At 46.1% G+C, this 144,179-nt stretch overlaps 1 protein-coding gene across 2 annotated transcripts; it reads left to right on the top strand.

The window, feature by feature from the left end:
• The first annotated feature begins 78,952 nt into the window (after positions 1-78,952).
• FGF16 (fibroblast growth factor 16) lies at positions 78,953-130,371 on the top strand. Of its 2 annotated transcripts, none has more exons than XM_078685982.1 (3): positions 78,953-79,464; positions 119,818-119,921; positions 129,308-130,371. In XM_078685982.1, the coding sequence occupies exons 1-3, from the start codon at positions 79,191-79,193 to the stop codon at positions 129,548-129,550; spliced, it is 621 nt and encodes a 206-aa protein (XP_078542108.1). In that variant the 5' UTR covers positions 78,953-79,190; the 3' UTR covers positions 129,551-130,371. The 2 variants fall into 2 exon arrangements, with proteins under 2 accessions (XP_078542108.1, XP_078542107.1); XM_078685981.1 differs by having other exon boundaries at positions 129,305-130,371.
• The last annotated feature ends 13,808 nt before the right edge of the window (positions 130,372-144,179 follow it).

Below are 144,179 nucleotides of genomic sequence, written 5' to 3'. Positions count from 1 at the left end.
ATAAACCCACAACCCGCTACAGAATAAAATTACACAATAATTAAAAAAAATCATTAATTAAAAATAATTATAAAATAAAATGACACTTTTCACACATATTATAACATAAAAACACTATACATAATTAAATATTATTTAAAAAACTATATTTTTTACTATCTAGATTATATACTTGGATATTTTCACTGTCTATATTATTTACAGTCGATATTACTTCACTTACCTTAAAAACGATATTTTGGCTGTCGATATTCTGTCTAGTCGATATTTTCTCCAAACGATATTTAAAACTCGATATTCTGTCCAAACGATATTTTGGAGTCGATATTATGTCTGTGCACCCTTCAGCGCACCGCGGTAAATCTGCACCGCGCTGATGAGGTTAAAAAAGGTGAATATTTGAAGTGCAATTGTTAAGTGTCATGTGATTTAAAGGTGTAAATGCACCCTCTTCTTGTGCTGTCTCCCAGTGAACTCACCCTGTGATATAGAGTGCTTCTTTGTTGCACAGCTAACTTGGCACTATAATTAGCAATACATATATGCGTACCTATGAGATACATACACATCTCTGCTGTGTACGTAGTAGATTTAAGGTGTGCAAACAAAGGGCTTGATTTAACATTTGGCAGATTGCCCGTGCTTCATCAGGTTGCCAAAGTACCTACTTCATCAATCTAGCCGGTCCTCCACCCGCCATATTTAGAATGGACTTCACTGCCTGTCGATCGGTGATCTCTTTGAGTTCAGAGGGGCTACAGCGGCTCTCCTTAAGTCACTAACATTGTGTTTGATGATTACAGTCAACTTTGACAGCCATCACAAATTAACTAATAACACCCAAAGAGTTTTTCCCCTGGGTCTGAGGGAGAGGGGGCAGTATTATTTTAGTTTTTTTGTTTGCCACCACCAGGTTTTCCGTGGTGGTGACGGACAGAAGGATAGGACATCAAACCATTCACTCTAAATAGGGTGGGCTGAGTGATTCCTTACTCAGATGGACAACTCTCTGTCAAGCCATCGCAGTAAGCTTTTTGCTGATGGAACCAATTGAACCACTGCTGAAGGAAAGCTAACTGTCCACCCAACTCTAAGGGGCATATTTACTAGGGGATTGCGCCACTGGAACGTCAAATTTTACGACATTCTGGTGGCGCAAAGCAGCTCTGTAAATATGGTACCCTTTCACGCAGGTATCTGCATGAAAGGGGCGTGCAATGGGTGTTGCAGGGGGCGTTCCTCCACAACACCCATTGCTTTTTGACACTGAACCAGATATACAAGGATGTGTAAATCTGAGGCATTACCAAAAACTAATGTCATGCAAAAGTAGGTGTTAGATTGGCCCAATGAGGAGTAATACTTCTTTTTCTTCTCGTTTTTGCTCTTTCTATGTGTGCTGCATTCTGTAACACACATAGAAAGAGCAAATCGCCTTTAAAGATTGTTTATGTGGCTGGAAGGTGTCCCTACCTGCACATGAACAATCATTAAATAACGATGATTTGCTACTTTTATGTGTGCTGCAGAATGCACCAAACATAGAAGTAACAAATCTCCATTATTGATTGTTTATGTGCAGGAAGGTGTTCCTTCTTGCACATGCACGATCATCACTGCAACGCAGGCACCCATGCTTCATAGTGTAAGGGTGCCTGCCTTGCCACTAGGCAGCTATTTTTAGGGCCAACGCAAAGAAAAACACAGGGGTGCAACCTAATCTTGTGAATATGGCGCTTCTCTGGATTTCCTAAAGGATTCAGCGCGGTGCTGCAAAATTTGCTGCAGCATCATGCTGCGCCATTTCCTTGTGAATAAACCCCTAAATAGGGTGGCAAAATGAATAGTTTGTCAGAGCAACTCCAGCTCTTAGACAAAAACCAAAAGAGCGCTGTGAAGGTGAGCATGTATATATTACAAATGGGGACAACGACAGTGGTAAGGAAGCACCCATGAGGCCCAGAGGGCCAAATGGCACAGGTCGTGGGGGGCAAAGGGTTTGTGGAGATGAATGGGCTACAGAAACAGAAGAGAACAAGCATTTGCAATGCAATCGGTCTCGCCTTTGGGACCTTATATGTATTTAGCTATGCAGCATATTAGCCTGGGTGCTGAAACATCTACTGTTCTTTAACACGGAGGGAAAATAAGCACCAAACTGCGTGACACGCCAGGTATGGGAACACATGGAGAGAAATATTGCCTTTCAGTGAGAAATGGTATAGTCAAAAGCTCTGTTTTTAATATAAAATTAGGGCCATTGGTGGCCATATCACTGAAAATACAAGATTTGAAAAAATATTATTGTCTACGGGTGCTCGTGGAAGACAATTTATATGGACTGGAATCTAGAGAATGATAAAGTGATTCTGGTATTTTACTGACCTCTGCTGGTCGTTTTCTATCAAAAAAGTTAAATAGAGGCAGTTGTCAGAAAAAAAGAAAGTCCATCAACAGAAAGCAATTCTGGTATTTTACTGACCTCTACTGGTCGTTTTCTATCAAGACAGTTAAATAGAGGCAGTTAAATAGAGGCAGTTGAACAGAAAAGAAAGTCCCTAAGCAGAAGGAGACAAGTCCTAGGGCTGATGTCCCGAGCCCACATAGGAGTATATACTAAAGTATATACAAGAGGTCTTGAATGCACGACCTAAAAATGAAAAGAAAACCTTTCTTTTTTTTTTAAACACATCCTCTTTTTCTTTAAGGAAAATAAACAATTGCTTTATTTAAAAGTAATCACAGACATGTTGATCTGCAGACCCCAGCAGGCTGCCATCCCTGTGATTTTAGTTATTCCTAAAGGGTTGCAAATTTTGACCTACCTCATTAATATTCATAAGGTAGGTCTATTTGTGACCCACTAGAAATTGCTAAATTAAACTCTCTGGGTTTCATACATTAGGAATCACAATTTCCAATTGCGACTCGCAGAGCATTACAGTTAGGTAATTGTTATTCCCAATATTGATACATCTGGCCCTAAAGCTCACATTCAGCCATATCTAGAGTATCTTTTCTACACAAGAGTAAATGTTTCACAAAAAGTTCACTCTAAATAGCTTCAGGAGAAGAGTTCAAAAATAAATGAGCAAATGTAGTCATTTTGTAGCACAACACAGCAACCACAGTTGCTGTGCTACATTGCAAAGTAGGAGAAAGGAGTGCATAGCCATATATATTTAAAAAATGGCCTTCTGCTGCTGGTGTCCTCTGCACTGGTGCACTGAAAAGCACCACACAAAACCTTTGCACCATTGTGCAGAGCTGCATGTATGCTGTCTAGAGTAGGAGTTGTACTGAAAGTATACCCTTCCAGTACAAAATCTTATGCCTAGACAAATCCTGAAACATTCCACACGTTGTTTGTGTGCTCTGGAACATTTGGAGACATTAAAATGTTTCTCATTCAAGTAGGCATTTTTTGCCAAAATGCTAATTCTGGTGACCTTTATAGATTAGTCTTTGCATCAAAAACTATTGGTATTTGAGCAGATCTATCCAAGAAATGGACCATGTTGCAAAGTCGTACAAAGCAGATCAAAGTGGTATTTGTATTAAGTCAAGGGCACTTTTACAGCACAAAATACTTTTTATGCAGGAAATAAATTCTCTTGATGTGCTTTTTATTATTTTGTGTTACTTTGCATGACTTTGCAACATAGAAAGGTCTTTATAAATCTTGGCCAAAATGTCTGGCTCAAGGAGAACATTTCTTTTGGAGAAATATTTTCTACTCAAACCAGTCTCTCAAGGACAAAAATCCCATGAAATCTTTTTTTTTGTTGAATATTTTTATGGACTTTTAATATAATACAAAACAGATTATTGGAGCGTGGCACACTCGTGCCTAGAAACCAAATGTAAACCTTGGTCATATATTCCTACCAGCATGATACGAGAAAATTAGGATTACCACATTATATAACATCAAGATAGAGGGTCAACATAAAAGCATCCCATTGTCAGTTGCAAGTGCTTCAAGTATGCAGCTATTTCAACATAGGTGCGCCGCGAAATGTCCTCACATTTTTGCAACTGATCATTAAGCCTGTAGATTACTAGCCCATGTGACGGTGTTTCTGCACCAGCCATTCACCATAGATGGTTCAGGCCTGCTCCAATGTCTCAGTATGCATAAGATGGTCCTTCTAAAGATGATTTCTTGCCATTTTTCTTATGGTTAGTCATTCCTAGGAGGTATGCAAGAGCACCAGAGTGCAAATTCAAGAGTGCAGTGCAGCTGCAGGTCTGTGGTATGTTGTTGTGGTTTCCATCCCAATAAAGATATATGGCTGGGCTGGCCCACAAGAGGTGTACCATATCCCCTGTGGCGTGGCCACATCTCAAGCAATGGTGGTTGGGAGTTAGTTTCACGCTATGCACCTCATACTGCCAATAAGACCAGTAGTACAGGATTTGGGAAAAAAATAAATTAAAGTCTTGCTTCTCTGAGGCTTATAACACCCATAACATCTCACATAGTGCAAAATGGTAAAAACATGTTCAGTTTGTTTAACTCGAAATTCAAGAATTATGCTTGGTTGTGCAGGAAGATCAAAGGTTTCGCACAGGCTTACAAAGTGTATTATATAGACCTGCTTGTGAAAAATAAGGAATGCCTGGATGATATTTATCACGACAGTGTCTCTTAGACCGCCTTACTTGTGCTACAATGGAAAACTAGGTGAGAGAATGCACACATTGCGCACACGTCTAGTTCCACTTTTTAATCTCATTTTTAGCATGTCTTACTTTTTATATGTGCGTATTTAAAGAATAACACAGGAGATAATGCTATAATGATGATTTTGCACCATCACCTCGGAGTGAACAGACATTTTATCAGCATTGCGCCTCCAACCTTGTGCCCCTAGAGAATCAAGGCACTTTTGGTCACTTACAAAACCAATGGTAGTTCATGTATCCAGGGTGAACTGTGCAGAGAACGGGATATTACTCTATGACAATTGCACAATAGAAAGGAAAATGAGGCCAATACAAATAATAACAAAGTGTGACTCAAAGGTCATCTGATGATAACATTTAGGAATTCTGATATATGAATGCCCGTTTTGACGGGGGGGCAAAAGTGCTGTGGGGAAGCAGTGCCATGAGGAAGGATGTTGAGGCAAGAGGGGGTTCTTGTGGAAAGTTTGTATGAACTTTTCCTCGGAATTACAAATGCCATGCTCAGCGAGTATCTCCTGCTGTTGTGCCTTATTTTTCCGGGTTAACTTCCAATGTATGACCTTAATTGAGCTAAGGTATTTAACATGAAGGTAAGACATATTCGAAATGTTCTTCAAAGCCGTGTCAGACATTAAATAAGTGCTAGTCAGAACAAGCACTGAAATACAAGCGCGGCCCGCGTACGCGCAAGTTAATTATGAGAGGGGGAGCCGGAGGTGTGCCCGCGAGTGGTGCGCGCGCGTACTGGGGAGAGCAATCTGCTCTTTTTCAAAGCACATACTCGTGCTTGTGGCGCGCCGCTGGACACTCCCGCAAGGCGTATGCCGCCACAAGCACGAGAATGTGCTTTGAAAAAGAGCTGCACGGCGGCTAAAGGTCTCCTATGCAGCGCATGTGTGCGCTGCGTAGGCGAGACCTAAAAAAGGAGTGGCACGGTGTTGCTTCAAAAGGTGAGACTCCCACTCTTCCTGGTACTTAAATGGAGAGTACTCACCAGCTGAATATTTCTGTTTATATTTGAAGAAACACCCTGGTAAAAGATGTTCACCTGTTTTGACATGTGACCTGCGTTACATCATGAGATTGTGAAAAGCCTCCTTTGTATTTCCTATTCAATGACTGTGCTTAAGTCAATGGGTCAGTGAGTCAGTAAATGAAGAAGTAAGGGGTGAAACAGAATGAATGATGGGGATTATATGAAAATAAATGTTTCTAAACGTCATCACTTTTCTCCAGACAACTTATTCCTCGCTCTGCCGGTATTGCTTATATGATTGGCAAGTAACATGTGGTTGTGAAAATACCCTCTGAAAATGCTACATCCCATTCGCACTTTGCACGTAGCTCATAATCAAGAATAGGATGCAAACACCCACATTTTGAAACTCAAAACTAGGGACTACCTGTTTTCTTCCAAGTATTTCTTCTTTAGGTTCAATATAAGCTATAGATAAAGTTAGACAAGCATGCGGTGGTCTAGCAAGGGTGTCATGAACTCTAATGCAAGCAAGGACAATGGGTAGCGAAAGACAGACATAACTGAGGTGCAGGTGCCAAAAAGACTGCCCCAAGTTATGTGGCACTGACCAAAAATGCTGCTTGACACTTGTCACCTTATATTGTTATATTGTTCCGTTTGCTACCACATTGTGTCATCATTCAAAAATGCTCTTATGCACTCGGTATTCTACACTGTAATGTCTGCTTTTACAATGGGTCGGTCCGAGAGCTGGTAAACTTTATTTTGCACTTACCCTTTCGAGTGTACTGCATGTTTTAAATTGGGTTGGTGAAGGCCTTATAAAGCAATTGATATACTTCCGGTTTACTTGTTATTGTGCTTGTTCATTGCTTGAATGGTTGAGCTATAAAGTATCCCCCGCCTTACATGGAACCAATCATCAATGCTGTGTGGTAGTTAATATTCCCAATAATCCAATAGACGTGGATCCAGATAAAAACACGCTTGAATTACAGTGAAGAAATTCCAACTACAAACACAGAAAGCATCCAAAGTAAATTGCCACTCCCTGGATGGCATTCAACTATATACATTCTAAATGGAATTCTCTGCATCAGCAGAAAATAACCATAGATAAAGACAAGGTACAATTAATACCATGGAATATAAAGTCTGACATGAACACAACATAAATAGAGAAGCGATATAAAATATCACACATCTTCCCCCTATAACAATGCATGCTGAAGATGAATTACTCATTCTTTATCTTTACTAAGTGGCTGAAGTTCCAAATGTGCCCACTTGGGTCACAGCAAAAGTTTTGCTGAACTTTGAAAGACTCCAAGATCTTTCTGGTAATTTGACTTTCAAAATATCGCCAACATTCACCTGAGAAGACTTCCCAGCATGACATTCATCATAAAAACAAATCCTCTCACTCTGAAAATGCAGCTCTCTCTCACAAGATGGTTTCAGCATTTCATCACTACACCATACATTCTCGTGGTGACTACTAACCCATGGAGGTTCCAATAAAGTATACAACCTGTGTTTTTTAGACAACTCAAAAGGACATAAACACGTGGTAGTATGTGGAGTGAGTCTATACTCCTCAATTGTTCTTTTGACAGCATGAATCCAATCATTCCCACTGCTTCTAGAAATTTGTATAGCTTTCTTCAATGTCCTATTGAACCTTTTGATCATACCATTAGATTATGGGTGATACAATGCACACTTCTTGTGAGAGATACCCCTACTCATCAAAAACTCCATCATCTCTTTTGAAACAAAATGCACACCATTGTCATTAAGTATAGACCTCGGGTTCCCTTCCAGAGCAAATACCTCAGACAGAAACTTAACAGCAGCTGAAGTAGTAAGTTCACTCTTATCTTATCTTATCTTAGGGGAGACTTGTATAGCGCACTGACACCGAAAGGTTTCCTGGCTAGTTATCACTAGTTATCCCAACCTCAGACCACCGAGGAAGGATGTCCATAACAACCAGAACATACTTGGATGTACTCCCGACATTGATAGGACCAAGAATTTCAAGTGCAATGTCCTCCCACACCACAGAAGGAATTTCTCTGCAAACCATGGGATACTTCGGCACTTTGCGACCCTTTTCACTTAACCTACACTCGAAACAATCTCAAACCAAAATTTCAATTGTGATATCCATCCCTGGCCACCAATACATATATCTAAGCCGCTCTTCGTCTTGCAGATGCCCTGGTGTCCCTCATGAGCCAACCAAATCAACTCTTCCCTGATGCCCAACAGAGGAACCAATCTCCCACCCTTTACTAGGATACCATTACTGACTGACAATTCATCAACCACCCTAACAAAACTTGCAAAATGCTCTGATTTCTTCCAGTGTACATCATCCGACAATACATTGTTGATCATATCTTTCAGGACTTCATCTTTCTCCACACCTCCTCAGTCAGACAGCTGCCAGTCACAACGCAAACTCTGATCTCATCATCCCTCCACCAGTTACACTCATCTTCCAAGACACTAACATCGGAACTCAACCTCGATAAGCAATCTGCCACCTTGTTATCCACACCAGACAGGTAGGTAACTGTAAACTTATAACCTTGCAAAGCAACCAGCCATTTACAAATCTAGAAATGCAGTCTAGCCCCTTCTTCATAAAAACCTCTTGTATTGGCTTGTGATCAGAACACACTGTAAACTTCACTCCCCATAGAAAATGCTTACATTTTTTAACAGCCCAGTAAATTGCCAGAGCTTCTCTCTCAACAGTCGAATACTGCTCTTCTGCTCCTCTCAATGACCTGGACGCAAACAGTATGGTTGCCTCTTCTGAGCCTTGCCTTTGCTGTACAAAAAACATGGTATAAAACTTCTCAAGGCCTCGACTGAGGCAAGAGCTCCCTTAAGATCCTCAAACTCCTTGCTACATTCCTCAGACTAAATGGTAGAAATTGGATTTTTGGTCGGCTAAGGCATGTGCCAAAGTCGGGCAGAAACCACCACTCTAGTTAGGATAAGGGAGTTACACTCCTAAAATAACCCCTGCTCACCCCCTTGGTAGCTTGGCATGAGCAATCAGGCTTATCTTAGAGGCAGTGTGTGAAGCATTTTCACATAACCAACAGTAATACAGTGTAAGCACTACAAAAGGACACCACAGCAGTTTAGAAAAATATCCAATATTTTTAAATACCAAAAACAATAGAAATCCACAAAACAGTACTTTAAATTCTTCGGTTATCAAAATGTGCTTGAAAAATAGTTCCTTGATGTCTATAGCTCCGTCCAGGGCTATCACGGCGTAGTGGGCAAATAAATCCAAACACATCTGACTGACCGCGGCGTTGCTGGCCAGCTACGGTATCGGGAAGACCCGCAAACAGTACCTTTTAGAAATGCAGGGTGGTGGCGACCTCTCGTTGAGCTTATGAAAGCACGCCGTCCGCAGGCGTCAGTTCCGGAGGTCGGTGATGGAGTCGTCGGGGCCTTCGAAGTCACATGTGTTACAGATCGACCTCCTCTAGGTTGGAGTCAGGAGCGCTGGCATCTGCAGGCGTCCGGTGTTGCGGAGCGAAGTGCAGCAGTGCAGCGTGCAGTGCCCTCAGGTCGTGGTGCGAGCAGCAGCTTGGTGGCGGCGTCAGATGACGTCGTCGTCGAATAGGCCCTCCTCTCAGAAACTCACGTTGACACATAGTAAATTAATATATTCTTCTTCCTTTTGCCATAATCTGGCAATAAAGGGTTATGAACATTGGAAGGAAATCATTGATTTAAAATCAATTTGAGGTTCTAAAGACTGGCAGGTGCGAAGCTCCAAAGCCCTACCTCATGCATGTCTCATCCCCACCCAAATGCTATTTTTAAATAATACTATTTACCAAACCACATGTTTAGGTTTGGCGACTACTAAACAAATGAAAGCCCCAGCCATTCCGACATTAGATGAATATACTAATTGGCGCACACACACAAATTATACCATTGAGGATTTACAGAGTTTATTGAAAAATAATTCATTTACTGAATCTGCCATGAATCCACTAGGTTGGTTAATCTGGCCTACTGGTTCGAATGCCTGCCACATCCGTTTTCTCAACTCTGGTTTAGATTATAAACAAGACAGGCCTGACCCGAGATTTTCTGATTCACATACTGTCACGACCGACTCGGTTGGTAAACTGTGTCAACAATAGTTACAGCACTCGACACTGTTGTCTGTTAAACAACATTTATCCTTGCTGTCCAATAATATTAATTTGGCCAACTTTGTCTTGGGACTGAGGGCTCCTAGAACAAAGAGATGGATATATGCTGCTTACAATGACATTTGGAAACTATCACAAATAGAAGCAGCATCCTGTTTACAGGAAATAGAGCAGGCAAACTTGGAAAAAGTTTTAGCTGTTGTTGATAACAGCATTAATACACTGTCTTCCCGCATTTATACATTAGATAATATTGTTTCCCCTGTTATTGACATTGTGCAGGAAGAAGTGTCTCTGTTATATCATGTAGGGGTGGGCGGAATTTGCATAGTCGTGCTACGCAAAGCTCCGCAAAACAGTAAAAAATCTCTGCGAGCATGCAAAAGTTCCACAAACACGCGGAATTGCTTGTTCCGCCCGCTTGCGATGCTTTTTTCCTGTTCGCAAACGCTCTTTGCATGCTCGGGGAGACATATCTCACAAACACGCATTTTGAGAGCGCAAACAAGCAAAAATTCCGCGAAGCCATGGATCGCAAAAATTTTTGCAATTCCGCGTTCTCCGCGGAACGCGAAATTACCCAAATTCTGCACATTCCGCAAGCTGAACGGAATTTATCACCCATGCCTAATATCATGGTCAAAATCAATTACGTTCAGTAATGCAATTTGCATGGACTTTGCAAACATTGAAAATGGGAAAAGTGCCAAGGGATTTTTTTAATGCTACCGCTCTATTTTCCCCATTTAATTTGAAAGACAAACAGCAATTATTGTCCATGAAAGATGCAACTTACACTCTTTTGCACATTGAAAAAATAGACCCTTTACACTTTTCTGTAGCTGTATCAGATTCTGAAGTTTGGTTAATCCATGGCGTTATAAATGTACCGTTCTCACTGTTTCAATTTATTTCCTGCATGAAACATTACCCTGTAGGCCGTTTTGAACTTCACCGAAGTTTACCTAACCGGGGAGGATTGTGATTCCACTGTGGGGCACTCCTTCATGTGTAAAAATATACAGTTGCACAGGGCTTGTAATCTTTAAGCTCTGAATCTTGCGTGTGTTTTAAAAGGTAAATCAGCTCCAGCCATAATTCCCACGTTCACACTGCTTACTAACGGTAGCTATCTTTATTTTAAATAACCAAAAATGCTGCGGCTTGCAGGCTGGCATTCCTTACATTGTAATGGTTTCCCAGCGCGTAATTTGTTGCAATAATGTGCTCTTCCCACCCTCGCATGGCCCACTGGATAGTCCAGTGTGGCCTTCAATTCCAACTCTGAAGGCAGATTTCAACAAGTTGAGCAGATTTAAAGCGCTTTTAACGCAACAAGAAGTTGCATTGACTTCCGCACGTGAAACCTTCACGCTCCAGGTGGCTAGTTCGGCATCTGAAATTCAAACATTTTTAAACACAAACCTCCCACTACATTTAGGGGAGTTGATTCATCACATTTTCAATGCATCTCATATTCAAGGCCTGGCTCGTTTTTAAAAAAATGTGTGTTCTGTCCTCGTTACTTATTTTCAGACTATATTTAGTGTGATACCTGCATTCATTCATTCTATCTTTTCCAGCGTCTATGGCGGTTTACCGTTACTATTGGCATTGGCGCATGTCCTGCTTCTGTTGTGCCTACTATGCAATGGCTGCTCCTCTTGTAGTACTGCGCAGGCCAGGCCGGCTGCAACGGCTTCGTGACCGGATGCATGAATGCTTCGGTACACTGCATCTTGCGACACTCAGTGTGTCTTATAAATTGTTGTTTTGTTTTGCTTACTTTACTTGCGTGCAACCTGTATTTTCATGCCTTCGCTGTGACTTTACGTAGGCATTGGAATTATGTCTCACCAACACATCATGTCCAGTCCCGGATTTCGATCGGCTAATGGGCCCCTTAGTTGCTCATGAGCAGGAGTGTACTGGGATTGGCTTGATGGCGTGTGCTGCTGCACTTGGCATTTTGGCACAATGGGATATCTGTGAGGCCTCACAAAATCTCCTATTACAGAGCTACATTGAATATCACAAGTTATCCAGCAAGTTATCCATCAATGTTAATGGAGGCACCCATCTATGAAGAACATTCTTGTTCCTTCACCTTGCTAATTTGAATGGCATCTCATTCTTTTGGCTATTGCATTCTTTTGCACATGATGGATTAATCCGGTACATTTGCCAGTAGACATCAGCTGGGTTTCCTGGATGCCTTGCTTTCAACAATTTTTTTACTATCACTTCCTCCTCTCTTTCTCGACTTTTGACTTCTTCCAGGAATTGTGTTTTTTGTCCTTTTTTGCACGAACTTTCGTTTTTGCATTTTCCACATTTTATGGACACGCCGATTGATATCTGCTCAGGCTTTTTGAACTTTATTTTCTTGTATGATCTCCATACAATGGCCATATCAGGGGGAGGGTGTAGTGAGGCTTGTAGGTCCATTGTCGACAATTGCTAAGTTATCATGAGCTTTGCAGCCATGGGGCTGCTTTTGCGCACGATACTGCAAGCATCTATTTCACAAGACTTGGTTTGTGCCCATTTACACATGAGAACTGTCTGCCTTATTGGTTCTTTGCTGTGCTCTAAGGTTTAGTCTGCACACGATGTTCAAGGTTAAACAACAATGCCCCTTGTTATTCTGTTCTGATCTGTCCTTCGCACCTAGAAATAACAGGCTACACATAGCTGCACTTCTGGGAATCGTGTACTTTAATATTTCAAACACAACCTGTTTTTACACACAGGGAGAGACACCTTTCCAGAGAGAAGACCCGAGTTTGACCTGTGGTGTGAACATTGCATCTAGGCCTTGAGGTATGGAGGTCTGCTGACAAAGCCTAGAGATCTTCTGTTTTATAATAAACTATCTCTTGTCACGGGGAGGGTGGTTAGGTCATTCCGTTCTTTTCCATTGTTTTCTATAACATGACATCCCTGTTTGTATTCTATGGAATTGTAACAATGCGGACTATGTTGTGTTTATGCATTCTGCTGCTAGTGTTGTCTTGTGTACTGCCCCAAAGAGTGTGTTAGTTGAAATAAACATTTTAAACTATACTGCGCCTCTGATTATTCGCATAGTGGACAAGTATGAGTGGCTAAGCGAAAGAGTGTCTGGCTGCCGCGATTCCCAAGATAGAGTTTCGTGTTCTGGGTTGTCTAATCATTGGTAGCTCCACTGTAGACGGATAACGAATGAGACACTATAGCTAGTCCATTAGGGATTTTCGGTACGGATGTGGTAGGTTGGTACACCACCTATTCACTGAGTTCCTGTTTTCCTGTGCATAGTTCTGTATATGTGCAGAATCCCTACAACACAGGGTTGCGGTGTAAATTGAATGCGGTGCTCGTCGTGGTGCTGGCAAGTCACGGTGCAAGCAGTGGCAGCGTTGTTGCCGAAGCGCTGTTGTCAGCTGACGAACTGGAGCCGATGACGCCGGCGTTGGTAGGCCAAGGCTGCGGTGCGGGATGAGGGTGGTACATCGTGTAAATTTACGAGCGGTGCCCTCGAACCACAGTACAAGCAGCAGCGTAGATTTTGGCGTGGAGCGGCAGCGTCGGGGATACCAAGGCATTGTCATGAAGCAAGGCAGTGTGGAGTGTGGTGCCCACAGTTCGCAGTGCATGCAGCAGTTCGGTGGTGGCGTAAGCAGGCGTCGTCAGTGAGACCAGGGTCGTGGTGCGGCGTTGACTGGGTAGTGTCCATATTTGGTCCTCCAGGGAATGAGAAATTAAAAAACCAGGGGGCCGATTCACAGAACTAAACTGAGATAACATTCTAAACTTACTACTTTTGGTATTCAAAGAAGGCATTTAGTAGTAGTAAAAGTAGGACTCCTAACTTTACTACTACTAAATGCCTTTTGTGAATACAGAAAGTCGTAAAGTTAGGATTTGGTCTCAGTTTAGTAGTAGTAAAGTTAGGAGTCCTAACTTTACTACTACTAAATCCCTTCTGTGAATACCAAAAGTAGTACATTTAGGATTTTATCTCAGATTAGTTCTGTGAATCGGCCCCCAGGAGGGGCCGGTGCAGGTAAGCGTGGTGGGATGGGGTGGCAGAGGAGTCGACAGACAACGATGGAAAATAACATTTTTAAAAAAAACTTAATTTGTGATTGCCGCATCGCCGAGTCGGTAATGCGGCAAGCGCAAGGCAAGTGGTTTTATGTTTTTTATGTTATTTTCCCTCATCGTCGTCTGCCGACACCTCCCTCAAGCCCCCCATCCCACCGCGCTCACCTGCACCGGCCCCTCCTGTAAAAACTGTTTCTCACTGCCTGTGTTGTATCCCTCAACATGGCAAAAACAAATAAATGGTCATGTGGTAGGGGTAGAGCATGTACGTCCACTGTGAAATTATGCAAATACCAGTCAAATGCACTGTGTGAAATGCTGAAAAGCCTTAGAAAACCCACATGTTGGATTAAAAGATAGCAAGTCCTTTGGAACTACTGGCAAAGCTACCACAGTAACATGTCAAGCTGTACTCTTTAACAAATGTACTCTTACATTTGACATTAAATAGACCAACTATAAAGATGCCTTAAAGCCCACAAGGCCTAACTGGATCATGTCAGTGTTTAACCTATTAAGTGCCAAGGATTTTCCCATAGTGCTGAATACTTTTTGATGTTTATGGCAGCCCATGCTTAATTACTCCTTCACTGTTTTTCCCCCAAAAGGTATCTAGGACAAATGTGCATCCTTTTTTGCACATGTTAGGGATTTCCAAGATTCCCATTGGTCTGGGACTCCCCTTTGGGCAACCAAGAATATAGCCAAACTATAGCAACATTTTGTGGCTTTTTTGGAAACGTCTGAAAAACATCTGTACAAGAAAGTGTATCATTTATTTTTGCAAAAATGGCATCTGAAAAACGTTTGCTGTGCTAAGATCACCCTCTCCCCGCTTCAGAAACAGACAGAGTTGTAAACAGAATCATTCTTTTTACCATCTTTTTTGTATTTTTCTATGTGGTAGTCAATTTAACTATTTTTTGTAAATTCTACCTACATGCAGTTTGTGATGAAAAGCGATGTAAAACCGGTAGGTGAACCCAGAAAATAATACTTTTCTAAGTAGATACAATTTGGAATTCAGAAAGGTGTCATTTGAGTAGATCGCTCATGGTTGTCTGAAGAAACATTGTTGCAATATAAAACATTAAAAATTAATAAAAGAGGAAAAACTAGAATTAAGTAACGTTTTCATCTGTAATTGTGTGCCCCTATGGCTGATTTAAAAAGTAATTTACCATTGCGTCTATCAGACTCTTTTGATCATAGGGATAAATACTGTTTGTTGGTTGTCCAAAAACACACGCAATACCGGAGCCAGCAACTGAGCAGCAGCTTATAATGATTTTTTGCCAATTCATATGGAAAATGGTTATGAAGAACTCCTAGGCAGTTTTGAAATGTGCCCAGTATAATGATTTCACGAACAGTGTTTATTTGTACACCTCTACTTTTGAAGTTATCCACACCTTCATGTGTTTTCATAAGGCTTTTTTGAAAATGTGATCTTTCTTGCAAACTGGCTTACATTTGAGAGCTAAAAATGGAGAGAAATTAAATTCATAATAACAAATATTCTACTATTATGTGTGCCCACACTTCTGATAAAAACAGTTCCCCACTTGTGTAGCTGAGCATATCGACCGTGACAGGAAAAGCCCTAAAAGGAAACACGGAAACCGAAAGATTTCACCTTGCAAATTGACATATTCTGGTGAAGTTGTTAACTGTGATATTTGGAAAGGGCTCAACTACCATCCAAGGAAACCTACCAAACTCAGATATATCTAAAACCTAGACACCCAGGGGATTCCAGGCGATGTGATTTGCATTGATCCCCTCATGTTTTCTTACTTAGAATGCCCTAAAAATGTCAAACTCTGGCTATAATCACAGATTTTCCAAACATTTGTGTCAAAATGTTCCCTAATTTATGGAGATCAACAATTTCCTAGCACCCACACTTTTTCTGATAACAACTGTATCTATTTTTTGTGGCTGGGCTGATCACTCGTGACAGGAACCAGTCAAGACCTGGACTTTGTGACATCAATGTGGTGTCAAAGAGGTCTTTACGTGGTATAGTTTTAGTCTGTTACAAAAATTGTGCATTAGGTCCACCCATTGGGAGTCAATGTTTCAATCAGAAGTGTGAGACTGCTGAGTCCTAAGACTTTGGCCATTGGCTAGATGTACTTAAGTGTTCTGTGATATAAATAAGGGAAAAATAGCATTTTTCCACCTATATTTTGAAGATCACAGGGAATTCTAGGTAAAAAAGCATGGTGGGATTCACACAAGCCCCACCATCCGAAATTCACCTTGGTCTCTAGGTTTCAGAAATGAACAGCATTGATTGGGTTCCCTGGTTGATTGCTGACATCAGAACCCAAAGGTAAGCAGGGGCAAAAGTTTCTGAACCAATTTCCATCAAACTTGGCACGAAAGCAGAACTTTACGCTGAAAGTGGGCTTTTTTGGTTAGGTATAAATCTTATAGTGTCATAGTAGTTCAATGAGTTAACACTTTTGAAATCTCTGCTGTTTTAACTTGAGCGTTAAACTTGCCAGTCCTTTTGATATTTAAAAAAAGTTTTTGCAAACTTTGATGGTTGGACTAGGGATTAAATGTTTTTTCCATGGTGGTCATACGCAAAGGTTACTGACCCCAGGGTAGTGATTCGATTATGCAGATGCATACAAAACACAAGTCACTCCCGAAAGTATAGAAAATAGTCCACCTCTACAACGTCAGACCCGACTTGATAGCTTGCCAGCACCCATATTAGGTGCCATTTTAGATGCTGGATTCGACTGCCAGTTTTGTGTCTGACTTCTGACTCATCAATTTTAGTAAGTTTCCCTTACTCATCATATTGCTATTTGATTTTAATTTCATGTGTTCTGGTTTTCCCTGTTATTTTAACTACAATTCGGTTACCAGTAAATACCCTCAGCAGGTGAGCTGTCGCTGGCGGTACGATCGTGAGGACGCTAAGCAGGGACAGATGTAGACTTATTCAGTGTTTCCTTGAAAAAGCACACAGTGGGAGAAGAACGCTAATTTTGTTGTGTCCTGGGACAGAACAATTCACTTTCTAGTCGAGGTCCCCAATACATGTGAAATGTGGAAATGAGATAATGGAGTAGGAAGACAGTAAGGACGGCCAATTTTGCTTCTTCCAGAGGGCATACAAACACGAAGGAGGACGCTCTTTCATTAATTGAAACGAAAATATCAACATAAGAATCACCTATCAACGTCAGGGGTCATCCAAAAGACATATGGTTGCCCATCTAGTCCTGATGAAGACTCGCCCGGCCCAGGCTTAACTCACCGGTTGGCCAATAGTCGAGTCGAAACGTCGACGCCCAATACAGATTATTGACCTGTACCATATGACTCCTTTTCTACGTGCATATGATTTAACAAATATAACGGTTTTTGACAAATTTGGAAATATATTGTTGAATTAAGTTATGGCCAGGTCTTAAAAGAAGGATGATTATTGATCCTTTGTTTTGAATTATTGAGTTGTTTTTATATCACACTCTGTGTTACCTTCCCCCTTTTTCTCCATCACCAAATCTTACTCAAACTTTCCTTTTTGCACGCTCCGGTTGGGGCAACCATTTTGACCTTTTTGTATTATTCATGACATTTACATTGTCTAGAAGTGGTAGAATAATAAATGAAATCACCACTAGTGTCGCTTATTGGTTGTTGTTCTGAAAGATTATTCTATCATGCAAACTATAAAATGTGAATTAATTATGATATTTGGAAAATATTAGTCCATTGGACCATTGTTTTTTGATACTGCTTAACTCCCAGGTCCTGGACCTATTGGGCTACCCCATTTGTATTAATGGTCTAAATCCACTTTAGCAGATGATCCCGATAAGATGGCAGCAAACTACCATACCTGGTTAGCAAATGCCATTGATACTCTGGCCCCTGCATACAGTCTACACCATCCACTGAAAAACTCCAGCCGAACCACGGTACTCGCCCAGATTAAAGGAACAGAATAAAGTATGCTGCAATTTAGAGCGGAAGTGGAGACAATTACAATGCCAATGATTAAGTAACATAAGAAAGCTCTTCAAATCTATAAAACTATGATCTTTGAAAACAAGTCTCCCTACTTGTACGCAAAAATAGAGACTGTAAAAAACTCCATAAAAGAATGATTTAATACAGCCAAATTCCAGTGTAACTCTGCCCAGAGAAAGATTATCAATGCCAGTAAACACATTTGCAATGTTCTGACCACAACCGTCTAAAGTGTTAAGTGTTTTCTCCACCTTTTTTTCTCAGACCCTTCTAGCAACAACAGTCTCCACTCTGTAGTTGACATCCAATGCTCATTTTCCATCTCAGGAGTAAGTTAAGAACATATTATTCAGTGCTAAATCAGGTTCCTCTGACAATCCCTGCCCCCCTTAAAAATTTTATCCTTGCAACTGATGTTATTTCGGCCTATCTCACACTAATTTCTAATAAAATAATTTGGCTAGGCATCATTCCTAAAGCCTAGAAGAAAGCTCTTTCCCCTAATAAAAAAAGGCTACTCTTCCAGCCTCTGATCTCACTAATTATCACCCTATATTCCGCTAGCCCCTGCAGCTAAAATTCTAGCTAAAGCTCTCAATCAGCAATTATATTTTTTTATTAACGAGAACGGCTTGTTAAATTCTTCATAGTTTGGCTTTCGGAGCCAACATAGCGCCGAACCTGCTCCTATAGTGGCCACAGAGAGCATAGGATCTCTCATTGACAAGGGAGACAATGATGCCTTTATACTTTTGGATCTTTTAGCGGCATTTGATACCGTTAATCATCACATTTTGATAAACCGTTTACACGAGCTAGGTATCAGAGACACTGACCTCTCTCTTTTGACATCCTTCTTTGTGAATAAACAACAACATTTTACTTTAGACAACTTTGCTTCCATGACATGGAACCTTCCCTGTGGCATTCCTCAGGGTGCTTCATTAAGCCTGACTCTGTTTAATTTGTACAACAGCCCCCTGGCCAAGCTTATTAAAACCTTTGGGTTATTTTTTGTGACCTATGCGGACAACACACAAAATGTGGTGTCTGTCACAGGCAGCCCTGCCCACACAGCCTCCCAATTTTGACTCTGCATGGAGAACACTATATCTTGGTTGGTTGAGAACTGCCTGAGACTTAACTCAAGTACGACAGAGATTTTACTCTATGGCAAAAATACCAATGTCTGGTCTCCTAATTGGTGTCTGCTAGATATAGGCCTGGTCCCATCCCCAGTGGAAAGGGATAGAAAGCTCGTTGTCATTTTTGAGAAAAGACTTTCCTTTGAAAATCAGATAAACCATATTTCATCCTCGGTTTTCTACCTTTTGAAGAGCTTGTGGAAAATTCTCCCTCAGGTGCCAACAAATCTTCACAAATCTGTTATGTCAGCATTAATTCTGTCAAACTACTGTAATGGTCTGTACATTGGCTTGCAACAAAAAATGTTCACCAAACTACAAACTTTACAAAATGCAGAATCGCACCTCATCTTTGATCTTCCCAAATCAAACTCGGTTTCCACAGCATTGGGCCAACTTTATTGGCTGCCCATTAAAAAGAGGATCGCGTTTAAGGAGCTATGTATCGCTTTCAAATGCATCACACAACACTGGGCGTGCATCCCTTATTTAGCAATTTCACTGGTACATCCCTCCCAGGCTTTTTAGGTGCACTCGTTCATGAAAAACATTGTGGTGCCCAAATTCAGATTTTGGGGTGGAAAAACCTTTGTGGTTTGCACTGCGCACTGCAAAATTGTGGAATTCTCTTCCCTTTGATCTGAAAATTTCGCATAACCTTCTGCATTTCAGGAAAGCATTAAAAACATGCCTCTGCAACTAATAGTTGGGCCTTGGTCCTCGCAGTTACTCACCCTTTCTCAGGATAGCGCCGAAACCCCTTTGGGTACTTGAGTGACCCATAAAATTCAATAAGATAGCATAAAATAACATATGCAGTGGAATAAAAAGGCAAGCAAGACCAAATACTAAAATAAGTGTCTGGCTTTGCTTGGAAGTCAGGAGTTAGGGATCAACCTCTGCTTAGATATGCCATGGTCTTGAAAAGTAATCTGCACACTACATATATATTCAGGGTCACAATTCCATAAAAGAAACAAAGTTCTCCCCCCACCAAAAATGACCCACTTACTTTTGACCTGAAACCACTTTCACCTAAAAAGAGGCCATTCTCACAGAACTCAACTTTTTTTGTAGTGAATCGCCATTATCACTATGGTCCCGGCACACGTAGCAACAACAACTTCCTGCACAGTCTGAAGATCTCCGTGTGCTATTTTACCTTTTAAAGGGCCTTCTGAGCTTCATATTGGTTGAGAGTCCAGATATCCTTGCATCGTATCAAAATGTTTTCCTTCTCAATATGAAACACAACAACCATTTTTGAGATGCAGGAGACTTGACAAGGTGCTACTGAACTCACTGCTCCATTTGACTACAGTATGGCACAACCTGGTGAGGGCAATTTCCAGGACCACCCTTTACTACTGCACCAGGAGAAGGGGAAACGTTTCTAGAGTATCTGCAAGATGAGAGGCACAGAGAAGCAGTTAGATGTAGGGAAGTTTTATAGCCATCCATCCAGGAAGACGAAAATCAATGCAGGGCATGTGACATGCAAATTGTGGGACCAGAAGCCCAGCTAGATCCAAGAAGCTGTTATATTTCATATCGGTACCCTGATACAGGTCCAGGGAACATCGTACACTTTCCCAACATAATCTCCCCGTCATTTCATATGAACGAGCCTTATAAGGACATAACTCCAAATAAGGACAGAATGCCTTATAGGGACATAACGCCTTATAAGGCCTGCAGCCTTGTATGGACTAAACCTTTCACCTAGTTCCATGTAGAGAGGGGGTTTTTCCCAATTGATATTGCTAAGACGTCATACTTAGCACATATGAATAATTTATGAGTACACTCTCCAGGAGGTACACTTCACCTCTCCCATCAACGCACAAGTATTAATCCCCAACGTCATCCTCATACTGAACAATGGGTAACACAGGCACATAGACTGTATAAATACAGCACCTCTTGCTATCAGTAGTCAGGAGGAACCGAGACTTCAAGGCCGACACACTGACCAGAGACGCTGCGGCTCCGACATGCAATTTGCTCCAGCTGACAGTGGTCTGACTATCCCTTGCGGGGTGTCCAACTAAAGACCAGGACGAAGGGCCAGACTCTCACTATTCAGGTATGGGGGTTCAACTAATTCCTAGCGGGATTCTTGGCTCATAGATTCTTGGCTCTTAGACTCTTAGTCTAATAGGCTTAGGCTCTTTTCGCACCTACTCACATGCTAGGTACATTTAGGTACATCTAGACAGGCATTTTAGGAGAACGCACTTTATTTTATAAATGCATTTTATATTCATGTATGTGTTCATGACTATTGCAAAATGGTAGAACAATACTATTCCTATTTATTCAGTGTACTGCTGGTTCTATATCTCTGCTACTGTGTCACAGTTGTAGCAGCACATTTGTTTTACATGAGAAGAACAACGGTACAATAAATTCTTATTGTAAACACAGCTGACCATTTCTTCTGTGTATCTCTCTGAGAGCAAAACAAGCAAGCACAAGTAACTGGGTGAAAAGTAGTATATTGTTTACACGAATCTGAGGAATCAGGGGTTGTTGTGTTCTGAGGTTGCAAAAAACGAATCTCTCTGATAATAGGAGATACTCGTGGCACTGCGAGCTAGCTAATGCAAAACATAGGCTAACATATTTGGTGGGGGTGTACAGAGCCAGTCTACCACCAGACCCACAGTATATGTTATCCGTAAACCGTGCAGGTCCAGCATGAAGGGTACAGGAGGAACTACACTACAAGGCCACAACTCTTTTCACAGAGCAACGAGTGGAGACATTTAAAACTCAAAGTATACGAGGGAGTATGCTGGTTGGCAGAAGGAGAAAGCAAGTGTTGTAGCACAAAGAGGCACAACATTGCAAGTGTTCCTGGAAAGATGATGTGGAAGCAGGAGGAGATTAATCCACATCTGAGTATATTCACACAGTAAACAGCCATTTGTACGCGACTTTTAGTTCGCATACCATTACAAATGCAAGCATAACAACGCATGCGCTGTAACAACGGGTAGCCTTTACTACGCCTGTTATTACTTCGCATGCGCTGTTACAACGCATGCGTTGTAATGCGTGTATGGCTGCGAGGGCAGTGGGGCGGAGAACAGTGGAGACTTTATCATATATTCTATTCACATTCTACTGTATGCAGTGCTAGGACCACATATGGTATGGCAAGCAGAACAAGAGGATTGGGAAGAAACAGATGGAAGAACATTATCGCAAGACCTTTCAATAAAAAAAAATCTAATTGTTGCCACACCAGTTGTTAAAAAATGTAAAACCACAAAAAAAACACAAAACCAAAAAATTAGGCACCCAGCCAAAAACAAAAAAAATGTTCTTTTGAGAACCACCAACAAAAATCAAACAAAGAGCTGTTTTCTCTTAACTATTAGGCCCTACATAGCTGCAGGGTCTTGGTGAAGGCAATGTCCTGCGACCAATCCCCACTCTGCATGGCCTTTAGCGGTGTGCAGCAGGGTTCATCACCTATGGCGGGTTGAACACAGAGCCTGGCAGGCCATGAGCAGCAGGAGTTAACGAACTATGAGGCAGACTGGGCTCAGGGCCTAGCCGTAGGACAGGTCCTGCGGTCAGTCACTGCTCTTCACTGCCTAAAGCAGTGCACAGCAGGTGTTAAGTGCCTGAAGCATTTTCTTCCTTTGGCCTTGCACTGCAACTTTAGGCTGGCTGCAGCAGGTTGGGCAGAGTGATGCTGAATTGAAATATATTACATAAATGAAGAGTATCATAAAATACCCTAGAATTTGATGAAACACTGACAAACTGAATTATGGATCAGGCATAAAGTCATAAAACCCCTGTTATTTGCTAGTTATGGCTTGTGGTGCAAACCATAACTTGCAAACACGTTTGTGAAATATATGACATCACATTTGATATCATTGATGACAACAAGTGATATAATACCAGAGGCCTGTTTTACATATGCAGATCTCTGTTATATAACTAATGTTTAAAGGAAGTTTGATTAAAGCCTAACAAGGCATGACTTTAAAAATGTAAGGTACACACTCATGGGACTATTCACAAAAGTAACTTACACTTGTAAGTAATTTACATGTGTAATTTATTCTTACACTTTTGAGTAATTTTCCTACTTTGGTCTCCTCACAAAATCCTAGTGTAAAATTACTCAAAAGTGAGACTTACTCGTTTCCACCCCCTATAAGGGAGTGGAGTCAAATTTACAAGTGTAAGTTACTACTGCCGACAAGAAATTGCAGTGAGTTCAGCACCACACAAGGCAAACCACTGATACTGCAACACACTCCCATGGAAAATAATTGCTTGAGGGACTTAAAGTAAAACCCCATAGGAAATAATATTACATTAAAATACATTATTTAAAACAGTTAAAAGAATAAATAAATATAATTTCATGCTAAAAGAATCTAAAAATAAAACACATTTATTATTTGAGTATGAACTATTTTAACAACCATTTTTGAATTTCTAAATTATTGTAACAATAACTTTTATTGATTTTTTTTAAATTACACTTCAGAAACATTTTTATTTAATTTAATATAGATAAATGAAGTAAAGATTTCATTCAAATTAAATTAATTTTGCTGTAGTATTTTTTATTTTAAATATATACCTCAAATTAATTTACATTAATATTTAACATTACAAAAAGTACTATTTGTTTTTAGTTAAATAAACTATAATGTTGTGAGATTGTGTGTGCTAGGACTCTTGAGGTTCTGGGCACACTCAACAAGGAATTACGTAACTTGCTGGGAGATGTAAAGGTCTGGTTATTAATGGTTATGACATAATGAGAGTGCAGTGTGCGATTGAATGCTGAGAAATAAAGACGTACAATGCAGAGCTCCTTGTGTGGCATATTCTTTTGCATGCTTCAGGGACCAGACATGACGCCACAATTGGCGACGAGTATGAGATCTGCACCCCAAAGAAATAAAGCTGCTGTACCTGAGAGTTTGCAACATTACAGCAAACTGGTTGTGCATGCCACATACAAAAAGCAGTTCGACATCAGTGTGTGTGGCGTCGAGGCCCGGCTCCCGCCCATATACATCCCTCAAATAAGGTAAAGGCCCTGCAGAGGAGTGCAATCAAAAAGCCTGCCAGAAAACCTCTGCTAAAGCCAAAAGAAGAGATATTGCACCACATCATAACACAGGGCCATCATCAATACAAAGCAAAATGCTAAATGTAGTGATAACCAGGTAGGAAACTGCATATGTATTACCAGCTAGGGCAGTGCTACATGACCTCGAATAAGGCATGACGACCAGGCGCGGTTGAGCCGCCGATGCATGCACAGCAGCAAGTGGCATCTAGTGTACCAAAAGGCCTAAGGAATTGTGAACGTTTTTCAATGACTGCAGAACGGAGTGTGAAGTAGAGAGCTACGGCATTCCTAAAACCACCACCGCCATTCAGCACAGCCAAGAAGCAGAATATTGGTACCAGGTGGACTGCATGGATCGAGACATTTGATGATTTAATAGATGCACTGAAAGAAGCAGACAATGAAAAAATAATGAAGTACTTAAAGAATAAAGAATGGAGTTAAAGAGGTGATAAGGAAAATATCACAAGCTGATGCAGCATCATACTGTCAAAACAAGGAAGCATTGGAAGCTAATTTCAATCCGATCCCGAATGTCAACTATGAAAGGTACATTTTCAATCAAGCGAGACAGCAAACTGGTGAAACGATGGAAGAGTTTGTTAAAAGACTTGATTTACTTATCAAACACTGCAGATTTAGTGAATTTAATGATGAAGACGCCATACGTCTCCTAGTTATTGATGGCTGTCTTTCAGACTCTTTCTGGAGACGCTGTTGAGAGAGCCGCTCAGTTTACAGAAAGCACTGATGTCTGCAAGAGCCTAAGGAAGAGCAGATCAACAAGCCACTGATATGGAAACTGGAACAGCAAAAAATGAATCAACATTGGTCATGAAAAGCAAGCACAAGTACAAGGTAGATGTCTGCAAGTCGACATCAACAAAGAAGAAAAAGTTGAGTCTTAGATGTGGATTTTCATTTCCTCATGAAGGCAAATGTCCAGCCATAGGACAAATGTGCAAAGGTTGCGGTAAAGAAGCCACTTCATAACGGTTTGCCAAACGAAAGTGAAACTATGTCACAGTGACAAGAGAAAATGGATGCAAGAAGGTTCCAGAAGCATTCTCACCACATCCACAAAGCCAAACAGCAACATCAGTTACCAGACAAAGTCAGTCGTCATTAAGTTCATCCTTCAAAGGCTCGTCAACATCATTATCGAACACCAGTGAGGAAGATCGATGTACAATAATGACATCAGCCAAGGCACGACAGGCACATGTTGGTTTAGCAGCTTGCTAAGAAAAACAAAAGACAAACGTGAACCACCACACGAAGCTACAGAATTCATTTGGACAGTGCCCCAAGATTGCAATAAAGATCAACTGTTGTACCATAACCTTTATCATGGACAGTGGTGGGTCGATTACTATCATGCTGGTTGAAAAGTTATACAGTCTATCTCCTGTGCCATGCCTCAACCCATCAAACAAGAAAGTATACATGTGGTCTTCTTCTAAACTGTTGCAGAGTCAAGAATCATTCATGGCAATAATGAAACACAAAACAGTATCAGTGCAAGCGCGAATTCATGTTCCGCATGGAGCCTTGTCCAGTGCATGCCTTCTCAGTTTTGATACTGCTGCTGAGGTGGGACTGATATCTCTTAATTAAAACTTCCACACTCAATCTGAAGTTGTGAGTCAGTTTCCGTCATTTTATGGCCTAGGCAGGCTCAAGACAATTAAAGTGTGACTTCACATCAGAGGACATTCGCTCTCACCGCACTGCAGAGTCTCTTTCCACTTTCAAGGAGCTGTTGGGAGAGAATTAGAAACGTTGTTGAGTATGACATCATTGAGCTCTCCACGTCCTACACCATAGGTTTCACCCATAGTGGTGGTGCTAAAAAGGACAGCGGTGGTACACTGCACATTTGTGTTGATATACGCCAGGCCAACAAAGCAATCAAGAGAGAAATACATCCTGGTCCACATATAGTGGACATGATCATGCAGTTGAATGGTGCCAATGTCTTCTTCTGACTTGACCAGAACAAGGGATACTATCAACTCGAGTTGGATGAGAACTGCAGGTACATCACTACTTTTTTTGACTCATGATGGCGTGTGCAGATACAAAAAGGTTCGAGTTTTGGAGTGCCATCAGCTTCAGAAATATTGCATGATGCTATACAGCGAATAATTCAACCTGCCATGCATGCTTTTAATTACAGTGATGACATACTGGTATTTGGGGCAACGAAAAAGGAGCATGGCAAAGCTCTTACACAAGTGTGCCAGTTACTTGCTGACGCAGGTTTCATTTTAAATGCAACAAAGTGTGAGTTTCACAAGACCAAGCTCAAATTATTTGGGCATATATTCTCTGATGGGGGAATGACTCCTGACCCACATAAAGTGCATAATATACACAACAGGCGAGACCAGTAAACCCAGCTGAGACCTGGGTGATATATAGTAACATACAACACTGTCTCAACAGGTATTAATTGCACAATTAATTTTGAAAAAATAAGAATTGTAAAAAGAAAACTAGAAATCAAATGATTGATAACTGCTGTTATATTTCAAGAGATTAACAAAAAGAGCTTAGAGGCAGCATCAACGTTACTATCTTATTGTGCAATAAATATATGTGTGCTTCTAGTTTCCCTTTATAATTCACTTATTTTTTCAAAGTTAATTGTGCAATTAACACTTTTTGAGGAATTCTTGTATGTTACCAGATAAAGTGCAAGCACTAAAAGCTACCAGCCCCCAAGCCCCCAAGATGTCGCCATGCTGCGATCCTTCTTAGGCATGGCCAGTTATTGCTCAAGGTGCATTTGTGATTTTGCTACTGTGAGTGCCCCATTAAGTAACCTGACAAAATGAGATGGCCCATTCCAGTGGTCCAATGAATGTAATCAAAGCTTCAAAAGAATAAAACATGCAATTGAAAATGAAACGAGATGGCCTCTTTTGACACCAAGTTACACACTTCGACTGAGATCCCAGTGGGATTGGGGGTTATCCTTGCTTAACATAATTGCCATCTGAATGCTCAGAGACACATTGTTGCCTATGCCAGTCAAAGTCTGCCCGACACAGAACGTGCCTATTCTCACCCAGAGAAGGAGAGCCTAGGTGTAGTGTGGTGGTACAAAAGGGGGTGGTGATGGACAGAGCATCTGAACCAATCAAACACTCACACCCAGTCAACAGATCTGGGTTTAAACCATCACCGTTCTTTAGCCCACTCCCCCACCCCAGTTCAGACATGGCCATATGCAAATCAGTCTCACCCTGTGCCTCATGGGAACAGTCCAGCCCGAACTACCAAGCCATGCCTTGAATGTATGACATTGTTCTGCATTCTGTCCATCAACTGTGGTTTTTGCATTTGTCACCCTGAGTGGGATGGGTATGCTCAGACGTGAGTCCCATGCTCTCCACACCACTGGAGTCAAGCTATCCTGGCTGAAGACGGCTGATAGCCAGAAACCAGTCCTAGGATGCTTGATTTCGTTCCAGGAAAGACATGGCTTTGCAGTTCGGGCTGGACTGTTCCCATGAGGCACAGGGTCAAGGCTGATTTGCATATGGCCATGTCTGAACTGGGGTGGTGTGGAGTGCAAAAAAACGATGGGTTTAGGCCCAGATCTCTGTACTGGGGTGAACGTATGACATTATTCTGCATTCTGTCCATCAACTGTGGTTTTTGCATAGGTGTAGTGTGGGGCTGTAAAAATGTTCATGTGTTTCTTCACAGGAAGTGTTTCACTGTCATTACAGATCACCAAGTGCGCCTCACTATTTTTGTCCTGATGAATGCCTGGTAAACTTACACCGTTTGTAGGCAGAAACATGTTGACTGATATTTAAATCATTTGGAAATAACCAATCAATTAATTTTGGACCAGTTTCCAACACTTAATTTTTATTCATGTCCTAGTGATCAAACAATAAAATTAATCATTTTTTGATACACCTAAGACATTTTTTATAATTCCCTCACCACCACTAAAATAGTTTCACTGCACGCCTGAACTCACAAATAACCTGCTCTGCAGTAAACCTGGCGTCGTAGCACACTGGAGAGGCATTTGGCCTCTTCAGTGGGGCCCGATGAGGAAACATGTCACCAACCAGGTTGGTGAGTGAGGGCTTTCCTAACTGACCTAAGTGAGGCCGGTTTCTATCTTTAAAATATTTTTTTGCTCCTATCGTGGCTCTTTGTGTACTTGGGGGCACTCTTCTTTTGTTTAAAAAACACCGAACCTGGGACTAAGAGTGGCTCTTGACTCTCCCTATCTCTCTCTTTGTTGTCTCATAATTCAATGGTAGTCATCGAGTATTCACGTTGTCCTTTAGTGGAGGAGTTATTATGTACCATCCATGACCAGGTCGTTGAGCGGCTGGATAACATCTTTGCAGCGTGGGGTATCCGTGCCATTCTCAAATGGTCTGCAATTCAAAAGCAAATAATTCCAGGGATTTTTGGTCAGTCTAAATGTCAGGCACCAAAAGAGCACACCTCTGGGGCCCCAAGCAAATGGTGTTGAGCGATTCATGGGTAACCTCAAACGGGAAGTTCAATGAGCGTCGAATGAGGGAATCCAGTTAAACCAGGCCCTGTGTCAAGCCCTCCGTGCCTATCATTCAACTCCTCACTCCACAACTGTCAAGAGTCCTGTTACCCTGGTATTTAGGGGAGCAATCGGAATTAAACTTCCCCTTGAACGCGGATAACGTTCGCATCACGGACACTTCTCGGAATTGCCAGATGAAAACATATGCAAATCATCATCAACAAGTTCAGAAAACAGCCTTCAGTCAAGTTGACTGGGTCCTGGTCAAAATGAAACTAAAGCGGAAAACAAACATTCCACTTGATGTCGATTTGATGTGATGTGCAAAGGATATTTGGTGATGGTGCATCATCACTGAAAGCCCATCACTCAGGACCTGTTACACTTTAAGCACCTACCTCGAAGTTGTCAGTTCCTACATGACAGTCCAGATCAAGCATAAATATCTGTACCATCGCTGCACAATCAAAGTGCATCTCAACCATCTCATACCACTCGGTCTGGCTGACAAGTGCAAGCGCTTTAATGCCCTTTGCAGAGATATGATGTGACTACTGATTGTACTTTTTATTTAACAAGAGGGAGATGCGATGCAGTGAAACTATGGGCGCTAGGACCCTTAGGGTTATGGGTGGACTCAATAAGGAATTACGTAACTTGTTGGGATGTGTTAAGGTGTGGTTATTAAACGTTATGATGTAATTCAGTGTGTGATTGTATGCTGAGGAATAAAGATGTACAATCCAGGGCTCTGTGGGTTGTGTATTCCTTTGAATGCTCTCGGGGCTCGCTAGGACACTATACCTCATTCTAACTCTTCTGTGTAGTGTCTGTCCTTGACTTCTGTAGCCTCGTTTGACCCTGCCCCTCTACAGCTCCTTGGAGTGCCTGCTGCCACCTTCATTACGTGATAACCGAACCCTGATGCTCCTCTGTGTACCCTTGCACCCTTGCCAGCATCTATCACCGCTCTTTAATCCTCAAAGAAGTTATACGAAACCCTTCTTTCCTCACTAATTTTTTATCTCTCGAATGATAACGACCATTGGGAAAGATTTAAAAGAAATTAGGAACAGGGATGGGAGGGGTGTTTCTCCAATTTACACAATCCCCGGGCTCAGATTAACAAAATTAAAAACTCCAGGTGTTTGGACATCCCGAGAAATGAATGCATTAAGGGGGTTTAGAAGTGTGGCTCGATGGTTAGAGCGGCCGACCCTGATGCAGAGGTCTAGCCAGGGACCAGGGTTCAATTCCCCGCATCGGCGGGTCTTGGGCTCAAAAATTCCACGGACCTGATAATTCTCGCCTCGGTGCCTATTCCAATCATGGAGTCCCACTCTGCAACTCTGGGCAATAGCTTGCTTAATCTCCACAACGGCCCCACAACGCTAAGGATGCCTGGCCTCCACCTTGGGGGTGCCCAGGATGGGTTCCACGGCGGTATTCGTACAAGCGCCTTGAGACCCTTGCGGGTGAGTAGTGCGCTATACAAATATTAATATACATTTAATATAAACCTCATGGTATGGGGGGGCTTGAAAGGGCTTTTGCTCCCCCACCCACCTTGTCCAAGGGAAATGTGTTATTTCATAATTCCTACCTCTTGCCCAAGGTAAGATGTAATATGTGCCAGTCAGAGGAGCAACTAGAGCCACATTTCGGGGAGGGTTAATAAAACTTTCGGGGGGGGCTAATTCTTCCAGCAAAAGACAGAGTGGAGATGGAGGGGCTCTAAGAAGGGGTGAAAAACAATAAAGCCTCATTAACAAGTAAATGGTCTTTTAAAGACCTGTGAAGTACTTGGGTGCAGCCAGTCAACAGCAGCTCAAAAACTGTCTGTGTGTGTGTGCCCGGGAAGCTGTCTTAGCCCGGGCTGACACATGCTACCGGGGGTGGCTGAAGCCCTTTGAGCCCAATGGGCGTTGGGTGCCTGGTGCCAGTGCCACCCTCGTTGCCTTTGCCATTGGTCAGGGGGGTGCTATGAAAGAGAGAGAGAACAGTTGACAGGGTTCTTTTTTAATTTGACTGTCATTTTTTCGTTTAATGTTTTTCTGTTTGGTTTGGGCCCTGATGGAGTGACGTGGCACTCACTCACAGCAGATTCAGTCCGATGCTCAGCTCTCTTTTTCTGGCTGGGTAGATGCCACACTGTTCAAGCAGTCTCAGGTCGATGCAAAGCATCATCCACAAGCCAGTGGAGGGTGTTGTAGCAGGAGGAGGAGATGGCTGACCTGTTTAGACATGGAGACGGAGGAGTCGAGGATGAATCCTACGTTGCGTGCACGGTCGGTGGGTCTTGGTGCTGTTCCCAGTGTGGTCGGCCACCAGGAGTCGTCCCAGGCTGAGGGGGTGGGTCCGAGGATGAGGGCCTCCGTCTTGTCCGAGTTTTGCTTCGGACGGCTGTTGCTCATCCAGTCAGCGACGGCCTTCATTCCCTCGTAGAGGTTGGGTTTGGCGGTGTTATGTTATGTTATTAGAACTTATAAAGCGCACTGCTACCCTGGGGTGTCCTGGCGCTGGGTCCTAGTTACCTGGGGAAAATAGTGAGCTGATTATTCGGAGAAAAAACAGGTTTTCAAACCCTTCCGAAAGGAGATAAGATCTGGGGCATTTCTGAGATGGAACGGAAGCTCGTTCCATGCTTTGGAGGCGCAGTGAAAGAAACTTTGGCCTCCCCAGTTAGTTTTCTTAAACATGGGAGTTCGAACTAGTTTAGACCCCGAGGAGCGCAGGGTTCTGCTGGGGAGGTAAACACCGTTTACAACGCGGTGTTTACACCACAGTGCCTTTACAACTATGCCATTACAACGCAAAGTCGTTACTACCACTTGCGCTGGATGGCGCTGTTGGACAAGGAATGTTGTAATTTTATATTCCAACACCTTCCCTACTGTTACGTGGACTGGTGTTGGAATATAAAATTATAATATTCCACAATCCGTGCCCTCCAACGCAAGTCTTTGTAACGACTTGCGTTGTAATGCCTGCGTTGTCAAGTACCGCGATCTAAAAGATCGCGTTGTACTGACATACATCCGCCGGTGACATACCAGTTGAGCCCATGTTTAAGAAACTACGGCCTAATCCTGTTCACTGCCTTAAAGACCACACAAAGGGCCTTAAACCGTGATCTAAGTGGGATTGGGAGCCAATGTAATTTCCACAGCTCTCCTCTAACCGAGGCAAACCTAGCAGTATCCGACAGCAGTCTGGCTGCCGCATTCTGGAACAGTTGCAACTTGTACAAGTGTTGTTTCTGTACATTAAGATAGAGGCTGTTGCAATAGTCCAGGCGGGACAAAATTAAAACCGTAACAACAGTCCTGAGGTTGCTGGCTGAGAGGAAGAGCTTGATTTTTTTGATTATCCTGAGGACCATAAAACAGGCAGAAGTTACCTGATTCACTTGGTCCCCCATGGTGAGTTTGTTATCCACCAGGACTCCCAGATTCTTGGCTTTCCTAGAGGGTTTAGGGCAGGCTCCCAGCCCTTTAGGCCACCAGTCCAGTGTCCATACCCGGGGATTGTTGCCAAACGTGAACACCTCCGTATTTACTGAATTGAGCTTTAAGCAATTAGATGACATCCAGATGGAAATGGAGCTCATACACTTCTGAAACCTGTCCCCTGCTTCTCTTTCCACTCCCTCCGTCAGTGACAACACAATCTGAGTGTCATCCGCGTAGGAGGTGAGCTGGAACACAAATGACCGGATGATGTTGGCCAGGGGGGCCACATAGATATTAAAGAGCATGGGGCTCAAGGAAGAGCCCTGTGGCACCCTGCAGGGGAGCGAGAAGGGATCAGAAACATTCCCATCTAGGTCCACCGTCTGGGACCTATCAGCCAGAAAGGAGTGAAGCAATTTTCATGCTAAGCCCTTGACTCCAATATCCGAGAGCCGATTCAGCAGGACCCCATGATGGACTGTATCAAAGGCCGCGGATAGGTCCAGTAGGATTAAGATGGCATTTCCTCCCCTATCCACGGCCTCTTTGATTTCCTCTGTAGATTTAATTAAGGCCAGCTCTGTACTGTGATAGGCTCTAAACCCAAACTGCGAGGGATCGAAAGAGTTGTTAGCCAAAATGAAGTTATTAAGTTTTCTATTCATTTCTTTCTCCAGTACTTTAGCTGGCAGAGGAAGTCTGGAAATCGGGCGATAGTTATTCGGGTCCTTGGGGTCCAATGATTGCTTCTTCAATAGAGGGAGCACTGACGCCTTTTTCCAGTCTCTAGGAAATGTACCAGTCCGAAGAACCAAGTTTAATAGCGGGGTCAGAGCTTCTCCAATAGTGTCCGGGATCGACTTAACAATTCTGGGGGGGACAGGGGTCGCTGGGAGCACCTGATTTTATGGTGAGCAGCAGTTTGATCAGGTCAGTCTTCTTAATGGGAGTAAAGTGATCCAGGACGCCTTCGATGGTAATTGGGCAATCTGATGCCCTAGGACCTGAATCAATCTGTTTACCAGTGAACTAACCGACCAGAGAAGTAAAGATAATTTCAACTTTGGTTTTAAAATAGTCTGCCATCTTATTGCAGAACTCTACATTGCCCTGTTTTTTAAGGGTAGTGGGTTTGGTTAGTTTACAAATCGTTTTAAACAGTTCTTTGGAATATGATTCCGCCCTAGTTATTTGCAGGGAGAAGTACTCCTTCTTGGCTTCAAAAAGAGCTAACTTGTAGTTAGAAATACAAGATTTATACTTTTCCTTCATCCCTGTTGAGTACAATTTCTGCCAATCCCTCTCTGACAATTTACAAACTAGTTTTTTTGCCCTGAGCTCATCCGAGTACCAGGGTGCAGTGGGCCAAGCCCGTTTGAGGACCCATTTTTTAACAGGGACTAGCTGGTCACAAGCCTTGGTGAGCCAGGTATTATAGGTCGATGTAGCTTCATCCGCATCCATCGGAAACTGGAACATGGAATTCCCCAGGACATTTCCTAGTCTTTCCACATCCAGCTTACCCCAGGATCTAGTGCCTATCTCGAGATTCTGTTTCAGGCCTATAGGCCGGGCCAGCCATGGTTTGATTCCAAACTTGATCGCCGAATGGTCAGACCAGGGAATCGGGAGGATCGTGATCCCAGTTAGGTCTTTATTGTTGGTGTATATACCATCCAAGGTATGGCCCTTTTCGTGAGTTGGCCCCTTCACCATTTGTTCCAAGCCACCACTACCCAAGATTTGATTCAGCCTAGATGTTTCAGCATCCTCAGAGTTCTCGAGGTAAAAATTAAAATCCCCCATCACTGAGAAGGATTCCAAGCACAGACCCTCCTCCAGCAGCGAGTCTAAGGACTCCAAAAAACTGCCTTTGGGTCCCGGGGGCCGATATATCAACATCCCTTTAAACGGTCTGTACAAAGGGCGAGGCTAGACGAGCCCGCCTTTAGGGCCCGGCCCCCCGGCCCACGCCACGCCATTGGCCAAAGGATCTGGCCGGCTGCCCTATGGGCGACCGGCCGGGGAAGTACTTCCGGGTTGGGGAGGGGTGACGCACGTCCGGTGGTGGCGTGGGGTCAGAGGCCATGACCTATTTAGGTCAGGATCACGGACAACTCGGCCTCTTCCCCCGCCAGCGCCGGACCTGCTCGCCCACTCCCCTCGCCATTAGGAACTTTGTCTAATCTCTTTGTTTAATCTGTTCCACGACCCAGTAGCTTCCCCTCCCCCGTAGTCGCGTCCCTCATCCCATCGCGTGCCGGAGGATCTCGAGGAGAAGCGGGTTGCGCCGAACCGAGTCGAGCGGAGAGAGCGTCGACCAACTCGTCAGGTGAGGTGCCGGGGCTTGCCGAGGCTGCGGGTGGGCGCGGGAGTTCGAAACTAGGCTTTCTTGCCCTTCCTCCCCCTCCCCGCCTGTGCACTGCGTGGAGGGCGCCTTGGAGGCCCGCGTGCGCTCGCAGCAGCCTTGAGTGTGGGTAGGGGGGCTCCGGCACCGTCACCTTCCGACGTGGTGGGCAGGTTTGCGCCGGGGAGGGGAGGGACCGAGAGTGCCTGTGGTGCAGCGTGCTGGGAGACCTGTGAGAGCAATGCCAGCCAGGGGGCAGAGCCACAAGCGCAAGGACAAGGATCCTGAGATAGCGCAGTTGCTTTCCTTGTTGCTGGCGAAATTCAGTGGGGACGACGAGAGCAGCGAGGGGGAGGCCGAGGAGCTTCCTTCTGAGCCCGAGGGTGAGGCTCCGGTCATTGTAGAGCACCCGTGCAGGCGGGGGGTCCTGCCCAAAGCAGCTTTCCCACCACTGCTGAAGAAGCCTAGAGTGCAGAAACCGAGTAAAGGAAGCACGCAGAAGAGGAAGGGGAGCAGTAAGGGGATTGGAGCGAACTATCCACCTAGGGTTCCCTTGGAGCCAGTAGTCACGATTGTCCCCCCCCCCTTCTCCTCAGCTGCCCGTAATACCGCATAGCGCCCCTTGTCCCTCGGTAGTGCCTCCTGCTGCAGATGCGTCTGGGGGGGATTTTAGATTAAATTCGGGGGGCCATAGCAGCGCTAGGTTCCGCCCCGGTGGCGCCTGGGAAGGCGAATGTGACTCCCCCGTTACCAGAGAGCGCACCCCCGCCCTTACAACCTGGGGGCGCTGTAGCAGGGAGCGCCTTGATGGAAATACTAAGTGCATTAAGGGCTCTGACACAGGGGCAGGCACCTCAAGGGGGAGCGGGGGCTTTGTCAGGTGTAGTGGCCTCCCCCCCCCTTGGCAGCAGTAGCGTCCGTGACGGCAGCAGTCGCGCCTTGGGCCCCGGGAAGGGCGGATGAGGGCCCCCTTAGCGAGATTAGGGAACAGCTAGCTTTATTGGTTAAGGCGCAGTCCTTGAATGTATCGGCGGCGCATCCAGTGGTCTCGGCCCCGTCAAATGCTCCCAGTTCTTCAGGAGGTAAGCCTGAGGGCGTGAATACTGAGCCCGGAGGGGGTGCGAAGGCTGGAGGAGGCCAGGGCTATGTTTTATCTAAACCAGGCCGTCTGGCTACTCATGTATCTCCTGAAATGAAAGAGAAGATTTGGAAAGGAGAATTCGTGGATATATTCGCTTTGATCAGACCAAAAAGAGTAGAGGTAGAGAGCAAAGACAAGGAGGGAAAGGACAGCTCCTTTAGGGATAAGAGACCGAGGGTGGAAGAATCTATTACGAATTGGCTCTTTGGCTTCCAGGTGTTTATGACAGTAGTCATTGAGAAAAAACCAGAGTTAGCAGGGCCTTTGGTATACTATATGCATAGGATTTTGAAGGCGCACACGACGCATGGTGGTACAGCTTGGCTGGATTACGATAGAGATTTCAGGTGGGAAAAGGTGGAGGACCCGGACATGGGTTGGGACCAGGTTGAGGTCAATGTCTGGCTAGAAAATGTGAATGGCAAGTCAGGCGGATCCCAGAGCAACAGGCAGCCCTTTCGGACTTCCCAGGGAGGGCCTGGGGAGAAGAGAGGGGCATGCTGGGCATTTAATAAGAAAGTGTGCACATGGTCCACCGAGAAGTGCAGATACAAGCATGCGTGTTCCTTCTGCGGGCACCCTTCCCATCCCAAATTCAAATGCATTAAAAAATCCAAGGAACGGGGAGGAGGGGGCAGAGAGGCTAAGCCCTCTCAGCCACAAGCTGCCCACTCCTGTAGACATTGGGAAACTGATTTTCTGGCTGAATCAGTACCCAGACCGGTCAGCAGCCAAATTGTTGTACTTTGGGTTCTCTGAAGGGTTCCGCATTCCAGCGCAGGGTGTCCCGCCGGTAGAGTATTGCAATAACCTATTGTCTGCAAGGACACAGCCTGCAGTAGTGGAGTTGAAAGTGGAGAAGGAGCGCGGGCTAGGGCGCGTGGCGGGTCCTTTTTCGGACCCTCCACTCCCTGGTTTTGTGTGCTCGCCACTGGGAGTGGTACCTAAGAAGGAGCCGGGTCAATTTAGAATGATTCACAATTTGTCAGCTCCAAAAGGGGAGTCTGTGGATGATGCTATCGACCCGGCCCTTTGTTCGGTGACCTACTCATCATTCAACGTGGCTTTGAATAAAGTGAGGACCCTGGGTCCTAATGCCATCATGGCCAAGACAGACATAGAGTCAGCGTTTCGCCTGTTGCCTGTACACCCTGAAGATTATCATTTGTTAGGGTTCCAGTTGAACCATCAATTTTACTATGATAAGTCTATGCCTATGGGGTGCGCTGTCTCTTGCAGATATTTTGAGACCTTCAGTTGTATGCTCCAATGGTTGTTCTCGCATAGGACTGGGTACAAAGAGGTGGTTCATTACTTGGACGACTTTATGGTGATGGGACCAGCTGCATCAACAGCAGGTAATCAAGCGTTAGACCAGCTGGTGGCCTTGTTCAAAGAGTTTAATATCCCGTTGGCCCCGGGCAAGACAGTAGGCCCAGCGACATGTATGACTTTCCTTGGAATTGAGATTGACACAGTGGTTGGGGAGTGTAGGTTGCCATCTGACAAGGTGCAGGCCTTTTCCCAGGCTATAGATGCAGCTTTGGCTGGTCCCAAGGTTACACTACATCAGTTGCAGGTATTGGTAGGGCAGTTGAACTTCGCCCTCAGAATCATCCCAATGGGCCGCCCCTTCTCTAGATCAATCGCCAGGGCAATGGTTGGCCTTACTCAGAAGCATCACAGGGTACGCCTCCGTGCAGAGGTGAGAGAGGACTTGAGGGTTTGGCGCGACTTCTTGGCAAACTTTAATGGCGCTGTTGTCTGGCCATCCACCCCGGTGTCTAACTCAGAGTTGGGACTGTACACGGACGCAGCAGGCAGCATTGGTTTTGGGGCTATCCTGGGTTCTCAGTGGTGTGGGGCGGAATGGCCAGAAGAGTGGCACAAGGATGGATTGACAAAGAACATAGCCTTTTTGGAGTTGTTCCCTATTCTAGTAGCGGTGTCCGTTTGGGCAGAGAACTTCAGGAACAGATCAGTGATATTTTGGTCAGACAACATGTCTGTAGTTGAGGCCATTAATCGGCAGGGGGCAACATGTAGGAATGTGTGAGATTGCTGAAGCATCTGGTGTTAGCATGTTTGAAATTGAATTTGATGTTCAAGGCAGCACACATACCGGGTGTTGACAATCATGCTGCTGATGCTTTGTCTTGTTCCAAGCTGCAGGATTTTCGGAGGTTCCATCCCGGAGCAGAGGACCGGATGACAGTGTTCCCATCATCACTGTGGAAAATTGGAGCCCCGCTTTAGCGGGGCTGGTAGGTGCCTCATTGAGTGACCGCACTCGGAAAGCATATCAACAGAGTTTTTTGTATTACAGGACACTGGTACAAGAGGCTGGTTTTTCATGTTGGCACACTGATCATGCAATGTTTCATTTTCTTCAGCGAATTAGTGATCAAGGCAGGTCACTCTCTTATGCTAGGGCCCATGTAACTTCCGTGGGGTTTTTCGCCAGATTAGCAGGCTTATATGACCCTGGGACGTCTTATGTAGTCAAGAGAGCCTTGGCGGGTTGGGCCAGGAAGGAAGGCCCCAAGCAAGATAGTAGACGGTCTTTAGATGTTAGGACCTAAAAAGACATGCTAGGCGCCCTCCCGAGACTGTGCACCTCCACTTTTGAGGGCACGTTATTTTCGGCAGTTTTCTCCCTGGCTTTTTATGGGGCATTCCGCTTGGGGGAGATTGTAGGAACATCTCGCAGCGACCACAGTGGGGGACTGCAGTTTGGGGACACCAGGGTTAGAGCGGGGTCTTTAGAAGTGATCCTGAGAAAATCTAAGACAGATCAGTTGGGGAAAGGGGCAGTGATCCAGATGTGCCCTGCGTCGGAGACACCTATTTGCCCGGTCGCCTGTATGCAGTCATACTTAGCCATCCGCCCTGGGGGGAAGAGTCAGGCCCTGTTCATTCATGAGGGAGGGGATTGTGTGTCGCAGTACCAATTCAAAGCAGTGCTGCGGATTGTCTTGGTAGATCTGGACCTGGGGATTCTGGTTATTCATCCCATTCATTCAGGATAGGGGCTGCTACTTTGGCAGCAGGAGCGGGGCTGTCATCCAATGCAGTGAAGAAGGTGGGCCGCTGGTCGTCCAACTGCTTTAGGCGTTATGTAAGGCCTGAATTACTTTGACTTCATGCAATGCTATGCCCATGCCTGACTTTTCTATTTCCTCTCCGATTACTAGTATGCCAGGGTAGGTGGTGTGGGTATTGGGACACTCGTTCGTTCGGCGAGCAACAGTGCGACTGCGGCAGCGGCGAGTGCGGAAACCACCTGGGCTGGAAGGGACGGAATTCTTGTGGCACGGTGTGGGAGGAATGCGTATCCGGCACCTGTGGCGGCTCGTGGAAGAAATGAGAGGACGTGAGGGGCAGAAGTCCCCTGAATTGATCATCATCCACTTGGGCGGCAATGATATGGTAGACAGGGGACGCTTAGCTGTCAAAGAAGCGCTGCTCACGGAATTTGCTTGGCTTGGGCGGACCTTCCCTCAGGCCAGGATAACATGGTCTTGCATGATCCCACGGCAATGGTGGGGCGATGGAATCCGGGCGAGGCCGTTAAATGTGTCAGTAAGACGTCTCAACGGGGAGCTGGCAAAGTTGTGGTCAGGAAAGGGCCGCTTGCTGCATCTCCCACACAAGATGATCTCAGGACCAAATATGTTTCACCATGATGGAGTACATTTATCTGACACTGGCACGGACACGTGGATTAAAGGGATTTGGTCATTTGTGCTGAACTTGGCTGAAGGGGGGAAAGGCGAAGGACCTTTGGACCCTAGTCTCCCTTGTGGCGGAAAAGAGACATTTGACCACTGATAGACTTACAAAATGGAGGGGAGTCCGCCTTGCGCACTCCCTATGCCAGCACTGAGGGGAGAGAAGGTAAGCTCTCCGCAGGGGGATGGAGACCACCGGCTGGGGAGGCGAGGGCGACAGGTACGAGCCTCCTAGGCAGCCTGGTGGACGAGAGGTGGGGCCCTGGAAATGGCGGACAAGGACCCGAGGGCTGGGGCCCATCGCTCAGGGGGCGCAGGTGGGTTGCACCTTGCGTGGGCATCTCTACCTGGGGGATGCGAACCAGTGGGCCCCATGGTGCTGTGGGAATCAAGAAGTTATGAGCAAATACAAGTTGAATAATGCATAATACAAGTTGATAAAATGAGTTAATAATAAATGATAAATGTTGCTCATAATTTGATAATGTTTTTAATAATGTATATGTCATGTTTATGAATTTGTGATTAAACATGGCCTTTTTACACCCACCACTTTTTCCAAGTTGATTGATTGGTGGGTATGCGGGCGTGGGGCACGCTGGGGGATCCGGGTCCTATACAAAGGGCGAGGCTAGACGAGCCCGCCTTTAGGGCCCGGCCCCCCGGCCCACACCACGCCATTGGCCAAAGGATCTGGCCGGCTGCCCTATGGGCGACCGGCCGGGGAAGTACTTCCGGGTTGGTGAGGGGTGACGCACGTCCGGTGGGGGCGTGGGGTCAGAGGCCATGACTTATTTAGGTCAGGATCACGGACAACTCTGCCTCTTTCCCCGCCAGCGCCGGACCTGCTTGCCCACTCCCCTCGCCATTAGGAACTTTGTTTAATCTCCCACCCACCCGTCCCCTTAAGGCAGTGATTTGGAGGTGTGGGTTGCGGAAAAGAGACATTTGACCACTGATAGACTTACAAAATGGAGGGGAGTCCGCCTTGCGCACTCCCTATGCCAGCACTGAGGGGAGAGAAGGTAAGCTCTCCGCAGGGGGATGGAGACCACCGGCTGGGGAGGCCAGGGCGACAGGTACGAGCCTCCTAGGCAGCCTGGTGGACGAGAGGTGGGGCCCTGGAAATGGCGGACAAGGACCCGAGGGATGGGGCCCATCGCTCAGGGGGCGCAGGTGGGTTGCACCTTGCGTGGGCATCTCTACCTGGGGGATGCGAACCAGAGGGCCCCTTGGTGCTGGGGGAATCAAGAAGTTATGAGCAAATACAAGTTGAATAATGCATAATACAAGTTGATAAAATGAGTTAATAATAAATGATAAATGTTGCTCATAATTTGATAATGTTTTTAATAATGTATATGTCATGTTTATGAATTTGTGATTAAACATGGCCTTTTTACACCCACCACTTTTTCCAAGTTGATTGATTGGTGGGTATGCGGGCGTGGGGCATGCTGGGGGATCCGGGTCCTATGACCCTCGGAATAGATGTCAAAAGCAAGAGCCTCACAATTCAGGCTGGTTGCTGATGCAAACTTGGGTGAGAGTGATTCATGGTAGATGATAGCGAGACCACCCCCCTTCTTATTGGACTGATCCAGAGTGTGACAATAGAAGCCCGCCGGTGTAGCTTTCACCAGATCGGGCCAGAACTATTGTCTGCCCAAGTTTCAATAATAAAAGCAAGTTTGATTTCGTGCTCCCCCATCAGGAGTGCACATTCCACGCTGTGCTTCACAAGAGATCTAGCATTGAGCATGATGCATTTCAGAATGCCCCCGTTTCTAGCTAATGTTGCTTTTAAAATTTCCCAGGCATTTTTATATGTGTTAATCGACTCATTCAGAGTAGCGGGGAGCGGTGTCTGGCATAGGAAGCTCGTAGTGTTGTGGTTATCCTTGTCCAGGGCCAGTCTCGGGCATTGCTGATTCCAAATTCCAGGGTTTAGATTGAGAAGGTCCATACATGAGTAAAATATGCCCTCTGCCTTACAACATCCAGGGGTTCGGGCCCTGCGCACGACCAGAGCGCGGACGGGCGCAGACAGGCTTGCCTTTGGCGCGCCTTCGGCATGCCGGGGGCACGCCCACTGCGCGCATCCGCTGTGCGCCCACCACAACATACTGGTTAAATGAAGTGCCCTGCAGCCAGGTGTGCGGGTCCTTGGTGAGGGAGAGGATGAGCTGGGTGTCATCGGCGTAGGAGATGATGTTGAGGTCGTGTTGGCAGACCACTTGTGCGAGGGGGCCATGCAGACGTTGAACAGCGTCGGGCTGAGGGATGAGCCCTGGGGGACGCCGCAGATGATGTCGGTGGCTTCGGATCGGAAGGGCGGGAGGCGGACGCTCTGGGTTCTGCCGGAGAGGAAGGACGTGGTCCAGTCAAGGGCCTTCTCTTGGATTCCGGCTTCTAGGAGGTGTGTCTTTAGAGTGCGATGGCAGACCGTGTTGAATGCGGCTGACAGGTCCAGGAGGAAGAGGGCTGATGTTTCGTCGTTGTCTAGTTGGCGCCTAATGTCGTCTGTGGCGGCGATGAGGGCTGTCCGGTGCTGTGGTTTCGTCTGAACCCGGACTGGGACGGGTCCAAGATGTTTTTGTCTTCAGGTGGCGGGTCAGATGCATGTTGATGATTTTCTCGATGACCTTCGCCGGGAACGGGAGCAGGGAGATGGGCCGGAAGTTCTTGAGGTCTTTGGGGTCCGCCTTGGGTTCTTGAGGAGGGCGTTGATTTCGGCGTGTTTCCAGCTTTCCGGGAATGTCGCTGTTTCAAAGGAGATTTTGATGACTATTTCTCCTCATTTTTGCTTTTTTTGTTTGTGCTGCCTTGTGCACACATGGAAAATGCAAAATGCCATGCATTGTTTATGTTTAGGAAGGTAAAAACAAACTTTTTAACAAAAAAAAGCAATTTTGTGACTTTCTTGTGTGCTGCATGAAGCAGCACACATGACAGTGACAGAATGGCATTTTAGGATTGTTTATGTGCAGGAGGGACACCTTCCTACACATAAACAGTCCTCTCCTGCAGGCAGACACCCTTTTACTCTAGTGCAAGGGTGCCTGCATTGGTGCTTAGTTGCTAAACTTGTCGCCATCGCAGGTGGAATCTGCAAGGTTGCACCACATTCTTGTAAATGTGGTGCAGCCTTGTGTTTCAGAAGAGGAGGAGAGAGGCGTTAAGCCAGGAAGGTTAACTCCTCTCCCAGCCACTTCCTTGTACATATCCCCCTCAATGAGGTGGGCCTGCTACACAGCTGGATCTCTAAAATCCTTTGTTGGGCCCCTGTAATCTGACACAGTCCTTTGTTTTAAGAAAATTCGAGACTTGACGAACCAGCCAAATAAAAATGTGGGATTTATCTTTAGAAAATGGAATTTACTGGGTTTGGTACCTGTGATTACTGCTTCTGTTCCCACCAATAATGTTAGTAAATATCTCGGATGTCATCTATGGGCGAATTATGTCTAATGTGGTTCCACAAAATCGGATTCCAATCCCAACGTTCCTACTTAGATAACTGTGTGATCCTGGGCAAAACACCGGATTTTGTTGTGCTTTGATTTCCTGATATTTAACCGAAACAGGCAGACACTGGCATTAAGGACTATGGACTGAAACATGGCGTCACTTGCCTTGGACACTGAATCACAGACAGAGGATGTTGCTCTATTCTCCAGCGTGCCAAGGATTCTCACGACGCCCATCACCAACGAGGCGCGGGGGAGGAAACCCTTTCTGCACAGCTCCTGGCTTCTTCTAATTCTCCGCTTTTCAAAGGAGAAAGGTGGCATATTGCACCTAATTGCAAAAAGACTCATTTAGTGAGAGTTCCCCATCATCCTTCCAGGCAAGAGGGAAGTCCTCCAATTATCTTTGAATTCCTGAATGTATTTACAACAGAACAGCTGTTTTTACAGATTCAGAGCCAACTTTCCCAGCAATAGGCGCACTGCACCCCACGTGCTTCCCTGAGACACTTCAACAGGGGGGCTCTGTTATGCAAATATTAAGGGAAAGCCCCCCAGACAAGCCCGTACTTGCCTGGTCCCTATGCTGCGAGGAATGCGCCTCTTTGACATGCGTGTGATGTTTCTGTTTATTGCCCGTCAAGACCCCATGCTAAATTCTAAACGTGTAAACGTCCGGCGCGTCACAGCGCCCTTTGTGGGCCTGAGTTTGCCTCACACGTGCAAATGGCTTGATTTACATGTGCTGCTAACTAATTTCACTCACGTGCCATATCAGCTCACTATAGTGTAAAACAGTGCGAGTGTAAAAGAGTGGGGGGGGGGGCATTCCAGGGTCACGCGCCCTGGCGCGCTACGAAGCGAAGTCTCGAGAGTGCGTGGGTCATTTCAAACTCCTCTCGCGCCTCCTTCCACCTTGGAAATGTTTGGACTTGTGCTATGGCCAACGTGCAGAAATAAGTAAATTTCGTAACACCTCCACATTGGTGGAACATAGAGAATAATCTATCCCCATGGAGAACAAGCAGTGACAAAGGCAAGAGTTCTAACCTTAGTAGTCTGGTGCAATGGGTTAATTTAAAAAAGAAAATATTGCAAGGATATGCCACAAAAATAAAAAGCAAAAGAAAAGAAATATGGCACTAAACCTTGCTGCCAGAGGTTTACAATAAAAAATACACATTTGAAAACGTCAGTGATGTGACCAGTGATTTTTTTAAATGACCATCCATCCAGCAACTCCATGTATTTTTTATGCATTATTGCATCATTATTTGTAATTAATAAATCACAACTTAGCCAAGGCCAATCTCACATAAACACTTTATACCAGCTACTTAAAAAAGAAGATGGAAAATAAACGCCATCTCACTTGGCAGACGACAAATAGATGGCATTTAATGTTAACATTTTTAAAAAATGCAGACCACTTTGTCATTGAAAAGAAATAACTATTTTAATGCGGATGAGGACAATGTGCACATGATTTTAGTACACTCGGGGGTGAATGAGTGAAGTGGGCGGACTCCTTGCCCCATGCAGTATGCTGTGGTGGACAAAAGCAAATTGTGAGTGACAGTTTAAACAAGAGTTTCACTGATCAACGGATGAAGGCAGCTAAGAAAGAACCCCTCTATGTATGTATACTATGCATGCATTTTTGGAAAAGCGATAGACTGCAAGACAGCTAAAGATAACTTAAAGGCCAAACCTATAAAATATGCTGCTGCAACAAGATGATTACATTTTAGCATGAGTAACTTCAGTTATACAGCAGGCAGAATTGCCTGTGCACAGGTGAAAAAAGTAAAACACAAAAACGTTCTTAAACTGTGCCTAGAATCCGGAGAATGACACTGCTATCCAGGCAGAGGTCAGGAAAGTTTAGTGATCCCTTAAAGGCCTAGTGAAATGCACAATCCCAGGCACATATATGTACGGACCTAATCATACTGCCTAGTTTCTGTGCGAGGAAGGCAGTTCAAAAGCTTCAAACCTTTTGAAAACATCATGCACAAGCAAAGACTCCCTTTTTACTTCACTTGCTTTGCAAGCCCTTTAACCGAGACGTTTTAAGGCATGGGCAAAGAGGGCTCTGACCCAGGGCCCCACCCAGGGCCGGTCCTAGGACTTGTGGGGCCCTGGGCGAAAGGGAAGATGTGAGGCCCTTCTAATTTGCACGCGACATCACAAGAAGTGACATCATAGAAAACCAACTTCACGAGACTTTTGATCTGGGTCATTGCTAAGAGACATAGGGCCGGATGTAGGTCGGTCGGTCGGTAACGGCCGAAAATCGGTATTTTCGGCCGTTACCGACCGAGATTCACAAAATGGTATGTAGGGCCACATATTTTACAGATTCGGTAAATTTACTGATCGGTAAATTTACCGAATCTGTAAAATACCGAATCGGTATTTTTACCGATTCGGTAACAATGAGATGTAGGTGGGACTCTTCTGAGTCCCACAAGCCTTACAGAATTTTACCATGAAATCCAACTTCATGGTAAAAAACCGATTCCGGTGTGCATGCACATGTGTGCATGCACACCTGTGCCATATGACAGGCAGACCTGCCCTTAGGGCAGGTATGCCTGCCACATGGCCCCCGAATCTTTTTTGGGGGTGCTAGAGGGTGTCAAAGTGACACCCCCTGCACCCTTGTCAAAATCGGTATTTACCGATTCGGTAAATACCGACCGGTAATGCCCTATTCATTCCTATGGGCTTCAAAGCCCATAGGAATGAATGGGGCATTACCGGTCGGTATTTACCGAATCGGTAAATACAGATATTTACCGATTCGGTAAAAGGAACATCTGGATGTTCCTACATATCCACCCCTTAGATTTACCGATTTTTAATTACCGAATCGGTAGGATTCGGTAATTAAAAATCGGTAAATCTATTTTACCTACATCTGGGCCTAAGTGTTGATATCAGTAACATGAATTAAAAGATTAATATCCAAATGAAATATGTCTATTATGAAACTGTATTAAGTTGATTACATAGTCACATTGGATGGGAAAGCTAGACACAGGTCTCACAAAGATGGCAAGTCTAACTTCTAGTTAACTGTGTATTACCAATTAGTGCATAGTAATAATTAGAGAGCATTGCCGAAAATAAATTGAATGGCTCCTTGGTAAAAATTTTGCAACAGGGTATAGAGAGATGAAGTTGAATTCCGATACAAATACCTTTTTTATTCTTTTGTTTCCTCATGTTAGCTAGGATGGACAAGGGTCCTTGGGACTCCAAGTAAAATAGTGGGCTTGCATGGAGGGGTGATGCCAGCAAGGTAACACTAGGCAGCACAATTTGCTCTTGTGCTCTCAGGGCAAAAACATATCAAGCGCTTTGTCACTCACCTTTCCATGTGCAGGGTATCAGTGAGGCTGGGGTCTAAACCAAAATCTGAATAAGACCCGTCCGACTGGTGATTGTCTGCTTTTGACAGCCTTCTGCAGCTTGAGAGAGGCTTGTGTGAAGTCCTGTTAAAAATGTTGGCTTCCATCGGGTCCGTAGAAGTAGGTGGAATTTGGATGTTTGAGAAGTTTGTGTTGTTTCTGCTGAGGTTGTCAGCCTTGATTTCTCTTCGGCTTCCTTCCTCCTTCATCAGGTGTATTTTTTTTAGCATTAGGCCATATCTCTGCCTCTAAATCAATAAATAAATAAAATAGTACATGGCTACAGCTTATGTCACTAGTTACCATTCTAGCGATTTTGGCATCTTTTTACTCTTTGAAAGCCTTTGCTGCCAGTCCCATGTCGCCATGTGGATTACTGGGCCTTCTGTGATTATCACCCTTTTTGGGGTACAGGCATACATCATTCCACTATCACTGTGGCTAAGGTGAGACTTTGTTATTATAATTACAGTTTGTGAATCTCCCTCTCACATACCCTCACCCATCGCAACCTAGTGCTGCTTTCCATAACGTAAGCTGTACCTCGTTGCCCATCACGCAGGACATAAAAACATTACAAATATACTCAAAACAACACAAAACCCTTCCAACCACATACTTCCAACTACATGTTATAGCTAGCTATCTATGTTGGTAAGTGCTTCAGCGCCTCACGTATGAGTAGTAAGCGCTAAACAAATTCTACAATACCATACAATATCTTAATTGGACACATCCAAGTAAAACACACTTGAAAACCTAAAATCCCATTAAAATTAATTAGAAATGCTTCCAAATTGCTGCTGTGGGTTACACAGCATTGAATATGAATCTATCAGGCTGCTTGGTGGGGTAACGTCATTTCTGTTGTGATCAATGTGCAACCTCGAGCAGTCTAGCTGATATGAGGTTGGCATGGAAGTTCAGACTTCTCATCTTTCATGTAGAATTTCATATGTGTACCTATTTAATTGCTCACTTAACAGGCTGTCCATCCTTCGATTAACGTATCCTTAAACTGGGTAACAGTAATGTATGCTTTTCGCGACACTACAAATTACGTTTCTCAAGGATAAACCTTTGAAAAGGAAAGCTCCAAATGGCTGCCATATTGCCAATGTACCAAAACCAAAGGCTGAAGATGGGGATTAAGGAATGAGTTAGTGAGCTTCATTGCCATACTTTAGCTGCACCTTTACATGCGAGGCCACTAGGAACCCCTTGCACAATGTCCATCTTCTTTCTGATCCCTCCGTAAAGTGGATTTGTGCTCAGTGCATACAACAAACAAGGCTAAATACAGGCCAGGCCTTTATCATTGTGGGTTGACGCTAATAATTGGGGCCTAGGATTGGATAGTAAATCTGTTGACAAACAAAGACTGGAGAGGAGGCAAGCAAAGGCCTCAGTTTGTTCACAGTTGATAGCAGAATAGTATTGTGAGTTGCACCCTGGCTGTATAACTGTAGACCAGCAGTTTGAATCTATTTATGGCAAAATCGTCCTTCCAAGATCCATTATCCGAGCGTCATTAAATAGTACAATAGTAACTCCTTAGAAAAAGTGGAATGAAACACCTTTATATGTACGTGATAATTCAAATGATAGCTAAAATAGCTTTGTCACACCACCACATGGGTATGTTGTGTGCCTCTTTTCATGCTAAATATTATAGGCAAAAGCTCAGAATAACATCACCATTAACAAGCATTCGCAAAGCCAATAGGTCTCGCCTGTAAAAAACATTGGCTTTGACAATGATGAGTTGCTGTGTTGTACACCAGTGTGGCTGCTGTTCGGCATGGTTAAAACTTAGTGGCATGGAGTGTCCTTGCGCAGAGTGGTAGGAGTAGTGTGTCATAGACTGGATTTGTTGGAGTAGTAGTTGTAGAGTGGAATAGGGGGTGTAGAGTGTCATACAGTTGAGTAGAGCGGAGTAGAGTTCAGTGGTTCAGTGGCAGAGAGTGTCGTAGAGTGCAGTGTCATCAAGTGCAGAGTCATAGAGTGGAGTAGGGTGGATTGAGGTAGTGGGTGTATTGGGTTGAATTGGGATAGAGAGAGTTGGAGTGAGTGGAGTGAGGTGGACTGTGTGGGTGGAGAGAATTGGAGCGGGATCGATTGAAATTGGGTGAGGTGGATTGGAGAAAGGGTGTATTAGATTGGTTTGGGGTGGGGTGGATTGGAGTTTGGTGTACTGGAGGGATTGGGCTAAGTGGGGTGGTCGGAACTGTGGAGGATTGGATTGGGGTAGAGTTGGGTGGATTGGAGTAAAGTAGAGTGCATTAAACTGCAGTGGAGTGGGGTGGGTTGGAGTGGGGTGGACTGAATGTGGTGGATTAGACTGGAGTGGGTGGATTAAAATGGGGAGGGAGGACTGGATTGGGGTTGGGTGGATTGGAGTGAACAGGAGTGGGGTGGACTGGAGTGGAGGGGTGGACTAGAGTGGGGTGGAATGCAGTGAGAATGGGAATGGATTGGGTTGAATTGGATTGGGGTGGGGTGTGGTTGATTGGAGTAGATAGAATTGCAGTGGGGTGGATTGGATTGGGGTGAATTGGATTTGGGTGGGGTGAACTGGATTGGGTGAGGTGGGTTGGGTTGGATTGGGGTGAGTGGGTTGGAATGAATTGGGGTGGGTTGCATTGGAATACGGAGGTTTGGATTAGAGTGGGGTTGATTTAATTTGGGTGAATTGGATTGAAGGGGGATGGATTAGATTGGAGTGGGGTGGATTGAATAGAGGTGAGGTGGAGTGGATTGGAGTGGGGCTGATTGTTTTGGGTGGGAGCGGGCAGACTGTTTTGGATTGAAGTGGGGCAGAATATTTTGGACTGGAGTGGGGCATATTGTTTTGGATTGGAATAGGGCAAATTGTTTTGGATTGGGTGGGTGAAACTGTTTTGTGTTTTGGGTTGGAGTGGGGTAAATTGTTTTGGATTGAGTGGGGCAAATTATTTTGGGTTTGAGCAGGGCAGATTGGAGTGGGGCAGATTGTTTTGCATTGGAGTGGGGCAGATTGTTTTGAATTGGGGTGGAGCAAATTGTTTTATATTGAGTGGGTGAGATTGTTTTGGAGTGGAGGGGGCAGATTGTTGTGGGCAGATTTTTGGGGGATTGGAGTGCGGTGGATTTGAATGGTGTGGGATGGATTGGGGAGGGAGTGGGATGGATTGGATTGGGTTGAGGAGGTGAGGTGAGGAGGATTGGATTGGAGAGGGTTGTTTGGATTGGGCTGGTTTGGGGTGGATTAAATTGGTGTGGGGTAGATTGGAGTGGATTGTGGTGGAATGGACCGGGGTGAATTGGGATGGAGTGGCGGATTGTAGTGTGGCGTGGATTGGAGTGTGGCGTGGATTGGAGTATGGCGTGGATTGGAGTATGGCGTGGATTGGGGTGTGGCGTGGATTGGGGTGTGGCGTGGATTGGGGTGTGGGGAGGATTGGGGTATGGCGGGGATTGGGGTGTGGTGGGGATTGGGGTGTGGCTGAGATTGTTTTAGAGTCTGGCAGATTGTATTGGAGTGGGGCAGATTGTTTTGGTGTGGGGCAGATTGTTTTGGAGTGGGGCAGATTGTTTTGGAGTGGGGCAGATTGTTTTGGAGTGGGGCAGATTGTTTTTGAGTGAGGCAGATTTTTTGGAGTGGGCAGATTGTTTTGGGGCAGATTGGATTAGTGTGTGGCAGATTGTTTTGGGGTAGATTGGTTTGGTGTGGTGCAGATTGTTTTGGGGCAGATTGGATTGGTGTGGGACATATTGTTTTGGAGCAGGTTGTTTTGGATTGGTGTGGGGCATATTAGAGTGGGGCATATTAGGATATGGGGTGGGAGGATTGGAGTGTGGTGCAGTGGGTTGGTTTGTATTGGTATAGGGTGGATTGGATTAAGTGGGGGTGGGGTGAGGTGGGGTGGATTGGCGTGGATTTGAGTGGGACTGATTGGAGGTGTACCAAACGCTTATGTGTTAAAGCATTGTCTAGCTACAGTACTTCCCTTCTGCCTTCCACCACACCTCACCTTCCCTGCCCTGTTAAACAAGACCCAGGTGCAGTACAATCATGGTCTCAAAACAGTATGTATGAAATCCCCTACAAGTAATTAAATGGACAAGAAATTCACAGCCCCTCGGACATAAGTGAGGGACTCCTAGTGTGTCACAAAGCAGTCAATCTGCTTCATTCGCGATAAGATGGGCCACGGAGCTCCCTGCTGGGGAAATTGGGTGGTAATCAATTTTTACGCACTTAGCTGCATTTACAGCCCTCTAAGTTTATCACTGGTAGCCTAGGCTGGGAAGTAAGCATGCTAGTCTCAATAAAATGTAATGATCTAGCAGTATAGCGCAGTGAGGCATAGGACAGGGCCCACCCTGTCCTGGGGGGCCCCACCTCTGGCCCTTTCAGCCAGATGGAGAGCTGTGAGGCCCACCTGCCCTAGACTTCACAGTACAAGATAATGGCGCAAGTCCCAGTGAAAAGGGCCCGACACCTAACTTTTCAGCCTGATTCACTGCTTTGAGGCCCAGGGGGAAAGGACCGCCTCCCCTGTGCCTCAAAGCGGTAGGGAGACACTTTACTAAACACTGCTCTAGGGAGGCAGTCAGAGCTGGATGCTCCCTCCTCCCCTCATCAATCCCTCCTTACCTGCTAATGTCCGGCTCATCGTGGAAACAAAAGAGCCTTCTGTCGCCTGGAAACAGAATACACAAAGGGCAGACCAGTTCTTTGCCCCAGGTTTTAAACAGAGGTGCTGCCCCGCCCTTGTCTCTGAGAGCCAACATAATTGCTGACTTTGCTGCTCTCAGGACATGTCCACTAACCCTTGTTTACCCTCCCCCACCTTTTACACCCAGGAAGGATACCATGCCCTGACCTGCGAGTTCAAGACACCTCGCTCATAAAGACATTAGCAATGTGATCGGGATGGGGAGGGGGGCCTCGGGGAGTAGGTGAGCTGACTGTGTGACAGCGGGGCCCCCTACAATTGAGCTGAGCGCGAGGCCCTGGGCAGCTGCCCACACTGCCCATGCCTAGCGCCGGCCCTGGCCCACACCCTTTGAAGGGGCCCGCTGATAGAGCCAGCTCTGTTCTGCGGAGAATCTTGCCCTCATGAGCTTGAAACATTCTTAGATTGTTTTATTTACCGTTTTCCTTTAATTTATTTTTGCTGTGGGTGATGTGTGAAAGTCTATTCCACACATTTTGCAGATAAATGTGTTTATATTTCATGCAATATACGTACAAAAAAGTTAATTTTAAAACAAAACAGGACCTCACATATGAGAAAGGGGAGGGTGTTTCACAGAAAATGTTTGCTGTAATATGAGCGAGATGCTGTTGTGTTATAATATTGAAAACACTACACTATCCCTGAATATTAGCTGTAAACACATTTAGAAATTGGAGGAGTGTTATGTTTTGCCACTTAATTTCTGAAGCTCACTTATACCCATGGGCGTCTTGGCGCTAATTGGGTATGGCAGTACAGGCAAGAGAAGACTAGGCATTGAAAAAACAAGTTTTTAGCAGTTTCCTAAAACGCAGTAAGGTGGGGGCTGCTTTGATATTAATAGGCAGACTGTTCCAGAGTGCCAGGGATTCGGAGGAGAAGCAACTGCCCCCTCATTTGAGCCTCTTAAATCTGGGGCAGGAGACCATCACAGTGTTTTTAGATCATAGATCTCTGCTGGGTATGAACCAGGAAAGGGACTGTTTGAGGTAACTACGAACTGAGTCAAGCAAGGCTTTATAGATACGGCACAGTACCTTGAATTTACTTCAGTTACTCACTGAAAGCCAGTGGAGTCCCTTAATGGAGGCTGAGACAGGATGGAAATTGGGAAGATCAAAAATAAGTCTTGCTGCTGCATGTTGCACGCTCTGTAATTTCCTCATGTACTGTTTTTGGAGCTTAAGATACAGTCCATTACAGTAGTCCAGTTTTGTGAAAATTAGTAAAGAGATGACGGTTTTTCTAAAGGTAAAAGGAATGAAAGGAAGAATTTTCCTGATAATTCTCAAAGTGTTGAAACTGGAGCTTTTTTTTTTTTTTTTTTTTTTTTTAGTCCTCATCCCACCTTTCAAGCCTCTGCGGGTCTTATGAAGCCGCCTTCGTAGTCTGTGGGCCCCACGGCTTACCGCACTCGCTTGGGTCGTCCGACCGATCCCCATCTTTGTAAGGGACCCTGGTGTAATCATTGGACCATTTATATTAAGTTAGTCTTAGATTCTTGCCCCAGTTCACAAAGGGGTGCCAGATGTTCATTGTCTTGTCCTCCGCACCATCATAGTCTAAGCGGGCCATAGAAAATGCAGCCTTAAGCCAATCCTCTCTTTGCGGCGGTAAAGGGTCCCTCCACTTCCTGCACACCTCCCTTCTGGCCAGCAGGATCAAATAAAGTAATAGCCCTCTGGCCTTCTGGGGGAGGGTTTGACTGAGGCCGCCATCGTCCCCGAAAAACACCAATGGCATGTTGATCACTATGTTGGTGTTCAAAATGTCTCGAATGTTATCCCCCACCTCATTTCAAAATTTTTCAAGAGCTGGACACTCAAAGAATATGTGTAGGTCGCTTGCGAGAGGTGTCCCACATCTAGGGCATTTGGGAGCTGGATCTGGGGCGAACTTTGCGATTTTCGCTGGGGTGTAATAGAGTCTATTTATCACAAAAAAAAGATTTTTCTTTAAACAAGCGGGCTTAATATATTTGTACAGGATCAATAGGGATGGCTCGTACAATGACTCTATTAACTGCCCGAGGGGGGTTCCCACCCATACTGACGCTAAGGGGGTATCTTGTGATCCTCCATCTCCAACAGACTATTATACCAGACAGAGATTTCTTTATTCATTGGGAGGATGGATTGCCACGAAGCTTCGATCTCTCTATTCCCTCTGATCTCCCCCTTTGCTGCCTCATAACAAGATGTTAGCTGTATATATTTGAATCTTGAGAGCCCTGGCCCGATCTTTGCCCTCAGGTACTCCCATGGATGTATCCCCCCGGGGTCTAACAGTTCAGACCAGACTGTGATGCCTGTCCTCCTTATCGGCAATGCCGAACTGTCCTGTAGGCAATCCGGCGTTCCCGGCGCATCCCAAACCGGGGCATTGTCAGAATAGCACCCAATGCCCCAGCACCTTCTAAGTCTATACCATAACTCCAAGGCTGCCCTCAGTACCTTCAGGCGCACCCGCTTGAAAAATCTGGGCGAGCCAAACTTGTACAGAAAAGCCTCGCCGTCTCCACCCCCTTCTACTCGCACCATTTCACCCAGCAACCTCCCCCAGGCAGACTCGCCCGGCTTAACCAGAAGCATCCGTATGCTTTTAAACTGAAAAGCTGCAGCATATAACCTAACATCAGGTAGGGCTAACCCGCCTTTTTTTAACCTGCGTCTTAGTTTTTTCCACGCCAGGCGGACTCCCTTATTACCCCAAATGAAGCTCCCAATCTTACTCTGGATCTTCATTAAACTTTTGTTATGGAATGTTAATGGGACAGAGGAGAAAAGGTATGTCAGCTTGGGTAGAATGACCATCTTTACCAAGTTGGTTTTTCCGTAAATAGTCAAGGGGAGGTTCCTCCATCTACTGTAGAAACTGGAGCTTGTCATCATTAGTTATACCTATATTTTTCACTTTTTGGACCGGGATGGGGAGAGTTATCAACTCTGTTGGCCAACACGCTGAGCTCCAGAAATGTGGACAATTACCAAAAAGAATGACCTCGGCTCAGCTTTGTCCACTCTCCCTTCTAAATTAAACCTGAGCATTCTGAGTTTTTGAAAAGCTCCATTGACTCACCTGTTCAAGATTTACCTAGATACCTTTTGGTCCCAATTTAATTTCTCACAACTAAGATCTGATGTTTAAATTACTCCATATACTTCTCTTTTCTGAGGTCTGGGGTTCTGATATGTGTGGCAGGCCTTTCTTAATGATACATACATGTTACATACAAATCAAACTTAATTGTATGACAAACATGAAAGGCACTAACCTGTTAGAGTGTGAATGTGCAGGGCTTGGGGTCTTGAAAAGTAATATTTTAAATGATGATGATAGCTAATAGAATGTGCTAGATAGCTTTATATTTTGTTAGTCAGTTGATATTAGTTGTGCTAACACATGCCAAAAGCATTTTACCACTCCAGGCACAGTATGAAAGCTTTGGATTGGTAAAATGCCATCCAAGCTAACCTGGAATGGATAAAAACAACCTTTGCTACATGTTTCACCACCATTACAGCTCTTCACAGAGGTTCAGCTTTGTACAGACACAAGGAAGCACCCAGTATAAGTAAAAACAATACCATTTCAGGCTTGGAGTGCTGCATGAATCATGCAAAAAAAGGAAGCAGAGAACTCTGGGTAATTCCCAAGTTTAGGTGGGGAGCAACTCCTATAGAGAGTACCCTATAACACCAGCGACACTCTGAATCTGCTCGACTCAAATGTCTGTTTTTCTAGCAAAGTTTTTAAGCATAGGATTAGCACAGTACCATCTACGCTGAGCTATATATACATACACACACATACACTGGAAAAAACAAAGGTAAACTGGACGGTATAGATAGATGAAATTGCCAGTTAAAACATAACGTTGTAAAATAACAAAAACAGTGAAATTCACCAGTTATAGTTATCTCATGTAACTCTAATTCATGCCCCAAAAAACTATTACTCGTGCCCTCACCATGCACAGTATTGTTATCAATAATGTCATTTCAGATGTAAATAGGGATGTTATCAATGTATTCACTGTACATGTCAAAAGTGATGTAAAATTAGATGGTAAAACAGTTCATAGCTAGGCTCAGAGTTATAGCTTCTTTGGTGCAAGTTATAGTTACTTGAGATAACTACAACTAGTGAATTTCAGTGGTTTTATTGGTTTACAATGTTATGTTTTAATTGGCATTTTCACCTAATTCGATTGTCCCTTTAACCTTTGGATTTTACAGTACATTTCTAAAGTATGAAAAAAAAGTAAAATATTATTACAATTCCTAACTATAATGTCACTTTATCCTTTGTTTTTTACAGTGAATTTCGATGTTTTTGTAAAGTAAAATGAGATGTCCCTCGCTGTGTGTACCTTGGGGTTGGGCGCAGTGCGGGCCTGTGGCCAGACCCTGCAGGCAACCCCTTGGGTGCTCCCAACCCCTTGCAGGTGATAAAACCCCACAGATGGCCTACCCCCCTTTTACTATTTTGATGCTCCAAGGATCCACTGCTCTATCGCGATTCTCCAGGGGAACACACTGGGGCTTGCAGTAGTTTTATGGAACTCGAAAAACAAAAGATGTTTTAAAGTTTGGTCCAGGGGGGCAGTCCATCAGGGTACCCTGCCCACTTATCCTTTACTGTATTTCATTTTGTAGGACTCTAAAACCAAGTCCTAAGATGGCAGCTGCAGATTCTCCTCCCTGTGGTAAGCCAATCACAATACGCTCTTGAGTTTGCCTAACTGCAGATCCACCACTGTGGAACCACGGGGAGAAGTATAGATAGATTTTGAGTATCAATTTCTCAAAAACTACTTAACAGAGTCACACCAAATCACAAAAAATCACACGTTCCGGATCAAGTTCTGGCTCTCTGTCAAATTTGGTGTAATTCCATTAAGCAATGTTTCGTGGTATCTCTGTTCAATTTTCATATGGAAACTTGCATGGGAAAAACATGTTTTCAGACTCCCGCCCCCCCCCTTTTCTCTGCCCACGTTCGACAGATCACCTCAAAATTTTCTAGGAAGAGCTGAGGACAAGACTTTAAAAAAAGTTTTGTGGAGATGTGTCACACAGCACCAATGTTATTAGCAAACCAAAAAAATCAATTTCCTATGGAAAGTGGTTCTCTCTATAACTACCCAATCGCGACTGTAACTGGGTAAAATATATAACATGAAAAAAAAAGAAAAGTTTAAGTAACATTATACCACTGGAATTCACAAGTTATAGTTTACTGAGCTAACTATAACTTGCACCCCACCATGCACTGCTTATGGCTGCAAATATTAAATTACTCATGACATTTTAAATTACATCATTGATGACGTCACTTATGGCATCATCCAGTCATTGTGAAAGCGTCCTTTAGGGTTTGTGGACTTGAAGTAATTAAACATGTTACACCTGTGGTCACTTTTCTGTCACAAAGCACATGATAATGAACTTAACATTTTCCCACATGCTGAACGCTTGCCATATCTTTTTTGTAAGCCACATGTGGTGGTTGGTGCACTTTTTATTGGTAGTCACCCACCTAACAAACAAAATGCCTCAGTAGATTTGAATAGGGTCACCCCCTTTTTAAACCTAGAACACGGTGGTGCCACGAAAAGACACAGGACAACCACGCAGCCCTAAAGAACGCCAGCTCATGCGAACCACAAAAAGGACCTCCTTCAAGGAACGCACCAACAACAATGCACACAACAGCAAAGAGCTCTTCAACATAGTGAAGGAACTCTCCAACCCCTGTTCCAGATCCAACGACATCCCGCCATTACAAGACCTATGCGACTCCCTAGCCACCTTCTTTCACCGCAAGATCGCAGACATCCACAACAGCTTCTACACCCAGACCCTCCCTACAGCCGCCGTCACTCCAGATTCACCGCCCCCCAGCCTCACCAACCGCCTGCTATCCTGGACCCACGTCAACAACGACAACACCATCAAGACCATGATCACCATCCACTCTGGCTCACCATGCGACCCCTGCCCTCACCACATCTTCAACAAAGCAAACCACATCATCGCATCCCAACTCCGGAAGATCATAAACAGCTCTTTCGAGACCGCCACCTTCCCGGAAAGCTGGAAGCACACCAAGATCAACGCCCTACTCAAGAAATCTACAGTGGACCCAAAGGACCTCAAGAACTCCCGGCCCATATCCCTTCTTCCGTTCCCGGCAAAAGTCATAGAAAAGATCGTCAAGAGGCAACTGAGCCACTTCCTCGAGAAGAACAACATCCTGGACCTGTCCCAATCCAGATTCCACAGCAATCACAGCACCGAAACCGCCCTCATCGCTGCCACAGACAATATCAGGACCCTACTGGACAACGGTGAAACCGAGGCCCTCATCCTCCTGGACCTCTCAGCCGTCTTCAACACAGTCTGCCACGACCCCCTACGCACAAGCCTACATGACGCAGGTATATGCAACAAAGCCCTGGACTGGCCCACCTCCTTCCTCACCGACAGAACCCTTTTCTTTCTAAAGCCACCAAGAATATCTGCGGTGTGCCCCAAGGATCATCCCTCAGCCCTACCCTTTTCAACGTCTACATGGTACCGCTCGCCAACATCGTCCGTTCGCACAACCTCAACATCGTCTCATATGCCGACGACACTCAACTGATCCTCTCACTCACAAAAAAAACCCCACCGCCAAAACCAACCTCCACGAAGGAATGAAGGCCGTCACCAGCTGTATACAGACCAACCGCCTCAAACTTAACTCGGAAAAGACAGAGGTCCTCATCCTCGGACCCACTCCCTCCGCCTGGGATGACTCTTGGTGGCCAGCCACCCTGGGAGCCTCACCCACACCCACTGACCATGCAAGCAACCTGGGGTTTATCCTAGACTCATCATTCTCAATGACCCAGCAAGTCAACCCCGTCTCCTCCTCCTGCTTTAACACCCTCCGCATGCTCCGCAAGATCTACATATGGATCCCCACCGGAACCAGAAGGACAGTCACACAGGCCCTCATCAGCAGCAGACTGGACTATGGCAACGCCCTCTAAGCAGGGACCACGGTCAAACTCCAGAAGAGACTCCAACGCATACAGAACGCCTCTGCATGCCTCATCCTCGACATACCCCATCACACCCACATCACTGCCCACCTGAAAGACCTGCACTGGCTCCCAGTTAACAAAAGGATCACCTTCAAGCTCCTCACCCATGCCCACAATTCACTACACAACGCCGGACCAGCATACCTCAACAAACGTCTCACCTTCTACACCCCAAACTGCCAGCTTCGATCCACCGACCTCGCTGCCGTCCCATTCATCCAGAGGACCACCACCAGCGGCAGATCCTTTTCCTACCTTGCCACCAAGACATGGAACACCCTCCCCACACAGCTGCGACAAACCCAGGACCTGCTGACCTTCAGGAGACTTCTCAAGACCTGGCTGTTCGAGCAGTAGCTGCACCCCCCCACCCCCGGCTCAGCGCCTTAAGACCCTCACAGGTGATTATTGCGCTCTACAAATGATTGATTGATTGATTGATTTGATATTTCATCAGTGATGTTATCAATGATGTCATAGAACATGGCATGAGTGCTGTCATATGTGAAGCCTAAAAGCAGGGCATGGGAGAGCACAATTTACAGTTAGCGTTGTGTTGTTTTTTAGTTCAAAACATTAATGTTGTCACTGAGAAATTAACCTAACAATAGCATTACATTAAGCTTTGGTGTTTTTTCAGTGAATTTCTAAGTTTTCTTTTATTAAACAAAACCAGGTTCCTTTATCACACCTAAATATAACCTTACTTTGACCTTTGATTTTTCAGTGAATTTCTAGTTTTTTTTTTACGTAAAGTAATACTTAATTACCACACATAAATTCAACCTGCCCAACAATGTGCATAGTATGGCGTAGGGTGGGACTGGCCCCTCCGCTGACACCGGTCTTTGTAATGATAGATGTGTGTAGTAGGGTGTGTAAAAAGAAATGGCCTCTCCTTTCAGACCCCTCTCTCAGATGATGGGTGTGCATAGTAGGGTGTGTTAAGGGACTGGCCTCTCCCTTCAGACCTCTCAGATGATGAGTGTGTGCAGTAGGGTGTGGGGCGGAAGTGCCCTCTCCATTCAGACCTCTATCTCAGATGATGGGTGTACATAGTAGGGTGTTTGGATGAGCCTTAACTCTACTCACAACTCTACTCAAACCAATGAGCATGAATAGAAGGGTCTGATAAACACCATTTCCAGTAAGACACCTACTCCTTCCTACTTTTCACAATCCCGCAAGAGTCTCGCAAGATCATAACATATTTTTCTTTTTAATGTAACCTTCTAATCATCACAATACGTATCTCTTACACACTTCCTCTCAAAACAAGGACCACAATATGCATTCCTACTAACAGAGTGTATTGAGATCTCATCGACTCCAATTACACTATTCACGATCCTGCGAGAGTCCAGCGAGATTGTAAAAATTTGTTTTAAAAAATATACATTTGTTATCTTAATAGTAGCTATCCTTTAGACACCTCCTCTCTAAATCCAGGGGGACAGCATGCCTTTTGCTGCCACCCTGTTAGACCTGGCACTTTTGACAGGTTTATCGCCAACCGTTTTGCCTTTTGCCTCCTATTTTTCTGACCCTGTCTTTGTTGGTTATAGCATTCTAGGCATTTTACCACTGCTGATCAGTGCTAAAGTGCATATGCTCTCTGTATAAATTGTGAAAATGATTGGTTATCCATGATTGGTATATTTGATTTACTGGTAAGTCCCTAGTAAAGCGCACAGTATGTGCCAGGGCCTGTAAATCAAATGCTACTAGTGGGCTTGCAGCACTGGTTGTGCCACCCAAATGTGTAGCCCTGTAAATGTATCTCAGGCTTACCACTCTAGTGTCTGCGCACGCAGTTGTGAACTGCCATGTTGTCCTGGCAAGTGCACCCAATTGCCAGGCCCAAACCTTCCCTTTCCTTACATGTAAGGCGCCCCTATGGTAGGCCCAAGGTTCCCTGGTGGGCAGGGTGCAGTGTATGTGAAAGGTAGGACATGTATTAGTTTGCGTGACATGTCCTGATAGTGAAATACTGTGTAATTAGTTTTTCACCATTGAAAGGCTATCTGGTCCGTAGGAAAGCATGGGAGTAAATTTATAAAATCTTATAAATATAACTTCCCATTGGGACCAGATAGAAAAATAAAGTTTAGTGTGCCTGAACTCAGAATCTAAAAATGCATCTTTTAGTAAAGGTGATTTTTACATTTTGTGTTTGGAAATACAAGTTTTAGAACATAGGTTTTTACTTGCTTAGCCATCCTGTGTGCCTCTGCTAGGATGTGGATTGACTGTCTGGTTTAGGAGTGACAGGGGCTGGGGATGTGTTGTGGCTCCAGGTAGTCTGATGGATCTGGGCTTGGCTGGATAGACCTGAGCTGCATTGAGAGTAGTGGAGGAGATTTACTTGCACCTGAAGAGGCCTGGTCTGCTTTCCACAATGCTGTCTCCACTCCCTGGCAGGAATCTGGGCCAGAGAGGACGGAACTGGTTGGACTAAACACAGACACTCTCTGACTGAGAGGACAAAGGAATTTGGGGAATGATTATTAGTGCCAAGACCCCAGAACTCTTTTGGAACCAAGAAGACTGCCAAGAAGAAGAGCTGGAGAAGCTATGAGGAGGGACTACCACTTTGCTGTGTTGGCCTGCAGTGGCTGTTTCTGGGCTCGAGGTAGAGCTTGCCCCCCTGTTCAAGAAGTCTCAGGAACAGCAAAGACTTCCATTTTTTCTGGCATCAGCACTGGAGACTGTGTGTTTTGTGTTGCAACAGAAGAAAAAGCAACTCGACGCCATCTATGATGCAGCTGCTGATTTTTTGTCCTGAAGGCGTCGCAGAGGTGACCGCCGCACTTTGCACCGCAACCCTGGTCTCACTGACAACACCACCTGACGCCACAACCAAGCCGCTGCTTGCATCGCAACCTGTAGGCACAGCACTCCACCGTCGCCCTGGTATCCCAGACGATGGCGCTCCATGCAGATATCGACGGCGCTGCTTGCCCCTTGGTTCGAGGGCACCGCTCGTAAGTTACATGACGCACTGTCCTCATCCCGCAGCGCAGCCTTGGCCCACCGACGCCAGCGCCATTGACTCCATTTCGTCAGCCGATGACAGTGCTTCAGCAACGACGAACCGCTGCTTGCACCGTGACCGGCTAGCACCGCGATGAACACCGCATCACTTCGCACCGCAGCCCTGGTCTCACCAACGCAGCAGGACAACCGTCACCGAGCCGCTGTCTGCACTGCAACTTGAGGGATCACTGAAATAATATCGAGGGACAGAATATCGACCATCAAAAATATCGTTGACAAAATATCGACAGTCAAAATATCGAGTTTCTATCTACAAACAGGTAAGTACAAAAATATCGAGTTAAAAATATCGTTTACAAAAATATATTTGTAAAAAATATCGTATTTACTAAAAACAGTGTTAAATTAAATTAATATTAATAATTAATTACTAAAATATACTTAAAATTACTTAAATTAACTTATAATAATTAAATAATTAATGAAAGTTAAATAAATATTTTTTATTTCATATTTATTAAAACATATATATATGGTAACAAAATATAATAAAATAATACCCAAAAACTGAAAACTGACCCTGAACCCTAAAAATACCCCTTTACCCAAAAACTGAAAACTGACCCTAAACCCTAAAAATACCCCTTTACCCAAAAACTGAAAACTGACCCTGAACCCTAAAAATACCCCTTTACCCAAAAACTGAAAACTGACCCTGAACCCTAAAAATACCCCTTTACCCAAAAACCCAAAACTGACCCTGAACCCTAAAAATACCCCTTTACCCAAAAACTGAAAACTGACCCTAAACCCTAAAAATACCCCTTTACCCAAAAACTGAAAACTGACCCTGAACCCTAAAAATACCCCTTTACCCAAAAACTGAAAACTGACCCTGAACCCTAAAAATACCCCTTTACCCAAAAACCCAAAACTGACCCTGAACCCTAAAAATACCCCTTTACCCAAAAACCCAAAACTGACCCTGAACCCTAAAAATAAAAACGAATTTTTTTACTATCTATATTATATACTTACATATTTTCACTTTCTATATTATTTACAGTCGATATTACTTCACTTACCTTAAAAACGATATTTTGGCTGTCTATATTCTGTCCTGTCGATATTTTGTCCAAACGATATTTTTGACTCGATATTCTGTCCAAACGATATTTTGGAGTCGATATTATGTCTGTGCACCCAACTTGAGGGCACCACATGCCACACTGCTGCACTTCGCACCGCAGTCCCGATGCCTGCCGACACCAGTGCTCCCGACTTCAACCACGAGGAGTTCGCTCTGCAACGCGTGTGACTTCAAGAGCCCAAAGACTCCTGCACCGACCTCCGGTACCAACGCCTGCGGACGCCGGCCCTTCGGGACTCATCGAGAGACCGCCGACGTCCTACATTTCTAAAGGTACTGTTTTGCGGGTCTTCTCGACACCGTTGCTGGCCCGCGACGCCGCGGTCAGCCAGAACAGTTTGGATTTGTTGTTCACTTTTACAAAGTGGACTTTTCTCTGCACTTATAGCTCTGTGTACCTTGCAGCCTGTCTCAAATATACGTTGGGGGTTGGTGGCAGCTACACACCCACCCCCAAGGTTTAGACAGCCACGAACACAGGAAGGCCAGATGTGTCTGAGTACCCACCTACATACATCTGCCTTCTGCTGGCTCTTCTTGGGCAGGAAGGGAGGGAAGGGCTGACACTTACACTTTAATAGAAAGTGACCTGACCCAACACAAAGGGCTGATTATCCCCACAGGTATTCTGGGCCAGGGCTGAGTTGAAAAAATACTTGTGAACTTCAAAGGCCCTACTTTGAAGTCACCTCCACTTCAAAGGCAGAACTGGGTATAAGTACTGGGTCTCTGACCCCCTAAAATCAGACACTTCGGGATCTACAACTGAAACTTTGTCAGGAGAGCTGCTGTTTTGCTCAAAGGAATCTGTGCTGGACTACTGTCCTGGAAAGCCTGCATTTCTCTTGTGCTGCCCTGCTGCCTGCTCCTCTCTGACTCTGCTGAAGGAGATCTGGACTCTGCCTTCCAATTCAAGTGCGCTCCAAGGGCTTGCTGGCTTGTCTTCTTTTGTTGAGACTCAGGGAAATCATAGTTTCTACCCCTGCTCCTGTGCCTGTTTCACTGGAAGTGGATCCAGATACTTTCACCAGTTAAATTGATGCATCTCCTGTCTGCTGGAAGCAGAATCGGTGTATTGACCCTGTTGCAAGAGAAAAATCTGTGCATCGCACTGGGAGCCCAAGCACCTTCAACAGAACGTCAACATCAACCGATGCATCGCCCACGCACAAGGACAATCCTTACATCCCTTTGACAAGCGCGGTGAAACCCGGCGCATCTGCATCGACACAACATTGAGACCCCCGCATCGCCCCCACCACTGAAGGAAGAATAAGGCATTTCTTCGACAAGTGTGGAGAAAACCTGCGCATTGACTTCGGAATCAATGCATCGCGATTTTGATCCTCGTCTTCAAAAACCAACACATGGCCATCAACATGTGTGTGAAATCAATGCATCTCCTAGACTGTGGAAGTGACAACGATGCATCTTGTGTTTGCTACTAGGACTCTGCTCCACATGTCAGCATGGCTCCTGTGTCCGGTTCTCACTCCATTGCAGTCGACTTGAATTGCTGACTTTGGCCCGATCCAATGCGACCTCAAGTAACCCCTAAATCGCTATTTACATCAAAGAGCTATTTTTACACTTATTCTTTTAAAATTAATATCTCGACCTGTACTTTTTGGATTTTTGATGTTTTGGTCTTGTTTTGTTCAGAATATAATTGTTTTTAAACCTAAACCTGTGTGGGGTTTTTCTGTGGTGTTTTCAGTGTGTGTGGGGGGGGGGGTTGTGGGTGCATGTGTGCGTGTTTGTGTGTTTTGCACAAATACTTTACACATTGCCTCTTTAGATAAGACTGACTGCTCTGTGTAAAGCTCCCAGAGGGTGAGCACATATTATGTTTTTGTGTGTATATGTCTTACCCTGATTAGGATTGTGGCACCTGCTTGAACAGGGTGAATACCTCTGCCAACCAGTAACCTATTTCTAACAAGCGCAAACTACCACAAATTATTGCTGACACCTTTATATCTATAGGTTGATAATTTGGGAGCAAGACCAAATAAACCACAATTTAAGGGTGATTCTGAACACGATAACTCGAAACAGGCACCAAAGTATTCAAAAGAATGCTGGGATAAACAGAAAAATAAAGAAAAAACAATGTCACGGGGTGGGTCTACCCAATCAGAGTCCACTGAAAAGCACTTAAATCAGCAGAACCGTGAAAAACCTAAACAGCCTGATGGGTATCAGTATACTGACACACGTCCTTCTCGTTCCTTTCAGGATACACCCAACAAATGTTCGGAGAGAGGAGGATGGTCAGATTGCAGATCAGAGGAGTAGATGAAACCGATATAGGACTCACAATCCTAATCCGACAGCATCATAAAAAAGGAAGGAAAACTTCCACTACAAATGCCTCAATTCAAAAAGAAGAAAGTGGCAGGTATTTCCGTTAAATATGCTACACATATTGAGGCTGCTGCTTCAGAACAAGGAGAGGGCACTGACACTGCTAGACAGCACAACAGAGGGCATGATAATTCACCAGACTCTTCAAGAGTTTTTGGTGGCGAGAGCAACTAATGATTTTATTTAAGTGGAAACACCAGATCAGAGGTTAGCTCTCCAGATAGATTGTATGATTTGGACATCCAAATTGAGGGTGATATACTTCTTACCATTAAAGTAATTTTGAGAGAAAACTTAACACTTACCTATAACATTCTCTTGGCTTATAAATGATTGGCCACCTGAGTTTGTTCGTAAAGTCCCACAAGGGGAAGATATAATAATACCATCTTTCTCCTGTCACCTTCCCGAAGATGTTATATAGGCGTATGCCACAGAGTGGGCCCTTGCACAAGCCCTGACATTATACCGCAAGCATGTAGGCTTGGATCAAGATTCCCCTTATCACATCATACGTATAAGGGCCTGCCTGCAAGTGCATCCTCAATACCCTATTAATCATGAAGCTAAACACCCCGCTCGAGAAATGTTAAAACAGTTAGAACATCAGGGCATAATTGAGCCTTGTATCTAACCAAAATGAACAATCCTTTGTTTCCAGTATCGAAACCAGATTATTCATACCGCTAAGTCTTAGACTACAGACATCTAAACAGTCATACATGCATATTCGCAGCACAAAATTCACACAGTGCAGCACTAATAAACAACATAGTGCGCAAAAAATGCAAAACAACATTGGACATCGGGGGCCCAAGAAGGCTTGAGAAGGGGGGCCATACTGCCCCTCCCTATTTAAATTAGATACGGCCCTGGGAGATGGAGTCTCCAGGGCCTAACGAGGCTTGGAAAGGGGGCTGCACTGCCCCCTTGCCCTTTTTAAGGGTATTTGGCACTGGGGATAGGTTCTCTGGGGCCTGATCAGGTTTGGGTAGGGGGTAGCACAGCCCCCCTCCCCTTTTAAATTATATATTGCCCTTGAGGATGGGATACCCAGGGCCTAATGAGGCTCAGGGAGTGGGGCTGTGCAGTCCCCTTCCCTTTATAAGCACATTTGGCCCCAGGGGTGGGGTCATCAGGGCAAAATGAGGTTATGGGAGGGGCTGTTGCATTCCCTCTCCCCTCCTTTATGAAATTCAGTCCTGGGGAAGGGTACCCGGGATGTAATAAGGCTCGGGAAAGGGCAGTAAAGCCTACTGCGTGTTTTTATTCAATTCGGCCTCTGGGAAAGTTCTCCCTGGGGCCTGATAAGGCTCGAAAAGGATCACGGGACCACCCTCCTCTTTTATTGGAATTTGGCTCCAGGGACTCCAGGGGACTACCAACTCCCCTTAATTATGGAATTTAACCCTGGGGTATTGGGTCCTTTTGGTTTTCCCGTTAAAAAAGAAATGTCCCTGGGAATGAGGTTCCCAGGAGCCTGAAGCTGAAGGTCAACCGTGCACCGCTCCAGCCAGCGGGGGAGCTGCTGCCTGCAGGTTGGTTAGCCACCGACCCAGCGCATGATCAAAGGCCATGCACGGCATGGGGTTGGCTGCCTTTTGGGGGGATGGCTACAGGCTCTGTAGCTTCCCCCCCTCCCCCCCAACATGTGTGGCTAAAGGCCATGCATGCCAGATGGTTGTTTTATGTATGGTAAGAAAATATTACTTTATGTAAAAAAAAACTAGAAATTCACTGAAAAAAAGGTTAAAATGTTATAGTAAGAATTATTATTATAATTTACTTTAAATTAAAAAAAACTCAGCAATTCATAAAAAAAAAAAAGTTTAAAGTGACGTAATAGCTAGGTGAATATGTCAGTGCCAACATAGGGGCCGATTATGATGGCGGTCAGAGGTAGGAGGCTTTCCGGCCGACATCTCCGGTTTCAATTCAGACAGCTTAATAAAAATGTAGGCGGTCGGAGATGAAAGCAGCCGTTCATTCCGGCTTAATTCCGACGGGCTCAAGGAGTCCGTCGTCCAGTCTGAGGTCCCAACGTAATCCCTGATAATGGTGTTTCTGCTATCAATCAATCAATCAATCAATCTGTCGAGATGACATTGTCGGTGTCCGACAGGCTTTCCAAGCTTTTTGGGAAGGGACTTTGGGGGCTCCTAGCAGAGCCTCCGTTCCTCCACGGCCTCTGGTTGGGGGCTGAGGTGCCCCCATGGTATTCCCTGCACTGCGTGGCAGGCATCTTGAGGTGCCTGCCACGCGGTACAGGGATTAACAGAATCTCCCATTTCTCCATGGGAGCTTGTGCTACGGCCAGTTTACGGCCACATCACATGCTCCCAAAGAGAAATGCGAGTATGTGACCACACCATGTGCAGACGCATTGTAATGGCTGTGTCAGTGCCGCTGACCGGAGGTTGGTCAGTCCCGAGACCACCACGATGTCCGCCTGACATTGTAATCAGGCCCATAATGTTTTGAACTTAAAAAAACACAGAAATTTGCCAGCTTTAGTTAGCAGAGCTATCTATAACTTGCGCCTCTACCATGCACTGTTTATGACCTCACATATTACACACCTCAAGACATGTTTTATAACATCATTTAGAACATCACTGATGTCATCTCAAATGTCATCATTGATGATATCACTGATGATATCATTCAAGTGAGTGCTTTTGTTTGTTTTATAGTTTACATAGTGATGGATAACAACCATATCACCTCCCTACCTAATTTTGTACAGCATGTGTCTAGCTAATCAGTGTAAGTGTTTACAAAATACATGGGCTCCTAACGTATCATAGGTGTGTAGAGGTATTGAACTAGTTATAAATCTATGAATTCAGGAGTAACTCTGTGTGCAGGTGACAGCTGGCAACTTGTGTACAATATGTTCCACACAACTTTTTTGGTTCTGCAGAAAAAGTTTCCAAAAGGGCAAAGATCCTATGTAGTAGATACTAAGGGGCAGATTTACAAGACCCTTGCGTCATTTTTGCACCGCTATTGCATCACTTTTTGTGACGCAGCAGCAGTGTAAAAATGTGGCCCATTTACAACGTGACGCATCTAGGGAGATGCGTCACATTGTAAAGCCCTGGGTCACATTATACCTGCGTCAGGTATAATGTATGCAGGGTGGGCGTTCCAATGCAAAAAAGTCTCGTAGAAGTGACGCAGTGAAATATACAAGCTTTCACTGCGCCACTTCAATGATGCCACTGCGTCAAATTCTTACACCTGCTTGAAGCAGGCGTAAGGAGTGACGTAGCACAATGAGACAAATTTGCTAACTTCTTCAATAACAAGATTACGAAAATCGAACTCTCACTTGACGTCATCAAAACGCACCCCTACTAAGAGCATCACATCCAGGACGCTCGATAGCTCTCCCTTTACCAACTCCTGGCTAAGTTTCCGCCCCATTCAAGAATCTGAGATAATAACGCTGATCGCCACCTCCAAACCCTCAGCCCATGCCCACCCCTACTGACCAAAAAAATGAAGCGCACCCTAGCACCGCTTTGGTGCACGATCATAAATAGCTCCTTGTTAAATGGAGTCGTTCCAGACAGCCTTAAAGTGGGACAAGTCAAACCCTTGCTGAAAAATCCCGGCCTCGACATTACGGAGCTGAATAACTTCAGACCTGTTTCTAACATCCCCCTTCTGTCCGAAATCCTAGAAAGATGCGTACTCCAACAACTAACCCAACACCTGGATAACATCAACCTCCTGGACTCCCATCAATCTGGCTTCAGAAAAGGCTGTAGCACAGAAACCGCGATCCTCAACATCATTGACGATATCTATAAATCACTAGACTCTGACCAATGCTGCCTCCTCATTCTCCTCGTCCTCTCGGCAGCATTCGTTATGGTAGATCACAATCTTCTCCTCAGGGCTCTCCAAGAAAGAGCCGGTCTTGGCGAAGGGGTCCTCCAATGATTCTCCTCCTTCCTGCACAATCGCACTCAAAAAATAAAAATAAAAAACTTCGCTTCTGACCTCCATCCAGTCAACAAGGGAGTCCCTCAAGGCTCAGTGCTATCCTCGCAACTCTTTAACATCTACACGGAAACTCTCACGAAAACTACTCAAAACCGCCAACATTCGCTTCCACCTCCATGCTGATGACACTCAGATATATCTGGAAACCACCTCCTTCAGAGACATTCAAAGACTCAATGAAGTACTGAGAGATGTTCAACACTGGCCGTCATATAACCACCTTAAACTAAACCCTGACAAGACTGAGACACTCCTCATCTCGAATAAGGAAGAAAACCCCCAAATCGCTGAATGGCTAAAGGCTGTCGATGCGCTCAGCGGGAATCTCATCCTTGCAGACTCTGTCAAATCATTAGGCATCACTCTAGACCCGAAACTGAACATGACCAGACACAACAAGAATTCAGCCAAGAGCGCTTTTCTTAATCTCAAACTACTGAACAAGGTAAAACCTTTCGTTCCGCCCAGTGATCTCAAACAGGCCACCCAAAACCTGGTACTATCAAGGCTGTACTATAGGAATGCAGTCCTTTCAGGAATACCAAAATCACATCTGGCTCCCATCAAAACAACGCTGCATGCGGCAGCCAGAATGATCACCGGTATCAAGATATTCGACCACATTTCTCCTGCACTCAGGGAACTCAAGTGGCTTCCAGTCAAAATGAGGATCAGCTTCAGAACAGCCTGCCTTATGCATAAAGCCCTACATACCGGCAAACCTGAATATCCGGCAAAAAAATCTCAAAAAAGTCAGTCAGACCAGGTACCTGAGTAGCTCAAACTCCCTCCTACTCATTCCACCAAAAACTCGAAAACAAAAAACTGCGGATCGATTCTTCGCCGGAAGTGCTCCTAAAATCTGGAACTCTATCACCCCGGACATCAGAACCATACCCTCTTTTGTAAAATTCAAAAGCCAATCCTGTTCCTCAACCACTCCCAAGGGAATCGATAGGATCATTCAGAGTAGGGAAGCAGACAACTCGCACCGCTGTAACTCTAAGACTACGAAGGACTCCAAAGTTAAAGACTGTCCTGCTCTGTCAACGTGTCTCTCTTTTGTTTTGTGTTTTGTCAATCTCTGGAATGTATCTGCTGTAAAGCGCTCCGATACCCTAGGGTCTGGCTGGCACAGGCGCGAAACACCCATTGGGCTCACGGGGGTTCAGCCCCCCCCCCGTCGTGTGTGTCAGCCCGAGCTGACACGTCTTCGCGGGCTGGCGAGCATTTAATTGCAGCCGCACCCGAGTACTTAACAGGTCTTTAAAAGACCATTAATTGTAAATGAGGCTTTTGTTGTGTTCACCCATTCTTACAGCCACTCTGTGGTTGGAAGCATTAGCCCCCCCCCCTAAATAGTTTTCAGCCCCCCCCCCCCCCCCCCCCCCGAAATTTGGCTCTAGTTCCCCGCCTGGGCAAGCGCTATATAAAACTTCTCAAATTAAATTAAAAAATGTTTTTAATTAAATGAGGATAGGCCTCCCCCTGCATTGCTGGAGTTGTGTCGTGCTTGCAACACAACTCCAGCAATGCGTGACTTTTGTGTCAACTGATGTATCAGAATTTCTGATGCATCTGTCAATCCTTGCCCCATGGTGCACCGCATTGTAAATACGGCGCATCCATAGTGGCGCATGGGTTTCTAATGGTGGCGCAGGGAAAGTGACGCATATGCAGATGCGTCCCTTTCTTGTAAATCTGCCCCTTTGTATTATAAGCAGCCTTGAGTATTTAGACAGAACTGTCTCAGCATGACAATTTATACATAAGACAGAAGACTGTGTGTACCAGGTACTAACCTATGTACATGTGCTTGATTCGCTTCAGAAGATGGGCTAGCTACAAAGTTTTTTCACCACAGTATTAAGACTGCAGGTAGTATGACCGATTGCACCTTCAGACCTTGGGATTTTATAGTGAATAGTGTCTCTTTGGAGACCTTTTGCATAGAGTGAACACTCTTCTTAGTAGATACTTTTAATACTCTGTGGTGTGTTTCACTGTCTGCAAACAGTGTGGTATAGAGTAAACTCTCTCCATAGAGTAAACACTATTTACATACCCACCTTTCTATTCAAATCCACTTCATTTCTCACTGTAGGTTCAGTGTCTGTCAGGGTTTTGATACAGGTTGGGGTTGTCCATACTAGGGCATTAGTTATATAACAGGGCTTGAGTATCTGTAGGAACTTGGGGCCTCATTTATGAAGGCCTTGCGCCACCGGTGCGTCACTTTTTCCCATGTTAAAAGTGACGCACCGGCGGCGCAAGGCCTTCATAAATAAGGGCCTTGGTTTTCTCTGAACAGTTGTCTACATATTGAACAGTGTGTGAAGTAGAGATGGTTCATAGTCAACATGAACTCAGCACCCCATGAATTGTATGGTGTAGGGTCAATGCTGTACTTAATAGAAGCTTGCTTCACCTATAGGGACTGTGTGTACGATGGCATTAATGATGCTTCATATCATTCTGAGCTATTTTGTGATTACTTTCATAGCTCTAATGCCATACCGTGTTAGATTTGGGAGTCTCTAGTTGGCAGAGTTAGGTACCTAAGACTAAATAGGGACCCTTGCGTCTAGTCAGGGTAAGGGGGCACACTCCTAAAATAACCCCTGCTCATCCCCTTGGTAGCTTGGCATGAGCAGGCTGGCGTACTTCAGAGGCAGTGTGTAAAGAATTGTGAACACATACAGTAACCCAGTGACAACACTACAGATGGACACCACACAAGTTGTAGTATAAAAATAAGTATTTTATATAGACTTAACACAAGACCACAAACGACAAAAATCCACAATACTGTACTTTAAAAATGGTTGAAATAGCTTAGTTCTCTTAAGATGTAAAATGCGACACTTTGAGTTCGATGTACCTTTGGATGCGTAACGCTATACAGCGAAAGTGTTGCAAGGAAGGTGATGCGTTGGTTCCTTACACACAAAAACGGTGATGCGTCGTGTCCCTACTGATGCGTAGGAGATGCGTTGATTTGTCTCGGCATGGGGAGGTGATGCGTCGGTTTCTTACTGTTCTTCTGTGGCGATGTGGCTCGCAACGCCGTAATGCGATGAAGTTCCGGTGCAATTAACAAAATTGGGTATTCTCTTTGATGCAGCACGTTGGGTGCACGCCTGACAGCCGTGCAGCAACTCAATGATTCTTCTGAGCCACAACAGGCTCTGCGACACGCTTCCCGGTGATGCGGTGGCGTCTGATGCAACGTCGATCTTCTTCTCTGGCGATTCGAGGCGCTTCGGCAACAATGCGACAGCTGCAGTGGCAACAAGCTTTCCCACCGATGCGATGACAGCAGCTGCGACACGCTTCTCCGATGATGCGGCGGTGTCTGGTGCTACGTTGATCCTCTTCTCCGGCGATGCGAGGCGCTTTCGCATTGTGAAGCGACAGCGGCAGTTTAGCGACACGCTTCTTCTTCGTGAGTCGCGCTTCCAGCTCCTTGCGACATGCAGTCCCTCAGAAAGCCCAACACAACAGCAAGCACTTCCAAAGAACTCTTGGGGAGGTGGTGGGTGAAGTCTGCTGTCCCTGAGACTTCAATAGGAGGCAAGCTCTATCTCAAGCCCATGGAGATACTTCACAAGTTGAAGGAAAGTAGTACAAAAGTCCTTTCTCCTCTCTTTGGCAGTCAGGCAAACTCTGCAGACCAGTCCCTCACACTTAGGGATAGTCTCTCCTCAGTTTCTCTGGTTCCTCTCCTCAGCAAAGGTTTCTTCTTGTTTCCCAAAAGCGATCTAAAGTTCTGGGGTCTGGGTCCCTCCTTTTATCCTCATTTTCTCTATGTTCTCTGAAGGCAGAGAGGCCTTTGCCTAGACCAAACCAGTTTTGGGCAGTCCTGGAGCACTTTGTAGGCCAGGGACATCAGACGCACCACAAGAGGTGGAGCCAGCATTGTGGAGGGAAGGCACAGCCCTATTCAGGTCCCAGGTGCAACTCCTCCCATCCATCTGCATGCAAATCTCTCTATTCAGCCCTGTGCTAACTCACCCTGTCTCCTGGAATCCCCCATCCCTTGTCACTCAAACTCCAGACAAGGAATACACAACCTAGCAGAGGCAGGCTTAGATGGTTAGACAAGAAAATACCTATTTTCTGAAAGTGGTATTTTCAAACAATCAATCAATCAATCACGACATTTTTAGAGCGCACTACTCACCCGTAGGGTCTCAAGGCGCTGGGGGGGGGGGGGGGGGGCGTTACTGCTCGAACAGCCAGGTCTTGAGCTTCTTCCTGAAGGCGAGGTGGTCTTGGGTCAGGCGCAGGTCAGTCGGGAGGGAGTTCCAGGTCTTGGCGGCCAGGTGGGAGAAGGACCTTCCTCCTGTTGTCGCTCTTCGGATGCGGGGGACGGCGGCGAGGGCGAGGCTGGTTGATCTGAGGTGGCGCTTGGGAGCGTAGAAGTTGATTCGGTTGTTGAGGTAGCTCGGGCCTTGGTCGTGTAGGGCTTTGTGTGCGTGGGTGAGGAGACGGAATGTGATTCTTTTCTAGACGGGGAGCCAGTGCAGGTCTCTCAGATGTCCGGAGATGTGGCTGTTTCGTGGGAGGTCGAGGATGAGTCTGGCTGAGGCGTTCTGGACCCGCTGGAGTCTCTTCTGGAGCTTGGCGGTGGTTCCGGCGTAGAGAGCGTTGCCGTAGTCCAGTCGGCTGGTGACGAGGGCCTGGGTGACGGTCTTCCTGGTCTCGGTGGGGATCCACCAGAAGATCTTCCGTAGCATGCGTAGGATGTTGAAGCATGATGAGGAGACGGCGTTGACTTGTCTGGTCATGGAGAGGGAGGAGTCCAGGATGAAGCCCAGGTTACGTGCGTGGTCAGTCGGTTTGGGTGCGGTGCCCAGGGCGGGGGGCCACCAGGAGTCGTCCCAGGCGGAGGGCGAGGAGCCCAGGATGAGGACCTCCGTCTTGTCCGAGTTCAGTTTCAGGCGGCTGGTCGTCATCCACTCGGCTACGTCTCTCATCCCTTCGTGCAGGTTGGTTCTGGCGGCGGCGGGGTTGTTGGTCAGGGAGAGGATCAGCTGGGTGTCGTCGGCGTAGGAGATTATGCTGAGGTTGTGTTTGCGTGCGATGGCCGCGAGGGGGCTCATGTAGACGTTGAAGAGGGTGGGACTCAGCGAGGATCCTTGGGGGACGCCGCAGATGACTTCGGTGGCCTCTGACTTGTACGGTGGTAGGCGGACTCTTTGTGTTCTTCCGTCGAGGAAGGAGGTGATCCATTCCAGTGCCTTCTCCTGGATTCCGATGTTGCCGAGGCGCTGTATTAGGGTGCGGTGGCAGACAGTGTTGAACGCCGCGGAGAGGTCAAGGAGGATGAGGGCCGCTGTTTCTCCGTTGTCCATCAGGGTTCGGATGTCGTCGGTGGCAGCGATGAGGGCGGTCTCGGTGCTGTGGTTGGCTCGGAAGCCAGACTGTGAGGGGTCGAGGGATCCATTCGTCTCGAGGAAGGCGGCCAGCTGTTTGTTGACGGTCTTTTCGATGACTTTGGCCGGGAACGGGAGGAGCGAGATGGGACGGTAATTCTTGAGTTCGGTGGGGTCCGCTGTGGGTTTCTTGAGTAGAGCGCTGAGTTCTGCGTGCTTCCAGCTCTCCGGGAAGGTGGCGGTGTCGAAGGAGGTGTTGATAATGTCCCGCAGGTGGGGTGCGATGACCGCGTCGGCCTTGTTGAAGACGTGGTGAGGGCAGGGGTCGGTTGGAGATCCGGAGTGGATGGAGTTCATTGTGCGGATGGTGTCTTCGGTGCTGATCGGAGTCCAGGCGCGGAGAGTGGTGGTGGGTGGCGTTGCTGTGGTCGTGGCGTGCGTCGGTTGGGTGCTGAAGCTGTTGTGTATGTCCGCGATCTTGTTGTGGAAGAAGGAGGCGAGGGAGTTGCAGAGGTCTTGCGACGGGGTGATGTCGTTGTTTCCGGCGTTGGGGTTGGAGAGCTCTTTTACGATGCTGAAGAGTTCCTTGCAGTTGTGTGCGTTGTTGTCAAGCCGGTCCTTGTATGCATTTTTCTTGGTGGCGCGGATCAGTTGGTGGTGTTTCCGGGTGGCGAGCTTGAGGGTAGCCATGTTGTCCCTTGTTTGTTCCCTTCTCCACACTTTCTCGAGGGCTCGGCAGTTCTTCTTGGAGCTCTTGAGTTCGTCGGTGAACCATGGGGCTTTTCTGCTGCCGGGTCTGCTGGGCGGGGTCCTCAGAGGGGCGAGTTCGTCCGCGCAGTTGCTGATCCACTTCGTGAGGTTGTCGGCGGCCTGGCTGGGGTTCGTTGAGCCGGCGGGAGGGTGCTGGCTCAGGGAGGCGGTGAGCTGGTCGGCTGTGATCTTGTTCCAGCTTCTTCGGGCAACCTGTTGCTGGTGGTGGTGGATCGTCGTTCTTTTGAAGGTGAAGTGGACGCAGCTGTGGTCCGTCCAGTGGAGTCCTGTTGCGTGGCTGAAGGCGATGTCTTTGCTGGATGAGAAGACGGCGTCGAGTGTGTGTCCGGCGAGGTGGGTGGGGGTGGTCACCAGTTGCTTGAGTCCGAGGTTAGCGAGGTTGTCGAGCAGGGTGATGGTGTTGCGGTCGCTGCGGTCGATAGAATGTTAAAACCAACTTCACTAAAAGATGCATTTTATTATTCTGAGTTCAGGCATACTAAACTCGAATTTCTACCATGTTCCCTGGGTCAGTTACGATTATAAGATGTAATAATCAAATTGCCCATTCTGGCCTATTGGGAACAGGTAGCCTTACAATAGTGAAAAACGAAAATGGCTGTTAATTCACTATTAGGACATGCCACACACACCAGGGCATGTCCTACCTTATACTTACAATGCACCCTGCCCTTGAGCCTACCATAGGGGTGACTAATATGAGAAAAGGGAAGGTTTAAGGACTGGCAAGGGGGAGCACTTGCCCAGTCAGCAATGGCAGTACCAGACTGCCCACAGGCTCTGCAATGGCAGACCTGAGACACACTTTACAGGCTGCTTCTGTGGGTGGCACAACTAGTGCTGCAAGCCCACCAGCAGCATTTGGTTTACAAGCCCTGGGCACACTCAGTGCACCGTAATAGGGTCTGACAAGTAAACCAAACCAGCTAATCATGGAGTCACTAATCCATATATCAATTTACCATAGGGAGAGCATAGGCACTTTAGCACTGATCAGCAGTGGTAAAGTGCCCAGAGTCATAAAACAGCCAACAGCTGGTCAGAAAAAATACAGGAGGAAGGCAAAAAGTTCAGGGATGACCCTGCAAAAAGGGACATTCCAACACCAGTTTAGAGAGCAATGTGTACAAAAGACGCATGGGTGACATCATCAGAAATTACATAAATGATGTCATAGAACATGTCATGAGTGATATAATATGTCAAGTCATAAGTAGGGGTGCATGGTATACCTAGCTCTAACTGACGAACTGCTGTGGTTTTTTTTATTTAAAACATTATGTTGGAATTGACATATTCACTTAACTATAACCTCACTTTTGTATATGTTGTTTTCAGTGAATGTGTATATATTTATAGAGAGAGATTCACTGAAAAAACAAAGGTTAAAGATAATAGCTAACCTTTAAAAAAATAACACTGAAATTGACAAGTTATAATTTACTGAGCTGACGCTCTGCTGTTAGAAGCCATGAGAGCAGAGAGCAGGACATCCCTGGAGGAGCAGTGGTGGGGGTGGAGGCAGAGAGCAGCAACAGGTGGAATCCAACGCAGCGTGCAGAAGCCCAACCTGTGTCCAATACTGCCATCTAGAGGCTGCCAGGAAATATTCGTGTGAAGGCGTCCTTCATTGTAGACTATGGAGCCGCCACCTCTGCCCACGACCAGGTCCCGGCAATCACGTCATCCTCTCTTTGGGATGAAAGATGAAAGGCTGCCCGTGCTGGGCACGGCTCCGAGGCCACGCCCCCGTCTAGCTGGTTCACCCTGGGCCTCACGCTCATTCTCTCTTTTCTCGGTTCAATTCAATAATGTTCTCTGGCATGGCTTGCATGTTTGTCCGACGTGGTGTTCTCTCTCCCTCGTGCTCTCTGCCACTCTCGTTTTTTCCACTCTCTCGGTCTCGCCTCTCTCTTCTTCCTCTCTCACAATTTCCTCAGACAATCTCTCACTCTTTCGATCAGTACTTTCTCTCGTCAGAGTTAATATTTAATACCTATCTCTTGTGTCTCACTCTCATACGTTCTCCCCCCTCTTTGTCTGTCTGTTCTATGTTTCTTACTGTCTCCCATGCTGCCTGTCAGCGCTTTCTGTCTGTTGTCTTTCTCCCAGGCTCTCTCATCTCCATTTTTCATATTCGCTTTGTGATGACCTTTCACTCTGTCGTTTTCCGCCTCTTACCTTTTGTGTCACTCTCTTTTATAGTACTGTTCTCTTTTACCATCACATTCTCCTCAACGCCCCTTTCTTTTTTATTTGCCCTCTCTCTCTCTCTCTCTCTCTCTCTCTCTATATATATATATATATATATATATATATATATATATATATGTATGTGTGTGTGTATTTTTTTTATCCGCCTGTGTGTTTCTACTTACCTCGCATTTACATAGGTCCCTTTTGTCTCTGTTTTCCTCTGCACTTTCCTCTCCCTTCCTCTACATTTTTCTCGTCTCCATGTCTTTCTCTCTCTCTCCCTCGTCCTCTATCCACTTAAAGTTCGTATCTCCTCTTTCTTTCTTCCCTGTCTCTTTTTTACCCTTCTGCGTTCCTTTCTTCTGTTTCCATTTGTCGTTCTGCTCTCGCTTTGCGCCTTCCTTTGCGTCTCCTAGACCACCCCCTCCAGTTACAAACTCTCTCTCGCTGCATCAATAAGTTCTGTTTGCATCTTTCTAAGACTCTCTCCCCGCCCCTTCGCAGCATGTCTGGTTCTTGCCCACCCCTCTGCCCCCTCGCTCCCTCCCCAGCGCCCCTGCCCCCCCCCCTTTCCCTTCTCCCTTCCCAAGCTTTCCCGGCAGCTGCTCCGGCAGCCAGAGTGTCAGTGGGCAGAAAAAAGATCGGGGAAACACCTGTTTCCAACATGAAAAGGTGGAAAAACAGCCCAGCGCAGACTTCAAACCTCTTTTTCACTTCCACCCCTCCCACAACTTGTAAAATAAAGCAATAAAAACGGAGTATCGTTTTACAAAAGATTGCTTGCGCTTTGTACACATGCAGCTTTTATCCCCGACCAGAACTGGCTCTTGCAGAGTTCTTTTGTAGAGCAGGAAAGGTACCAGGAAAGTGCGCTGGGACATCCTTGGAGGCATCAACTACTCACAATGACCGGCGGGCGCAAGGCTTCACCTCAACTAGGCGCTAAGTAGGCAGAGGGTGTCCGCATACACAAGCACACATACTTATGTGCGCACACTCTCCACTGTGCGCGAGCCTCTGTGGTATGAGACAGGTGTAACTGTGTTTGCACGTGTAAAATAGTGTAAAAGAGCGTGCCCAGGTGGGACTGAGCTGGGAAGTTCTTGAAGGGCATTAACTGACCTTGATGACCGGCGGGAGCAAAGCTTCACCTCAGCTAGGCGCTAAATAGACAGGCAACCGGACATGGGCGGGGGGCGTATACACAAGCACACAGATTTGTATGTGGACACTCTCCACTGTGTGGTGCCTCTGTGGTGTGAAACACACACAATTGTGTGTAACTGTTTTTCGCGTGTGTAAACATACTGTAAAAGAGGGCATCCAAGTTTTTGGAGGGCATTAAGTAAGCATAATGACCGATGGGGTACAAGGCGTCACCCACAGATTGCATCTAGGGCGAAAATGTATGAAGATGTTGTGCTTGTGTGTGAATAGAGTGTAAAAGAGTGCAATCAACAGGACTCGTGCTGGAAAGTACCGAGAAAGTCCAACGTTTCAGTCTAATAGTTCAACTACGTGAGCGCACAAGTGCGCGCATCTGTGCGTAAAATACGTATTTAATTTCAGCAGCATGGATCTTATTAGACGTTCCCGGCAGGTCATTAACAGAAGGTTAATGCATGGATCCGATGATAACGCTCCCCCGAGCTGGCAGACACGAGCCCGTGGAAGGGGAGGGGTGTTGGAGGTGTGTGTGCCCGTGTGTTTATCAGTTTGTATGTGAGCACAGCCTATGGGACGAAACCTGACCAGGGGTGCCATGAGTACGAGAAATATGTAACTTGTCCTGCCTTTTTTTCATGATGAAGAGGAGGCAGGCATTCACCCTCCCCCCACCCCCTCCTACAGTAAGTGAATGGCCGAGGAGAGGGGCACCGGGCCAGGGGGATGCCAGCGAGGTGTGGCCTGTATTTAAATCTCCGATATGTCGGTGCTGAGGGGAGTGTGTATGTATATAAAGTGCGGTCGGCATGGGGTGGGCAGACACACGTCCAGACATGACCAGCCTGGGGAGCGCGTCGGATGCGCGGACCCGCGGCCCTGCACGGATCACGCGGGCACCGGCACAGAGGCCACTCTGAGGGGACAAGGCGTCGATAAGAACTGACTTTTTGGAGGAAGAGCCTGGGATTGCGCGCCGGTGCCGCGCCCTCACTTGTTGCGCGCGTGTGCCTCCCTGCCATGGCTGACATCGGGGGGCTCATGGGGGCCCTGGATTGGGATTTGCACGGGTTCGCCGCCTCCCTGGGGAACTTGGCGCTGTCGGACTCCCCCGGCTTCCTGGCCGAGCGGCTGGGGCAGATCGAGGGCCGGCTGCAGCGGGGGTCGCCCACCGACTTCGCGCACCTGAAGGGCATCCTGCGGCGGAGGCAGCTGTACTGCCGGACCGGCTTCCACCTGGAGATCTTCTCGAACGGCACAGTGCACGGCACCCGGCAGGACCACAGCAGGTTCGGTAAGAGCCGCGGGCGGAGCGCCTGCATGGCTGCCTCGGGGCGCTAGCTAGCTCGGGAGAAGCAGGCGGGCGCGTGTATGCCACTAACATCCCACCTCAAGAGAGTCCAGGGCTGTGTGGGGGGCTCAGGGGAGTCCAGGCAGAAAGGGGCCCTCATACCACAGGGTCCAGGTCTCCCGGGGACATCAGGGCAAGGCAAGTGAGTGAGACCTACTCCGGGGCCAAGGACTCTCGGGGGATCTCAGGGCGAGGCAGGCCCGCGTGTGGCCCCCAGAACCATCCCTGCTGAGGATCCCAGACTCTCAGGGGGTCTCGGGGCGAGGCTATTCAGCGGTGTACCCCACTGAAACGCTGCATGGGAGCCAGGAACTCCCAGGGGCTCACGGCGAGGCAAGTCAGGGAGGGACTTACTCCTATGTTACAACAGGATCAACGGGGTCCCTCGGGGCGGGGCCGGTTTGTGGGTGTCCTCACCTCGGGGTCCCTCCGGGCGGGGCGGGTCTGTGGGTGTCCTCACCTCGGGGACCCTCAGGGACCTCGGGGGGAAGGAGGTCAATATCTCACACAGACCGCTCTGTAGTCCTGGGCTTTGGGGGTACTTCTTGGCTAAGGAGGATGTGCCCCCCAAAGGCTGTCTCTGGGTCAGGACCCACAGTGGACCACAGAGCGAGGCAAGTCCATGGGCGTTCCTCATTCACCTGATGTCTCTGTCCCATGACTCTCGGGGCCACGGCGGAAAAAACTCAGTGGATGGATTAGTGAATGATGGATGGATGTGGGATGGATGGTTGGGTGGATGGATGGGTGGATGATTGGATGGATGGGTGGGTGGTTGGGTGGATGGATTGATGGGTGGATGGATGGGTGGATGATTGGATGGATGGGTGGGTGGTTGGGTGGATGGATGGATGGATGGATGGGTGGATGGATGGGTAGGTGGGTCGATGGATGGTTTGGGTGGGTGGGTGGATGGTTTGGGTGGATGGGAAGGTGGATGTGTAGGTGGGTGAATGGATGGATGGATGGTAATCTGCACTTGCCTTCATTTAATGTCTTTAAATGGTTTGGTGAATTTCTATTCATACATATAACATAACATAGAAAAACGTATATGCAGTATAGATGGAACACGTTTTGGAAAATGGGAATAATAACGTTATGCCAACTTGGGTAAATGCCAGCTATCTTCATCCAGAAGTGCGGCCAGTGTAAACAAGCATTGCCATTACGTAGCCACTCCCTTGTGGCCAGGTTAACGAGCTCAAACTTGTAATGACACTGCCTGGAGGCGCTATAAACAGCGCGCGCGCACACCCATCTCATGCTTGGTAGCTACCCGAGCTCGGCTCTGCATGCCCCACACGAGTTTACACAAGTGTGTACGCTGTGTGCACACTACCACAAACATACTTTAAACTATTGGGGGCGGGATTCAGGGAATTTTAATTTCGCGCACATTTTCCGGAGCAAGACGTAGTAAAATCATCGCGATGAGCCCGGATTGCGCTTGAAGGGCACGGCCTGGCATCGCGGCACAGGGAGGGTTTACTGGGTGTGATGGGCGCATCTGCAAAGCGCTCATCCGATGCGCATTCCTGCAAGTCTGCTGCCTGGCAGGGTGCGAGGTGGCAGTCTAGCCAGTGCGCACCGGGGTCAGGGGTAGTGGGGTACAGGATCTAGGGATGCCTAGGGTACAGGAGCCGGGGGTACTGGGTATAGGAACATGGGGTGCCCAGGGTACAGGAGCCGGGGGTACTGGGTATAGGAACCAGGGGTGCCCAGGGTACAGGAGCCGGGGGTACTGGGTATAGGAACATGGGGTGCCTGGGATACAGGAGCCGGGGGTACTGGGTATAGGAACCAGGGGTGCCCAGGGTACAGGAGCCGGGGGTACTGGGTATAGGAACATGGGGTGCCTGGGATACAGGAGCCAGGGTACTGGGGATAGGAACCAGGGATGCCCAGGGGTACGGGGGTATAGAAAGCAGCGGTGACCGAGGTTCAGTAAATGGGGGGAGCCGGGGGTACATGAATCAGGGGTGACGGGCGTGCCGGAACAGGGGTGTTCGGGGTACACCCCTAGGCACTAGGATTGGGGGACACTTCAAGGGAAGCAGTGGACAGTAGCTAGGGGTGAACGTTGCTCAGGAAGTGCGCGTCCTGGGCGTGAGAGGGGGTGACGAGGGGTGTCAAGGGTACAAGCACTCAGGTGCCCGTGGTATTAAGAACAAGGGTGCGGAGGGCACTGCCACTGGAGATGCCGACGTACTGGGGACTGAGCAAAATGGAAGAAAGGGCAGGGTGGGTACTGAATGTTGGCACCAACAGTACTGTTTTTGGGGTGCTGTGACGCCGGAAGTAGTGGCACTGGAGATGCCGGAATTAGATTTGCCGAGAACTCCAGCCTTAGGGGCGCTGAACAGTGGCACCGTGAACCCCCGCTTTATCTGATTCAGTGGATGGTGTGTGTGTGTGGGTGAGGGGGGCGGCACTGGGCTCTTTATACACAGGCTGTTTCTGCGTCTGCTACCTGCAAGTCAGCAGAGAAGTCCGAAATAAGGAGAGAAGCGAGAGAGACAGAGCGAGGGGCGTGGAACCGAGAGAAGGGAAGAAGCCGGGCTGGGAAAGAAGACTGAGGAATATGAGAGGTAGAAAATGAGAGAGAGAGCCGAGAGAGAGAGAGACAGTTGAAAGAAAGTAACAAGTAAGAAGGAAAGGAAACCAAAAAGTGAGGAGGAGAGAAGGTAGGAAGGCAGTCACTGTAAAAATTAAAATACAAGTTGAAAGAAAGGGTAAAAACGAAGGATTTATTGGTGAAATAAAGAATTAAAAGATGTAGAGGTGAAAAGAAGAGCGGTGAAAAGAAAGAAGGGTGGGCTGGTGTTTGGATGGAAGGACCGGCGCCGGGGGTGGGGGGGGGGGCAGTGTCGATGGCTGAAGGGGAAGGGGAAAGCATGGTTGAATACATGGAATGACAGGACGGTGAATGAATGGATGAATGAAAGAGCAGATGGGAGGAAGGGTGAAGTGACCGATGAGTGAACAAGTGAATGGTTGAGTGATAGAAATGATGGATTATTGACCTGTGTGAATAGTGTATGGGTGGATGTGTGACAGAGAAAACATGGATGAATGAAAGGGTGGATGTAAGGTTAAAAGGATGGATGGGTAAATGAACAGACATATGGAATTATTAAAGGGTGAATGGGTGAACAGATAAATGAAAGAAAGGAATCTTGAATGGATGGCTGGATACATTGGTGAATGGGTGAAAGGATGAATGTATTGAATGACAAAACAAAGGATGGAATGGTGAACTAATGGGTGGATGGAAGTTACAAAGTGTGGATGGAAGAAAGGTTGACGGAGACTCTTCTGGGGCGGGTCGGCCTGCTGACTGGCATTGGAGATATGGAGCACAGTTGGGGTATTTTAATCGCTTGGCTCCTCCCCTGTGTGCCTCGAGGCCCAGGGCGCTGGAGCTTGGGTTCTGAGCATCCTTAAACAGGGAGGCACAGATGGCAGTGAAACAATTGGCTGCAAAGGAACAGGAACCTTGTGGGGTGCAGGGGTGACTGAAGGGGAACCCCGAGAACTGAGAGCAGCGTAGCAAGCGATAACTGCAGTGCAATACTGTGCGTGGTGGGGTTACTAGAAGTGGAATTTGTGATGCCACTGGACTGTGGGTACTGGGACTATGTGGGTGTGGTGGGATTGGAGTAATGTGTGCTGTGGCTGCTAGGACTGTGTTTGCAGAGGGGCCTGGAACTTATAGTGCTTAGAGTACTGGAACCGAGAGTACTGGAACTAGAGGTGCAGAGGGTACTGAAACTAAAGGTGCTTAGAGTACTGGAACTAATAGTTTTGGAACTAGAGGTGCTGAGGGTATTGAAAGTAAAGGTGCTTAGAGTACTAGAAGTGATAGTACTAGAACTAGAGGCGCAGAGTGTTCTGAAATGAAAGGTGTTTAGAGTATTGGAAGTGAAAGTACTAGAAGTAGAGGTTTGGATGGTATTGAAATTAAAGCTGTTAGAGTACTGCAACAGAGAGTACTGCAACAAGAGGTGCAAAGGGTTCTGGAACTAGAGGAGGTGAGGGCACTGGTATCAGGGGTGCAGAGGGTGCTGGAAGTAGAGGGCACTGAAGCCAAAGGTGCTTACAATACTAGAACTTGAGGTGTGGTTGGACCGGGAACCAGGGGAGCTGAGGCGGCTACTGAAACTGCAAGTGCTGGTGGTACAGGGACACCATGGGTGTGTTGAGTACTGGAATGAGGCTTGCTGGGTGGGCTGGGACTATGGCTGCTGAGCAGCTTGGAACTAGAGCAGCAGGGGGTACTGGAACTGGAGGTGCCTTACGGTACTGGGACTATGTTGGCGTGGTAGGTAGGTATTCGAATTATGTGCGCTAAGGTTCTGATGACTATGGCTGCTGGGTGTCCTGGGACTAGAGGGGTGCAGAGGGTACTGGAACTCGAGATACTGAGGCTATGGGGGTTTATTGGGTCCTGGCGACATGTGTGCTAAGTGTACTGGGGCCCTGGGCCCCGAGGGGTCTGGGACTGGAGGCGAAGATAGCACTGGGACTAAAGGGGCTGAAAGCACTTGGACTCTGTGGTTGTAGTGGGTACTGGGATTATGTGTGCTGCGGGTGCTGTGCGTTTGGGTGCTGCCAGTTTACTGAGGGTACAAGCACTATAAGTGCTGAGATCTTGGGACTTTGGGTGTTGCGGGTCGTGGGGCTGTGGGTGCGAGGGTCCAGCTCCTATACGTGCCATGGGTCACTAGAGCGAAGGGGTCCTGATGATACATAAAGTGGGGCCACTGATTGTACTGAATGGGGGGTACAGGGGCTGAGGTGGGATGAAACCTAGGAGGTTACTCCTGAATTAATCTTTCGTAGAAGAAGCACTTTAGGAGCTGGGGTCCCTGGAAGTCAGGGTTCTAGTGCTACTGGTTGCCGGCGCACCGAAGGTGCGTAAACAATGGGTCCAGGGGCACCAAAGATGCTGGAACGAGGTTCTGGATCTATGGGTACTGAGGACAGGTGTGCTGAAGATGCTGTAGGTACTGGACCCAAAACTATTCAGGAAATTGGAGCTGCCAGTTCTGAGGGTACTGGAACTAGAGTGCAGGACTCTGGTGATATTTACACCACAGCTGTAGGTTTACTACATGTTGCTAGTAAGACTCCCCTTCCTGTGCACATCAGACCCCATGCACAACCCTTACCCCTTTCCTCCCCCCTACCTTCCAAACAGGTGCTTCTCCTCTACTAGGAACGCGCCCTCCCTCTCTGCTTACCTTCTGCCATAGCTTCAGAGCTCCACAGCCGCCTGCCTTGGCCGCGCAAGGATCATACCACCATGCCCCACAAAGAGGGGCGCTCAGCGAGCACCCCCAAACCCATCAACCCAATACCAAGCAAAGTGGGTGGGTTTTATATTTTTACTTCATATTCAATCAAGGCATACTACCAGGGGCTTTTGTTTGTTTACAACACATTCAATCCCACTTCCCTTTTAGCAGAGCTAAAATTTATCAAATTCATCAAATTTAGAAGTTTGTGTACAAGTTGAAGAATACAGATCCTGTCAGCCTTTTTTGTCTTTGTTGGATGGATAAAAGGAGTGCCAGTGAGTTGGGGATCAACAATATCACGGTTATCTGTACCGCAGTATGATTCGCTTGGTAAAAATTATATAATTATAAATCCACTAAATATCGGTGTTGTTCATAATACGCAGGCAGAGCACTGGAAAGCAAATTCACAATAAGCGATTAGAAGGGACTTTGATGCACAGGATTACACAGAGAGGTCGCCAGGATTAGAATGTAAAGCTCCTAGTCCACAGCTCACAATTTAGACACTTGACTACCCTTCAAGGTACATGATATTGACACAAGTAAAATTATCTTAGCTTACTTCCATTTGATTGACTTGGTTATAACAAAATGGATATATTTACTTGCAAACTATAGTAAACCATGCACGTGTTGCGTGGGCTTTGACTGTGAGTGAAAAATCCCAGTGTTGCATACATCACATATTGTAATTGGTATTGTTGGGTGGTATTGACACAGCTCAGCATCTGTGGTTTTCATTGCATCGTGGCGCGAGGGCTGTCTGAGGGGTGTTGTGTGTTTCTGAGGAGCTGCTTGAATCCATATTCCATGTCCTTGTCCCAATGTCCATGACATGGTGTCTGTGCCCTCGTGTCAATCTTTTTCCCAATCTTAGTGCCTCGGAGTCCTTATCTCAGTGTCGTCCGTACCCTATTGTCCACGTCCATCTGAGGGTTAGCGTCTCTGTCCTGAGGATCCATGTTCTGGTTCTGCAGTCAGCATGCATGTCGGTGTGCTGGTGTTAGAGCCCATCCTTGTTCTGGTGTCCATGTCCTGGCATCCGTGTCTCAGTGCCCTTGTCAGAGTATCATTTTCCTTGTCCTAGTCTCTGTAGCATGGTTCCTAGTGTCCCTGTGTTCGTATCCGGCTCAGTATTGGTTTGAAAGGGTCAATATCCTGATGTTCGTGTCCGTGTTACAGTCAGTATCGGTTTCCATTGGCTCATGTCCTAGTGTTCATGCCAATCTCATAGTCAATATCTGTCTCCATGGTCCATGCTCCAGTGTTTGTGTCCATGTCTGGGTCAATGCTGGTTTCCAAGGCTCCGTGTCCTAGTGTCTGTGCCCATGTCTCAGTCGTCAATATTGGTTTCTAGTGGGTCATGTCCCTGTCCTCGCCTCAGTGTTCATCTTAGGGTCACTATCTCTTTCCTGAGTATCCATCTATGTCCTAGTGTCAGGTTACATGTCTATGTCCTTGTGTTAGTGCTGCTGTCCTTGTCCCAGAGCCCATCTTAAGGTTGATATCCCTTTCTGGAGGATCCGTGTCCATATCCTGGTGTCAGTGTTCATGTTCATGTTCTTGTGTTAATGCTGCTGTCCTTGACCCAGTGTCCATGTCCTGGTGTCTTCGTCACAGAATTCATGCCCGAATATCCGTTCCCTTGTCCTAGTCTTCATATCTGTGTCAGTATCAGTGTCTGATGGTGCACGTCCCAGTGTCTAGGTTGATGGCAGAGTCAATATCGCTTTCCAAAGGTCTGTGTCCCATTGTCTTTGTCCTTTTCAGAGTCGATGTCTGTCTTCGATGATCCATGTCCTAGTATTCGTGTCCAATGGCTGGGTCAATATAAGTCTCCGATGGTCCATCTCCTGGTGTCTGTGTGGATGTCAGTTCAGAGTTAGTATTGGTTACAAGAGTCCGTGTCCTAGAGTCGGTGTCCATATCAGAGTCAGTATCAGCTTGTGGGGGTCCAAGTGTCTGTGTACATCTCAGAGTCAATGTCGGTCTTCAATGGTCCATGCCAGTCCATTGTTGTTTCCACAGGCACATGTCCATGTGTCCATATCACGGTCAATGTGTGTTTCTGAGGCTCCACGTCCATCTCAGGGTCAAGGCCTGCTTCCTGAAGGCTCATGTCTGTATCGGGGTATCCACATTGATGGCCTTGTCCCTTTGTTCATATCCAAGCGGCTGTATCCCATGATCCCAAGAGTGTCCCATTGATAGTACCCTTGTTCCTGTGTCCATATGGACATATGTGTTTCCGAGACTCCCAACTTGAATGGATTGCGTTTCTTATGTGATCTGTTTGCAAGTAATATACTTGAAAACAAGCTTTTTATGATATATAAAAGACTAAAATAAAATAGTCATACCACCTAGAATTCCTTGACTAGGTGTGTTAAAACAAAAAATAAAAACCTGTCTGGCCTTTTGCTTTTGTTTAATCTGTTTGCAAGTAAAGCATCGTTTCTGATATGGGATTTTTCACTTTTTTATGTTAGGCAGCATGACCCATGAGGATGTCAGAACTAATGCTGTCAGACACAAGGTTTTCTTTATGCCATATCACAAAGGGGTACAAAAAGGGGTGGTGATGGACGGAGCATCTGAACCAATCAAACACTCACACCCAGTCAAAAGATCTGGGTTTAATCCATCACCGTCCTTTAGCCCACTCTGCCACCCCAGTTCAGACATGGCTATATGCAAATCAGTCTGACCCTGTGCCTCATGGGAACTGGAAAGTCCAGCCCGAACTGCCAAGCCATGCCTTCCCTGGACCGGAAACAAGCTTCCTAGAACCGGTTTCTGGCATTTCAGCCGTCTTCAGCCACAAGGGCACACACAATATCTGTAGCAATAGGGCTGCTACCTTTCTGACAGAAACATACCAGTTATTTGTTTAAGGATTTTGCAAAGGTTTGGACATGATACTTAAATAGAACTCTGTATAAAATCGACTGTTTTCATTTTAACATGGTTTTACTGCCTTTGTTTACTTTGCATATCAGTCATAAATCATTAAGGCAGCTCTAGAAAATATTTTAGTGCTTCTTATATTTGCACTTTAAGTATGCACTGAAAACAGGAAAAAACACACGTTTTAGGTGCTTTTCCTAATTTTTGCTTTATCCAGTATGTAAAAATACAGGCCAGTTGGCAACCTAGTCAAAGCATAGTTCAGAAAACCGGGAAAGGCAGAATTTTGTCTTTGGAATTGGAATACGTGAATAAAAATGTTGCCAGTCTGGATGAATTTCTGCAATCAGAAATTTAGAGTTAAGGAAGGGTTTGTGGGTATTTCTCGAAAGCCCTACTTGCAAAAGTAGGTGAACACCCTCCCACAAGCTTGTGAATTTATGAGTATTTACATACCCTTTGTGGGTGTTAATCCCGCTCTGTAAACAGTTGCAAGTTTACACATGTCATGGACAGGAGTAAGTGTGTTTCCTGATGGCATTCGGAAGGGCGCATGTGGAAAAGTAGTAATGATATAGGCGGAAGTGGTTTGAAAAGTAAACATTAGGGTCAGATTTCGGAATATAGATTTGGTGAAAGTTTCAAATGCGCAGATTTTATGCAATAGGTCTGGGAAAATGATGTCGGTCATAGCTTTACAGGCAAGCCTTGAGGGTCCTTTGTGCATCCCATAAAAGTTAGAAATGTGCTCCAAACACAGGAATGATTACCCTGTTTAACAATTTTTTTTTTTTTTTTACCTTTCCTATTATTATCAACGAGCTGCTTATACGGTCTTCAGAGATGTTCATTGTGGTAGAATATACATTTTAAAGTCTTACATTAAACAATAACCTTTGATGTTGGGAATGTCAGATAGGCAACTACTGCCACAATTCTAAAATTAATTCATCTGGCATCCTATATGCATTTGAGTACGGATTTGTCACACGGCTCTGTGTAGACAATGCACAGAAATTGCGTGGCATCATATTAGCACTGATAATTAATATTTTTGGTGCAGTCATTAGCACTGGGCATGGGGTGGGCATGCAAGATTCAGTCAATAAGATTAGTTTCTGGTTATTCACAAACATATTGTGTGCAACTTTTCACACCAAAAAATATTAAACACTTAAAGGTGGAAGTAAATTATGTTATGCTACACAGTTGCCTTTTATTTGGCCTCGAAGTGCTCTGGTGCAAAGCTTGTCTGCGGTTATGGGTTTGCCCGTAGACTGCCCTCTCATGGCGGGAAAGAGAAGTGCACACACCCATATATCATTGGGTGTAGGGGAACGGTTTGCTTGCAGAGAAAGGCATTTCCACCTGATTTACCACGAAAAAACAGATTGTAGCAATTCAGGGTAGCGCTGTGAAGCTCCACAAAGTCAGAAACCGAACGAAAACATAAGAGTAAACTGACTCGAGTGGATTTCCGATGTTTGCCAACCCAGCTCCCTGAATTGTGCCCTCCGGCTTCTGAACATTTCGTTTCAAGCAGGCGTGTGGACTGCACTAGTTTGCACGTTACTACTGAATGTGAGTAGAAACAGTCACTTTGTACATCTGAGAGGCCACCTGAAGTTAGTTCCTTTGGGATTGGTCAAAGCTGGTGCTTTTATGCTGTTTCTAAAACAAAAGTCGTGCCGGGGCCAAGCGGACATGTGAACGCAGGTGGAGAACCAGGGAGATACGGATGGGACCAGAATAGAACAGGAAAGGACATTTTTTCTCTCTGATTACTTTTCACATAATTACATTTTAAATTCCAAGGACGGTGCAGGATTGACTATTAGTAGCCGTCCAGGAGCCCGCTTGGCTTGTTACTAATCCTTCCTCAGCTCGAATAACAATTTAGAGGGCCTTCCTGACATGCAGCAAGAGCCTGGCGTGTTAGTGACTCTGCCCCAGCTCTACCAAATTTCTTTTACCAGCCTAAACCGAGCTCTTGTCCGCCCTACTACCCCTTCTGATGCCCCACCTGGCATCCCAATGCATCTGACTCAGCCCTGCAGCTTTTCCAAGGCACTGGCCTGACGTGATGGGCACTGCCCACCCTTGACTTGCCTCTCAGGGGCATCCTTGAGATATTAGATTGAGGCAGACTCAGAAGTGCCAGCTTTGCAGAGGCCATTAAATGAAGTGATTACCCCACGCAAGACCAGCAGTGGATACACGCGCCTGCGTGGCACCAGCCTGAAATGTGACGTGGGTTGTCTCAGCCTATACCAGCACTTCTCAGGAGGATTACAGAGCACTTCATAGCAAGACAGTCTCTGCGCTGCTTGGTAGAGCTCAAGTACCGTATCTGAACCTCTGAACAGAAGTACAGTGCTTTGAGTAGCACTGAATCGGCACTTTTCAAAAGGATTATATCTTCAATATCCCTGTGTAAACAAATTTTAGCAGGTCTGCAATACTTTTAGTAAAATAGTATCAGCCACTGTAGCATCACTTCTCAGCAGAACTGTAATACTTTTAGTAACACAGTATCAGCCACTGTAGCAGCACTTATAAGCAGAACTGTAGTACTTTTAGTAACACTGTATCAGCCACTGTAGCAGCACTTATAAGCAGAACTGTAATACTTTTAGTAACACAATATCAGCCACTGTAGAAGTACTTCTTAGCAGAACTGCAATACTTTCAGTAACCCTTTTTTCAGCCACTGTAGCAGCACTTCTCAGCAGAAGTGCAATATTTTTTATTAATACTCCATAGCACTTCTCAATAGTACTGTAATACTTAAAATAAAACTGTATCAGCACATATCAGAAGGTTTTAGTAACACTGGGGCATATTATCATGAACGGCGGTAACATTTTCGCCGGTTTAGCTGCAGAAAACTGATGCTAAAGCGGCTATAATGGCCTTGATAACATGCCCTGGAGAATTCCAATAGAAGCTCATGTTCACACCAGAACATGGGCTTCTATTGGAATTCTCAAGGGCATATTATCAAGCCCATTATCGCAGCTTTAGCGGCAGTTTTCTGCCAGTAAACCGGTGATAATGTTTAATGCAGTTCTTGATAATATGCCCCACTGTTTTAGCACTTCTCAGCAGTACTTCCTTTAACATTGCATCAGCGCTTCTCAATAGGACTGTAATGCCTTGAATAACATTCTATCAGCATATCTCAGCAGGAATAAAATACTTTCAGTAACACTGTACCAGCTACCGCATCTGCACTTCTTTACAGAACTGCAATACTTCCAGAAATGGTATCAGCGCTTCTCAACAGGACCTTAATACTTACAATATCAGCGTATCAGCAATTGTATCAGCACTTCTCAACAGAACTACAGTACTTTCAGTAACACCATATCAGTGCTTTTTAACAGGGCTGTGATACTTTTAATAGCACTGTATCAGCACATCTAAGCCGGCTTACTTTACTTTTACTAACATGATATGCTCATTTGTCAACAAGACTGCAATACTTCCAGTAACACTGTTTAAGTGCTTCTAAATAGGACTGTAATGTTTTTAATAACAGTTTAATAGCACATACCAGCAGGCTTTCAATACATTTAGCAACACTGCATCAGCTATTACAGCAGCACTTCTCAAAACAACTACAATACTTTCAGTAACACTGCGCCAATGCTTCTAAATAGAACTGTAATACCTTTAATAACACTCTAATAGCACATATTAACAGGCCTAAAAGGATGTATGACGTTACAACGCATACTTTTACAACGCATACCTTTACAACGCATTTTTTACAACACAATATCCATTACAACGCATTCAATTACAACGCATGCCATTAAAACGAATTTTTAAAAACTACCTTTACAACGCATTTCATTACAACGCATACTACCTTTACAACGCATACCATTACAATGCATAGCATTACATTGCATGTATGGTAAGTATTGGATAGTGTAGGGGTAAAAATTACTATTCTAACTCCAGGGGGTGCAACAGTAGGGTAAGTGTTGGATGGTAATGGTATGCGTTGTAATGGTATGCGTTGTAATGACTGCGTTGTAATGACATGCGTTGTAGTGGTATGCGTTGTAGTGTCATGCGTTGTAATGGTTGCGTTGTAATGGCATGCGATGTAATGGATGTTGCGTTGTAAAAGTTTTGTTGTAATGGTAGTGCGTTGTAAAAGTTGCGTTGTAAAGGTTGTTTCCCGGCCTAAAATACTTTCAGCAACACTGCATCAGCTATCATAGCAGCACTTATCAAAAGAACTACAATACTTTCAGTAACACTGTATCAGTGCTTTACAATTGGACTGTAATACTTATAATAACACTGTATCATTACTTCTGAACAGGCCTGCAATACTTTCAGTAACACCGTATAGGCACTTTTCAGCTGGACTGTAATACATTTAATAACACTGTATCGCACACATCGCAGTAGAGCAACATTAGTTTCAGTAACAAGTATGCTCATTTGTCAACAGGACTACAATACTTCTATAAACACTTTATCAGAGAGTCTCAATAGAACAAAATACTTTCAAGAACACTATGTCAGACATTCTTAACATGACTACAATACTTACAGTAACAATGCAGACGCACACCAACAGCACTACAGTTCTCACAATAACACTATATCAGCACTTCCGAATAGGATCACAATACCTCCAGTAACACAGTATTAGCACCTCTCAACAGGACTTCTTACCTTCAGTAAGTAATATGGAACTCACATTTCTAAACAGAAGTACAATACGTTCATTCAGACAGCATCACCATTTCTCAGCAATAACATTGTAAAATCTGTTTTCAACAAGGTTACAGTACTATCAGCTGGACAGTATTGTTACTTAGCAGTACTACAGCAATTTTGTACATGTAAAAAAATCGCAGTGCAATAGTATCAGCACTTCTTGGCAGAACTGGAATGCTTCAATAAGACAGCATCCATGCTTCATGGCATTACTGCAATATTTCCAGTTAAAGAGTATTCACTCTTGTTGGCAATATTGCTATACAGTCAGTAAGTCTGTATCCACACTTCCTAGCAGTGCTGCTATACTTTTAGTAGAACAGTGCCCAGTCTAAAAGTATAGTACGTTGCTATACTTTCAATAGGGCAGTGACCACACGTCCAGGCAATACTACTGTGTTTTCAGTAGGATATTGTAGCCACAGCTTGGCAGTGCTGCTATGCTTTTAGTAGGACAGTAATGACACTTTGTAGCATTACTGCTAAACTATAAGAAGCACACTTCTTAGGAATGCTGCTATACTTTCTATAGGATAGTGTTCACAAGTCTCAATAGTACTACTATACTTTCTGTAAGACTGTGGCTCTTGTCTCAGTAGTACTACTATACTTTCTGTAAGACAGTGTCCACGTGTATCAGTGGTACTACTATACTCGATGTAAGACAGTGTCAATGTGCCTCAGTACTACTACTACCCTTTCAGTAAGCCAGTGTTCACTTGTCTCCGTAGTACTACTATACTTTCTGTAAGACAGTGCCTACGTGCCTCAGTAGTACTACTAAACTTTCTATAAGACAATGTTCACTTGTCTCCGTAGTACTACTATACTTTCTGTAAGACAGTGTCACTTGTCTCAGACGTACTAGTATACTTTCTGTAAGACAGTGCCTACGTGCCTCAGTAGTACTACTAAACTTTCTATAAGACAATGTTCACTTGTCTCAGTACTACTACTGTACTTTCTGTAAGACTGTGTCACTTGTCTCAGACGTACTAGTATACTTTCTGTAAGACAGTGTTCACTTGTCTCCGTAGTACTACTATACTTTCTGTAAGACAGTGCCCACGTGCCTCAGTAGTACTACTAAACTTTCTATAAGACAATGTTCACTTGTCTCAGTAGTACTACTATACTTTCTGTAAGACAGTGTCACTTGTCTCAGTAGTACAACTATACTTTCTGTAAGACAGTGTCACTTGTCTCAGTAGTACTACTATACTTTCTGTAAGACTGTGTCACTTGTCTCAGAAGTACTAGTATACTTTCTGTAAGACAGTGTCACTTGTCTCAGTAGTACTACTATACTTTCTGTAAGACAGTGTCACTTGTCTCAGTAGTACTACTATACTTTTAATATGGCACTACTAACACTTATTGTCATTACTGCTATGCCATCAGTAGGACAGTATTCACACTTCTTGGTAGTGTTGCTATACTTTTTTATAGGACAGTATTCACCCTGCTTCTCAGTACTCCTACACCATCAATAGCGCAGTGTCCACACTTCTCAACTGTACTACTGTACGTTAATCAGGACACTAGTTGCATTTCTCAACAGGACTGCATTTTCTCCTATAATGTTACTTTCTGCACAACTCTGACACTGCAAAGCTTGTTCCCAGTGATGAACTATTGAAAGAGCACAAACACTTTCCACACTAATATCACCCTTTTAGAAAGCCACCATGAGGGTTTCTTTGCTGTGTTTGGAAGACATGGGCACTCTGCATAAGCAATGTCATGGAACATAAGCCTCATGGCATTCAGGCCTGAGATATGGGCTGAAATGTACAATGTATTAGATAAAGTGGGGTATTCCAGAATCTCTGTTTAAGGCCTTCCAGATCTTGTGTAACAGAGGTTGGGTCCAAGTCAAGTTGGGACACCCCGCACATCTATCTAAACTTATATACACCAATAAGTGGCTAAAGCAGGAGTGCTTGTTCCCAGCCTCTATACAGATGAACTAGGGGAGTCCCTGATGACAGCCAGATCTAGCCAATAAAAATCAGGCAAAACCCATATATAGTTGCTATAGTACGCTGACGATCTGGTGATGTTTGGTCCAACCAGGATTGGTCTACTGAGGTCATCAGTTAAATAAACACAATATCCAAAATCCCCTCCTCGTTAATGCAGCTAAGACTAAAGTTAAGATTTTCGGCAAGGCCATTAATAAGAGCAGTAGTTGTTATGCCAGGGCCCAAACAAATTTGGTGACACCCGACCTACACTATTTGGGAGTTTAGCTCAGTGGTCTTGGTTCCCATCACTGTGCTACACTAAAATGTGAAACTAAACCTCTAGCATTTGCCTCTCCATGCTTGCCTAGAAGGATGCCTAGTTTTTCAGAGAACCCACTTTTAGAATCAAGGGCCAAATGATTATCAGCTCAAGAGTTTGGCCAGGTTGAATATCAATGTCACAATGGAGCACACGTGGATAATTTGCTGTGTCAGGTTTATAGAAACATTTTCTGGTTAACAAATTCTACAAGAAAGCCACAACATAGATTAGAATGTGTTTTTGACTAAACAATTCCTAGTTGGTGAGTTTGCTCTCGCCAAGTGATGCCACAAATTGTGAACAGTGGATTTGGATTAACTGCGTGCCTTTATATTGTTATTTTAATTTATTACACACTTGAACCCACGAAGGGGTATCTCGGCACAAGACCAAGATGACGGGCGATGGACAAAAGATAATCCATCCTTAAAATAGGTGGGCCTTAAGATCTATCCTAAAATGAAAGTGCTTGTCAGGGGTGCATAGTTGCAGTGGCAGTTTGTTCCAAAGATTTGGGGCAAGAAAGGAGAAAGATCTGAAACCTGACCTGGCCTTTTTGCACCTAGGGACCTTGAGCCAGGCCTTGTCACGCGATCTCAAAAGTCTCGAAGGGGTGTATGGAGAAAGCTTTGAAGATAAATACATAGGCCCTTTCCATGTTGGCCTTGTGAGTTAAACAGCAGATCTTGAAAATGATTCTGTTTCTCATCGGTAACCAGTGCAGGGACTGAAGAAGAAGCGCAGCTGCCGTGTCGGAGCAGCAGTGTTCAGAATTAACAGAAGCTGGGAGAGCAACTTCTCATTTATGGAGGCCAAAAGCGAATTGCCATAATCGAGACGGCTGTTACCAGCACTTGGACTAGCGTTTTACTTGTGGAGAGTGGCACTGGTAATAGAGAAAAGAATCTTTTCAGCATACGCAGCATGTAAAAGCAAGAACCTGTAATAGTTGAGGTTTGTCCTTTCATAGAAAGGGATTGGTCCAGGTGGACTCCCAGGTTTTTTACCACTAATTTGAGTACAGGGGCCACACCCAGTTCTGATGGCCACCAGTCAGTCAGGTGACCAAAGAAGTTGCGCCTGTCCGCATAGCATAACATCATTTTGCGCGGTTTTGAGCTGGAGTCTGTTTTCTGACATCCAGGTTGTAATCGCTTTCATCCCAGCTGAGAAATATACTTTTGATTTGCTCAGGTTATTCTTAAAGGAGAAAAGCAGCGGTGTATTGTCCGCATATGAAATAGTCTCAAAGCCAAAATTTCTAACAATTGTGGCGAGGGGAGGGGGGGAACATAACTGTTAAAAAGCGTAAGGCTAAGACAGGAGCCATGTAGGACTTCACTGACCAATGACATAGTTCTATACTTCTAAGGGCCAAGAGTGACTGTTTGGGTTCTATTTGGGTTCTATTTGTTCAATATGGGCAGAAAACCAAAAAGTTCAAACAGCTGTTGTTTGTTGTTGGCAGAAGCCAACCTTGGGTAACTGCAATGAAGGGTGCCCAGCAAAATACAATGCTGAATTCCCTCTGGGTCCAGGAGCTATCTACTCAGTTTATTTAAGATAGCACTAGGCAAGTCATTGGTTGTCTAGGCTTCTTGACATTGAAGATTTGGGGCAAGAACGGCATGCCCACTGTGTTCTTGCATCCGATTTAAGAAAGAGAATTTTAACTATTCATACTATTCATAGTATTCATATATAAGTTCACGTGCTCACTGAAGCAATCAATTCGAATTTAATTCCACTATCCGAGTTTATGTTGGGCATCTTATCTAAATACGCCAGTAAATTGCCGGCTGTGCGTATATAGGAAAGAACCTCCCTCCCACATTCTGTGCCTGTGCCCAGCAGTGTGCATGTGGAAGAATTACAGGGCAACTCTCTGATCCTGGGAATCTGAGTAAGTACTTAAGATACAAAACAGTGATTCACTCGAAGCGAGGTATCAGCCTAGCAACTCTTGCCAAGAAGAATATATACAAAAAAAATGTAGATATCATATGTAGACACAATTTATTGTCCAATCATAATATAATTGCAACAGATCTTTGATTATTGATTAGGACTTTTTTCAAAATGTAGGTGCTCCAACAAAAACGTTGCAGTGAATAGTGACATCAGTGAATAATGTGTGCAGGTGCTATTTACAATATATACAGTCTAGGGGCTTATATTAGATCTAATTTTAGCAATAAGACTAAAGATTAGAGTACAATGTGTGAATTATTCTCATCAACATCAGTCCACTAGTAGTGCTGTCGACGTTTCAACCCCAATTCAATTAATACAGGTTCATCATCAGGACCAAGGTTGTTTAGTACCGCGATGCAATATATCAACCCGAAGGGCCCGGCGAAGGAATAGATTAGTCCTGCAGGGAGCGACCATAAGGGCAGCCTGGGGATTGGCGGTGCGGGGGGGGGGAGGGGTGTTGTGCGATAAAAGCAGATATTACACGACGTAACTGACCTCCAGCCCGGACAGGGCACACACTGAGGCATCTCCCGAAGAATGATACTTTGAAGCGCCGCTCAGCCTCCGAGATGTGGGCTAAATGGCTGTGTAATTCAATACTGTCATGTTAACTGTCGGGAAGCCATAAGTGTGTGGGTTGGCCTATTGAATGGTTTTATTTCTGATTCTGCAATAAAAATATATTTACAAATAAATCAGGACCAAGGTTGTAGCAACCAAAAGCACCATGGCTGGGTTGGGAACTGGAGAAGTACCAGAAGTTGAGAACAACAATAATTTGATCAACTGCAAAACACACTGTCAAAGGATTGGTGGAGAAAGGGCCGCTTCTTACAGTGATGGCATTGGGCCACGGCACTCTGAGGCTGTGGGCCCTTTCTTCACCGATCCTTTGACAGTGTGCTTTGCATTTGATCAATTGATACATTTTGTCTACATATTATATCTATATAATGTTTTGTATATATTCTTCTTGCCAAGAGAGTCTAGGCGTATGCCTCTCTCCAATGATTCTGCCCAGCAATGATCGCGACTCTTGGTCTTGAAGAATGGGACCACGCCAACTGTAGTTGCTGACAATTTTGTGAGAATCACAATCCAAAAGCACAAAGCAAAGTAAATGGATTCATGGACAAAGTATGCTCATAAATATAAATCTTTTTTATTTCTTGATGCTTTATTTTGATTATGGCTGATCACATTTTTGAAAAATCTCCAATAAGTATTCATTGTAAAGCTATTGAATCCGTGCTACTACGCCCACACAACTCAATAACAACTCCACTGTGTCAGTGGCAGTGATTGCATAATGTTTGTGGAACAGCATTAACATGTCTCTGCAGTGGGATGTATGACGGTACAACGTCCCATTACGACGCAGTTTTAACAACGCAAGTCGCTACAACGACTTGCGTTGGGGGGCACTGATAGTGAATAGTTTAATTTACTATTCCAACACCAGTCCCCGTGGATAGTAGGGAAGGTGTTGGATAGTAAATTAAACTATCCCCTATCCTAGAGCGCCCTCCAGCAAAAGTCGTTGTAACGACTTTCGTTGTTAAAACTGTGTCGTAACGGTACCGCGTTGTAGTGGTTCCGTTGTAAAGGATGTTTCCCCTGCAGTGATGTCATATTGTCAGCAGTACAACACCAGCACATGTCTGCAGTGATGTCAGATTGTATGTGGAACAGCATTAGCACATGTCTGCAGTGATGTCAGGTTGTAAGTGGAACAGCATTAGCACATGTCTGCAGTGATGCTATATTGTCAGTAGTACAACACCAGCAAATGTCTGCAGTGATGTCAGATTGTATGTGGAACAGCACTAGCACATGTCTGCAGTGGTGGTATATTGACAGTGGTGCAGCACTCACTCTTCTCTGTAGTTATGCTATACAGTCAATGGTAGAACACTCACACTTGTCCATAGTAACTCCACAGCTTGAATAATGCCGCCTCATAGGTGTCAGTGGTACAGCACTTGCACTTATTCACAGTAATGGTATATTATCAGTGGCACAGCACTAATGTCTCCCTAGTGATATATTGTCCGTAGTTTACATTCGCCAGCAGTAATTGACTGTCATACTGTCAGTGACACAGCACCAGCACCTCCTGCAGTAAGGCGTGTCAGTAGTGCAGCAATCACGCTTTTCCGCAGTGATACAGCACCCAAGGGTGTTTTTCCCGCCTACCCCTTTCCGGGTGTGACTGGCTCTCACTCGCCCGCAGAGGGTGCGTGAGCAGCGGGTGCCCTGGTGGCATTTTTCTGCCTTGCTACCTGGCTGAGGGTCATCTGTGGTGCTTGTTGGCCTTAGTGGGTACCCTAGCTGGCTGCCTAGAACTGCTTTGCTGCAGCACATGACTATGACAGGCTTGTGATGTCTGAGGTGGGGCAGGCCTGGGCAGCAGGCAGGAGACTCTCCAGAGGACAGGATAGTGGGACCCAGGGTGACACCAGTGGCGGGAACGTGTACCTGCACCCTGCTCCTGGCGCCATTGTCTGCTGCAGAGAGACTGACGCTGGGATGCACGCGCCTAGAAAACGTTTTCAGACTAGAATGAGGGTTTTCACTCTAAATTAAGAATTATGTGTAATTCCTGGCTTTTTAATCACCTACGTATTGCATTCTGGGAATTTTAGTATTGTAAGTAATGTTGTATGAATGAGTTTAAAATTAAAATAACCATCGTCATACCTGCCAACTTACAAATACATTTCACAGTGTCAGGAGGGGGTGGGCCTTGGAAGGGGTGGGGCCTCATACCGTGAGCTACCCAAGAGACACCCAACTCCCCCCCCCCCCCCCGAAAATAGGTGTTGAGGCTGTTGCACATGTCCTGGGTGTGTTTTTACACCTCTTAATGGACATCAGCTGCTTACAGCAGCCAAAGAGAAGCTGGAAAGCCGCTTTATGCAGTGGTTTTCAGCTTGTCTTCCCTGCCACAGTGTGATTTCGACTCCTCACCGGGTGACCGTGCAAAGGGAGCCGAAATCGAATGACACGTGGTGGCGCCATGAGAGTTGGCAGCTCAGCATCGTGAAAGTGCCAGTGGTGAAGGAGCAACAGGGCCAGACTGGCGCTTGGGTACCGTTTCCACGGTGGGCCAGAGGGGTGTGGGACGGTTTTGCATAAGTGTTGCAATATGAACCCCCTGTAACAAAAGCGGGAAGGGGGCTGGTTTTGTACCTGTGGGGGCCGGTTTTGTTACTGGGCGCCGGTTTTGCAGCAGTGTTGCAATATCTACCCCCAAAAGTGGGAGCGGTGCTTCTCATCCCCCGTCTCCGTCCCACCCCACCCCTGGGATCTGCCAGGGCTGGTTGCTGTTCCCAGTCCGGCCCTGAGTGGCACACATTACACAAGGGCCCTTGGTTGCTCTGTAGCTTTCAGAATGATTATTGAAAGCTTATACCTTCATGTGGAGGAGGCGCGAGCAAGTCATCGACTTTCTAGAACATTCGTCCCTTTGATATTGTTTGGCTTCGTAAACTTTGATGTGTTAAAAAAATCAGTGAAAAGGAGACTTTTGTGGCACCAAGAGAAAAAATACTCATGAGAGGCGTTAAGTCACGGAGAGCCCTGGTTCAGCCGTGATTATTGCTTACAATTAGTTGCAGAGCTAAAAACACAGCTGTGAACGTTTTTAGCACTTTACGATTTAATCCGTCTGCTGTGACCAGGGCTGGGGCAGAGCCTGGCAGCCGCCTGCAAACTCACAAGGAAGGGGTGCCAGGGAGAACTTGCAGAAAGCAAATGTTGCCTTCTGGCTCTCCCCTTCCAGTGTCCATCCTCCAGCCACCAGGGCTGGGCATTCTGCCAGTCTGGCACTTCCCCGGTAGGCTGCGACCAGGGAGCTGCTTTCAGAGCAGAAGGAGCTACCATGACCCAAGCATGGCCCGTATACATAATGTTTGACAAAAGCTTGCCTTCACCAGTGTTATATAGCTAACTGTTGTGAGTATTCCATACCTTGCTAGTTGTCTAAACTATGCTAACCAGTTTACCCTCGCTAGTCGGTGTTCCATCTATTCAGTGCTTAATTTGAGCCAGATATTTCCGGTGCTCAGCACCGGTACTTAATCGTCAACACCGGTGCTTATAGCACAACCTCGACCCAAATGTATTGGAGCGCTTTTAATGAGCACCAGTTAAGGACACATTCATTTTTTGTAGGCACGCAGAGATTAAGTGATTTGCCCGGAATCAAAGGATGTTGAACCTATGCCATTGGGCTGGACTGTTCCCATGAGGCATAGGGTCAAGACTGATTTGCATATGGCTGGGTCTAAACTGAGGTGGCGAAGTGAGCTAAAGAATGATGATGGACTCAACCAAGATTTGTGACTGGGGGTGAGTGTCTGAGAAGTTTCAGCACTCCGTCCATCATCTCCTTGTGTTTGCTTGGTTCACACTATAGTCACTGCTTCCCACAACGGGGCAGGTATTGGCACTGTTGTGTAAGCCACCTTCACTGTGCAGACTACACTTCACAGAATGGTGCCATCGAAGGCCATGTTGTATGAGCCTGTTTATTTTGTGATTTACACTCCCCGAAATGGTGCATGCATTGGCACTGTTGGGTAAGCTGCCTTCTCTTTGCAGGTGCCACTTCTAAGACTGGTGCAGTCATTGCCCATGTTGCACGATCCTGCTTCACTCTGTGACTAACACTACCCAGAATGCTGTAGGTATTTACTCTGTTGTGTAATCCAACTTAATTTTGCAGACAGAACTTCCTAATATGGTGCCATTTTTGGCTAGGAGCCTGTTCAGTTTGTGAATAACATTACCCAGAATGCAGCAGGCTTTCTCACTGTTGCACGAGTTCACTTTACTTTTCAAACAGCACTTCACAGAATGGGCCACACATTGGGCAGTGTGGCACAATCTGACTTCACTTCGTAGTTCAAGCATCCAAGAATTGCGCATAAAATGGGCATTGTTGTGTGACCAGCTTTACTTTGCAGGAGAATGGTGCAGGCCATGCTGTCTGAGCTTGCATCCCCTTGTTCTCTTCACATCCCAGAATATTGAATGCATTGACCCTGTCGTGTGCACCTACATCACGTTATAGGCAGCGCTTGCAGAATGATGCAGATATTGGTTGTGTTGTACGAGTCTGTTTCACTGTGTGGTTGACGCTATCTAGAATGCAGCCGGCATTGGCAGTCTTGTGTGAGCTTGCTTCACTTCACCGACAGCATTTCTAGAATGGAGCAGGCATTGGCACTCTTTCGCCAGCCTGCTTCACTTCTCAGACAAGTTTCCAGGATGGAGCGGGCATTGGCACTCTTGCGAGAGCCTGCTTCTCCTCACGGACAAGTTTCCAGGATGGAGCAGGCATTGGCACTCTTGCTAGAGCCTGCTTCTCCTCACGGACAAGTTTCCAGGATGGAGCAGGCATTGGCACTCTTGCTAGAGCCTGCTTCTCCTCACGGACAAGGTTCCAGGGTGCAGTAGGCATTGGCACTCTTGCGAGAGCCTGCTTCTCCTTACGGACAAGTTTCCAGGATGGAGCAGGCATTGGCACTCTTGCTAGAGCCTGCTTCTCCTCACGGACAAGGTTCCAGGGAGCAGTAGGCATTGGCACTCTTGTGAGAGCCTGCTTCACCTCACGGACAAGGTTTCAGGGTGCAGTAGGCATTGATACCTTGTGAGAGCTTGCTTCACTTCACAGATAGCGCTTTCCAGGATGGAGCAGGCATTGACACTCTTGTGTGAGCTTGCTTCACTTCACAGACAGCGCTTTCCAGGATGGAGCAGGCATTGGCACTCTGGTGAGAGCTTGCTTCACTTCACAGACAGCACTTTCCAGGATTGAGCAGGCATTGGCACTCTTGTGTGAGCTTGCTTCACTTCACAGACAAGGTTCCGGGGTGCAGAAGGCGTTGGCACTCTTGTGTGAGCTTGCTTGGGTTCACAGACAAGGTTCCAGGGTGCAGAAGGCTTTGGCACTCTTGTGTGAGTTTGCTTCAGTTCACAGACAAGGTTCCAGGGCGCAGGCGGCTTTGGCACTCTAGTGTGAGCTTGCTTCACTTCACAGACAAGCTTCCGGGAAACAGAAGGCATTGGCAGTCTTGTGTGAGCTCGCTTCACTTCATAGACAACATTTCTAGAAGGAGCAGGCATTGGCACTGTTGTGTGAGCCTGCTTCACTTCAAAGACAAGGTTCCAGGTTGCAGAAGGCATTGGTAGTCTTTTGTGAGCTTGCTTCACTTCACAGATAGCATTTCTACAAGGAGCAGGCTTTGGCACTCTTGTGTGAGCTTGCTTCAGTTCATAGACAAGGCTCCAGGGTGCAGTAGGCATTGACACCTTGTGAGAGCTTGCTTCACTTCACAGACAGCGCTTTCCAGGATGGAGCAGGCTTTGACACTCTTGTGTGAGCTTGCTTCAGTTCACAGACAAGGTTCCAGGGTGCAGAAGGCATTGGCACTCTTGTCTGAGCTTGCTTCACTTCACAGACAAGGTTCCAGGATGGAGCAGGCTTTGACACTCTTGTGTGCGCTTGCTTCACTTCACAGACAAGGTTCCAGGGTGCAGAAGGCTTTGACACTCTTGTGTGCGAGCTTGCTTCAGTTCACAGACAAGGTTTCGGGGTGCAGAAGGCATTGGCACTCTTGTGAGAGCTTGCTTCACTTCACAGACAGCACTTTACAGGATGGAGCAGGCATTGGGAGTCTTGTTTGAGCTTGCTTCCCTTTACTGACAAGGTTCCAGGATTCAGCAGGCATTGGCACAATTGTGTGAGCTAGCTTCACTTCACAGACAAGGTTCCAGAGTGCAGAAGGCATTGACACTCTTGTGTGAACTTGCTTCAGTTCACAGAGAAGGTTCCAGGGTGCAGAAGGCATTGGTACTCTAGTGTGAGCTTGCTTCAGTTCACAGACAAGGTTCCAGGGTGCAGAAGGTTTTTGCACTCTTGTGTGAGCTTGCTTCAGTTCACAGACAAGGTTTCAGGGTGCAGAAGGCATTGGAACTCTTGTGAAAACTTGCTCCACTTCACAGACAGCGCTTTCCAGGATGGAGCAGGCATTGGCACCCTTGTTTGAGTGTGCTTCACTTTACAGACAAGGTTCCAGGATTCAGCAGGCATTGGCACGCTTGTGTGAGCTTGCTTCACTTCACAGACAAGGTTCCAGAGTGCAGAAGGCATTGGCACTCTTGTGTGAGCTTGCTTCACTTCACAGACAGCGCTTTCCAGGATTGAGCAGGCATTGGCACTCTTGTGTGAGGTTGCTTCAGTTCACAGAGAAGGTTCCAGGGTGCAGAAGGCATTGGCACTCTAGTGTGAGCTTGCTTCAGTTCACAGAGAAGGTTCCAGGGTGCAGAAGGCATTGGCACTCTTGTGGGTGCCTGCTTCCTTTCACAGACCACGCTCCACAGTACAGTGCAGGCATGGCCATTCTGCACACACGCCATTGTTTGATGGCTTGCTTGTGTGCATTGCCCAGAAATCTGATCTCTCTCAGCTCTTATGCAGCTTAACACACTTGTGCATGCAGCAGGTGGGCGGTAAGCGGATCTGAGCATGCTGCCCCCCTTTAACAATGGCACGCACAGGCGAATGTGGGCAGGGTGCCAGGAACAGAAGGGCACCCTGTGCAGATTCCCTTGTGTGCCAGCGCCAGCTACTACCAGCGATTGTCTGTGTCAACATAAACAGAAAAGAACTAGCGATGACTGTTAGCACAAACAATCCATGGAATGCCAAATGGTGTGTGCATTACAGGTAATATATCCATCTGAAACAAGTTTTAAATTATTGCTCGTAAAATGGGAAGGGTTAGGAAGAGCTCTAAACCCTCAACATTAGTTTGGTGACTGAGGGATGGGTATGATGTGTGTACTCCTGCATCTGATCAACATCTGTCATAAAAATGCCATTCATAGATATTGAACCAATTATTAGCGTCCTGGATGGATGATCGAGATCGCTTCAACCAATCAAAGCACGTAGAAGGCGGGCACTGACCACTGATGTCTGCCAGTGGGGGCGTGGGGGGATGAAGCAGGGACATAGGGCAGAGAGGGATATTTGGTCTGTTTGCCTGCATTGGGTGGCATTCGCCAATAACTTTACGGTCAGGCATTAACAGCTGATAGTTGCCCTCCCCCTCATTAACCACTATTAACACTTTGAGCAGTGGGCAGTAGAAGCACCATCGGCAAGGAGACGTTGCTAGACTGATTGATTCGTTCTGTTGGTGTTGGCCTCAAGCTAGGCGTAAGGATGTTAATGCTAGCGCGGGCACAGTTCTGGCCACAGTTTCTGAGACTGGTGTTGCTAAGGTAGAGTAATTGTTGCTTCTACTTTTAATCTCATGAATGCCAGCATTGACTGTGTTGGCAGAATCCATAGAGGCTTCTCATTGGTCCACAAGAAGGAGGTCAGCAGAGATGCAGGGGCAGATTCATGTTAACTGGCGCATCCCCAGGGATGCGCCAGTTAATGTGCGCCACAGTGCGCCACAGCTCCGCCACCCATGGTGCGCCGAATTTATAATGCGGCGCACCATGGGGCAAAAACGGCACAGATGCGTGACGCATCTGTGCCGTAAAGGTGGCGCATTGCTGGAGTAGTGACGCAATTGCGGCGCAAAGAGGCGCAAGGGCCTCATAAATCTGCCCCGCAGTGTTTAGGGTTCCAGCTCCCTAGCGCTTCCATGGTCGACAATTCACCAAAATGCCAGGGGTGGAAGAAGTGACATTACACGCCATTTGACCTTTACTTTGACTCATACACACATGCTTACACATACTAACACTATCACACGCTCTTGTGCACATAAACCCAGTCTCATCCGCAAGCATGCATACAACATACATTTTACTGCATTTTTTATTTTCGCAAGCATGCATTCAACATACATTTAACTGCATTTTTTTATTTACCTTAGCTTCCACATAGGGTCTTATTCCAGCTAATGTACTCAATTTTTCATTACAATAATAGTGAATAATAAAATGTATTCACTATTTCTATACAAAAAGAAATTGACAGAAGTCAGGCGAGTGGAGCTCCAACCAGTGTCCATTAGGAAGAGCTGTCTCTGTGTTCCAGGCACTGATTTTTCCACCTCTGAGGCCAGGGGTCGCAGCTGCGACCCTTGGCGACCCCTAAATGACGTCCGTGAGTATTACCCCTCTTGCTTTTGTGTAGACATCTTCAGAATAGCTATTCGCAATATGGAGTAGATATATTTATTTCACATTGACGTGCAGTTTTTTTAGACCACAAGCAAATAAATGGGCGAAAACCAGTGTTCTCTGCATTGGCCAAAGAGAGCCACAGTGTATCTTCACCACGGTGAAAAAAGGCTCCTTCGCAACCCCTCCCACTCTTCTCAAGACAGTAAAACTGATATCACTTCAAATTCCAGAAATAAATGGAACACCTAATTTTCTGTTTTCATGAGAAGAATGGTGTGAAAGGAATTTATTGTCTTTGATTTATAGGGTTCCAGTAAAGAGCTTCAAAAGTATTTTCATTTGAAAGCCATTGTTTTTCGGATGACTGTTCCTATGACCTTTGACCTTAGATTCTAGGACGAACTCCAAAATGGAAGGAAGTTTTATTAAACTTAAAAGAGGACATGCCGGACAGCTCTAGTTCACTCTATCCAAGGAGTATCTCCCTCAGGAAATAAGTGAGCTATTTTGGGACCATTTCTTAAGGAAGTCTTAAGGGACCAGAAACACAATATGAAAACATGCATCTTTTCACCATTCAGCCTGTTATGCCAACTACCAAAGGGGTCTCAATCCAATCCTTTCCCTTTCAAATACCTCTAGCTTGTGAGCAAGAGTCAAAACAAAGCAGAAGTTGCTCTCATTGTGGAAAAGAGTATAGTGGACATGGAAAACCAAATCACATCAAAAAAACTTACAATTACCATCAAAGTAGAGTGTTATTGCTCACAGCATCAGGCAATAACTGCTGTTAATGTTATTATCCTTTGGGGCGTGGCTAGCCGTGCTGCGAGATGGCCGCTCGTTGAGTGAGCTCCGCCGGCTACAATAATTAATCCTGCTCTAATCCTGTTCCTGGCGACTGCGGACCCCCGCTGCCTCGGGGTTCGACAGCGGACACCTCCATAGTCCCGGAGTGAAAGTTTGGGACACACCGTGGAAGCAACGCGGGGACTAGAGCCATTCCGCTTTTTGCCGACCTGCACGCCCGACCTGCTACTGGGCGGAAGTGCTCAGCCCTGGGCGACACGGCGCACTACAGCCCGCGGCTTTGCGGGCCTCTGGCTACCCGGCGACCGGAATAGGGACAACTTGCTGACGGCGGCGCCGGAGCTTTGACCAATCCTAGGCGGACCCCTGCAGAGCCCTGAATCGGTCATAGGCACTGGGGTCGGCTGGGACACGGAAGACGGCCGGATCCCCTGCTTGTCGGCAGATCTACTTGAGACGCGGGACTTGGCCCGTCACTGTCGCAGAGAAGACGCACGGTGACCGTGACTGGGGCAAACAGGTGAGCACCCCGCTACAACCACTGGCAGAGTCGGACGGGGTACAGCGGACAGCGGTGCGCGTGGCGGAGCCCCCGCTGGCGCCCTCGTGCCCTCACAACTAAGCTTAGGTGGTGCCGGTGTGCATACCTAATGTAACTGGCGCAATACCTACACTACTGCGAGACTGGGGGGCTCCGGCCCTGTCATTATATGCCGGCCACCTGCCCTGCCACCTAACTGAGCGCGGCGCCGCTGCAGTAAACTACGCAATTAGCCCGCCATTTTGAGACTTGAGGTGGGTCTGCCTGGCACGCTGCGGACACCGCGTGTACGGTTCACACGCTCCACTGGGACCTGGACACTAGGCTGCAGCTTCAAGACCCCCGAAACTGCCTGTATAATCCCTGCACCACACAGATCGACGCAACTTACTCAGTGGGCCGCTGTGTTCCCGAGCCACCCACTGCTGGGGTCCCACCGCCGCGATGGGGAAAAATGAAGCCAGGCAGTCCAGGATCAGTTTTGACAATGGTCGTCCTCCGAAGAACCCTACTACAGAAGCGGGAGGCGGCGTGGCGTCGTCGCAAGGGTTGCCGGCCGATATAGACTTTGGTGCGCTTATCATGGAGGTGAGATCCGGTCTGAAAAGTATCGATACCAAGCTTGACGCCATGTCTGCGCAACTGGAATCTGTGAAATCCAAGGTTGACGTGCATGAGACTCGGCTAGACTGCTTGGAAAACAGACAAACTGAATGCTGTGAATTCCAGCAGCAAACCAAGCAACATATCACATCTCTGGAACGAGAGATAGGCATTTTGCGAGCCAAGTCAGACGATTTGGAAGCACGTTCCCGTAGATCTAATATACGCATAACGGGAATTCCGGAGACGACAAACATCGACAAAATGGAGTCATATGTGGCGGACCTTTTGCATGAACTCTTTGACCCACACCTGTCTTCAGTCTTTACGGTCGAGAGAGCGCACAGATCGCTAGGGAAGAAACCACCGCCAGGGGCTACACCTCGGCCTATCCTAGCTAAACTGCTCAATTACCAGGACAGAGACTTGATCTTACGTCTGGCGAGAGAGAAGGGCAAAATCACCCATAAAGGGAACAACATCTCCTTTTATCCAGACTTCACCCCCCTGGTGCAAGCGGCCCGTAAGGAATTTCTACCGGCGAAAAAACTATTCCTACAGGCAGGTGTGCCGTACTCTCTGCTGTACCCGGCAAAATTGAAAGTACTACATGACAACACTACCCACTTCTTTACGGATGCGAAATCGGCGCTCAAGTTCGCCAAGCACATCGGCGGAGCGGGGACTAGGCGAAGATCGCCCAGACATGAAGACACGACGGAACAGCTAAGTGACATTGACTGAATGTTGTGCTGGTGTCGGAACCGAGACATCGTGGGTTTACCACCTCGTGTATTACATGGGTTGGTGCAGACACTTCCCGTTCACAGATGCTGCGTGCAACCTGGATGCGGGTTGGGTAAGGCCCTGTCTTGTCCCCGGACTTCCGGCTGCATTTAATGGTGCCCTGCTTCCTCTGGACATTTTAAATATGGTAAGACCGGGGGATCCCGGGGCGGGGGGTTCGCGGAACTCATGGACCCTTATCCCTAATTTGTGGCCACCCTGTTCACACGGGGGAGTACGCTGGGCACACCACGCCCCATGGGGTGCCTCCCGTTCTTTTTGCTGTTGGTTTTAGGGTTGTTGGGGTATTTCCACGCTACGCGTGTGAGTTTCTGGGATATGTCACGACCTAATTGGGGGGTTGCTGCGGGAGGGGGGTGGTGGGGGGGATTTCTCGAGTTGCGAGTTTTTGTTCGTATTAAGTGCAATGTACTACTACACATGCTTATATATTTGCGCGCTGGGTCTGCAGATGTGATGGCTGGGCACTCGTTTGGCCTCTGTACGTGGAGATACGTAGGGGGAATCCTCTGTTGTCCTGCATTCTAATGGGGGGTATCAAACTCTGGACTTGGAACATTAGGGGCCTTGGGGACTACAAGAAGGCCCGTTTACTGCATGGCATGTTATCCAGACACAATGTCGATATTTGCTTCCTACAAGAAACTCATTTAAATGTGATCCCCTCGGCCCGATTGAAAAATTCCAGATGGGCACATGTCTATTCCTCCATCTACTCCAGTTATGCGAGGGGCGTTGCCATACTCATTCGCAGGGGGCTGGATTGGAGGGAGCTCTCGCAGATACGTGATGCGGAGGGGAGGTATGTTTTGATACATGGGACTCTACAGGGGCGTCCCATTGTCCTGGCTGCAATCTATGGCCCCAACGTGGACGATCCTGATTTTTTCAGGAGTGTTTGGGCGAAGATTGAGTTACTACATTGCCAGACGATTGTACTGGGGGGAGATTTCAACGTTGCATTGAATGATGACATGGATCGTGAGGGTGTGAGCAGGCCACAACATGCTAGAGCGCGCCAGGCGATATTTGATGTCATGAATGAGGGTCTGCTTTTGGATGTGTGGAGAGCTAGGAATCCGGGGGTCAGGATGGGGACCTGCTACACCTGCCACAAAGCTGCCTGGTCTAGACTTGACTTCTGGTTGGTGTCTCCTGAAGTTGCGACATGGGTGTCAAATGTAGACATTATGGCTAGGTCGCTGTCGGACCATGCTCCGTGTATGTTAGAACTGAGCCCTCCCGACACTCTCCACAGGGCGTTTCATTGGCGCCTTCCCCCTCACGTACTCACAGACCCAGTGTTCGTAGAGGAGATCAGAGAGGACATCACTACATATTTTGAGGAAAATGCTGGATCTGTCCCATCCGAGGCTATAGTCTGGGATGCCTTCAAGGCTGTGATCAGGGGTCAGTGTATAGCACGGAAAGCAGGGGTCCTTCGCTCCATAAGGGACACGCTAGCTAAACTTGAGGGGGAACTGAAGGATCTTGATGCTGCTTTTAGCTCGGATCCGTCGTTGGAGAATGCTGGCGCTCTAAAAACCAAACTATTGGCCTTCAATGAGGAAGCGGAACGGGAGGTGAAATTTCTGGGGAAACAGGCTGAGGCGCGCAGATACGGGGAAGGGGATAGACCAAGCAGGACCCTTGCCAGGCTGATTACTCCTCGCACAAATTCAAACTTCATACACACTGTTTATGATACATCCGGACACTTAGTGACGGGCCAAGAGGCAGTGTTAGGCGCCTTCGCTGACTTCTATGCTACCCTGTACACCTCAAGACAACCCACAGCACCGCCTTCACTGAATGACTTTCTTGATTCCATAGCGCTCGTATGGTTCAACGATAACCACAGACAGTACATGGACCTCTCAGTCACAATCCAAGACATCACCCAGGTAATTAAGAGCATGCCGGCCAACAAAGCCCCTGGCCCGGATGGCCTGACGACCTCCTTCTATAAAACCTATGTAGCTGAACTGGCGCCGAAACTACACTCTGTATTCGTCGAGGCTCTTGAATCTAATACCCTTCCGGACTCCATGCGGGAAGCTCTGATTATCACGTTACTCAAACCGGATAAAGATGAGCGACAGCTGGACTCCTACAGGCCCCTATCGCTTATAAACGTGGATGCTAAAATTTACGCGAAGGTCATCGCAGATCGGTTACAACCGATGTTGCCCATGATTGCGCTTCCAGACCAATCGGGATTCATCCCTGGCCGCGCGACATCACATAATCTCAGAACCATCTTCTCTGTCCTTCACTATTTACACCCATCTGTACAGGCGGCGGTGGTGTTCCTTGACGCCACCAAGGCCTTTGACTCCCTGGAATGGCCCTACCTCTTCCGTGTCCTAGGACGGATGGGCTTCAGCCAGAACTTCATGACACTGATCAAGCTCCTGTACACAGAACCCAGAGCCCGAGTGAGCGTTAATGGCCTCATCTCCAAACCGTTCAATGTCTCAAGAGGTACTAGGCAGGGTTGTCCTCTATCCCCGCTACTCTTTGCGATAGCAATGGAGCCGCTTGCGGCCCGTATAAGGCAACACCACACCGCCAGAGGCATTGGATTTAGTGCTAGGAGCTTACTGATTTCGCTATACGCGGATGATGTCACCCTGTACGTCCTGAATCCTACAGATAACCTGAATCCGCTACTCCGCGAGTTTGTGAGATTTGAGGGCCTGGCGGGGATCTCCATCAACTGGGCAAAGTCGGTGGCGTTCCCACTGACGGAGAGCACTGCTCGCCCTGCCCCTGATTACCCCCTCAGATGGGAGACGGAGGCGGTCAAATATCTGGGTGTCTGGATCAGCCGAGATATACAGGAGTTGTGGTCACTGAATTTCGGGAGAGCGGTGGACTGGCTGGAAGGGAAGGTCGAGGTTTGGAACAAACTACCGCTGTCTCTGGTCGCGAGGATTGCACTGACTAAAATGGTGGTTCTCCCCAAATTCTTATATTTGTTTGTCAACGTACCACTGCCTATGACAGCGGCCTTCCATGCTCGTGTACGCTCATTGCTGCTGAAACTGGTGTGGGCCGGCGGTCAGGCCAGAGTCTCCTGGGACTTACTCACGCTTCCACTACGTCAAGGGGGCCTGGGTGCCCCTGATCTGAAGCTATATTCCCTCTGTGCGCAGGCCCAGTTCCTGCATTTCTGGGCCTACCCCACCCCGTACCAGCCGCATGTGGCGGTGGAACTGGCAGTGGTCGCCCCATTGCCCCTTCAGGTGGCATTGTATGGTAAAGTCACATGTCCGTCGCGTGAGGTGGACACGGTGGAAATGGTCCGCTGGTCCTGGCGTGAGCTCCAGAAGAGAGCCGGTCTCCCCCTGCTTTATGCGCCAGCCATCCCCTTGAGAGGTAACCCGATGCTGCCTTGTCTGACGGCAAGGGGTGGTGTCCTCTCCATCCGTGACACTCGCCTTCTCACATTTGCTGACTTATATCCGGACGGTACTTTCCTCGAGGTGTCCGCTGGTGGAGAGGACCAGCCCTGCTCATTTGCTGACACACTATTGCATCACTCACTTAGGGAATCTTGCAAGAAGATGGGACCGAACTTCCCGGAGGAACCCTGCACACTGACCGCCCTCCAAAACTTGCTATCACGACCTTCCCCTAAAAAGCTGGTGTCCAGACTGTATAACAGCATGCAGGACCAGGCCCCGGTGACAGAGGCTACGGCCAAACACGCTTGGACTGCTGACCTAGAGACTCAGCTACCGGACGCCACATGGGAATATTGCTGTGCACAACTAACAGCCCTATCCCCTAATTATCGATTAAGGCTTATCCACTTCAAATTTTTACATCGATATTACCGCACTCCGACACTATTACACCGTATGGGTCTCCGGGAGAACGCTTCTTGCTGGAGATGTGGGGGTGAGGATGCGACCTTTATTCACATGGCGTGGAGCTGCCCCAAGTTGTGCGCGTACTGGTTGGAAATTTTTACTGCCATTAATCACATCATACAGAGAAATGACTCCCCGTCCCCACTGCTGGGTTTGCTGGGGTATGTTAAAGACACTGCACCCTGCGACAGGAAACTGCATGCGTTGCTTCTTCTATACGCCAAACGTCAGATTGCACTACACTGGGGCAGGCCGGGTCTCCCCTCCTTCGAGAGCTGGATTAGGGATGTGACTTATGGCCACACACAATTGGCACACTACTGGGAGACCATGCCCACCGCTTCCAGACCCACTGACATATGGGGCCCGTTTGTGCAGTGGACTGCAGCGCGCGCGAGATCGGACACCTCAGGTACTCCGAGCGCTGCGAGTGTTTCAGACGACATGGGCTGAGAGTGCGCGCTGCATGGGTTATCGATTGCCGTCCCATGGGGTGGCGCGGTGGTGGTCAGGTCCTACCCTGACGCGCGCCCATCATTTGCTGCCCCCACGGGCCCCGACCGTGTCCCTGACCTCCCCCTCCCGCTGACCCTCCTGTAGCCTATTGATTGCCCCTTCCCCCCCTCCCCCCACACGCCCTTTTGCCAATATGGGCACAGAGGAGATGATCTTGCACACACGCCCTGACTGTGACCTGCCCTCTATCTGTGTGATCCGTTGTGGGCCCGCGCATCTCTTTTGTGGACTGAAGTGTTGTATGAATGCTGTTTCTTAGTACTTGCACCTATGTTTAGACGGTTTTTGGGTTAACTTGTTGGGGGGGTCCTGTTGGGAGAATCAATAGTGCTGATAGACATATCCTATCCACGGGCCGCTGCAGCGGATAGTTGACCGCTGCTTCTTTAGGAGCGGCTCCCCATTTGTTGTTATCTTCTAATTGTCTGTGGCACTATGAGAAAAGCATGACCATTTCCTTGCTGATACTGCACTGCGCACACTATAGATTTTATTGTAATTCATGTTTGTATCTGCTTGACTGACCAGGTCGGATGTCGGCCCCTAGATTGTTTCTTTGCACTTTTATGTATGCTCTTATTGATAGCGGCCTGCCTCCGGGTTGTTGGCGTGACGCAGTGTGAATCTTCTCTTTCATCTGTTTACACTACAAGTCTTGCAAATAAAAAAAAAAAAAAATAAAAAAAAAATGTTATTATCCTTTAATTATTGGCTTCGAGCTGTAGGTGAAGGCCTATAAGGATGGAGGTGGTAGTTAACAGCCATTATCCGCCTACTGCTAAGGCAATGAGTTATTAGCATCCCTCAGCTCAGCGCCTAGAAAAGGGCAGTACTATAGGTAGCATTAATGACGCCTCCATCACCTCTATCGCTTCTCTTGTGAGCATCCCACTCTACTTGCAGCACCATCTCCAGACCATCAACCTCCTCCAGCCCATCCTTCCACAAGAGCGCGTCTAGCATAGGATGGGATCATTCATCATTGGTGGGTAAAGGAGGGGGATTCTGTTACGGATCCAGGACCATTACCGCCTCCACCTCACTACTTTCACGCTTTGTAATTAAAGCGCATACGTCTGCAGGTCCCACCATCGGCCACTAAAACACCCCCTTCTTTCAATGGAATGGTCCTTCGCCGCATTCTTCACAAGTCATCGTAAATTTACCAAATCCCACAAAAGTCACGACATCCCAGACAGCCCTCCAAGTCATTGATACCGCCGCGCCACGGGGACTGCGAAAAGGCCATTTCCCTGACTGGAGCAGAACAAGATGAAACAGGAGCTGAAATTTGATGGGGGATAGGGCTCAGGGACCGCCTTTTAAATCTCGCGCCTGAGGCGACTGTGAAACACCTATTAGAACCTGGGATTACAGAAATTCCCGTTAAATGCCAATACTGGCTCATAGAGGGTGAGACTTTTGCACCTGTGAAGTCACTCTCCCCACTCACATACATGTCCCCTCCAGTGCCTAATTTGTCAGAAAAAATTAAGTGCCAGGGCCCTCATCAGGAGGACACTGGAGCCTATACCACACATTGCCCCTGCCAGCGCTGCCAATGACAAACCAGCTACTAACCATCACACCCTACAAGTGCGGCTATTGAGACTATTCCAGGCCCCCAAGGCTATAAGACTAGCATGGGCGTGAGATAATAGTCCTTTTTAACGTATATTGAATTAACCCCCAAAAAATGAAAGGTTGAGTGGGCCCAGCAGAGGTTCTAAGCTGAGAACTTTGACTGTCTCCCAACTTTTTCATGACATTCAGCTGCACCAACAAGCATTTACAATGCAATCGGTCTCGCTATTTAGCTACGCAGCACATTAGCCTGGGTGCTGAAACATCTACTGTTCTTTAACATGGAGGGAAAGTAAGCACCAAACTGCGTGATATGCCAGGTATGGGAACACATGGAGAGAAATATTGCCTTTCACCGGGAAAGGGTGTAGTCCAAAGCTCTGTTTTTAATATAAAATCAGGGCCTTCGGTGGTCATATCACTAAAAATACAAGATTGAAAAAAAACAATTATTGTCTACGGGTGCTCATGGAAGACAATTTTTATGGACTGGAACCTAGAGAATGCTAAAATGATTCTGGTATTTTACTCACCTCTGCTGGCCGTTTTCTATCAAGAAAGTTAAATTGAGATAGTTGCCAGAAAAGTTTAAAAAAAGAAAGTCTCCCAGCACAAAGCAATTCTGGTATTTACTGACCTCTGCTGGTCGTTTTCTGTCAAGACAGTTAAATAGAGGCAGTTGAACATAAAAAAAAGTCCCTAAGCGAGGCGGACAAGTCCTGGGGCTGATCTCCAGAGCCCACAACGTACATACACATATAAGTGTATAATAAGTATATACGAAAGTACATACCGAGGTCTCAAATGCTCGACCTAAAAATGACTATTTACATGATGCACACAAGAAACTGAACTGCTTCTAGAAACTGAACATCAACAGATAGTATTAAGCGACTCAATAGAAGGAATTTTATAATCAGCCTGTGAAAGGTGAAACTCTGGGCGGCCAGTGCATGGATTTCAGCCTGTGTGAGGTGCATTGGGCCCTCACCTTGCTCAACTATCTCACTGGCATCATCGGTAAGTATATCAGGACAAGAATGCGGACATTAACAATGGCGAATGCCTCGTGCGCCCTGCCTGTGTCAATGCAACATCCATGCCCGGGGACATTGTGGCCCTGCGCAGAAGCAAGTGTGGGGCTGCGACAGCGCTGCTTGGGGCTAGAACACCACATGCAAGCTACAGGTCATGGGATACATGGGTGTAGCATACCAATGACCATGTGTTCATGCATGACCACAAGTTCCTCTGAGGCAAGTGGGAAAGTGCAAAGCTCCAGATACATCTGTGCAGCAGGATGCATACTCAAGGTCAGCTGGCCTGCAGCCTTTGTGCGCTGCTTATTCCAGCGCTGTTTGGTGCGCAGTTCCAGGCGTTATTTTCACGCCGTGCTATGCTGTCTCTCCTGTTGCTAAGGGCGACAGCCTCAGGTAACCAAGGGGTTTTACGCGCAACACAAAGCACACTGCTGGAGCAACACACTATTTACTCGGATTCAACATCTTCTAGTTAATGGAGCGGAACAGAACTTCGAGGCACACTCGTGAGCTCTGCTACTTTTGCAGCACAATCTCCCCTTCAGAATCCAGGGTTCAGTTTAGCATCAGATGCACGAGCTCACATTTCATTACATAGCACATGGCGACGAAGAGTAAATCGAGACAAAAACTTCACGGGAACCAAATTAGGCGAAACACCAAAATCGGTATAAAACATTGAGCGAGAGTAGGAACATTGTAATAAGGAAAAGTGTACGTTTTATGGAGAAAAGACAGAACATGTAATGGCAATTTCAAAGGAAGTTATGGGGATCTCCCCTTGTAAATAAAAAGTTAAAAAAGCGGGTAATTCCCCTGAAAGTTGGAAGTAGTGGAAATTAACATTGATTTAAAACAAAAAAATCGTCTAATGTTAATGCAAAAATAATAAAACAAATAGGGACCCGAAATGAATTACCCTGAGATTAATCCCGAGTAATTATCGGTACAGTTTGAATCTCATGGAACCGATGGGTACTCTGTGGAAAGAAGGGAGGGGGGTTGTGAGGGGCAGGACACCAGCCCTGGTCTCACAAACACATCACTTTAACTTTTGCCCAACCTTCTCTCCTACCGCCTTTGAAGGTCTTGGCCCACAAAACAACTGGCTATCCATGTGCTTGAGCTGTTGCGAGGCGCTATGTTTGCTTCCTGTCAGATGTAAGGATAGGTGGGTGAATGAATACCACTCTCTGGAGGCCCACAGACAGTGAGCGATAAACTGGAATTATTATACCGACTTAAAAATTCACTGAACTCTTTAATTTCACGTTTTGAGACCCAAAGTGGTTCATAGCCTATCACCTCAGACATAAGTAAATCATTCAACACTGCACATCTGATTATAATAACATAGGCAGAGCTTGACTTCACCATCATTTAGGGTAGAGAACACAAACGGAGCCAACTTCTTAAATTACTTCGTTGAATTGACCCTACCTCCAAACCGCCAATGAGATAATCAAGTGGTTGCATGCAACGCTTTGAGTAAGTGCAGCTCGTAGTTTTCATCCCACCTTCCGGCAGGGTCTTCAGACCCGCCCAGCAAGTGACCCTGGTTTTAGTTTACGGTAAAGGGCTCTTAACTACATGGATTGGGGAGCAGGGAGACGTCAACAGGTAGAGCAGTTATTTAAAGCTTTCCCTATTGTAACAACTTTTCTAATTGAGTCTCAGGATCTCCCCATGTCTACTCCATGGATACTACGTGTCCCCATCCAGGGCTTGAAATAGAAAAATAGAAGTGCAGGTACTCTGTACCACAGTACTGGCTTGTTCTGAGAAGTGCCGGTACTCTCCAATTAAAAGTATTATGTCTCTCTTAAGAAGTGCTAGTACTCTCTGTCTCAAAATAAAAGAGTGCAAGTACTCAGTACGGGAGAGCACCGGCCCATTTAAAGCACGGTCCCCAGCCCAGGAGCCTCCAGTCTGTCCCAATCTGTCCCAGTGTGTCCCAATCTCTCCCAGTCTGTCTCCCTGAGGCTGCTCCCCTCCATGCTGTCAGCAGCCAGACTAACAATGGAATTCCAAGGAATTCTTTAGCATTGCAACAGCTGAATAAATCCTGCCCCAATCGGAGATATAAATCTCTTGAGCTTGTGCACAGGCAAAGGAAACCCCATAACATGCTCATGTTACAGCAGCTTCCAACACGGTAGAACGCGGGAAACGTAGAAAAGGGACACATAAAACTAGAGAAATACTGTTTTCAATAAGAGGTTAGATACCAGTTACAAGAAAGCAATCCGGGGTGGAAAAGGTAACTATGCCTGCAGCCAATGTAAGCCAACCAGAACTCTGCCCTTTGTGTCTGCTGTGCGGTTTCTGCGCATGGTTTGACATTAATTCTTATATGTTAAGTTATTGACATTTCTATAGCGCTTTCAAACATTATTATGGCACTTGGCACTTTCTTCATTTGGGGCCCTTTTATGTAGAACTGGAAGAGCCACGTTTTGATTGTATATGTTGTGTTTGGTTGTGTGATTAGGAAAATGTTTCCATTTATTCTTATTGATCAGACTTTTAGGATTATTGGAAGAATGTTAAGATCTAATAGGGCAGAAGTAAGCATGTGACCACTATGAAACCACTAGATGGCCTGCCATTTAGAATGTCATACTGCAGAACACCAGCATAAAAATATCTGTGAAGTGTTTTTTTTATAGGTTTGTGCTTTATCACGGAAAACAAGAGCACGGTTTTGTGCAAGGAGTGAAGGGAATTGTTGGCCTGTGAATATTTATTTATTTATTTCTAATTCATAGTAGCATGTTCTGTTAAAAGAAAATAAACAATACCTTTAAATACCACATTAAAAAACACAAAGGGCATATTATCAAGAACGGTGTTAAAATTATCGCCGCTTTAGCGACAGGAAACTGCCGCTAAAGCGGCGATAATGAGCTTGTTAATATGCCCTTGAGAATTCCCATAGAAGACTATGTTTGGTGTGAACCTGGGCTTCTATGGGAATTCACAAGGGCATATTATCAAGCCCATTATCGCCACTTTAGCGGCAGTTTCCTGCCGCTAATGCAGCGATAATTTTAACGCCAGTCTTGATAATATGCCCCATAGTAAGGTGCGGGTTTCAACAAAATACTGTAAACATTAAATTCTCCAGATTTTCCAAGACATCAAAACCAGATAGGTTAGGGAAAAAGAGAAATATGAGATTGTGGGGGAGGAAGGGTGATGCCTGAGGCCTGCCTGCTTCTATTTTATAAATGGGATCATGGGAGAGTTTACAGAAAATTGAAAGTAAGGTGGACTTGTAGAATGCTACTTCTCACCCGTGAGGGTGTCCAGGCGCTGAGTAGGTGTGTGGTGAGGCTGGGCCCGAGTACAGTGAGTCTCAATGGTCCCACGAGAAGAACAAATTGAAAAGCCAGGTCTTCAGCTTCTTGTAGAATTTAAGAAGTGAGGATAAGCTCCCGAGGTGTTGGGGAAGGCCGTACCAGGATTTGGCAGATTGGTGGGAGAATGATCAACCGCCCATTCTGCTTCTATGGATACAGAATGGACCACACACAGTTTATGTCTGCACTCAGCCTGGAATTTCCGCACCCCGAGTATAAGCTCCGTACACAGAGTGTAAGCTCCACACCCAGAGTGGAAGCTCCACACCTAGAGCAGAATTTCCAGCATTGGGCCTGAATCTCCGCTTCCAGGCTGGAATACCCACAATGCATCAGATATAGTCAATAAACACCTGATTGTGGGTATTCCAGCTCAGAAGCGGAGATTCCGGCCCAACTGTGGAAATTCCTCTTCAGGTGTAGAGCTTCCACTCAGGGTGTGGGGCTAACACTCTGGGTGCGGAGCTTACACTTCGGGTGTAGACATTTCGGCCCGAGTGCGGACGTAAACTTAGGACAGTCATTAGTGCATTCTGTGAATACCATGAATAGTAAGTTTAGGATTTTGTTGTAAGTTAGTTCTAGGAATCGGACCTTGGTGTATTAAATGCATTGAAATGTTAAGCATTGCAAAACTCTACTCCTTATAATACAATAACACACTGCATAAGTAAACTAGAAATGACACGACTGTAAGTGTTTTAACTTGTTGCTGCCAATTTCATCTCAACTTGTCTTTTTTCCTTTTCATAGTTTGGATGTTTTCTCTTTCTTTAGGAATTTTGGAGTTCATTAGCCTGGCGGTGGGGCTTGTCAGTATCCGTGGGGTAGATTCAGGACTCTACCTCGGGATGAATGAGCGGGGCGAGCTGTATGGGTCGGTAAGTCTGTGCTTTTTTAGTTTCAACCATCTGTTACTATGTGGTGATGGATCAATAGTTGATGTTATGTCTGTCACAGTTGCACAGCTTCAGGAACATGTCATGTCACCAAGTGAAGGGTAGAGTTCATGATCATGTAAAGGTACATGTTTAGCCAATTTCTGACAGCCATACTTTTGGAACTTTCTTGGAGTTGCAGAGACATTGAAAAAGTATACCAGATGTATCATATGATATTCAATTTATGTCCTCTCTGTCTCTCCGATTATGTATCTCTCCACTTCTCTGCCCTTCTGGTGATCAGCATCTCTGGTGATCAGTGTTTCTGATTATCTGTCTCTTTAGAATTGACCTTTTCGAGTTCTTTCACTTTCTCACTCTACGTTTAATTTAAAAAAAAGTTTGCTTTGTTTAAAATCAATCACAGACATGGGAATCTGCTGACCCCAGTAGGCCACCAATTCTGTGATAACAGCAAATGGTAGTAGGTCATAATTTGCGACACACCTCATTAATACTCATGAATTAGGTCAAAGTGCGACTCACCTCCTAGTAGTACATTGGTCAGTTTGCAAAATACCACACTGGTCCCAAAAACAATGGTCACAAATTGCTGAGCTCGTCACAAGCCCGGTGGTGCTATGTGCAACCCCCCTCCCTCCAGCGCCGCGGGGGAATTAGCCCTGCGGCGAAGGGGTTAATGTCTCGATATTCTGGTAGCATGATATTCTGGATTCAATATTATGGTGGACTACCGTTTCGTTAGGTCTGATTTTCTGCTCATCTAACTGTTCGATAAGGCACGTCTCTGGCTTTCTGCACCTCTGGAAATGTGGCCAACAAACTTGCTCCCTCTTTCTGGTTATCAGGCTCTCTGGTTAGCCCTCTCTCAAGCTGTCTGTTTCTTCCCCTCTCCTGTTAACAGTATATCTAGTTATGAACCTCTCTGGCTAGCTTCTTCTTTGACTAACTGTCTCTCCTATCATCCCTCTCTCTCGAGTTATCTGTCTCTATAGTCAGCCTCCTCTCTTGTTGCCAGCCCCTCTGGTTATGATCCTCTATGGCTAGCACCCTCTCTGGCTAGCTGCCTCTCTGGCTATCCCTGTCTCCAGTAATGTTCCTCTGCTCATCTGCCTCTGTGGTTAACCCACTCTCGAGATTCTGATTTCTTTCGTTATTGCCCTCCCTTGCTATCGACCTCTCTGGCTAACTGCCTCTCTGGCTAGCTGCCTCTCTGGCTAGCTGTCTCTCTGGCTAGCTGTCTCTCTGGCTAGCTGGCTTTCTGGCTAGCTGTCTCTCTTGCTAGCTGTGTCTCTGGCTAGCTGTCTCAATGGCTAGCTCCCTCTCTGGCTAGCTGTATCCCTTGCTATCAACCTCTCTGGCTAACTGCCTCTCTGGCTAGCTGTCTCTCTGGCTAGCTGCCTCTCTGTCTAGCTGTCTCTCTGGCTAGCTGTCTCTCTGGCTAGCTGTCTCTCTGGCTAGCTGCCTTTCTGGCTAGCTGTCTCTCTTGCTAGCTGTGTTTCTGGCTAGCGGTCTCACTGGCTAGATGCCTCTCTGGCTAGCTGCCTCTCTGGCTACCTGCCTCTCTGGCTAGCTGTCTCTCTGGCTAGCTGTCTCACTGGCTAGATGCCTCTCTGGCTAGCTGCCTCTCTGGCTAGCTGTCTCTCTGGCTAGCTGTCTCTCTGGCTAGCTGTCTCTCTGGCTAGCTGCCTTTCTGGCTAGCTGTCTCTCTTGCTAGCTGTGTTTCTGGCTAGCGGTCTCACTGGCTAGATGCCTCTCTGGCTAGCTGCCTCTCTGGCTACCTGCCTCTCTGGCTAGCTGTCTCTCTGGCTAGCTGTCTCACTGGCTAGATGCCTCTCTGGCTAGCTGCCTCTCTGGCTAGCTGTCTCTCTTGCTAGCTGTCTCTCTTGCTAGCTGTCTCTCTTGCTAGCTGTCTCACTGGCTAGCTGCCTCTCTGGCTAGCTGCCTCTCTGGCTAGCTGTCTCTCTTGCTAGCTGCCTCTCTGGCTAGCTGTCTGTCGTATTATCATTCTCTCCAGTTATCTCTTTCTATTGTCAGCCTCCTCTCTTGTTGCCAACCTCTCTTGTTATTAGCCTCTCTGGCTAGCTGCTTGTCTGGTCATCAATCTCTCTAACAAGCTGCCTCGCTGGTTATCCCGCTCTATAGTTGTCTGTTTCACAGGTCACATTCCTCTCTGGTTATCAGCCTCTTTAACTAACTGTCTCCCTGGCCATCCCTCTCTCCAGTTGTTTGTCCGGTCACCCTCCTCTGTTGTATCAGCCTCTCTGGCTAACTACATCCCTAATTATCAGTCTCTCTAACAAGCTGACTCTTTAGTCATCGTGTTCTCTAGTTATCTGTTTCTCATTTCACCTTTCTCTCTGGTTATCAGGCTCTCTAACTAGCTGCATCTCTAGTTCTCTCCAGGTATCCGTTTTTATCTGGTTATCTGCCTCTGGTTATCTGTCTCTTGCTAGCCGCCTCTCTGGTTAACTTTCTTTTCTGTTCTCCATTTCTCAGGTTGTCTATGCCGCTTATTCTAGCTTTCTTTCTGTCTGCTTGTTCGTTCCTCACTGTTTTTCTGCCTGTGGCTCTCTGAGTCGCTTGTTATCCTGTACTTACTGCTTTGTCTCCTTTCTTTGTTTGCTTGTCTCTTTCGCTTCCTCTCCCGTGTTCTCTGTTGCTTACTTTTCATGTCCTAGTAGTCATGCCTGTCTGTAATGCTGTCATCCGAAAATCTCTTGCTTCGGATGTATAATCTACAAAGCCCTGGTATCAGACTCACGTTTTCACAAATCAAGATGAGATAATAAAAAGGCAGTTCTGAAAAGCATACACTTCATAATGTGTCTAAGAGCTCCGTTTGCGTAAATGAACAATTCACTCACGGAGACAGCAAGCCAGAGTCTAAGCAGATCGTTCTTTCAATACGATTTGTAACTCTTATTCACAGAGCACCCTCTGATCGTGGCTAAATGCCCTGATATCCTGGTGCTTCTGTTGCTGGACTCGAGAGTGTCTGGGAGGTGCCTTTGGCAAAAGGGAATGAATGCATGACTTTTATGAAGGCATTACAGACATGGGCCAGTGATAGTATTATTGATCTACGTCTAGTGCCAAGATGCTGCTGCAGGGCGATATTCATTCATTGGTCAATTGTTTATCATTAGGGGACCCTTCCCGAGGTCACATAAATCCAGTGTTCATTCAAAAGTGCCATGAATTTGGCCTCCAAATCCCGAAAAGCCCTTTGCCTCTGATATATTCAATTGTGGTGTGTTATCAGCTTGGTCACATAAGTGTGCAGAATGTTTTGAGACTATGTCCCACAGCATCGTTGTTAGCAATCTCCATTTTGATACAATCATTCACAGGTTGTGCATGTTAGTGCTGAGTATTCCTGGGGTGAGAATAGTGTTTCTCAACCAGTGGCAGCGAGTTCACGGGCAATACATTTCTCCAGGCCACATTGTTTGAGTGACAGCCATATAATTACAACCCTCGCCTGGCTTGTAATTTAGAGAGAGCCAAGTCTGCTCCAAAGTTGCAGGCGATGTCTTACCTCCTTGGGATGAAAGGCGGCGCTCTTTTGATCTGCTGTTGAAAGCCTTGCCAGGGCAGGTGTCCGCCTTACTTTAGGCACTTAATAGCTGCGCTCGGTACCCTTTTGTTGAAGCCATAAATCAGGTCTGATAGATATTTATTTTCTAAGCATGAGAAGCGTCATTTGCCTCTTCACTGGCACAGACTGAGGCTGCAAGACCTGAACTGGCTCTTTAGCAGCAGCTGGAACCAGCAGACAGCTGACCTTCTACCTCTCCAATATGGCTGCCTGCTTCACTGCTGTCGGAGCACAAAGCTGCAGATTTCTCTTGGCTAGTCCCTTGTTGCTGTCAATGTAAACAACTGCTACCACGAGGGTGTCATTCCCCTAATTAAAATGTTGTGCAAAGGTCCAATCATCGCTTTTCGCCAAAGAATCACTGACCTTCACTTATACTGGTTGGTGTTTAATTATTTCTAGTCGATGCAGCATGGGTTGAGTTATAATGCATCTCAGATAACCACTTATACAACCATCAGTAAGTGTGGTATTTTATAATATTGCAGTATTTATATAGCACTTTCTACCCCTATGTGGGACACTCAATCAATCAAGCAATCAAACTGCATTTGTATAGCGCAGCCAGTGACTGTCACTCCTAGGTGTATCTTGGCGCTGTGTCTCCGTTGAAGAGCCAGGTCTTGAGTCTCTCTCTGAAGTCTTTCAGTAAGGAGGCTGTAGAGAGCTGGAGGGGTAGGTCGTTCCAGGTCTTGGCCGTGATGTAGGGGAAGAAACAGCCACCGCTGTAGCTGTGATGGATGAGGGGGTGCGAAGGCGAGTGAAGAGGAGCACAGGTGTCTAGAGGGTTGGTGGAAGTTCAGTCGATGGCTGATGTAGGCAGGTCCTAGGTTTTGGAGGGCTTTGTAGGCGTATGTGAGGAACTTGAACTGGCATCTCTTCTGGATGGGGAGCCACTGGAGGTCTCTGAGGTGGGGCGCAATGTGCAATCATTTGGCGAGGTCCAGGGTGAGTCTGGCTGCGATGCTCTTTAAGGTCTGGAGTCTTCTGAATTGCTGGGTGGGGATGCCGGAATCGAGGGTGTTGGCGTAGTCGAGGCGGCTGGTGACAGTCTTTCTACTGTTGGTTGGGATTCATCTGAGGATTCTTCAGAGCAAGTGTGTGGAAGCAGGAGGAGGCATCTGCGTTGGCTTGTCATTTCATGGTCAGTTGGCTGTCAAAGGTGATACTGTGGTTGCGTGTATGGTTGGGTGGTGTGGGTGTAGCTCCGTGTTCTGCAGGCCACCAGCTGTGGTTCCATGCGGAGGGGTTCTTCCAGAAGATCATTACTTCAATTTTGTCAGAGTTGAGTTGGAGGCAGTTATCTCTCATCCATTTGGCTACGTTGGTCATGGCTTTGCAGAAGATGGTTTTGACAGTGGAGGGGTCCTCAGTGAGCTAGAGGATCAGTTAAGTTGTCTACTTATCAGATTATGTTGAGTCTGTGGGGTCTGAAGCACTTGTCTACATGAGCAGCAAGTGTGAGGTTGGAGGGGAGACTTTGTGACCCTGTTGGCATGTGGTATCAAGTTTTCTGACTTGTTGAAAGGGGCTTGAGTTTCTTGGTCATATGAGGTAGGCTGGTATTTATACCAGTGTCTGCAGGTGATGATCTCTCTCATTGCATGTTGACCTTTTGGTGGGTACTCATCGTCCATGCATTTACGGTGGGAAGGCAGTCATCAAGCTTTGAGTAGTAGAGGTCTTCATCCTTTTTAGAATGATTTGAGTGTCATCTGCATAGTTCTAACAGGTGATGATGAATGATGTAATCAGGTCTGGTAAGGAGACTAGGCAGATGTTGAACAATATAGAAGATATGATGAACTCCAAAGGGACACCACAGTGTTGGGTGTGAAAAGCTGATGTGAATGGTGGTAGAGTTATCACATTTTGTCTGTCTCTGAGGTAAGAGCAATCAATTTTGGAGCATTTTAATGATTACTGAGATTAAGTCTTTGTAGGAGTGTGGCATGGAAGGATAATCCAATGACTCGCGCCTTTGCAGGACTCCAAACCACTTTTTATTACAGTCCCTTTCTATGACCTGTCAGGCCTGGAATTGTGCCATTCTTCACTAAGCCACCTCATTATCCCTGCCCTGTCAACAGCAGTGTAGCGTGGGCTGCCAGTACCCGAGGCAAGGCAAGTATTCCACCCCCAAACCCGTGGACCGTTAGCACTTTGTGATATTCAGTTCATGGTTGCCGGAGGGATCAATCCCCTTTCTCCAGTGCCCGTCACTGCTCAGATTATCCAGTGCCGTGCACAAGTGGCAACAAAACAAGTGAGGTGTAAGGGTTCACACATGCCTGTACCGTGAGCGTCACGCTGCCCACCATCCCAAGATTCCCCTTGCCCTTCCTGAGACTTGCCTTCGGCCATGACCCTGCTAGGCCATGGCGTCGGGGTCCTCAGCATCCTCCTGTGTCCCGGGACCGCGGGGGAGATTGGTCGTAACTCGGACATCAGTTGCATTGCTTCTCTCTTTCTTGGTTCTGGTTTTCACTGGTAAAGACACCACCTCGCTCTGGATAGCTCCAACCCAGTAGTCCTCCTCTCCTGCAGCACTCAGCCCTGTCAGTCCCTCCCTCCCCATCTTGTGCACTTCCCCTTTCTCCTGAAGAGGCGCCCTGTCGATGACATCATTGCGACCGACTGGTTAGCTGCTGAAGTCATCTGCCGGGCATACCATAGCAGCCATCTTGGAATTCTCTGGAATGTTGGTCGCTCTATTGCACACTTCCTGGCGCAAAATGTGAAAGAAAAAAAAGTGTAGTACGAAATTTTTTTCCTTTTAAACATTTGCACCCCTAAGAATTTTGCGCAAACTGCAACTGCCCTTGTGGCTCCACCCACGCTACGCCACTGCTGTCACACACCCCTTTGTAGATGTCCTATTCAATGTCACCCCCCGCATCAATGCCCTGCCATGTCTGCTCTATATTACCACCTGACTTCACCTAATCCTGATTTCTGCCCCATCTGGTACACAGCCACTATCCTTGCCGCTTTCCCGCTTCGTCCCTCCATGGCACTGTCGCTGAGCCATCCCACTCCTCAAGAATGTGCTACCTCGTTCCCTGCTTGCTGCCTAAGACAAGTGACTTGGAGAGGGTCTCAATCAATGAAATTGTTTTCATTGTTGCAACACACCAACCACAACAGTATCCTGCATCAAAGTGACAAATCATCCTTCAATCTGCATAAAATTGCAGTTTCAAGTAACAAAGTTAGCTTTTAAAATATCAACTACCCTAAAGTCAAGTTGAAACTGTCAAGATAATAATGTTGTGTCCTTCATTATTACCTATAACAATTCCAAATATCTAGACTTTTCAAAAAGTCTTTTTATTACATACATTCTATAATTTATCTATCTGTGCCTTAATATTCCCCCTTTAAAATCCTGACCTACCTCCAAATGGTACCCTTCCCTTTACACTAGAAAACCGTGACGAGCCCCTACCCTGAACCCTAAAAGCCCCTAACTACTCCTTAATGCTAACATTCCCTGAACCCTCCCAACTACTTCCTACACCTCAATGCTACTCTTCTCTGCACCCTAAAACCTCTGTAACTACCCTCCTACACACCCTTCCCTGACTGCTAAAAACCTTTAGTACTCCATGATGCTACGAAACTCTCAAACCTAACAGCCATTAATACCCCTTAATCATTCCATTCCCCAAATCCTAAATACCCTTACTATCCAACTGCCCTCTTCCCCACCTCACTGTAAGTGTTACTCTTCAATTTAGCAGGTGTATGCCCCCTGACCCCAGCTCCCATTACATTTACCTTTGTCCTATAAGGCACAACATTTTCCGATTTTATTTTTTTGTAGCACATCTTTAAAAAAATATTATGGTAAACATTTTTGACAGGTGATGCTCTACAATAGTAAGTGTCAGACTTTGGCCATATATGGAGCGGAAGTATGGGGATTTGTTTCCCAGGAAGCCCCCCCAGATGGTGGAGAATACATGCTTGGCTAGACTTTTAGGACTCCCAAGATCCACATCGAGACTTATTACCCATAAAGAAGCAGGACTAGGATTCCTTAAAGACTTGGGCCCAGATGCATCAAGCTAAAATCTGCTCGCAAAGGGGCAGATTCTCAGAATCTGCCCCTTTGCGACCGGTATTTTTGCATTTGGGATGCATCATCCCAAATGCAAAAATCGCAATTTAAGAAATCGCAAATTTTGCGATTACTTAAATTGCTATTAAGGAATTTTAAGAAATCGCTAATTTTAAAGCGAGTTCTTCATGCATGGCATTTTGCTATTCCTTATTAGCGAATCCTTATTTTTCGCTAATAAGGAATCGCAAAATGGATGCTTGATGCATCTGGGGGTTGGTGGGTCTGGCACCATATTGTTATGGGTAAAAATATGGTCTTCTCCGAGCTGAAGTTTACATGTGACATTGTTGAAGAAAAGCAATGTGCAGTCACTTCCATGGTTAGATTATGTTAAAAAGTCGCTTCTAGAGTTTGCAATGATACAATTATGGGCAAAGAAAGCTGATATTAATTCCTTTTCCAAGGCTCAGAGTAAGCTACAGTTCTTGCAATTTAGAGAAAATGTAAGCCTTGAGAAAGCAATTAATATGGTAACAATTCAGCATTACACTTTGCTTGACCCATGAAACGGTATGGAACCCTGTCTCTTGTGGGTTAAAGCCAAAGGGGCCGATTCACAGAACTAACTTAAGACAAAATCCTAAACTTACTACTTTTGGTATTCACAAAAGTTAGGATTTTGTCTTAAGTTTGACTTAAGACAGACTTAAGACACAATTCCAACTTAAGTCTGTCTTAAGTCTGTCTTAAGACAAAATCCTAACTTCTGGGAATACCAAAAGTAGTAAGTTTAGAATTTTGACTTAAGTTAGTTCTGTGAATCGTGCCCCCAGAGCATAGATTTTATCTTTCACGATTGCGACTAATATGCTCAATTACTTTTTTTTTCTCCAGTTACTGGATCTTGGTTTGCTTCATTTTATGTTATTTTGCCCACTGTGTGCGTTTCATAGATCACGTTCTTTGTGCCCCATTGTCAGTGGGAAAGTCACATAATGAGGGTTTGATTGTCCTCCAGTGCCTTGAGTCACCAACGATCTGTATTGCTACTTGAACTTGATCACTCATGCTTTGAGATCAAGGAAAAGATATATATTGTGAATTTTAGTTTTTGATTGACATGTTTTTTTTTAGGATGTTTCTGTCTCGAATTTGACTGATATCTTTCAGAGGTTTATTATTGACTTTGATGTACTAAATTGTTTTATTATGTGCTTTTATGGTTGAATATCTGTCCGAATAAAAATTTACTGATTTGATCTAAAATAGAGTTTTGAGAAAGACCGTGTAGGTGGTCGAAACGCATCACTTGTAGTCACAATAAAATCCTTTGAAAGTGAGCCCGAGCATGCTGGAGCCTGTTTTGATTTGTAAACGGGAAATTTGAAGATATATATATATATATATATATATATATATATATATATATATTCATTGTGAATTTGATGTGGGTCTTCATCTTTTGTGGAATTGGCTTAATTGTATTGTCCTGGGTCCCACAAAAACCTACCACATGCTTGATCTTACTATTGATTGAGAAGTTTATGATGAAAGAACAAACCTCAGCCAGTTTGGAACTGCATCTATTGTGCTGCCTTCTCACAAATATGATGTTGACTTAGGCTGGAAATGCAGAAGATTGCTAAACTCTTCAAGCAATGCATGTCTTAATTCAGTGCTTTTTTTGTTTCACAGAAGAAGTTAACAAGGGAATGCGTTTTTCGTGAGCAGTTTGAAGAGAACTGGTACAACACGTACGCCTCCACCCTATACAAGCATCCGGATTCTGAGAGACAGTACTATGTGGCCTTAAATAAAGATGGCTCCCCGCGAGAAGGATATAGGACTAAGAGACACCAGAAGTTTACTCACTTCCTACCGCGGCCTGTGGAAACGGCCAAAATCCCTGTCATGTACAGAGACCTCTTCCACTATAGGTGATGTTTCCAGGTGATGGCTCTTGGTGCCATGTACATACAGGATCTGGGTCCCGCGTCTTCTCGCTGAAGCTCTCTTTTCATAGTCATTCCTATAGACTCCTTAGGCAACGTAGAAAAGCACTTACATTGACTTCTACACACTACCGCTCCTTGCCGTTTTAAATGTATATTGGGGCTATTTCTGTCGGGGAGGGAGTGGGTGGCAGAAGGTGTGGGACCACTGCATATAACCTCTGGTCTTCACTTTCTGTCCCTGATGTCTACTCAAAGAAAGAATGTGGAATATAACATGGTATGAATGACACTCAAAAAGAGAAGAGAAGTAAAAAAAACAAGTCCCCCCTACTAATGGATGCAAGAGGGAACGAAGCACCACAAACTGACACAGATGCTGCTGATAAGCTTGGAACTGATATATGCTAAGAAAAAAACTATGGATGGTACCCTGCTGAAGAAGAGTTTTTTGGTTTTGTGTGGGCTCATGGATTGATCCCGACGCGTGATGTTCCTGCTGTGGGGAACGTTATTAAGATACAGGCATGGATACTGTGCATAAGGACAAAACCCTATTTATATAAAAAAAATGTATATTATATTTATTTTATATATTTATTTATTTCAAAATAACTTTATTTTCTAATGAGAGATGTTATGACCGGATTTTTTTCGACAGGGAGAAAAAAAGGTCCTACTGATAAAGGAGACAAAATAATAATTTTGACTTTAAGAGCTTGCTGGCAATAAAATTGTCTTTATATTGTGGACTACTTTTTTAATTTGTTGTTGTTTATTTGCTTACTGCGACCAATCAATGTGCTTTCTTGTGCACGGTGTTTACAGGTCAAAGGAACACGCTTGCCGAACTTCAAAATTCCAACAGTTTAGCCTATGAAATTAACACTTTTCATGAATTAACAAACATGATTGTTGATTGACCCAAATCTCACTGAACCAGTGCATGCGGTAATAACTCATGGCTTCCAAAAACTGTTTCTCCTTACTTACTCCAACTATACATATTTCCACAAGTAAGTTTGCATTCTGCATCAACAGGAAGCTGGGAGATGTTTTCAGCTTTAGAAAAGTCTGCAAGAAGATTTCAGGAGATTAGGAATTCTCTATCAATGTTCGGAGCAGGTTTATTAAACACTCATTGGTCAGATCTGCAGCAGATATTTCGTAAGCACTGTGACCACCCACTCTTCTAAATGATTAAGGTTCTCATTTAGGGTTTGTCAGGTCTTTTCTAAGTTTTACTTTTTCTTGGCAACACCCACTGAATTTACAAAACTGAGTGTTTTACGATAAGTCTGTTTCTGGTCGTATGACAAATAGTTAAATGCCTTTTTGTTTTTTTATGACAGGCTTTTGTGTTGGTGGTCAGTTTTCACATTTTGTGACTATGAGCATTTGCAATCACATTTGTTGCAGTTTTGCACATGTATCCATATGTTCTCATTTACTCCGAAGGACCAAGCCAACTGGATAAACTGCATGAATGAGCTGTGTGCTTTTGCATGAAGTAACTTGCTGGTTTTGTTACTGGTGACCTCTTGTGTCTACAAGGTTATTAAAGTAATCTGTGGGGCGTCCCTTCTGGAGAACCACACTTGGCTCCATGCACCGCAGCGCCTGTCCTCTACCTGCGCACTATAGCTCCATGTGACTGCACTGTTGCATCCAAGCAGCATGTCTCTTGTGCAATGCCAAGGATGGAGTCTAACTTTATTTCATCATTGATCATCAATTTGTAGGTTGATACTTTATTGGAAAAACATTTCACACAATGATTACATTTGTGATGAATCCTTTTGCATTGTAGGCATCACAGTGTGTATGAGAATCCAATGCTTTTCAGATAGTCATGTAGCTTATAAACTATTCCTGAATATACCGCAATGTATGTCGGGTGAAACTCTTTGTCCAGGGCTATTTCAGCTATGGTCGACATAGGACAAAACAGTAAAACAACAACAGACATAATAAACGGTTATGCATTTTGTACAATACAATATACAAGATAAAAAAACTTAAGACTTCAACTTAAAGAATTTGTAAATGTTTCAATCAGTCTATTCAGTTCAACAAGATTCAAGGATACAGAATTAAACAAGTCACTACCATAGAGGCTACAGTGGTAAAAGAAATGGTGAAATGAACTGAATTAGTTTCCAACCTTGACAGTGAAAAACAAGATTGTTGCATCAGTCGAACATTTCAGTACCTGACACACTTTGTGAATTTTATATTAACATATGTTAAAAAGTAACTGGCATATTACTGCATTACTTTAATTGTCTTTACTTTACTATTTTACTGCACGTTCCTGATTAATAAATAGTCTACTTTCACATCATTATCTTTATTTTAGTATGCTAAATTATCTTAAGCATTCTTTCAGTATAAAATAGATATAAAAAGATATGCAGCTGTATTACGTTGTTGACCTTCACTATGCTGTTATGCAGTACTTGTGTTGTTACAGGATATCTTTTATTATCTGTCCTTTTATATACTTATTATTTTGAGTCTGGAACCTTAAATTATCTTAAGCTATAAAGTAGATATAAAACAGGAATATTGTTGTATTACCTTAACAAGACTTACTTTTACTTTTAATGTACCTGTTTTGTCATTAGCTATTTTACTTTGTTGTAGTTTTCTTTCTTTTAGGATGTGATGTTGTGAACTTTGTTGCACTACTCTAAAATATCTTTCTCTAGAAGTTTGCATTACCCCTCACTATTGGTCGCCTTTGCCTTCTAGTTGTAAGAAAGTAAGATGTTGAGAATATATTGTTAAAGAAATCTTTACAGATTGCTGTTGGAGTCTCACCTGTTCTGATACAAGTGTCAATGCACCTCATTGTGCACTTTAAAGCAATATTGGAGAAAGTTATGAATAAAGCATATGCAGTGGGGGCAGCAAAATATGATGCCAAAGTGGGTAAAAAAAATTATATGATATGCCAGAGAAGAAGAAGATACCGTAGGCCAAGTGTACGGCTGAGGTATGGACGGTGGAGTTTCAGATGGATTACAGAGAGGGTGGTGTCCATCTCTGCTACTAGATAGTGCTCTAATGATGATGGACATTGGCAGCATTGAAAGACAGATACATGAAAAGTATTCAGCAGCTAAGCAGTAGATTGTATTGCTTTTATATAAAATGTTAAAGCAAATGTGAGAACGTATGTCTTTCTGTAGAAAGTGGCTAATTTTCTAAACCCGTTCATCCTAGTAATTTTCTTCACAGTGGTAGAGTTAACGGTGAGCTGATTGGGTGAAAATACAAGTTTGAAACCTCTTTTCAGGATTTTGAACTCAGACTAGCAAACAAGAATGATACTTTTTTTAATTATCAAAAGCTGATACATGCTATGATCTAAGTATAGAACAATATTTGCTCCAAAAATAAACAGTAAGAGTTCAAAATAGAGTCCAGTTTATAGGTCACGTAGACTTATATATTGACCATGATCGCTACCAAGATTGGAATCAACCCCAAGACATCCAAGAGGACAAAGCAGCTTTGGACACAAGTTCCAAGAGGGAGGAAGAGTCACGAATAGACCAGAACAAGGAAGCTGCTTGAGAGACCTCTACCAGCAGGGAGCCCGGCAGCTCTCCGATCAAAAGAGAATGAAGCAGCTCCAACAGTTGGGGTAGGAAGCTCACCTACAAGACCTCTGGCGAGGGTGATGTGGGAATTATACCAGTATTTATTGAGGTACCCATCAACCACGAAGCACCATACTTCACGACATCTCCACTGACCAAGACCTCATTGACAATGATATTAAGGTACAGCATTAATGGCTGCTTAAGAGGGAAATTGCTCAACATAAAGGAGCCTAACACGTAGCCCCGCAGGTTTTGTGGTGCTGGGGTTCTTGAGCACCTTGGCCACTGCAGTTGATATTTCAGACTCATGGCAATTAGCAGCAGCTGATCTTCGGAGCCAGCTGACCTCAGTGACGTGCGCGTCTTTCAAGGACAACTTACACGATTAATCATCTTGTGAGGAGTAAAACAGACCTCTTCTTCTATGGAGTGGGTGGAGCCCCCTTATGAATAGTTCATGATAAAGATACATATGACCTGCCTTGGATGTTAGAAGCCCTCTCCAAGCCAATCCTCATCATGCTTCCATATCACTCTCAATCAGTGGAGTGACATTGGTGTCAGCCACTCCCAGCTTGGTTGTCTTCTCTCCTTCTTCTAGCTATAGCCACTCAGAGCGGAGTTAACAGAGAGCGGCAGTGACAGGAGATGACGCCAGCACTGAGTTACGCAAATGTGAAGGTTTCAAGAACTTGTTCCCAGCACAGTTGATTCTAAGAAATCACCTTCCTCTGTTCTAGTTTGCATGGCATGACACAAGTATGCTGGATATTGCTTCTCTGCTGTGACTCCTGGTTTATCCCAATGCTCATGACTTACAGTGGAGTCCCAGCAGTGAGTGACTAGAGATGGGCGACCCACTGAAAACTTGAGCCAGGTTCAAGCCAGATACCTGGTTTGGCTCAGCTCGAGGTCCTGCTCTTGGACCCCAGAGCCCAAGCTGAGCTAAGCTTTCACGTGGCTTCTGCCTACCACCCATGCTGTAACCTTACATCACTTGACAACAAAGCAGTAACTTTTAATGGAAAACAGGCAACAACAAAAAACAACTCGGCCATCTACTGGAGGAACTGCACAATGTGAAACCAGAAAACATGGGATCAATCTCGGTTTCCACGCTACACTAAATTGTGTGACCTTAGGCAAACATTTTATTTCAGCAAGCCTCTCAATGCAATGATATAATATGATGTACTAAAGTGAAAGGCCTATTCTGCAAGATAGAAAAGTACACTTTTTACATTTTGAAATAGATTTTTTATATTTTTACCCGATCTTTCTTGCATGATTTAGATGCTCAGGGACTCATTTATGAAAAGTGACGCATCGCTCCTTGCGACATGCTGGATGCGTCATATTTACAGTATGACGCATCTTGTCGCAAGCGATTACGGATACATCAGTATTTCTGAAGCATCTGTAGGCGCAAAAATGATGCATTGCTGGAGTGTGTCACAAAAGTGATGCAACTCCTGCAATGGGTCATTTCACATGGGCAAGTCCCATTTCAAATATGCCTGCATCAGTCTTACACCTGCTGTAAGGCAGGCATAAGATATTGACGCATTTGTGTCCTAGAAGTGACACAGTGAAATCTCATAGATTTCACTGCATCACCTCTACGACCCTTACTAGCGTCGGAAAGCCCACCCTGCATACATTATACCTGGGGCAGGTATAATGTGTCGCAGGGGTTTACAAAGTGACGCATCTACCTAGATGCATCACTCTGTAAACATGACAATACATTGCACATTTTTTACGCTGCTGGTGCGTCACAAAAAGTGACGCACCGGCAGGGCAAAAGTGACGCAAGGGCTCATACATAAGCCCCCAAATATTTTAATGGTGTGGCTTGTAATGTAATGTAAAGTGCGCTTGTATAGCGCGGCTGTCCCCCAAGGGTATCCTGGCGCTTGTGTACAGGGCATCAAAACCAAAGCAAAATGTTGCCTGGCTGTGGCTTGCTCTCCTTGTGAATGTATTGGCTCGCCTACCTCTATGATTGACCGAGTTGTAATTTAGCTGTGGCTACCACTCAACACAACTGTGAGCCCCAGAAACCACAACCAACTTCTGAATGTGCAGTGTAGTCAGCCACGTTATATCACGCTGTGTGGTACTTTGACTGTGGTGGCATTTGCGAGGGCATGGTGATGGGCTGGGATGTGTCTGCTGGCCTGAGCAGCACAACTGGACCTCCAGGTACCCAGCCAATGCATATGAGGCACACGAAGACCTCTCATGTTGCCCAGGTACATGTTTAGTAGCTCATCCAGTTCGTTTTTAATTGTTTTGCATTCTAGAGATTGTGCTCTGATGATTTTATCATAGGATAAACAGTACTGCAAGTCCCCGAAAGCAAAGAGAAAAACTAGGCCTGGATGAGTTATCCATGAGTGGACACAGCACTCTTGAGATCTCCGCAGAGGTAAGTCTGGAGGGGAAATTACATAGGCAAAAAAAGGATGTAAGTGGTATAATGGAACGATCATTTGTTTGCAGATCTCAAAAGAGTCTTTTACTACACAGCATGCCTTGGTGTCAGCCTCTTAGGGGCATATTATCAAGGACTGGCGATAACTATCGCCCTTTTAATTCGCCTTGTTAGCAACGTATTATCATCACGTGGCTAACAGGCGATAGCTTCAGCGAAAACTGCCATTAACCGCTGCGCGATAGCGATAGATAAACTGGCGATAGCGGGCATAATCCAGCAATAAGCTTTTAGCGATAATAAAACGCAAGCTAACCCGCAAGTGTGGACTTTGAAAAAATAGCCGATCAGTCCACCTACCATAGAAAAGATGTACAAAAAAAAAAGTTAAATGCAGATCTGAGCTCCCAGGGCCAAGTGCAGCACACATCAACAACCCCCTCAAGCCCCACCCACCATCCAGGATCATCAGGATGAGAGCCTGGATGCCCCGCTGGACTTGCGTCTTGTGCATGGATGCCTTGCTGTGTCTGGGTCTTGCTCCTGATTGCCTTGGTGGTCCTGAGTCTTGCGCCAGGATGCCTTGCTGGACTTGCGTTTGGTGCCTGGATGCCTGCTGGACTTGCGCCTGGATGCCTGATGGACTTGCACCTGGAGCCTGGATGCCTAGCTGGACATGCGTCTTGTTCCTGGATGCCTTGCTGGACCTGCGTCTTGTGCCTGGATGTCTGCTGGGATTGCGCCTGGAGCCTGGCTGCCTGCTGGACTTGTGACTGGTCGCCCGTACCTGGTGGTGAAGTCTAGCAGGTCACATGGAGACGCCGTTGCTGACCTGTGTGAGAAGTATGCCTTGCGCACCTTGGAGCAGTCAATAATAGAGGTGCAGCTGCGCACCAATGTAGTGAGGTCCGCATCACATACTACAATGCACCACTACACCGGTGTTCACTGACTGGATTACCAACGGTGGGTGCTGTCTCCCTGCATCACAGGAAGGATGATGTTGGGCTGGCCGGACGCTCTGGAGGGTGAGGCCCCTGTGCTATGCCCAACTTGTGTTGTCTGAGTGCTGCAACTACACGCCTAAGGGAGCCCTGCTGCATCAACTGCATCATGAGGTCCACCAGCAGACTACGCTGTACCCAGCCCAGTGAAATCACACCTGGTTCAGGCTCCTGGTGGCTGAGTCACAGATTTGGAGAGTGTGCAGTGGATTGCGCCACTAGGTCAATGTCCAGGCAAGGAGAAGGTGTGACGCGTAGCGCAGGAGGGCCGGGTGTGAGTCGCTCATGCCTATCACATGTAGATGGTTCACCCCCAGTGGCGTCTTGACCGCAATGGTGGAAGAGCGTTGCCCCAGCACCTCAAGCAGTGCAGAAGAGAACAATTTTCACATGATCATAACTCAATCACTCAGAGGAATTGTATGCATGCTAGTCACCCGTGAGGGTCTCAAGGCCCTGAGGAAAGGGGGGAGGGGCCAAGATCTGTTAGCCGAAGAGCCAGGTCTGGAGGGTCTTCCTGAAGGTGTTCAGGGAGGGGGCATCTATGATGTCTGCCAGTAGTACGTTCCAGGTCCTGGATGCAAGTATGGGAAAAGGATCTTCGGGCTGCTCTGGCTCTGTGGATGTGCGGGGTTAAGGATAGTGCAAGGTTGGAAGATCTTATGTCTCATTTGGGTACGTGGAAGTTGATTCTGTCATTGAGGTATTTGGTTACAATGTTGTGTAAGCATTTGTAGGCGTGATTGATGATTTGGAATGTGACTCTTTACTCCATGGGGAGCCAGTGAAGTCTACGTAGGTGTTGACTGATGTTTTTGTGCCGGGGGATGCAGAGGACGAGTCTGGCGGCGGTGTACTGCAATGTCTGGAGTTTGCAGAGTATGGATTTGTAAATGCCGGCGTAGAGTACGTTTCCAGAGTCCAGTCTGCTGGTGATGAGTGCATGGGTGACTGTCTTCCTTGACTTCGGGGGGATCCCTTTGACGGTCTTGTGGAGGATGCAGAGGGTGTTGAAGCAGCTGGAGGTGACAGCGTAGACCTGTCATTTCATGGTGAGGGATGGGTCGAGTATGATGCTGAGGTTTAAAACATGGTCCGAGGGGATATGTGGGGTTCCGAGGGCGGTGGCCAACCAGTGTTGTCCCATGCTGAAGGTGTGATTCCAAGGATAAGGACTACTGTCTTCTCGGTGTTGAGCTTCAGGCAGCTGTTGGGCATCCAGACTGCGACATCTGGCATTCCTTGCTGGAAGTTGAGTCTGGCGGTAGGGGAAGAGGATGAGCTGGGTGTCATCTGCATAGGATACGATGTTGAGGCCGTGTTGTGGAGGGGGCCATGTTGTTGTTGGAGAGGGTCAGGGTCATAGATGACCCCTCTGGGACTCCGCAGGTGATTTACGTGGGATCTGAGAGGAAGGGTGGCAGTCTGATCCTTTGGCTTCTTCTGGTGATGAATGATCGGATCCAGTCTAGGGCTGTTCCTTGTATGCCGGCGTCGTGTAGTCTGGTGACTGATGTGTGGTGGGAGACGGTGTCGAAGGCCGGAGAAAGGTCAAGTAGGATGAGGGCTTCGGAGTGGCCTTGGTCCAGGAGGGTGCGTATTTCATCTGTGGTGGCGAGTAGGGTGGCCTAGTTGCTGTGGTTACTTGGCATGGGTCGAGGATGGTGTTGTCATCAATGAATCGTGTCAGTTCCCTGTTGACTGTTTACTCAGCAACTTTGCCCGCGAAGAGGAAGAGCGAGATGGGCCAGTAGTTCTTAAGGCCGGTGGGGTCAGCTGTGGTATTTTTGAGCAGGGGCCAGACTTCTGCACGCTTCCAATCGTCTGTGTAGGTGCCAGTTTTAAAAGTGGTGTTGATGGTGCGTTGTAGATCATGTGTGATGGCGGACGCTGCTCTGTGGTAGATGTGAGGAGGGCATGAGTTGGTGGGGGCCCACGAGTGGATGTCTTTCATGACCGAGGCGGTGTATTCGGCTGTGACTGGCGTCCAGGTGGAGATGGTGGGCTGGCTGGTGTGTCCGGCGGCTGGGGGGGTGTAGACGAGGGTTCCTTGGAGTGTGGAGTTGTGGCTGGTCCGGATCTGGAAGTGCAGGTGTTCGGCAGAGGGGAAGGTTTAGCTAGAAGTGGTGAGGTGGAGGGTGTTGTTGAGGGCAATGGCGAGGCCCCCTCCCAGGTGGTTGTGGCTGTCCTTCCTCTGGATCTTGTATCTGTCCGGGATGACGGTGTAGATGTCAGGGTGGAGGAGGCGTTGCTCCAGGTCTTCATGAAGAAGGCGATGTTGGGCGAGAGGGAGTCCAGTATCTCCCAGATTTCCATGGCGTGCTTGTGCACGGAGCGCACGTTGAGTAGGATGCATCGTAGGGTGTCACCGGTGCTGGCGTCAGCTGTGTTTGAGTCCAGGGTGGTGGTTAAGCTCTGGCGGCAGTGGTGGCTGGAGAACTAGCTGTGAGTCGTGTTTGGCAAGGGCTATTGGCAGTCTCTGGCTTTTCCAGCGTTGAGTGCATGGAGAGTGGCTGTGCTGGAGCAGTGGGTGGCCCGGGATCCAGGGTTCCTGGCACTGGTTGTGGTAGGCTTGCGGATGGGCGCAGACGGGTTTGGCTTAGGTGCGCCTTCTGCCCGTCAGCGGCACAGGTCCACTGTGCAATCGTGCAGCATCCGCCATTAATTAGGGGAGGGTGGACGACCAAACACCTGGGAGGTGGGAATGGGGGAGGACAGGGGCGCAGGCCCACAGGGGCAGCAGCGATGGGAAGCGTGAAGTGCGGGCTCTGAAAAGCCAACAAAAAAGTACAAAATGGGAAAAACAAGAAATAATTAACTGATGTAATCATGTTATGTATCCTCAGGGGGTGGGGGGAGGGGGAGGGAGGCAGGACTGCTCCAAACACAAAGCAGGGCATGGGCGGATGGGCATGCACACTCAAGTGCGCAATGACTGTTTGTTCGGCCCACTCAGGCCACCCAAAGCAGACACGCGCTCTTCCCTGTTCGCAATGCAGGCTGCATTACAGCATATATGGATAACATGCCCACCCATCCGGCACCTGGCTGCATGACTTGTCCCGTTGCCAATTGCCAACCCCACTGCTGCATCGCAGCATTGTGATTGACTCAGGGGAGGGAGCCTGGCAGCCTATTTCATTTTAATGGCAGCAGATGCAGAAGAGCAGGCGCTACAAAGACACTAGAGACGGATTAGTGGCTGTTAGTGCTGTGGCGGGACAGTTTCTGGACCTGCCGATCCCATAGCGCTACACCGGGGCTGGCCCATGTCTTCTGCCACCCTTTTTAGAGACTCACAGTGGTGGCTTTCATGCCATTTTGTGGTCCCATCTATTCACAAGGGCCTCATTACTAAGATGGAGGTCCTGTTCCTTCTGAAGAGAAACTGCAAAAGGACTGCTTACTTGCACTTTCAATGTAAGTAAAGTAGGACTGTCTGCTTACTTGCTGTTCCAACGAAAGTAAAGAATGACTACAAGCATGCTTAAACACAAGACTGGAACTGTGACATCATCATGTGTGTGACATCATCATGGGTTCCATTCAGAACCAAAGGATGTTGAAGGTTCTGTATTGGACAGTTGGAGATGAGCTGTTGGTGGATGAGGTGAATAAATACGACTTGTGACTTTATTCATCTCTTGGTGATTATTTTAATGTGGTAGACACCACATTAATCACAAGTCTCTAAGCAGTGGGCAACTTGGTATGATTCTGATCCGTTACCTATCTACACTGTACATCCACTTCTCACCTTAATATTGCAGCATTTCCATTTCCACTCAGGGTCTTGCCATACCATTAATGACTCAGGATCTGAACTAACCTTCAACCATCATTGCAGCCTTTCCCATTGCGGCTCAGGGTCCTGCCATATCATAAGTGTCTCAGGATTTGATCTACATTCTTAACTACACTTACCTTACACCACTCCTCCCAATATCTATCAATAGTTAAACTCCATGTGCCTTTGGGCGTCTTTATGACAGAATGGTTCATCTATCTACAGGTCAAATACGAACATGTAAGAGGCGCTTCTTTCCCAATCTTCACCACTGGTTCAGCTCCATGTGTTGACTCCAATTTGGTTAACTTCGAACTAATAACTGGCACTCCTTTCGCAGGTACACGGAATACAGAGGACACTACACTCATGATTAACTGGAGACCTGACCCTATCTGTTTACACTTTCAGTTTTTCTGGCATCAGTTGCATTAAGCTTCGACATGGATCCTAAATCATCAAGAGCTATCCTTTCTAATTTGGAGCCTTCCAGCGACAATGCTTATAAAATCAAATACCACCTAACTGAACAAAAAACGCATCAAACATTTTCAAACACAGACTCCTCAAATCAAACCTTTATTTCTGATCCCTACTTCTGCACCTAAAAAGGAGCTACAATAATTGATCTTATCTTCTATAAGAAAAGACGTGCTCAATGGAGGAAGGCCCCATACTCACTGCTCCTGATCACCACATCTAAGAATACTCCTCATGGTCCTGGACTTACGGTTGCCCCCTCACCTGTTTACAGAGCAGAAGCAACCATCTCCCTTTACAAGAATAAGACTATCCTTATCCAATCATCAGATCGCAACACTGATATTTTTTACCATATTTTCTACATCATCAAAAACACAGTGATTAATACTGATCATGCCCCTCCCAAAGACTTTCTAGTTCCTCAGGCAACCCCCCAAGGCCCGCAAGTATTATCCTCTCATAGCCTTGACATCTCAATGGACCCGTCCCTTTCTTCATTGCCCCTCCATTGGGACCATCATACGCAATACCAACTCTTCAACTCCATCCGGTGTGTCTGAGTCTCTCTCCAGCAATCGCCAAACTAGTCTGCATGCTCACCACTCCTCTACAGCACCTAGGTTAGAGTTACAAAGCTTTGGAAGTCACTTCATCATCCCGTCTATACCCTTGACCTCCAAGCACGATATTGTGGATACTATTAGTGTGCCCAAGACACTCCCCATAGCCAAATTAATTTCATGTCCAAAATCTGAACTCCCAAACCCAGCTATCAACATGACCGCTGTGACCCCAGTGCTTCCACTCAGCCAGCTGTTGCACTGCCCACCTCCTCCCATTAAGACATACTCCATCCATAACCCTACATTGCCTCTGTTGGTTCTCCCAGGATTTTTCTAGTACTATATTCCAGAACACACACCCCAACCCAGCCCCCAGCTGCAAGTCTTGGAAGCCGCTCCTATACTCACTCGGATCCAGATATGACGAGATCACACTAGTCCTCCAACAACTCAAGACAGAGGTTGAAAGCCTATTACACCTCTACTCCAAGCGGGCCGATAATCGGCGGTTAAACAGGTCTCCGAAGACAAACAGTCATAACCACGCCCATCCCTCTATCTACTGCACCAGGCTTCCAGCACACCCACCATCCACTGTGATCTACCCATCTCCGCTTCTCCTCACCCTAGATAGAAAATATCACCCCACCTTAACGACCCCAGTAGACTAAAGGAACCAACCATTGTCTGACAAGGATATTCACTCCCTCCTACTCTCATATGATCCAACGTAATCCTTTAACACAGACAATATGTGTCAAATCGAGACAATCCATGCAGACCCACACAGAGAAACAAGGGTCATCTCCAGATCCTTAAACAAGAACAATCTCACACAAGTCACCATCTAACAAACTACCCAAGTTGACATCAGTCCTAAGCTTAAATGCATGCTTCTCAACTGCATATCAGCAGTAAGACACACAGCAGACATTGCTGCACTCATCCTCACACACGATCCCGACCTCTTAATACTGATGAACACCTGGCTAAGTGACTCCTCTGCACCTATCCTTGACTTACTAGTCCCTCCTAGCTACGACATAATTAGATTAGGCAAATTTAGTGGACAAGGTGGAGGTATCGTCTGTAAACACCGTAACAATCTATCAATCAAACAGTCACAATCCACCGCTCTATCATCATGAGAATACCTATGCATCGAGGCTGCATGTAACAACAGTCAAGTACTCAAATTCTACACTCTCTACCACCCTCCATGAGACAACCTTTCCTTCATGAAACCAATTATGGAAATCACTTCTACTAACGCAGATCTTCACAGCACCCAGATCTTTCTCTGAGATTTTAACCTCCACTGAAATTACATGACTCTGCAGGCAATAGCATTAAAACCATCTTAATTGACCTCAACCTAATCCAAATAAGCAGCAGTCCTACTCACATCAAAGGATCAACCTTATATCTAGTCATTGGTATGGTCAACTTTATTCAGTCTGAATCGATTGTCTCTTGCAACTGGACAGACCACCACTGCATCACCTTCCTCATCACAGAATCTCTGATAACTAATAAGGTTCAGCTAAAGAATACAAAACATTGGCAAAGAAGCCTGCGAAACATTAACCTGAATGATCTGACATCCCTCAGTAATAACATCTTGCCCCCTCTTGTGGACTTGTCCGATGTCCATGACCTTACAGACCACTACAACCACACCATGATGAACATTTTAGACTCGGTCGCGCCTTTCCAGGTAAAAAGAATGTCCTCCAAAGTCTCTAAACCTTGGTACAATGGTAGTCTAAATGCAAAAAGATGACATCTGAGACTAGCGAAACATCTCAACATCTGAAATCATTAAGGAACATCTATAACAAACTCATTAGAGGTTCTAAAGCTAATTACTTCAGAAACCAACTATTGCAAGCTAAAAATCGACCCAAATAATTGTTTGAACTTCAATCAAATAGTCTACCTGACCTTTTTCCAGCGGGATCCTGCCCACAGCACACCACGAGGAATTTGCAGTCTTCTTCCTTGAAAAGACAACAAAGATGGACTTTGATTTGCGGTCTCCATTGGAGCACCTGCTGATCATACCACCTATTAGACTCCCTCCTCCTAAGTTTGTTGTGCCCCCGCTCCCTGTGGTTCCCTCCCCAAATACAATGTTTCTTGTAGCTTATTCAAAACCCTGGATAAAAGTCGCATTCTCAAAACTCTTGCAGCACTGAGACCCTCAAACCACTTCAGTGAACCGCTACCATTGAATTTCTTCACTGAGATTGAATCATCCATACTCCCACTTTGGACCAAGATAGTCAATGCCTCACTACTTAAAGGCTCTATTCCTGGCTGCCTAAAGACTGAGCAGGTTATCCCTATTCCAAACAAAACCTACTGCAGGTCACACTGACCTACACAACATCCGTCCAATTTCCAACATTCCTGCTGTGGCGAAGCTCCTCGATAAATTTGTCCACATCCAACTATATAACCACATAAAAAAATTCTGATTGTTAGACCAATTCCATTCCAGCTTTCATCAGGGTCACAGCACCGAATCTGCTCTTGCTCACATTGTGATGACACGCTAAAAGTGCAGGATCAGAACAAATCGTGTCTTTTGAACCTCCTTGACCTACCGTCAGTTCTCGATAAGGTTACACATTACAGACTACTCAACCTATTGGAACATAGGATGGGGCCTTCAGGGCCTTCATCCTAAATTGATTTGCCTCATTTCTCTACAATAGAAGTCAAAGATTC

Source organism: Lissotriton helveticus, chromosome 4_1, assembly GCF_964261635.1.
Source record: "Lissotriton helveticus chromosome 4_1, aLisHel1.1, whole genome shotgun sequence".
In the NCBI taxonomy this organism is placed as follows: Eukaryota; Metazoa; Chordata; class Amphibia; order Caudata; family Salamandridae; genus Lissotriton; species Lissotriton helveticus.
The sequence above is the reverse complement of the archived record's forward strand: the minus strand, read 5'-3'. Positions and strand labels throughout refer to the sequence as shown.

Bases quoted from the DNA above. Each gene is read 5' to 3' on its own strand.
- FGF16 (XM_078685981.1), top strand. From the start codon at position 79,191: ATGGCTGACATCGGGGGGCTCATGGGGGCCCTGGATTGGGATTTGCAC. The intron at 79,465-119,817 runs GTAAGAGCCGCG...CTCTTTCTTTAG, and splicing joins GCAGGACCACAGCAGGTTCG to GAATTTTGGAGTTCATTAGC. The intron at 119,922-129,304 runs GTAAGTCTGTGC...TTTGTTTCACAG, and splicing joins GGGGCGAGCTGTATGGGTCG to AAGAAGTTAACAAGGGAATG.